This window comes from Ornithodoros turicata, chromosome 4 (assembly GCF_037126465.1).
Source record: "Ornithodoros turicata isolate Travis chromosome 4, ASM3712646v1, whole genome shotgun sequence".
NCBI classification, from domain to species: domain Eukaryota; kingdom Metazoa; phylum Arthropoda; class Arachnida; order Ixodida; family Argasidae; genus Ornithodoros; species Ornithodoros turicata.
In genome coordinates this window covers 79,500,671-79,608,279 of record NC_088204.1, presented here as the reverse complement: position 1 = coordinate 79,608,279, position 107,609 = coordinate 79,500,671, and the positions used below count along the sequence as shown (strand labels likewise).

The following is a 107,609-nucleotide window of genomic DNA, read 5'->3' as shown; positions in this document are numbered from 1 at the left end:
CTTCCAATTAAGGAGCCGCAGACATATCCCATCCCTTCTCTCTTTTCCAACCGGTATACCTCCCATCGTGTAGACCCAACTCGCTTGTCCCATCCGCGTGCCTCCGTAAAGCGATCCTCGCATGCAAACAACCGGACACGGGACCAACATGCATACAGGTGTCCGCAAAAGCCGGCAAGCCTCGTCGGTGGCCGTGCGCACGCAGACCGATCAATAACGTGCACCGCCGGGCGACGACGCAAGCGCCCAGGGATCCCGTCGCGATAGCCAGCGAGGCATGTTGTTATGCCCTTCTTCCTGGCCCTCAACGTGGCTGTGCGGCATCCATGTCGCTGGCACTACCGCCCAGCGGGAAACACGTTGACGGTATGAGCCCCGGCGGTCAACACGACGCCGCTGACGCAATGGACGCCGCCGACGACCACTACAAGGAACCTGTCTTCGCCAAGGTAACGTTTGTCCCCTTCTCTTGACCTCGCGAAAAAATGGAGCAAAGGTTAGGCCCGCGGTTCCGTGGCTCACGACCCGAGACAAGAGGAATCCGAGATGATTTTGAAATCTCTAACGGAGTTACCAGTTCAAGAAACACGAAATGGCTGCGGAACTGGAAAGAAAGAAAGAAGGAGAAAAAAAAAAAGGAAGGGCCGAGCCAGTCGTCGGCGCCGATGCGACGACGGAGTTTGTGCTTTCAAATCGCGAGGATATCGTTTCTGTCTGCGAGTTTTTCTCCCCCCCCCCCCCCCCTCTGGTAGTTTGGTTTTTTTTTTTTATTTCCAAGTGTTGGGTCGGAAGGGACAAGACGGAGACTGTGAAGTGTGCCTGAAGCGTGGATGTCCTCGTCGGAGTCCTCATCCCGCGGATATATACCTCTCGGCTGGTTCTTCAAGTGGGTTATGAGGGGTGACACGGTAAAACCTGACGGCACGCAGGTTAGTGCGCAAGAAGTGGCAATAAAGCGGAGGGAGCAGAATATTTCTTCGTGCTGACTCGGCACATACACGCTCGTGCTTCAAATGTCGCTGAATGTATAGTATTTGGAGTGAACCGTTGAGTCTGAAATTCAAAAAGGTATAATCGATACATCGGATAGATATTGGAACGGTCAAAGGGTATCGTGGCAGTGACAAATTGCAATTTTAGTTAGAGTAAACTATATAGTTGCGGAGACATAATTGCGCCGAAAACAAATGTAATTCAGATACCCTTCCAATATTCGTATATGTGCACTGCTTGTGAGTTATTGAGCCAAGGCGTTTTAAAGTTCAGGAGCGGCGTGCGATTCTGGCAAGTGCTGTTGCTCTATATTTTGTACGTGCAGCTGCGTGTCTAGGACATCAGTGTTTACGGGAGTTATGAACACTATTGAAGCTCGTCAGGGCCGTAATATTCACGCAGCAACTGGTTTGAAAAGTAGCCGGCCCTCAACTAGAAAATCAAAATAACGCTATAAGCAAATAGTGGTAATCGCTCATTCGCATTATAGCTCTACTAGTCCTCTAGCTCTTATTATATATGAACGTATATAAATCTCGTTCTAACGTGGTACGTACGCAGTAGACCAGTTTAAGGGCAACACTATATTTTTCACACGTTTAACACATAATACAAACGTTGTGAAAAGGCCACGAGTCTGTGTCTCGACGCAGGTGCGAGGTGATTGATTCGAATATACATGTGGTACTCTATTGTCACGCACGCGCGTGGAGTTAAAACCGCCAGCCAGTCTGACATGGCGGTGGTCATGTGACGCGGCCTTGTCGTTTGCAATGGATGCCTATAACAGCCTATAATATTGGAGCTGTCACTCAATCATGTTGATCCTGCTAATTCCGAGAATATATTCCGTGCCTGTCAGCGTACGCGTGCGTTATGTCATGCAACGTGCAAGCAACGTCTACTGACAACAAGCATGCTTGGCCGTCTGCTTCACCATGGTGCTGTCGTCTGCTTCCGTTTGTACGTTTGGATTTTGGTTTTGGATTGGATTCGGATTATTACTGAGGTTTTCAGAAACAGAATGTACTTATTTAACACTTATTAAGTTTTTTATTTTGTCGCATTATCTGTTCCAGCAGCACCTGCTGCTGATTGTGGCATCAAACTAAATTTGTTGTGTCTAGCTACCATCATTTTTGTAGGTAACACCGTGATATTAACCCGCGTGTATTTAGGCTCAAGATAAGCGTTCTGTGTTTCTGTCGTATTATACTTCCGTCCAATAAGCGGGGGTACCTGTACCCGCCTGTAAAACAGAAGCGAAGGAAATACCCTAAAGAAGTTTCAAACAAGACAGTGGTGCAAGTGACGCATAGCGCATAAATTGTGGGTTTGCCCTTTGACTTTGTAGTTGTGACGTTACTTCAAAAGACGGAGGAGGCTTCGTATGGGATATACCTTGTACACGCGACTATTTGCCGATGTGCGTACCTGTAGCCTGTGAAATGGCTTCCAGAGCAACGGACTTGTGGACTAAACGGCCCCGATCTTCAACTTTCACATCGCGATCGTCATCGTTATATTTAAAGTTCGCGCGCTCCAAAGCCACTGTGGTAGGTTCGCGCAAGTTAACGCGCGTTATGAGATAACGACAAGTTGAAGGTCGGGCCTTCGCTACTCGAACGAAGCTTACCGTCAATGATCTCCGCAATCACAACCACGCTTCCAGAGGCGTAACCATGGAAACGTTCCGCCTTCAGCCGCACAGGAAGCCACTCGTAGCCACTTGCCTTCTGTGTTTGAAAATGCAGACGACGCCTGTAGTTTCTGAAACTAAGAAGGGGAGAAAGGATGGTCTTCTTTTGTCTGCACGACGTTGCTTTCGGGACTGTCTTCACACACCACATGTCCGCAGAGTTCAAAACCAGCCGATGACGATGCAGACGACAATGAGACACTCCACGAAGGAAGGAATAAGTTCTCTTGAAGCCCCGTAAAAGTGACGTTACCTGAGAAGACCAATGAGGAGGCTCCGCACACGCCACTTTGGGGGCCACCTTGGCACGCTAAAGGATATATACACACCTATCCAGGCATTCCGAAACTATGCTATGCAGGCAACCGCAGGCATCTGTAAAACCGAAACCGGAAGACCAGTGGTGACGTCACGCGGTTGGCCTCACTTCTTGGTGGCATCACATATGCGGCAACAACAACAAGATAAACAAAGCTTAAACGTCGTGACGTAGTCATTATGAGTCCTCCGATCACGGCCGTGCTTTCGGCGGCTGTAGCTGTGGAAACGAGCCGCCACAAGCCACAGTAGCCACAGAAAGCCTGTGTTTGATGTCGTCTGCTGCGATTTGCTGAAGCAGACGACAACCTGAGTTTTTTTTTTTTTTTTTTTTTGTTGTTTTATGAGGCCGACAACGGCAAGCTCTTTCAGCACTAGCACCACCACCTTTGTTTTTCTCTTTTCTTTTTTTACTTTTTCGTTGGTGATCTTCCCCATACCTGGAACCGAACCAGGCGTAGATAAACAAAAATTCCAATCCATACCGCTGACGTGCTCCAAAGTAATCGATCAGCCATGCGTGTTGGACACGGGCATATAAATACCAAAGAAAGTAGAGAGGTACCAAAATAAATGGCCGATATGTCCGCTTTGGAAACATCACGGTGGGTAGCCATTATACTGCCAGTTATCAGTTTGATTGACCAAAACTTAGTAATGGCGGAGAGAACGGGTTGGGAAGCACGTTGGGCTTGTGGGAAAGACAGCCAAGGTTGCTGAAGATCGTGGGATGGGTCGAGTGTTCGAGGTGAACGGATTGGTGCTTCTTAGTTTACGAGGGTAATTATGAGAATGCGTGAAAATTATGTGTATCTGAAACGGTAATGAATGTTACACTAGCCGCGTCATAGGATAGCGTATAGTGATGGAGAGACGTGTGGTAATAATGGAGATTACATCACATATCTAGAACCAGCGCAGTGGCCGAGTACATGGAACATTCGCTAGGTGGCAGTGTGTCCAAGGTCATGCTGAAGAGTTGGAGGTGTTGAGTTCGAATCCTGCTACATTTTACATAATGATTTAAATCCTGCTACATAACTTAGGGTTCCGATCTGTATATATAAGTGTACAGCGTAGCCACAACGCCGCCACAGGAAGTCGAGATGTGTAATGACCGCATGTAGCGACATGGTGTAAGTGTATACTTGCAACTGCACCAAGTATTAAAGAATATATACAGAAAATACAACACGACTTTTCGGAGTTTTATTTGGCAAAAGTCGGGGTTATATTTATCGAGGATTTCAACTTCTCGAGAATGCTGAGTTTTCCGGAGATTTCAAAAAACGGAACTTCGTACAGGTCCATTGCCAGAGCTTACCGCAGAAATCTCCATGTAGTGAGCAACTAAAAAAACGAAAGGAAAAAAAAAACGAAGTGTACCAGCAACGCTGAGCACAACCTTTTTTTTTATTTATTTAACTCGATGAGCGTAAAATTGTATCTATAGCTCGGCAGGCTCAATCACACTGAATTGTCATACATGCAAGCGTACTTACACAAGTTGCTTGCACAAACTCCCACCACGAACGCTCACGGTCAACCGGCAGAATTTACAAATTACAGAGCTGTCGCTGTCAGTTGCAGACACCCCCAATTCAGAGTGTTCTCTTGCATAGATGTTCGGTGCTTCCGTTTCCATAGCATCGCGCTTAGCGACCTGCTCGTAGAAACGTAAGTGAAAATGTTATAGGGTTCAGCTCTCAAGGATTGTAGCCCTGCCCACGGTAGCATGTGGTATACTACACGAGATACTCGATGAGAGTATGCTGCACGAAATGGCGCAAGAACACAGGTACGTCCTACCCTCTGTTCATGTCGATGTGCAGTACAATGTCCCTAGTAAGAAGCTAGACCCATTTTACTGTAATAAAGTTAAAATCCGGGCGGGTTGGCGATCCATTCTAAAAGCGATTAAAAAAAACAGCTACAACTCCAGTTACAGTGCTGTGTTTGTCACGTCCTTTGTCCCTTTCGTTGTCCCCTCGCACTGGAGGTTTTTATCGCTTTTAGAATTGACCATTTTACTCTGTTGAGCTGCATTCACTCGTAAACCTCGGAAATATGAATGACTGGAACAGGGTAAGACACTGCATATTACCACGGTCCCCTGATAGCTTTCTGGTCATGCAGCTCCATCAAAAAGTTGGCCTAGGGACAACGGGCGCCTCCTGGCGGCGCCGCGATCGGAACCCGGGAGAAGCTCCCGCTTAGGCCAGTCATGGGAACGGATAGTCATGGGGACCGTGATATTACCTTTCTTGCACTGAGGAAAATCGGCCTTTCTTTTTTATTACGTAAATCCGATCACTTAGAATTTACCGGCGAGTGCTTATAGTATAGTTAATAATAATAATAACAATAATAATAATGCTTTATTCGCAAAAGCGTGAAATGGAAACAAGTAAAAAGCCGCAGGATAAAACTTCACTAGGCTCATGTCCCATACAGCAGTGCAAAAGGCAGCTACGCCTTGAGGGTATAAATAAATAAATAAATAAATAAACAGCGGAAATAAACTGGTGATCACTAGAGTGCGGATAAATATGCACTAAAAACAGCCGAAATACGAACATGCACTATGCATGCAACTATGCACTGATAATCTTCGAAATATGCAGTAACAGTCCTCAATATATGCAATGTTTTTCATTGTTCTTGATACGAAACCAATGCACCAAATGCCTATTTTTAAGAAAGTGAATATTTTATTAGCGATAATATACGGTTAAATAAAGTCGCATTCGTTCTGCAGAACACAGCAAAGGATATACTTGCGTCACACGTATAAATCATGGAGCTGAAGGCTTTGCGTTCGTGATTGATAAAATAGCGTAAATAATATTGATATTGATATTGATAAAGAGGTTGAAAATTGATAAAAGAGTGTGGACGAGATACATCACGAAACATTCCTGAGCATGGGCAACACGAAAAAAAACGAACATACGTCTGTGTTCGTGTTTTTCGTGTTGCCCATGCACAGGCTTTTGTTTCGTCATGGCTTTCAGTTTAATTAAAGTAAAGTAAATTAATTAATTCAGTTCAGATTAAAATGTGAACGCCGCCCATCTTCGTGATAGTAACGTGGTGAAGGTGAAGTACGGCCCATCAGCCATGCACGCGGTGGAGGATGGAGCAGCCTGGGTATAGGGATCAACACCACACCTCACCTCATAGAAACGAAGAAAATATTGGATTGCGAGCGCAATTTTTTGCGAAAGACGACCCAACCCGTACCCGAAACCAGTAAAAACCATCCATGAAAAAAGAAGTAGTACGTCGTCACACCTAAAAATATGGCAAAATATGAATTTTCCATGCACTTTCATGCGAGATATGCCACAACGTGCAAAACATGCATTTATATGTAACATAGAACCCTTTTGATCGGTCCCAAACCAAGACCAAAAGTGTTTTTTTTTTTCATCGTCCAGATACGAAACCATATCGAGAAAAAAAAACATGCGTTTGCATGCAAATCCGCGCTTTAGCGATTAAATTAATATAATCGCTGTGTAACGCACACGAGTATATAATAATAAAATCAAATTAAAAAAGACTCAAGAACACGAAAAATAATCGACAATGTCAACCTTTTTAACTGTACACGACGTCAATGCCGACATCTTCAATTGAATTAAGAAGCGCAGGCACAGTAAATTCTAACATTGGTTTCTAATTGATTCAAATTGATTCAAATTCTAATTGATTCGGGATCGGGAAATAGCCCAGCCGTGAACGAAGGGGATAATAGTGCGTAGAGCATGAAAGCTGAAATAACGACAAAAATATTCTGCTATATCTGTTTTTTATTGCTGCGCAGTATGTCTTAGACAACCCGTAGTTGTGTATTTTCCAATTATTAATAATCTTATATTTTTCAGAGACCTTTTGTGGTATGACGGCATGGAATATTTTCTAGCATGCGAAGTACTTTTTTATTGGAGGGGAGGGGCCGAGGAATAGACTGCCATGTCCACTCCCCGTGTTTATCGAATAAAACCGATTAAGTCGAAACTCTGCACAATATGCTGCATGAGGTTTTCCTTGTGTCTTCTCATGGCAAGGCTTTCCAGACGAAGGTCGGCACAGTTGCCTCCGAAGTCGGCCCAGGACGCATATACTTACCCCCCTCTGCCTCCCACTTCTTCCGGCTGTGCTCTCTGCATCTGTCCACGTCTATACACCGACCGTAGCCACGGTTGCATCACGGTGCTTATACGGCACTTTAAAAGCGGCTAACGACAACAGATCCTACCGAAGGTGAAAGCAAGAACACAATGTTTACGCATTATTACCGATGAAGCAGAGCTCTACAATGAGTGTCGTTTCATTCTCCAATATTCGATCCAGACACCAGTACCGTGTATAGGGCGGGGTTGGAAATTAAGAATGATGACAAATATGCCTGCAAAACGAACTCATAATGATCCGTTCGTGACACATTAAAATCATCGACATTGGAGTGCCCGCGCCGCACAAGGTAAACGTTATCAATATCACGCGCGATTCGTCCCGTGGACGTCCGGAATATGTCTTCTCTAGGAAGTTAGTGGTCGCAGAATGTTGTTATCAAATAATAATCTGGGTTTTCACGTAAGGTGAGTCAGCCTGCAGAATTTTTTTGTACAGAGTGTCATGGGTCCTGTCGGAGTTGCGTAATGATTCTATCATGACTACGACTGTAATGACTCTGAGTCACTACGTAGATCCAAAAGGACCAATGAGCGGTGCCAGGTAAACGTACAGAGTACGGCTGTATTGTATTCTGCCAGAGAGGGGGCGGCAAGATGCCCTAGAAAAAAAAAAAGGAAAGGGGAAAAGGGTGCAAGGGGAAAGAAGGCAGCGAAAGGGAACGCACGGAAAGATCCCGTACGGAGCAGTATAACGCTCACATGGCTTTCGTCAGTTTGGTGTTTATCACAGGGGGTACAGGGTATTCAGGGGGTCACAGGGTATCACAGGGGGTACTGGGTACAGGGTATACAGGGTCCGGAATTTCGCCGCTTTATCATATCGTTCATATTCGCTTATTCGGTTGCCCTCCTGATTACATTGAAGGATACTGGGGAATGTCCAACCGGTCAAATGTTTGTATGCTTGGATAAAATACTATACTATAAAATGAACTCTTTCATATAAATATAATAATTAAGAAGAAATATAATACAAAAACACTATTTTATACAGCGGTACCCACTCAAGCCACGCGTATCGTCTTCACATATTTTTTTTTTCGTGAACAAATAAATCAAACAAATTAAACGCATTTACGTACTAATAGTGCCTTTGTTTCAGTTCCATCACTTCCGTTTCAAACGGTCTCATCAGCTACGTTCTCTTCAACCTTAACGAGTGCTTTTGTGTAAAGCACGTGAACAAAAAAAAAAAAAAAATCTATCGAGAAAATTGGAGGGCTGTGCTCACATGCCACATGAACCCCATAGACGATATAGACCTCTCCCTGTTTGTAAACAAATGACGTCATAGTGTTCCACAGCGCCACCAATTTGGTAGAATTCAACTACGCTCCAAGCTAGGGGCGAACAAGGACGCGCCCGAAAGCCACGTTCTTGAGGGGACTACGATGGTCCCTGAAAGGGACGCGACTACTTTTCTTTCAATAGGAGGCAGCGAACAAGTGGCCAATCGTGGAACCGTCCGATTTGTTTCGGTTTCAGTCTGTCTACCAACGTCATGATGACGTTTCTCGGGTAGAGGTCTATTGACATTTCGAAGAGGCAAACAAAGTTTGAGTGTCCATAACTTCTCATGATTGTAAAAAGGATGACTACGCTTTTCCCTGTACATTGCGAAATATCCACCGCGGGATATTTTAGGGATAATTGCCGTTTATTTATACGGCGTGTTGGGAGCGCACGACACAGAGTGCACGTATAGAAATCGGCGAAATTTCATCTCGCCTTTGAATTTCAGATGGAAAAGCTGATTCGTGAAATGCAGCATCCAGAGAGCGGAGTTCCCGTTCGCAGCCAGAAGTTGTTTCTCACCTCCATACCCTGTGCATTCCTGGGTGAGTTAAGTTACGCGTACAGTCAAACTCCTTTATAGCGAACACCTTTTTAACGAAAATACCACTACAGCAAATTTTTTTTGCGGTCCCGCTGGAGCCTATAGGTCCAATAATGGAAATCCTTTTTAACGAAAATACTTTTACTGCGATTTTTTTTTTTTTGCTGTCCCCTGAGTTTCGTTGTAAAGGAGTTTGACTGTATTTGTATGCTACTTCAGTTCTTCGCTTCGTGTGATCAGTCATAACACAACCAACCAAGTGAGAACTTCAACTGGTGAGATGCAAACCCTGTGACGATCATGCGCCACGTGACATCGTGACGACATTTTTTTTTTCGTTGTGGTTTTAAAAAGAGGCTTGCACAGGCGGGCTGGCTTGCTACTGACTTTCCTTGTATTTCCTCAGAGGAGCTGATTGGCTGTGCTCTCAGCAGACCACAGGAATTAGATAGAAACAAAATTCCAGAGGTCCTTATCCTCTGAAAAAATGTTCAAATGACTAGACATACAGGGTGTTTTTTTTTTTTATTCCTTTACAGATTTTTTTTTTTTTACTGTGAGAGCAGCACTGATGCCATTTTTGCGTTCGGGTTACGCGGCCAGGCGTACGTTCTGAGGGAAAGAGCATATAACTATACTGCACGACTAATTACCTAAAATGCATCGATTAACTTTGCAATTAGATATTTTCGCGAAAATGCGATACAGCGGAATTGCAGGCGTCCACTATTTGAATCCACCCTCTTTCGCAAAAATCCCGAAACAAGCACGTACTCTGAGATATAAATCTGTATCTGTATCTCTGTGTCTGATATAAATCTGTATCTGTATAAAACTGTTGTATACAAATGAGGCGAAGCCAGAACTACGCACTTCTCGAGCGAAAAAAGAAAAAAAGGATTCTCTAGATTTTGGGCGGTGTTAGGGGGTGTAGGGGGGCCTAGATAAATCACTGGTTCAAGTAGTATGGTTCAAGTAGGGTTCAAGAGTGGGGTTCGTAAAGAGTCTGACTGGGTTGGTTTCGAATGCAGGTTATGATGTCGTGGAGTGGCTCATGGACAACTTAGACATCGAGGACCCGAGTAAGTATATTCAGAAGTACTCCAGGTCTATAACACTGGGTATAACACTGTTACGATGTTGTGCAGGCCCCGTGGCTGCAGAAGCTCTACACCTGGCCAACCTCCTGTGCCAGCATGGCTACTTCTTCCCTGTCAGTGACAACGCCAAGAGTTACGCCATCAAGGATGACAGCACCCTCTATCGCTTCCAGGTGAATCAGCGGCCAACACTATGTGGCTAACACTAACGCTTGCCGATTCCTTCTCAGACTCCTTACTTCTGGCCATCGCGGTATCAGCCCGACAACACTGACTATGGTAAGAATGAAGATGTAAAGTAATGATTGGTCTCAGTTACTAAAATATTTCGAAGACTATACACTTTAAGTAAGAGTAAGCTGCGTTTACCAATGTGCACTATTAATGCTACCTACAGTGTTGCACATAAAAGTACTGTCAGTATTTCCAGTATTACCCGGTTATGAAATAGAGAAACATTAAGTGCACTACCATGTTCATAGCCTTAGGGGCTTATCAGATCTAGGCGTCCGGCAGTTGGACAGACGAAGAACATGATAGTGGTAGTAAGATAAGAATATTGAGATATACTGGCTCGAAAATACACCCAAAAAATCGTCCCAGCTTCGCGTCTCTTCTCATGTCCCTTGAACATTTAGAGGTGTCCACATTTCCCACCAAGGTCACCATATATGGTAGCGCATCGATATAGGGCATATAGGGCATCGATATATGGTAGGGCATCCTTGTATGCGCCATCATTCGTGAGGTTCTTTCTGCGTCTCCTATCCTTCAATGCCTTTTGGAATGTCCTTTTGCTCAGCCATCTACCTGGTCAAGCGGTCGCTAAGGAACAAGCAGAAATACGCACTAGAAGAGTACGAACAGGTACGGGCAACAGAAGGAGTTCTCGTCGTCCAAAAGAAGTTTCACAGGAGTTAACCCTCGTGGTTATCGTTGTTTCCAGGAAGCACTCCAGAGGTTGAAGAAACTACTATTTCACAAATGGGAATTCATATGCATGCAAGCCGAAGAACAGGCCAGGTAAGGTCAATCCTCATTCGTGCGTTCGATTAGATAGGATTACGGTAATCGTTCTGTTGTGCACAGTCTGGCGAAGGAACGCAAGAAGACAGAAAAGTTGATTCTAAACAGTCAAGAAAGAGCCTACTGGAGAATTCACAGACCTCCAGTACGTCCCTTTATATGTTCTCACTCTCTCGTGTTTTTACGTACATGTACAAGCTGCTAGTGTACCCATATGCATGGTACAGACATCGATGTAAGGTCTCGTCTGTTACCCCGGCTCAGACCATGTGATCCCTCGGAGCCAGACGAGAACGTGCGTGCTGGTCTAACTGTCGTATCCCAGAAAGCTGTTTTTGGTAGCGCCTTTCTTACAAAATACCGCCGTTTTATTGGGCGACAAGTGTCACGTGACATAAGCGGGACTGGTGCAGCAGCATCGTTATACGCGGCATCGTTAGACGGCGCAGTATACTCCCGGACAGATGTAATAACCTTTCTTAATAGCGGGCTTTGGTGCGTCGTACCCTATCGCCTTTGCGTACGTAAGGAATAGCGTGGTGGTTGTGCGCAATGCGCGAAGCTCTCTTTTTTTTTTTTGCGCGTGCGCAGAACCACCAACGCTATTCCTTACGTACGCAAAGGTGATAGCGTACGATGCACTAAAACTCTCTAATAGAGAGTTTTAGCAGACCGTTGATAACGGTGGCTTGCGTCGAACCGTATCAACCGGAACCAATCAATGGATAAAGTCATGCACCACTGCGATTGGTTCCGATAGGCACGATAACTTTATCAACGGTATACTAAAACTCACTATTGACTTGCCATAACGTTGATAATACGATAACCTACTTCGTGATATTTCACTTCGCGTCTTATCAGTAGCATACTTGTCTTGCGACATAAAGCCAGGAATTATCGATTATCTTATCAGCAGAGCGCCCTTTCTTATGGGTTCTCTACAATCCCAGATGACATCGAATGTTTTCGTGATATGATCTCGTGTCCCGTCAGTGACGCCTTCTTCTTTCCTCAAGCAGCACAATGTACTGAAAGTCGAGTGCAATGGGGGTGGACGGGTAGGTGGAATGCCTTGAACAGACCTGTGAAACTAAAGAACATTGATAAGACACATACCGTCCACCCCCATTGCACTCGACTTTCAGTACATTGTGCTGCTTGAGATCCTTGTGCTTCCCTCCTATTACGATTTTACCTGCGTTCCTCCGAAACATCGCACTAACGTGGTTCCGCCGCGTTTCACCTGTGCCTTGTATGCCTGTTACAGCCTGGATGCACCAGCTGCCTAGAAAAGAGTCCAGTTCCCAACAGACGGGGCCCTCCGCGAAAGAAGACAAGAGACGACCTGCGCCGCGAAGTACGCGTTGTATAATTCTGCCTAATAGATAGTTCTTATCCTTCGGCACACACGTGATATTTCTTACCTGTATCCGCAGATGGAAATACTGAAAAGAAATTTAGCCCGATCACGAACCAAGGTCTCGCAGATAATTCAGAGGTAAGCTGTATTCTGTTCCATAGCCATCTGCTGTCAGCCTAACCTTAAACCGCGCAGGTACGAAGAATATAAGGACTTCGACAGCTTTCTCGGGGGCGTCACCACCAACCCTTGGATAACGGACGATCCCGCACTTTGGACGATAGAAAGCAGGCAGTGAGTAAAACCTGAAATGGTCAGACACTGAGTACTGACCCGTTCTCCAGTCTTCAAAGATAATCTTCTGCCTGTGTTCTATCCTACATAGAAGCACAGGGTACCTAAGCATAAATTTAAAGGAGCAATGAGGTGACATTTATTTAACGCGGCTCCAAACCCTGTCTCATTCGTCAGGCTGTCCACCAGGAACCGCCACGCAAAATATTTTCGCTCTGCGGCGGTGTATTATAACTGCGCAACCGCGGACGGCCGACACGATCCTCGCATGACGTAGGGAAACCCTCGTGCCTTTTTTCTTCTTTCTTCTCAGCTGTGCTCTTTTACGTCACGAGTCACGTGCCCGGGCACCACGTTACGTCACGACGTTCCCTCGTTCTCCGATACGCTCTGTTCACGAGTGGAGGATTTTTGTAAAGGTGTGCGGAACGGAGGCCTCGTGCGCGCTCTGTAGGTCGCACTCGTCGTCCGTTCGCAGGAGCTCATTTATAGGCGCGTCCCCACTGCCCTGCGGGAGCCCGGAACGGCGCCCGCAACGGCAGAAAAGTCATCTGGAGGACGCTGGAGGCCCGTTCTCTGGCGCCGTCCAAGCAGTCGCTCCGTACGCGGCTGACGACAGCGGACGGCAGCGACCAACCAATCAAAGCGAAGAACAAGACGAGGGTCCGTGGCGCATGAAAATAGACGACGCGCGTCGAAGTCTCGCTTCCCTCGCCGTCGTCGGTTCATCTCGAGAGTACGGCGAACCTCGGCGTGGACACTCTCGCCGTTCGCCGCTGTGAGAGTGCCCGCCCGCTAGTGGGAACGCTTTTATTCGTTTCACTGAAACACACCGCAGCGAAAAAAAAGGGTGGGTCACCTCAGTGCTCCTTTAAAAGTCGCTTCTTTTGCTCCTGCAATGTTTACTTACCCGTGGAGGCGGTCGAACTTGGCACAAAATGGTAGAAACCTGGAGGGGCTTCGTTGTCTGATAAAGCGACTAGAACGAGGTTTGTTTTTTACTCAAAGGGAATTCCACAGAAATTTGCCTGACGTGACGCTATCAGATACACTTTCGCGAGCTCCGAGTAGAGCTGCAACCTCACAACCACATAAAGTGCCAACTTAACCGGCACTAACAACAGTGACATCTGGTCGTGACTCTTGCAGGACTACGCAGAAACGCGTGACGCCGTGGCTGCCACTTGCGGGCGGTTGTGCCCTTAGGAATTAAACTCGTCCCATATGCTTTATCAGATAACGAGGTCCCTCCAGGTTCCTCACACTGAGATTAAAGCAGAAAACAATACTTTGTGCGAAGTTTTAGCCCGAAGAAACGAACACGAGCTGAAGACACGAACACACAGACGCGAACGCGAGGTACACCATCAACAGTTTTGTGAAACTGAAGGAATACGAAGACATATACGTGCCCTCTTGACGAAAGAATAACGCAAATTTCTGCTTTGATACGTGCAGGACGGACACGCCTAGCGAGAAACGTTTGAAACGGTGGACTCTATCGCTCGAAGAATTGCTGTCTGACCCAACTGGGCTGCGAGAGTTCGAGATCTACCTACGCAAGGAATACAGCCACGAAAATATTCTCTTCTGGAATGCCGTCCAGGAACTTCGCCATGGCTCACAACGGGACGTCGCACAACGCGTCAGGGCCATACATGAGTAAGCTCTTCTTCGGCAGCTTGTGTGGTGGTTGGAGTGTTGCTTCCTTTTACTCTATGACGCAGATAGCAAATGTACCAGGGAGAGTCAAATTAAAACCTTAAAAATACAACAAAAATACTTCTCTACAGGCTAGCATCAATGAAGACTACTAATTTGAAGCCTGGCCGACATGCAGAAAATGCGGGAAAGCAACATGGTGTCGCGCGTCAGTAGTGCACTCTTAAAAAAGGGGGTGTACAGTAACTCCTCTTTGGGGAGTTACCACACTCTTGCCGCATATATCACTCCCTTTGTAGTGTACAATTACTCTCCAGTAGGGAGTTTATGGGTCTCCTCACTCCCTGAAGGGAGTGAGGAGACTCCCTTTTGAGAGTAATTGTACTCTCCAAAAGGGGAGTGATATATGTGGTAAGAAGGAGCTGAAGTGCACCCTTTTTTAAGAGTGTGTAGTACTTGTTCGTTGATGAGTCTTCATTACACTGCTGTTATCTGGAGACTACTCGTCACGACATGAATCTCACTGTCGCCATCCTACAGGACAACCAATCGATGTTTCGAATTTTAATTGCACTCTCTCCTACGTAGAGCTTTCATTAGACACATTCTCCACTGGAGTAGATGACCCTAGTAACAGGACACCGAAACCAAAATCTTGCAGAGAATACATTGCACGCGGAGCGCCATGTGAAGTGAACCTGGATGGGCGAACACTCGAACTCACTCAGGAAGCAGTACGTGAGCCGTGCAGCCGCTTTGCTCTGGATGAAGCCCAGCAACATGTGTTCACGCTCATGGAAAAAGACACTTACCCGAGGTTTCTGCGATCCGAACACTACCGGCAGCTCCTGGTACGCTCAGCTCTTCAGCAGGGACAACGTAAGAGGTAACATCACGTTCCGTTACCGCTATGAGCATACGCGACTGCGACGCACCTGCTTAACATCAAGCCCATCCTCTATGCTCCTGCGCCGCATATATCATGCAGAACGAGTGCTCTTGTCTGTGAAATTTCCTGACTGCCCTATAGAAGCTTTCCTCAACACGCTGTTCTCCCTGTCGAGAAACTCGTGTACAGTCAAACTCCTTTACAACGAAACTCAGGGGACAGCAAAAAAAAATTCGCAGTAAGGTATTTTTGTTAAAAAGGATGTCCATTATTGGACCTATAGGGCTCCAACGGAACCGCAAAAAAATTTGCTGTAGTGGTATTTTCGTTAAAAAGGTGTTCGCTATAAAGGAGTTTGACTGTACCTAAACTTTTCCCAATTAAAGTGTGCTGCTTTCTGACCATGCACGGTTGAAATCCCATCAGAAGTCCAGACCTCTCTTCCACGTCCCTTCTGCTTTCGTCAGCCAAACACCGATCACCGTTAGGCTGCCAATGACGTGTTCGGGCACAGCGGTAGTAGGGTAAAATTTCTCCGCACGACACTCCGCCGGTACTCCTCGGCGCTACCCGGTAGTTCATTTAAATTTTCTGGTGAGATAATCATTTGCTTCCCAAACGTAGACTTCCGTTGTGTGTTCAGGAGCATCCCTACTATCAATCAAAAACTCGCTTCGTAGTTCCTTTTATATGACATCAAAACAAATGAAACATTCGGAAGAAACAAGCTTCGGCTGACAGAAAAGGACGGTAGATAGGGACTTGGTTTGGATGCTTGGGTACAGCTCAACTGGCTCAGAAAGGGACCTTTGAGAAAGTACATCTTGCCCTCTCTGTCCTCCCCGGATAGCTTGGGTTTGTCATTACTACAGTGACTCAGACTTATTGACCTCCTGTTATTTCTCTTTCGTTTCATTTAGTTATTCCTACTGCTTGCTCAGCCAATGGCATGCGTGGCACAAAGGCCATAAAATGTACAACATTCAATTTTCGTAGCAAGGTCAAACATACACTTCTATATCACGCAACAGGCAATGCGAAAATATGGTCGTTCTTAATTACGCCTGCTGGAGCAAATGAAGGTACAATATGGCGAGAATGCTTTGTGGCCGAGGAAGCGATGTGATGATGTGCTAGATCCAGGAATGTTTATGTATAGCATAATTAATTAGACCTCTCTCTTTAGGATCGCAGTCAGGTCTTTAACTAGGCCAAGTTCTTGATATTCGTGTCTGTCATTTGATACCTATCTTCCTTTTACAAATCAGCAGCAGGTTCTTCCACTTTGGTTCCTCGACCAAGAAAAAAGGCAGCAATGTAGTATCGACGTCTACAACTCCCCAGTCGGCAGGCTTGGTAGCCGCTGCCTCCGGCCCCTCGGTCCCCGTGGCTACGTCGTCTGGGACGTCGTCCCGCCCAGCAACGCGTCCTCTCTCGGGAAGTACCTGCGACCTCCGGCGTGAGAGGGTGGAAGGTTCTGAAGGCTCGGGATCCGCTCAACGGCCTCTTAGCGGCAGACACTCGCATTCGACCAGTGACCTGCACAGCATGGATGCCACGTCACCAGGAACGGATCGCAGTAGTCGGTGAGTAGTCGTCGTCGCGTCGCAGTTATCGTAGCTGCATGAAGCTGTTGTGCCGGTATTCAGCACTAGTAGTAGAGAGGAGAGGTGAGTTAGCCACATAGCCTGCGGGACGCCACGTTATCTTCCATGCTCCATAGCTCGACACGGGTCACCTCGCATAGGCTTTCCCTCGCGTCTCCCACGGTGCCTCCCACGTCGAGACTGGGAGGCACCCGGGTTCGAATCCCGGTGCCGGCTGTGCTGTCTGGGGTTTTTCCTGGGTTTTCCTCAGACGCTGTCAGGCATATGTCGGCACAGTTCCCCTAGAAGTCGGCCCAGGACGCACATTTCCCCAGGGCGTCAGTCGTGACGTTGCCCACATACGTGAGGCCGACAACGGCAAGCCCTTTCACCATCACAACCACCACCACCCTCGCGTCTCTCTCTCGCTGGCCCTCAACACGCGAAATCAACATTCGTTTTACATCAACTTACAGTAGAACCTCGATACACGGTACATCACGGTATGATCACATCGAGGTATGATTATTAATGGCGCATATTAATTGAATGCATTAATTTCTGGAAATTAATTAAAGCGAATATTAATGAGCAGGAGTTACATGAGGATGGTATGGTTCCCCAGCACAATGGTCATAAAATAAGGATGTCAGATTAACGAGTGTCATATAAACGAGGTTCGACTGCACTTTGACTAACCTACACAATAAAATTTATTTTTCTCGCTGTATAAGAAACAAAACTTCACCGACAAATTTTGTTATTCGCACAGAGCCAGCACGAGTTTGAAGGTCAAAACGGGTCCCGCCTCCCCACGCAGGAAAGTCACCTCCCCTCTATACTACTAGTATCGATGTATTGTCCTTGATGTGGCATTAGTCAGACGCAAGTAATAAGAAGGACCAGAATATTGTCGGCACCCTCTTGGTCCTTGTGGTCATGGCATAAGAATACGCGTAGCCGGACGGCCACAAAAATTAATTTATTTGTAGGACGAAATAGCTACCACGGCCGTAGTCAGGAGGGGTTCAAACCCCCGAAATCGTACCTTTGGTAGAGCAGCATTTGGTAGAAGGAAACAATGGGGAAATCCTCCTCCCCTGTGTAAAGTCCCCATAGAACCCCCTCTCCAAATTATCTTTCTGGCTACCATCCTGATAAAGCTGCTGTCCTTCGGACTCGGAGTAATCATTACACTACTTCTACGAGCGTGAGAATCGCTTGTCCTTAAGGCTGCTTGTGAACCGTAGGCTGACCGGAAGTAACATTTTATCCCGTCGCACCACATATCCGCCCTGAGTATAGATATTCTGTGGCTGCTCAGGCAGCAAGGAACTTCACCAACCATTGCACCAACTACTTACTACTTATTAACTTCTTCACCAACTATTGCACAGAATTAAAGAATGCTATTGCTTAATTGACACGGGATTTGTGAAGGTCGTGATCGTTCTTCCATGTCTCATTAGCGCCAGCTACCACTCCGTTTGTAGAGAAGGCTTATCCATGAGGGCGGACTTCAGTAGCGTCTGTTAACAGTGCCGTGGCCAGCTTTACTTTCCTTTTACGGTTGGGAGGACCTTATGGGTTTTGGTGAAGGCTCGGGAACATCACGGTCAATTTAAAGAAATGTTCGATGGGAACGTTTCAAGTAAACTAATGGATAAAGTTCCATGCTGCCTTGGCACCTATGTCCAAGTACCCCATGTACCCCTATGTCCCTCTGATCAGTACTGCACAATTTCAATTGTTGTTGCCTTCAGCATGCCATACACCCGTTGGAGAGATTGCAGAACGGTTACCCTGTGTCCTGCCTGCACGAGATAAGATACTCTCTACGTGTGCCTCCCCGTTGTGGAACGAAACCTCTCTTATTGTGGTCGTTACGAAAAGTCTTTGACGATCAAAATGAAAATTGTCTTACGATCCATTTCCCTTCAGCTTCTTTTCGATTTCCGTGCTGAACGGATGCAGGCTTTCATCACCTTCCGGTTCGCGAGATTTTATGCACGAGCTGTCCGCGGCGGCCGGAGCCAGACTTCAAGTGCCACAACGGGTCTGGGGAGGACCTACCACAGACGATGACCCAAGTTCCAGTACAGCTGATACGGGATCCGGTACAGGTGCTGGTTCGTCAACAGGTTCCAGTGCAGCAGCCGGATCGGGAGCTGTCACGGAAACCGGAATAGCTGCTCTGTCCCCAATGGGTTCTGGGACGGTGGCTGGGTCCGGTGCGGTTGCTGGCTCATCCACTGGTTCCGGTACTGCGGCTGGCTCTCGAGATGTCACGGAGTTCGAGCCTGCTACCGGCTCTGTGTCTCCTAAGGATTCCGGAACTACCGTTACCGGTAAAGTTGTAGCCTCCGGTACTGGCACAGGAGTCACCGTTGCAACTGACACTGCAATTGTGACGAATTCGGACACGTCCGCAACTGTCTCAGTGTCTACTACGGGTTCCGGAACTGATTCCGGTACAGCAACGGCCATCGGTATTGGCATCGATTCCAGTACGCCTTCCAAAGCTCCTCGCATCTCTGACGTAGGATCCTCCACCTGAGGATGCTAGAGCACAGCGTATCCTCATGTTATAAGAAGTCGCGGCGCAACGTAGAAAAAGTGTGGAATATCTTCCGGTATCTTTTATCTTCTTCTTCCTCTTACACTCTTCCTGTTGGTGTTTTTAAAGACATGAAGAGTTCGACGAAGAAGTCTCGACAATAGAGGTGTTATCTCTCAGGACTGGCTTCTGCAACAATGAAAGAAACGCAGTTCTCAGGACCATGCATAGCTTCCGATTCAACCTAAGGGTGTGCTGCATATATAGTGCCGTTCTTTTTCTGTCATTTTTTCAGGTGAAACCAAAAGAGTTCGATATAGACAAACGCTACAGTATAGCTGATATTTCCAGTGTGTGTCCTCATCGAAATCTACTCTTGAGCCAGATATGGTGCTCGCGCACAGGCAGTTTTTAGGACTATTATAGTTGTATATATAAATATATAGTAAATGTATATAAATATACATATATATATAAATATATATTAGGGCTGTGCGGATAGCGAAACTTTCGAATATGAATTAGAAGTGAAACACAGTATATCGAAGAAACATCGAAAGATGATCGCGAGCTCTGCATTACCCCAACGGGACACACCAGAAGCACACAAAAACTAACCCAATCCAATCCACACCGCGATTCAGTGTTGCCCACGATTGCTAATTTGAAACGTACAGCTGAAATTAAAATCATTTGCTGACGTCATGGCCAATGTATACTGACGTCATAGTTAGGTGACAGATACCCCGACGACCGTACATTATTCGAGTACCAAAACTTAACATCGAATATTTGATATTTCGAATACCCGCACAGTATTTATTATTTTTAAGCGTTGTCTGCGAACAACTTATAGTTCTTCCGTTTCTTGCGAAACATTTGCAAGAGCTTCGTTCTCTACAAGTCTTCAAATGTCGCCTCGTCAAAGAAGAGCAATGGAACGGCGGTGGCTGCAGTGTATACATGGCCGTCACGAGTGGGAAATCCCCTTGAAGTCTTGCAACCCATGGATAGACCCTTTAAGATTGAACTCTAAGAGGCAGGAAAGAAGGAAGGGTCTCATTCCACGCAAAAAAAATGAAGCCGAAAGTTGGAGTGGACTAGTGACGTCACCGCTAGTCTTTCCGGTTTACGCAGTCGTCTGCGTGGTTCCCTTTAGTTTCGGAATGCCAGGGTAGACAAGCTCGTAGCATGGCCCCCGACATGGCGTCGCGAAGCCCTCTTACTGGAGTTACCAAGTCACACACAGCTTGACTGGTACAAGCCGGAGCGTAGAAGGGGGCGCTGCTATCGTTCGAAAACGGGTGCATGGCTCACGTCTTCCGCTGCTCCTGCTTCCACGCTGTACCAGTTCAGCTGTTTCTTAACATCTAATCGCTCCTTGAGACATGTACGAGACACACGAAGTTGAACACTTTGTTGAACACCCCACGTACGTCGACGGCCTTCGCCCACCTTAGTTTTATGTTTGCTGCCAGTTTCCAAAACTAGCGCACGTACTTTTTTCTCTTTTGAACCATCATGTCTGGCGGAGTCACGCATATGTCCTAGTCCATGTAGACTGAATAAGGCCTGACCGCCACACGGACGCGACGTAATCCTACGAAGTCGTAGCCACGGAGTACGCTGTGCAAGTGCGTCTTTGCGCATGAGAGGAGGCAGTGGGAGGGAAGAGGGAGGGCGCCGCCGTAGCCAATGGGGCTTCCCGAGTGGAGTAACCGGGAGAGGAGATATGCGCAGAACGCTCAGTTACTTGCAGAGCGTGTTGCCCCACTCGGGCTTTCTCTTTGAAATCGTCTGCGTCGATCTCGCGAAGCAGACGACACGGTGACTCCTCCAAATGCCCACATAGCGAAAGAGACAGAGGAGGCATCGAGTAGACCTCCTTTAAAGGTGGTGTCCGGACGAAAAACGTTGTTGAACTGACAGTGCGGTCGGAATGGTGGGTAACCGGGATATTTCGTTTTGAAACAGTCGGAAACATTAGAAAATGAATTTAATAGACCTCTCCCTGGTTTGTAAACAAATGACGTCATAGTGTTCGACAGCGCCACCAATTTGGTAGGGTTGAACTACGCTCGAAGCTATAGGGGGCGAACAAGGTCGCGCCCGGAAGCCACGGCCTTGAGAGGATTACGATGGTCCCTGAAAGGGACGCGACCTTCGGTCCTACTTTTCTTTCAATAGGAGGCAGCGAAAAAGTGCCCATTCGTGGAGCCCAGCCCTCCCCTTCCGATTTGTTTCGGATTCAGTCTGTCTCCACAACGTCATGATGACGTTTTTTCGGGCAGAGGTCTATTGGATTTTGCAACCGACTGCGCGCTCCCGGCTGAATTCAGGCAACAGTGTGCGGACCGACGTCACGGGAGGCGGTTATGAAGGCAGGCTGCCTGTCACGAAGTGCGGTCTAGCTTCCGACTCGCAGTCTACTGCCGAACAGTCGCTAGAAACATCTCCGTTCACGCTTTCGGTGGTATCGGATTGCAACCAGCCTGGAGACGCCGTCAGCTGTACGATTGGAAATCTCGCTGGCAATGCAAATTGCGCCACCGGAAGAGGCGAAACAGCGAAAGGCCGTTCCAACCGGAAGCTGGCAGTTGGTTTCATATTCGATGTTTTTGATGTTTTCTGAAACAACATGAACGAATTTTGTGAAACTTTTTTGTGTGTGTGATTTCCAAGTGGATATCACATTAACTTTAAATTCCGGATTCCTCGCGGACACCACCTTTTAGGCTAGAAGGCTTTGGCACTCCGCACTTATCGTGCGGGATGCTGCGTCATGAAAGCCGCTCACCCACCCTTCCCCGCTTCCTCCCCACATCGGGTCAACAGCTGCGAGGCGTTCCGTGATCGATGACGTAGGAACGAAACTCGTGACGTTGCATGTCTCGCGTCCAATCAGAAATCAGCATCTCCGTTACTGACGTTCCGCGACAGTGCTCTCCAACAGGACGTGTAGTATACTTTTGCCCCCCCTTGCAAACGGAGCGGTGTACGTTAGGCGTGGCGGGAGCCAACTTCGCTGTCACGGACCCCCCCCCCCGCCCATTCCAACACTCCAAGTCACGTGACGTCCATGAATACACGTGCGTCACCAGACAATGCCGGCATGTCCAGCAAGTGGAGTTTGTGCTGGTTTTTATTAGTGAGATCGTTCTATTGGTTCTTTGTAGAAGTGTTCTTCTCCCTGGTCGGCTTGTATATACGTGTACAGGACAGTTCAAGTGTAGACCAGTGTATAGATCAGAGGGGTTGCTGCAGTCAAAGTGCTAATCTATTTTGTTCTGTTACTGTGCGGTGCCGTCTGCAGAGCAAAGTGGAGCATGTTCGACTTAGACGGGACCTCGTGGTATAGCTGTTTCGATTATTTATTTATTTATTTACTTATTTATACTGTCAGCCCCTGCCAGGCCAGCGCTTCACAAAGCTATTTACTTAATTGTACTCCCTTGTACCGTCCTCCTGCATTCTGAACTGACACATCAATAAATCCACACCAGTGGCTTTTACGTAGCAAGTTTAATTAATTCACTAAGTCGTTTCTTATGATAATTTTCTGCGTGCCTATGAGCTGGATAAAGAGGTGTGATATTCTGCACAGACTTCGCGTGAAATTTTGCACTGAAAGTTAAAACTTAAAAGCATCAAAATTTGAGTGTGATGTACCTGAAATAGGAAATGATTTTTCACGCGAAAGGCCAAGTAAGCACAAATTAAATAGTTGTTCGTGATAGTCGACAACAAGTCGTATGATGGCATTTACATGGCTTGTACAGTTTAACTCGTTGCTGCTTTTTTGTTGTTGTCTTTCTCTTAACTGACTTGATTTTTTTTTTTCTGTTCGCGGGAAACGGACAATTGTCTTAACATTATTCGTTACATACTACTAGACATTTGTCTATATGCGAAAAAAAGAACAACCACTTCATAAACTCGACGTCTAGCGATGTTCGAAGCGATATATTGAAATTCTTCAGCTCATATTACGATTACATCGAACTGTTCGATTTATCAAAAGATTTGATATAACGAATCCTCCGGCAAATTCCGCGCGCTTCACAAGGGTTTCAGTGCCATTTCTTTCCTGCAGAAACTCAACTCGACTACTTTCGCCTCTAAGTCGAACATGCCCTACGCGACAGAGCAAAGTGACCTGTGAGGCCGGCCGTTGTACGAAGGACACCCAAATGCTCACACATTGTCCCCCGTATAACGAACTCCTGCAGGCGGCACCTGGCGCTTGTGATATACTTTACGAGACTCTTTTCACGTCTGCCTCAATACAGAGCAATCTATTTATTTACGCTGTGAACAACCTCAGTCGATGCATGGTCATCTTTAGCAGTAGTCGCTATACGTAGCATGCTGCATGGAAATATGTCCGTAGGAAATACATTAAAGTTCATTTTTCGCTCTCGACTGCGTTTGGCTTGCGTTGATCGGAGTGCACACAGGGCCTGGCTTTTACGAGCGATGAGATAAGTGGCGGCTTTTACACAGAGTTGTACACGTTACTCGGAAAAAGTAATTGATTACAATTACTGTTACTACTGCGCGAAAAGTAATTCTTTACCGTCACAAATTACTTCATCAAAAATGTAATACGTTACCGATTAAAAATGTAACGCGTTACTTTTCCCGTTACTTTTAAATTGTGGGCCATAGCAAAGCCAACAAGCCTGCAGTGAATGCAACTATGCAGCTCTTGTTTTAGATTCTAAAATGAGACACCAACATATATGGTAAGTGAAATTCACAAATACATTTGAAAGCAACATACAAAACACATACACGCGTTTATTACACATTTGTTTGCTGGAAAGGGTTGCCATTGTTGAAAGAAGGTTAAAAAAGTAATCGATTACTCAGTAACTGATTACCGAAAATTGTAATCAGGTTACTTGGAAAATTACTTGCTCACAAAATTAATTGATTACGTTAAAAATTACTGAAAAAAGTAATTGATTGCTAGTAACGCAATTACTAGTAACCCGTTACGTACAACTCTGCTTTTACACCATGAGGCAACTGTGAAGGTTCTGTTCCTTAAAGTGAAGGTCGCACCCGGAAACCCATCTACGAAACCACGATGGTCGGCGTCGACCGACGATCTACTTGGCTAATTTTTTTCGTCATTCGTCCGAAAGTGTGGGTGGTTGGGAGGGGTATTTATTGGCAGAAAAAGAAAAAAAAGTAAAAGGAAAGATGAAAGGGGAAAGGTCAGCCATGCAGCACGCCGGCTTGCTATTCCCTAAACAAAAAAAGAATAAAATAAAATTAAAAATAAAAAAAATAAAAAACACCCGACTCACAGGGAGCCCAGGCGGCCCGCGTATTACGCAGAAAGCGGAGCACCGCCTTTGTGACACTCCACTGGTTAGCTCGCTGCACGGGGCCCTAAAGTAACTGAATTGGGAAAGTACCGCCATCCTCTGATCTTTGCCGCCGTAACCTTGGAACAACAATGGCTGCCGTAGCATTCCAACACATGCAGCGGCCGCCATTGTTGTTCCAAGGTCGAGGCGGGAAAGGGAAAGCGTGGCGCTACTTTCCCCAATCCAGTGACTTTACGGGGCAAAGGAGTGTCGCGACGGAAACCGTCCGTGTTACCCAAGCTCTGAGAGGCGTTGCCAGATCACGGCCCGATGATGAAGGTGACGCCGACAGTGGAGGAGCTAATTGGGGATATCATCTTCTACGGCGCAGTAGTAGGGGCAAGTGGGAGATGGGACGCGGCCCGGTTTGAACGGGAGTGAACGGACGAGGGCAACGTTCCGCCGAAGATGATGTAAAAGGGACTCTTCTTCGCGGGTACAGCGGCAGCCGACGACAAACTCCAGTGAGGGACGGTCGATGGACTGCAGGAATGCATGAGGTCGGATAGGGTCAACAAGAAACTGACGGGTGCGGTCGCCGCAGAGACAAGTGTCTCAAATCGGCGCTGCTTCCGCAGCTGCGGACGCAATGACGTCACTCCAAGCCGAGTGACGTCAGCAATGACGTCACTCCCTAACAGGAGGAGTGAGAGGGTTACGCCCAGAGGAGAAAGGCGCCGTGCGGACGCCCGAAAACCGAAACGGAAACAACAATGGTGGTAACAGAAACTGAAACAGAAACAAATATGCAACGGAAGCGTTAACGGAAAGTTACCTTTCCCTGCTTGGGTGACCGATATCCTGGCGTGACGTATTCACATCAGTGTGACGTATCTTTAGCCTAACGAGCGCCGCGAAGTCTTCATTTCGTTGACTGAAAATCCATTCGCTATACGAACACGGCGCAGCGCCTGCGGCGTACTCAACACGTGACTGAGTGACGTCAACAGCAGTCATTTACGTACGGGATCTTCGAAGGAGTTGAGGGGTAAGTCCTGCTATTACTGTATGGGGCTAGGATTCCCACAATCGAACCTGTATTTCTAAATATACGCGCGATGTCAACCTCCTGGCAGCCTTCTTTACTTTCTTTTAACATTCAAACTCGAACTCAAACATAATTCTTTACTGACGACGATACAAAAATAGTTAGTAAGGCAACGGTGAGGCATACGACGATAGCGAGGCAACGTCTGCACAGATCGGTCTTATCGCCATAGTTGGACGTGGTTCGGCACGGGTAAACGTGCCGGCTAGAAGCACAACCAATGAGTATAGACGGAAAGAAACGCGAGATTGTCGGGAATGGATTAATTATTGTTGGTTTAGGGCTGTTATTTTTGTATCGTCGTCAGTAAAGAAGGTTTAAAGTTGGGGTTGTCGTTCTGTTCGTGTTTGTTAGCTTGTCTATCGCCCTCACAAGAGTATGTACACCTCCCGTCAACCTCAATAATAACGCTGGAAAAAATATTGTCTCGTTCCCGAGCGCGTTTACAGCAACCCTTGGGGCAATGAGGAAATCTTAATTGAACAAAATTATTTCGTTAATTTAACGCAATGATTTTTTTTTAAACATAACATTCCCCTAGTTCCCCCAGGATGGCTGTTATCGCGCTTGGAAATCAGACCAAAAATTTTCCGGTGTTATTATTAAGGTTGACGGGAGCTGTACCAACCCGCCCAAATGTTGATGTGGTTTTGATCCACCCTGTTTCGTGGAAAGCAGTCAAGCAGAAAAGAGTCAGGCCCTCAGTGTACGTTGGACTTTTAGGAATACGGGGGAGGATGCGTGCAGAACGCCTCCACGGCCACCCGACACTTTCATGCACATAGCGAAAGAACAAGGTTCTTAGGTAAGTATGAACGGAAGACGTTATGCACGTGGCTCACCTAGCTTGCTAAGCCTAAGGCTCCAAATAAAACGACACAGCAAAATGTTAGCAATTATTTTCTTACGTGTTTTTATTTTCATTTATTTATTTTTTTTAGTTATTTAAGCTCGAACATTTTCTCCCCATCGCAAAACCCGTGAATTTGCTCACGCAACATTCTAAGGAAGCAAGAAAACACAGCACCAACTAGTAGTTCCAGCAATTTTTCCGTTGTCCCTCTTTCTTTAGTTTTTTTAATGCGATAGCGTTATTGGGCTCACTCCTCAGAAATCCCTGCGTCTCTGCGCCGAAAACTCAACTCGGACGATAGATGGCGCCGCGGTAATCGCTTGCACGGACAAGTTTATGACTCTGGCGGCTAGGAGTGTGTCCGTAGTAAAGGGAAGAGCGACGTCTTGCTTTGTCGTGGCGTGGGTCTGCCGACATGAATAAACGATCGTTCTCGGACTTCCCATGTTGGTGGTGGCCGTTGTCTACGCGTTGCAGTAAATCCATAGGCCTGTCGTCATCCCCACAGGTTCCATGTGAATGCTTCAGATAATTAAAATTAATGGCTTTCGAAATACACGGCAAAAGACCAGCCAGCAGCAACTGCACGGCAATCGACTTTGAGGTTGATTGTGAACTTGACACGCTGAAACGTACCGGTTCTGTAAAGCGTATCAGAATGCAATAGTATATTACTCTGGTACGAGCACAGGTCCTCCTGGCCGCTATAACGGGGGACGCTTCAGTGGTTGCGTGGCGTCCACGGGTCCCGCCCAGGAAGCTCGTCTATGGCCCCATAAAAGGATATGCAGAAGGAAAATGGACGGTTGCCGTGTTGTGCGGCCTTCAAAGTTCAAACTCACCGAGGGACAAACTGCGGGCTCGCGTTGCCTTCCTTTCACATCGGGCAACTACGTTGCGAGATGGTTAAATGGCGAGATGCGAGAGGTACGATGCGAGATGGTACGACCAAAAAAAGTCTTTCTTCACGCCAAACTCCACAGCGCGTTGTCCTCTCTTGCATATAGAATCATAACTCATTGAAGTTCTGCTCCTGCATTTGACCCATATCTGCAAACCATAAGGCGCAATTTAAAATTATACCAGCATTTTCTTAGAAGTTCAACGATTGTTAAAGTGCAGCTCCGCTGCTGTTCCGAAAGTATGAAGACGTTGTGATATTCAGAACCGTGGTCCCAACTTCATTCATAAACGCACATTGCTTTCCAAATTTCCATACTCCTTCGTGAGAAATTTGAGAAAAACTACCGGGCGGCGGTTCCACTTGTGACGTCATACTTGGAACTGCGCGGATTGGATAGCCACACCTAGCCAGCTCTGCCTGGCAACCAGTTTGTGTTTACACTCCGTCATGGCCGCTGTATCGTGCTGAAACAGCTGTCACGAGCTATCGGGGACCACCGCACCGTTTTATCATGTTTCTTATAAGGAATACTTCGTCTTCGAGCACGTTCTCGTTCTCAATAGCTTTGGTGGTGCTTTCTGCACGCGCAGCAAGTCCGCGCATAGTGCGCTGCCAAAGCTATTGAGAATGCGTAAGTGTACGTCACACGTTAGGTGTTAGGTCTTGTTGGTAGCATGAAGCACAGTGCGGGCACAGAATGTCCGCTCACGACGGCCGTCGTTGCACAACGAGGCCATCCTGTAAGGCTTGTTAAAGAAGACCGGCAAAACTATCTTTGAGGCTATTAACGACAGCAATTATCACGGAACACACCCAAAACATTCACCTTCGCTCATTGATCTCCGCCATCGCGTCGACGATTTGGCGTTAGCCAAGCCACGAGCGCGGCTAAGCCAGGACGAAGCCGGGATTGGTCAGGGTTTGCCGACCACAGGACCGGCGTGCCAGGAAAATTAAAAAAATTGTTTTCTTAAAAACTACAAACAAATGGGTGAAAATTTTTCACATGTATTCTCCCTGTGCAGAAACGAACGCACAGCCCAAGCATGGCTCCATTCTGTCGCAGTCGAAAATCGGCGGAGCTGAGCTTTAACGCATTATTACTCGTTGCATCGACAGGGAGTCCACTTTTCTTCTTCTTCTTCTTCTTCACGGGTATCCTGCACAACACTGATTGCTTTCGGAGCGCCTGCGCTGCCAAAAGGTGCTTGCTGGTCTTCACTTATCATAATCACATCAGAAGCATCTCATGTCTTGGCAAATATATAATTAAATGATAAAATGTTGACTTCGCACTTACTCATGTAATCGTGTTTTAGTAAAGCACCAAGTTCCACTCAAGCACGTACAGAAGGGCGGGTCCTGACCCCCGCCCCAGTTTCTGTCGTCGCATGCTGTCCAAGGCTGGACTCCTCAGAAAAATCCTCGATCCGTCCTAGGTTCCACTTCCACCTCATAAGCTGATAGGGGCGGTGAGGTAAAACAACTCACAATCTCACAACAGCCGCATCGACGTACGATCTTAAAATGGCGGCGCCCATGAACGCGTACGGAGCTATGACAAATACCGATGAACACGCCGAAAAAGACGGAAACGCAAGTGAAAGGGCCAGCAAATCGCAAAAGAAAATCAATCGCAAGCTGGTGAAATGTGCAAAGGTCCTGGAGAAGCACGCTGGCATAACACTGTGCACTTACCCGACAAAGGTAAGACGCTACATTTCTCCTGATGCGGCATGCCATATCTCAACTGCATCGATAGACCGGATTTTGTTGATTGCAGAACCTCGTGCTCAGTAATTGCGGACTAGCGTGCGGGGGAACATACGAAACTCTTCGCGATATCTTGGACGCGCATGGAAATGTGGAAAGCATCGTGCTTCTACCGGATAAGCCCTACGCATTCGTGGTCTACAGCAAGGTGCAGCATGCTGTCGACGCTGTGGCAGCTCTGACAGGCACAAAGCCTCACTTTGCTGCGGCCCCTCTATACTTGGGGTACGTGGAAGATGGTAAGGAGTCGTATTTGTGGCATCGTGATAATCGTATTGTGGCAGAAAAACATTTTGGAAGAGGTTCGATGGAAACTCCTCCCCGTAAGCTCTGACTTAGAGTACAGGGTGTGTGCAGAAAAATATGACCCGCATTTTTACATGTAACTCGTTGTCTACTTAGCCGAGGAACTTCCGGTGGCGCACGACGGCGTATTTATGCGTGCGAAAGCTACAAAAAAATCCTGGAAGCCATACTCAGTGTAAAAAAATAAACAGAGCGCGAAAACATGGGCTTCCATGCATTACAATAGGGCGGTCATGATAGTCCATGGTAGTGCATTTCGGTCTCATGAGAGTTATGTGCAGGCACCGCTAGGGGTACTGCCGATGAGCATCCATGTGGGACATCGTTTCGATTTACGCACCGATAGCTCCCCTAGCGGTACTTGAACACAACTCTCCTACGTGCACCATGTTGCCCTTTCACATACACCCTGTTGTCCACCATGTTGCCCTATTCTGATGCACAGAAGCCGACGTTTTTGTTGTTCCGTTTATTTTTTAAGCTGGGTATGGCTTCCACAATTTTTCTACAGATTTCGCACGCATAAATGCGCCATCGTGTGCCACCGGAAGTTCGTTAGTTAGGTAGGCAACAAGCTATGTGCCTAAATGCGGGTCACGTTTTTCTGCACACACCCTGTACTATGAGGATGCTTCAGCCAGGCAACGCTATACATCATTTTGACATTGTTGGCTTCATCCTTCTAATACCTCACATTTTGATCTCAAAAGTACCCCGCGCTGAACCTCCTGCCACAGCCGCAATTTTGCCTCCCGGACTCGAGCTCATCCTCGATGCTGTATCCGAAGAGGAGGAGGCTTCAATGCTGGCAACCTTCCACGTTGATAACCCACAACAATGTAAGGCCTCCTCTGTATTGTCATCTATCCTATGTGTTGCCGTAAACAACATTTCACATTGCAACGCAGCACTCAAACACCGCGACGTCCAACACTTCGGCTACGAGTTTCAGTACGAGCTCGCGAGAGTGTGTAAAGATCCGCCGTTGGACAGGAAAATTCCTCTCGAATGTCTGCCGTTTCTCGACCGTCTGGTTGGCTCGGGGAAACTGAATGAGCTTCCCGATCAGCTGACTGTGAATCGATATCAACCCGGCCAGGGTGAGTTAACCCCAGATGATGCGCTACCAGAGTGGGAACGGTGGTGTTCAGAGCCCGTCGCGAGGCGAGTTTGCGCCCGGGGCAGGGTAAACGTGAAGTGCCCCCCCCCTCCCCTCCTTCTCTCTCTCTCTCTCACTTCCGTCAGAAGCTCTGTCAACAAAGAACAGAAAACGCTCGATGAAAGGTGGAAGTCACTGAAAATGTTAGCCAGCTGTAGGACTCGAACCCACATCTTCTGGATTACCGGTCCAGGGCTCTACCAATTAGGCTAAGCTAACACGCCTTCTCAGCGACTTCCAGGGTGCGTCATCTGAAGGGACAAACCAGTCACTCTCTCTCACTCAACCTCCTTTCACTCTTACATTTTTGCTCACTCATACACACATTCACACGACGGGATCGACGCACTCATTCGCACTGCCGAGCTCGTAAATTCAAATAATTCTCTTCATTCCCGCTTTATACTGTACAAGCAACCTGCCAGGACCTGCCGTACGGGGAGGGGGGGGGGGGGGGGTACTGTGGGGGCGTGTAAGGTGTTCTTATTACTTATAAGGAAATTCCTTAGAAAAGTGATACACGGATACATCTCTAATGAAGGGAGTATGCGCTGCCAGTGCAAGGCAGAAATCGGGCTCCAACCGAGGGTTAGTCCAAAAAGGTCCAAAAGGAGGAGCTGACTTGACTCCTTCATCGGGAGTGACGGTGGTACACCTCAGTTCACTGCGACCCCCTTTAGTTCGAACTATGCTGTACTATAGGAAAAAAAATCTTCATCCCCTTTAGGTTTGAATTAACGGGAATTATACATTACACATTACATATTACATTACGTATACATTACACATTACAGTGTGTAATCTCGCACAGTTGCCCTGTAGCTGTGACGTGCTCGTAACGCAGGAATCGCTCCGCACGTCGATTCCCACTGGTCGTTCGAAGATGGCTTGGTCTGCCTTAGCCTCGGAGCATCCATCGTGATGGACTTTCGGAATCCGAGAACTGGTGCGCACGTGCCCCTCTTTCTCCCTGCGAGAAGCGCGCTCCTGCTTCACGAAGACAGTCGATTCCTCTGGACTCATGGGTCTGTAATCATTTTCCTTTTATTCAGCCGGGGGTGCACGGTGAAGACGACATCCCCTTAGGACGTAGAAAGAAATTGCTTAGACTCTTAAGTGCTGGCACCATTTAAAAGGGTAGTGACCAAAAGATCGTTGAATTTCAATCTTGGGGCATCAAAGTTTTTACTTTGATGCCTTTTTTTTGCCAAAATCTACATGGTCCTTTGCATACATCATGCAGGTAACATTGCTTGGTGTATGTATGCACGTAATCACGAAAGTGACGCATGTTGCCACCATCTATGTTTTGATAAATTTAGATCTGATGAGATAAGGTTATCTGTGGTGTTAAAGGGTACAGAAAACAAGAGTTCACAGGTTCATTTACATCATTTTTAGCTACGACGTAGGCTTAACTCATCGATGTCACGTTATGTTACGTATATTATGTCACGCCATCTTTCTTAGTTTCATACAAGCGGCTTGGTACATTTCTCAACAAATTTATTTATTATTATTATTATCTTTCGTGCAAGTTGTATTCATAGAAATTGGATGCATGAAAATTTATCGATACTATGGCGCAGCACACCGATATTGTGTGACAACGCTCCCAATAGCTACAGATGTCCCTGTCCACGAAGGGGACTGCAGAAATATGAAAAAAAAACCTGCAAAAATATCAATGTCCGACATTTCACGAGCCCCGTTTGCTACTTGCTTTATTTCTGGCTGGGGTAGAAACAAGCCATTCAGTTACATAATTGTGTATGGCAACACTCACGTATATTCAATTCAATTTTCAATTTATTGGTTTACCACATTACATGGTGGGACAGCAGAGCTAAAAGTTACCGGAAGTAACTTGACCATAATAATATGACCATGTCACCAAACATATCCCGCAATGCAATCCAGCATCTCAGCGCGGAAGACGGATGTCCTCGCATCTGCCGATGGGCACCATCACGCGGTCAGAGAACGTTCGGTGCGGACTTCGTTCACCTTCCGCAAGGTGCGCGGGAGAGACAGCTGCGATTGCGGTGAGCGGGACAGACACTCTCTTCCCACTTTCCCCGAGTTATCTGATCTCTATGTGTGTACGAAGTCGCCTCACAAATATGGTGCTTTTTGTTTGCAGAATACGAAGAACTGTGTGACTCAAAAGAACAGAAAAGGTGATTACACCCACGGTTGTCAACCTATTCTATATCATCCTTAATGCTGGCCACCCTCTCGATATGCAGAGGCAACATAATAACAATGGAAACACTGCATAATTTTCTTGTCACGGACATCATATGTGGTCGTGCATTACAGGATCTCATACTGTTCTTCTTGAATTTTATGCTAATGTACGAGTTTTGGCACATCCGCTTTGTTTTGCTTTAATGAGTAACAGTAAAGATAATGCATAATTAGAGCCTGAAGTTTTTGGAAAATATTTTTTTTTCCCAATTCGGGGGGTAAAAATCGGGGAAATCAACGTGCGCTCTAAATTCGTGCAAATTCGGGCGTGAAAAACTTCCAGTATGCTAAATTCTGGGAGAAATCGGGCTCTATTACTCAAGCAAACTGTACTGGTTTGGTACGAACGGTGATGTAATTGCATTTGCTGCCAAACAAACTAGTGTGCATTCCCACGGACGTTTCAGTGAGGGCAATTTTCCGGGTAAAAATCGGGTTTCACCCGAAAGAGAGAACCTTCAATTCGGGGTGGCAAATTCGGGGAAGAAACGGGTTAAACCCAAAAACTTCAGGGTCTATGCATAACGTAATGAATAGCGAATATGTTTTCATAGCCGATACTAATACACTAAGTAATGCGGCAAAATGCAGCTAATAAAACTGCTAAAAAGCGAGCTCTCTTAATTTGTTGGCTACACCATCGGTACGAGGTCACACGACCTCTTTCATTATTGGGGCATTGTGTCAACAGACGACATGGCACGAAAAAGAAAACAAAGGACAAGACACCAGTACCACTAGCACTTATTCATTCATTTACTTTTTGTGCCCTGTCATCCGCTGATCAAATTCTACAGCTCTGTCTTTAGTTTTTGACATTACAGTAGCAAAGTCCAGTTTAAAGAATTTTGCACAGATATAACACGATGAGAATGAGATTTGACCTACTACAGGCTTTCCCGTCGATTTTAATCCAAGTGCCAGCTAAATTAATCCATGCCCCATAAAGTTTGCAAGGCATGTGGATTAATTTAGCTAGCACTTGGATTAAAATTGCCGGGAAAACCTGTAGATGTTGGAAGACACATTTTCATAAATTTCGTAAGGTACATTTTACCAAAAAAAAACTCCGTCTGCTTCACTACAGAAAGCAGAAACAGGAGGCTCCAAAGGAGCTGGCAGACGCCGAGGCAGCAGAACTCGAATGCAGCCACGTACACCAGGTGTACGAGACCATAGCATCCCACTTCAGCGAAACCCGTCACAAGGAGTGGCCGCGGGTTGCCGAGTTCCTAGATTCCATACCAGAGGGATCACTCCTACTGGATGTAGGGTGTGGAAATGGCAAATATCTTGTGGATCACTCCCACCTGCTCAAGGCAAGTCGACACATTCGACAGTTGTTGAGGGGAGGAAACAGTTCTGGGCAAACACGAATTTCAGCAAGGCAGCACATTTTCGGGTGTCAAATGTTTGTAGAAATCTTGTGGGAAAAAAAAAAAAACTGGTTTTGATTGTAACAGTGTGCTATGGCTACAAACATCCAAAGTATCCAAACGTGGAAGTATGTATCCAAATTCACGAACAAAAATGCTACACTTGCTCGGCTAATTTTCGAGTTCGAATAATAAAATTAGCCGCAGTAATGAGTGACACGAATGTAAACTACCACAGCATCCATAACGAAAACCCGAGACTAGGGGAAAATAAATAAAAAAGGATGCACACAAACATAAGTCTCAAGAAAGTCTCAGTCTTGAGACTTGTGTTTGTGTGCATCCTTTTTTTTTATTTATTTTCCTCTAGTCTCAGGTTTTCGTTATGGATATATATGCCACCAGCTCTCTTGCTTTTTATCTTTTTTTATCGTTACCACAGTATGTCACAAAAACCTTTACGAGTATCACATGGGTGGTAGCAAATTTTTATGGCATGCAGCCATTAAAGTTTCACGTACCTCTGGTGTATATCTGGTGTACCTCTTCTGGTGTATTGATTGATGTCTCGCAATACATTCTGATATCTCATTTTCACGCACAGTTAGATTTAAGACCAATTTAAGACCAATCAAATGTACAAGCACTCTGTGCGATCTTTTGTGCCTGTGTATCGCAGGTCTAACGTGTCTTAATTCACTTATCGCTCGTCTTTCGCAATATATAAACAACTTCTTGCACAGATCCATACTTGCATGTTGTGGTGCAGAGCACTTGCGACGAGTTATTTCGCGCTTTCACACTTTTTTTCCCCCGCCCTCATATTTGCCTCAACTAGGTGGGTTTGGAACGCAGTTACGGGCTTGCCTCAATCTGCAGGTCAAGAGGCATCGAGGTGACAGTAGGCGATGCCCTTGCTCTGCCCTGGCGGGATGGCTGTTTCGATGCTTGCCTCTGTATAGCTGTTATTCATCACTTGGCAACTGAGGTAAGCTGCAAGGATTTTCCCAGCATTCCCTCCCCCCCCCCCAAAAAAAAATAACAAAAGAAACAAGCCATCCAGAAAGGCCAAAAACACCACAAAAGTAGCAGATATGGGCATCGCACCCCCCTTGTTTGGTCACAAAAAAGTGTGATTGGAGAATTGCTGACACAAGTAGTACGCAAATCGTGTATATTTCTGCTTTTCCTTTATCGATAACCCCATGGGCTGATTATCAATGTATTACTCTCATAATGCATAGAAGTATTATGCATACAAGGTGTTCAAAACTAAGCTTTCACTAGCACTTTATAAATGGGCGCACAATAGCCAAACTGGTGCTATTTTTCTGTTCCTTGAGTAAGAAACAGGTGCTACATAATTAGCAGCACCTGCTTCTTACACAAGTAGCATGAAGTTATCATCCGGTTTCCTGTCATCGCTGTGTTTGCGTAGCGCTCGTGAAAGCTTAATTTTGAACACCCTGTATAATATCTACCTCATAGGCTAGATGTTATTTATTACTATTGTAATACCGATCTCCTCCAGGTATGTATGTGTTTGTATTACCGTAATACAAAATATGAGTACCGTTATAGCCCATCCCTGCCAGTTACTGTGCCCGATGAATGATCGACTTCTGCATGTTAAGAGACACTTTCTGTGCGCAGGAAAGACGGCGTCACGCGGCATCAGAAATGATCCGCGTCTTACGCCCTGGATCGCGTGGTCTCGTTTACGTATGGTCCCTCGAGCAGGAGAGAGGGGGCAAGAACTCGAACTACGTGAAAACCTCACGTACAAAACAAGCCCCTGCTGACTTCAGAGGCTCTCATGGACTGCCCATTCATATCAATCGGACGCCCTTTGTTGAGCCCGATGTTCTAGTTCCATGGCACAACAAGTCTGAAGACGGCACCATGAGGTATGGCTACGTGGTGTCTTTCTCATTATGTCCAAATGCAGACTAGAGTGTTGTTGTTTTTTTTTGCTATACCGCATATCCCAGTGAGTCTGCCCATCAGTATGGTAATTGTTATAACAGTAGCAAGTGAAACTGTTATGCCACACTGTTCATGGCTAAATCCTACGAAACCAGAAAGGCAAACTAGTAACTAGTCACCAGTTATCGCTTTTGGTTGAAGTAACCGATATTTTCCACGCATCAGTTCTTTTTAATGTAACCGTAAAATAAGTTACTTTAATGAGGTAACTGTAGCTAGTTACAGTAATGAGTTACCTGTTACAAAAGTAACTAGTAACCAGTTATCGCTTTTGGTTGAAGTAACTGATATTTTTCACACGTTTTTAAAATGTAACCGTACAGTAGGTTACTTTAATTTGGCAACTGTACCTAGTTACAGTAATGAGTTACCTGTTACAAAAGTAACTAGTCACCAGTTATCACTTTTGGTTGAAGTAACTGATATTTTCCATGCATCAGTTCTTTTTAATGTAACCGTAAAATAAGTTACTTTAATGTGGTAACTGTAGCTGTAACTAGTTTCGTTTTCAAAAAGGATAACTGTACCTCGGTTACTATTTTTGCAGGCTAACCGTAACTTAGTTACACCTGTTTAGTACACCTCTTGTATAAAGGTACACCTCTTTAGTACACCTCTTGTATAAAGGTATCCGTAAATATCTTCTTATTGCTGGACAGATTCCGCAGCGGACATTGGCCTTCAGCGTTGCTCCCTCTTCGTGTCAGTTACTATTTTTGCAGGCTAACTGTAACTAGTTACACTCTTTAGTAACTTACCCCTGAATTGTATAAAGGTATCCATAATAGTATCTTCTTATTGCTGGACAGATTCCGCACCGGACATTGGCCTTCAGCGTTGCTCCCTCTTCGTGTCAGTTACTATTTTTGCAGGCTAACTGTAACTTAGTTACACTCTTTAGTAACTTACCCCTGAATTGTATAAAGGTATCCATAATATGTATCTTCTTATTGCTGGACAGATTCCGCAGCGACATTGGCCTTCAGCGTTGCTCCCTCTTCGTGTCAGTTACTATTTTTGCAGCTAACTGTAACTTAGTTACACCTCTTTAGTAACTTACCCTTGAATTGTATAAAGGTATCCATAAATATCTTCTTGTTGCTGGACAGATTCCGCAGCGGACATTGGCCTTCAGCGTTGCTCCCTCTTCGTGTCAGTTACTATTTTTGCAGGCTAACTGTAACTTAGTTACACTCTTACCCTTACCCTTAACTTACTCTTAACTTACCCTTGAATTGTATAAAGGTATCCATAAATATCTTTTTATTGCTGGACAGATTCCGCACCGGACGGACTGGTTGCTCCCTCTTCGTGTCTCACCGTAAAAATTTGCCTTGCAGCTCCGAACCCGTGCACCGCTTCTACCACGTGTTCGTCCGCGGAGAACTGCGAGACCTGTTCGAAAGCGTCCAGCCCGGCTGCGTCGAAGACGAATACTACGACCAGGGCAACTGGTGCGCGGTACTCAGGAAGCGAGCGACGTCTAGGCAATAAAACCACTTTTTTTTTATTCATTTTTAAACTACAGCTGTGGCCCATCCTTACAAAGGCGGTTGTCGCGTAGATGGGGGAAGGAAAAAGTGCACACTCCTGCAACAAGGGTGTGCATGGTGGATTCTCGCTATAATGGCGCCGTGTCACTAACCGTTGTTCTTTTTTTTTTTTTTTTTTGGCAGTATTATTTTGTTCTCGAGACACAAAAGATGGAACCCAGAAAGGCACGTGTTTTTGTTCGGCTTTGTTGGCACCCGCTGTTTGATCCGTATGTCACCCGGGTGTGTATGTGCACCCCGATGGAGTATTGAAAGGAACGTGAGATGGTATCGAAAGGAGGACGTGGCTCTTCTAAACATCTGGTGTGCCTCTTCCGATGTATTGATTGATGTCTCTCAATATATTCTCGTATCTCATTTTCACACACAATTAGATTAAGACCAATTAGCACAATTAGACCAAGTTTAAGAAAATCAGCATTACGAAGTAACATGATCGTGACAACTTAACTCGTCTAACAAGCAAAATTATATTACGGAAGGCCGTCCTGAGGTCATCTTTGAGCCAGAGGTCAGTGAAAGTTTCTGCGAGGTACGTTACTTTGCTGTGAGCTGAACTATGATACGAAAAATACGTAAGACTACACTGTTGAAGATGTTTTTGCATTACGAAGCCCCACGTCCACTTGGAAAAAAAGAAAAGAAGGTTACGTGTGTTTGTATAAAGAGGTATCGCGCGAGACAAAAAAAACGTGTCACCTTTCCATTATGCCGAGAATCGACCACACACGTTCGTGCTTTTGCATTGCGTGTGCTTTCACAGTAAAATGACATGTACATAAAAATGCCTTGCGTACAGTCATTGGCAACCAGGTAGCACATAGAATATGTATATCCCGTAGATAGTCACGTGAGAAGGTTTACATAAAATGTAGGAATGGCGTGATACAGACAACATCTCTACCAACTTGAGCATTCAATAAGATTCTTCTGACTAGGAAGCAAATGACTTCCGTGGGACGTTCGTGGGACGTTCGTGGGGAGGGGGGGCACTCGTGGGAACTTTTCGCACACGCCGTCCGTCGCTCCGCCAGTAGCGACAGTAGTCATTCGTAGATAGTACACGTATCATGTCGGCTGTCCTACACGGCCTCCCGTTAAAATGCACTTTTCTACTTCAACTATAGCCGGCACAAAGTCTGCAACGTTGTATGTTTCTCGTCGCAAAGCATCTCATGAGCATGTGGGGGGAAGAAATTCCGGAATGAAACGTGAAGGTGCAAAGCATGTCGCCGATCCCGCGAAAATCTGTTGTTCCGTTTTGCTGTCGTGATAAAAGCACAAAACCCGGCACACCTGGTACAGCATCGATTGGAATGGTTAGGCGAGAATTTGGTGTCGACAGCGGACCTCTCCTCTACTGCTGCTGCACGCGCATATTTACAACGCATCCTTCGTACCAACAAACGTCAACGTGCTCAACTGTTGCATAATACTGCCAATAATAAACGCAAAATAATCTGCCGATCGTGTGATGCGCGAGGTCAACAGATCCGCGCTTCACTCCGCTTCCGCTCGAATGCAGGATATGGGGTATTCTCCGCAAGACGGGGGTTATTTTCCTGCGTCGCGCACATTCTCGTTTTCTTTCTCTTCAGCTCGTTGCTCCCGGATGCTTTGTACCATTTAAATTATACAAAATGCTTAATTACATAAATACAGGTGGAATAAAAAATGTACAAAATAGAAGATAAATGCAGATTAGAAAACAAAAATACAGTCGAGGGAATCACCAGAGATCAGATGCTCCGCACAGGCAACACTAAAGACCACGTCGCTCCTTCACGTTGCCACAACTTTCCAACTTCTCTCTTCCGCCACTTCGTTCCGCAGCCTCGGCGACACGAAGGAGTCTCGCACGTGACCATCAACAAAGCGATGAGCGTACAGTCTGTAAACATGACAACCAACGGCCGACCAAATGCGTTGTAGGAGCTCTCCAAGAAGTTGGCACAACACAGTGTCCGACATTTTTTTGCGGGGCTCGTCGAGGGGTTCCTTCAGAACTTTGTGGCACACGTTAGGTCTCCGTCGTGCTGAAACGGGGACCGGGAGCACAAAGGTCACGCCGTGGGGGCCATGGTGCGCGCCCCAACATAGTAGGGCTGGTCGTACTGCGGTGGCCGACGAGGAAGACAGGTGGGGTGGGAAGCGAAACCAAAAGAAGAAAAAACAGAACAAATGCTGCATGCGGGTACAGAACCGAAAAATGGGGAGGGGAATTACAGCACCAAACAACCCAACATGAGAGAGTGCTTACTACGCAGGGTGTCTAGGGGCGGATTGTCTCGGACAAGTGTTAGGGTGAGAGCGTACTCAAGAGCCTCGGGTTTTAGGGTTAGACCCGATGAAACCTGTTTTGAACGGGAGACCATAAGCCAGGAGACACGATGAAAGTAAGGGACACTGGCTTAACGTAACAAAGTAACAACTTTACTACGATGTTTCGACGCTCATATGGGCATCATCACGGGTTTGTCTTGTCTGATGATGATGATGTCCGTATGGGCGTCGAAGCGTCATAATAAAGTTGTTACGTTAAGCCAGTATCCCTTAATTTCAACACCTGTTTTGCCTGCCAGATGTGAATCGCTGCCGCTTTGCATAAGATCCAGAAACCCAAGGTCAAACTCAAGCTCAAAGTGCAAACTCTGCCCTTCATACGAACACAGGTGAACACTTAAAAACTTTACCATCTCATGTCCATCTGGAGTGTGACAAGCAGTTTTTTTTTTTTTTTTTGCTTGTCCACCCAAATGAGTCCGATTTATCCCGAATGTACCGTACTTTACGGCTTTTGGAACGTAACAGCTTGTCTTTACCCACCTCCAGTTTCGCAAAGCGAACACCGGAAAACACCCGGAAACCCAAGGCTCTAAGCATGTCACGAAGGGATCACGTCTTTCACAAAGGCTTTGGGGTTCAAGCATCCCTGTCTCAGATCTTTCATGCAAACGATGAAACTGGGTCGTGGGACAGCTAAGGTGTCGTCGGAGAAGAGACGTGAGCAGATTGTTAGACTCACGCCAGCATCCAAGGAGAAGCGTGATGCAACTGCATCTCACCCTATGAAACCTGGGCACTCTATAAGTTAGACTATACCATTCCGAACTAACAAAAAAAATTTATTTTATTTCGTACTACATATCACCGTTGCTCAAAATACTCTGCTTTGTGAATTTCTACAGTTTCTAATAGTTTGGTTCAACATGGGATTATAAGTTTTTTTTATTGTTGATGAGATTGGTGGTGTCTTCCTTCCTTCACAGCCCAGTTACCATAAGCTACAGCAAAATCAGCTTCTGACTATTGCACACAACTAAAATCTGCATCTGGGACATTTCTGGGACGTTTCTGGGACATTTTTCGGGACTTTATCGCCACCTTTCGTTGTCATGTACTGATTTTCGATCGCAACCTGGAATGCATGAGCCCCAAGGTTTGTGAGGAACGTATTCCCCATGGGATAAAGGCAGGAGGCCAACAGAGCCATTGCATAGAGAAAAGGATTGAGTTACTTTGTACAGTATTAGGCTTTATGCAGCTAAAGATGCTTGGCATATAAACATGGCAACCGCAGGTAAATGCACTGTTCCACACCACTTGATTGCCCTGTGAGTTTACTGCAGTGAGTCAGCCACTTAAGAGTGGGTGACAAGGGGCAGCACAAGCAAGAGATGCAGCAGTAGTGTAAAGATGGTGGCTTTACTTGCAACATGCACTAAAGATGAACAGAACTGTTCTGGTGAAGGTTTGAAACCCACCAAGATTCATTGACAAATGAATGTCATTAATTATTATATGTGTTTGTTTCAATGAACACTTCCATGAATGTTCTCCCACTACTGCAAAAGGGGCGAGTAACGTGGGGCTGTTCTTCCCTTAGTGCATGTTGCTAGCGGGGCTGCCATCTTTACAGTACTGCTACATTACTGTGTCGTGCCGCCACCTGCTGGCCACTCTTGAAACCACGAATGTCACTGTTGCCAACATACAAGATGATTGAGTGGTGTTCTAACATTTTATTGTCCTTTGTGTTATACTAGCATTATTGTGCGCATCTATCGTCCGACTGTCATACCATTATCATGGGATGAAGTCATGCTTATTATATCTCTCACCAGTGTTCTTCACCAGAGATATACCTACTAAATTAATTAACAATTTGGCTTTAACGCTGTCTGGCCTAACCGACAAAATGCCGAGCAACAAAATCTTCAAATGAATTATGAAACTAAATTTTTTGCATATCTCCTCACCTATTATATTGACCATGTGAGGCATCCTGACTTTTGCCTTTACCCAACTGTCATCTCTTAAGCAATTATTTACGGGTTAAACTTTCACTGGCATACGATGAACTTTACATGATCAACAGGCCCCAACAACACAAAATCTAGATCTCACAATCAACCAAATCGAGGTGGACCCGCTGTGCAAATTGCAAAGTGCCGTCTCATACTTATGTGCGCGTGCAAAGCAGTGTATTACATGTGCGCGTATAAGGACGTCTTTCTCGAACGTGCTGTTCGGTGCAATGTTACGGATTCCTAAGTTTGAGCAAGTGTACGTGAGCAGCATGATTAGAAAAAGAAAAAAACATAAGAAACCACATGCTAAACATAATTTTGCGTACATGTGCAGAAAGACACCAAATCATTGCAGCTCTCATGACAAAATCAGGTCCAGTGCCTCGACGCAAAGAAAAAGCTTAAAAACAAAGAGGCAGCAAAGGGAAGCAGAAAGCAATAGAGGAGGAGGGAGAGAGTGCTTCAAACCGTGCTTTCTGATCTGATGTACTGTCATGTGAGAGGTGGAAAGGGGGAGAGAAAGAGAGAGAGAGGACAAACGGAAAAGAAGGAAAAGGGGGGAAAGTCATGGTGAGCCAAACTTTTTGTAACGGCACCAAAGCGTCAACGAACAGAGGTGTTACCGGTCGAGAGAAAGAGAGAGGAGGTGGGACCAGAAAGCAGAGTTTGAATGCCCCCTGGTGGTCTATAAGGGGTCAACAAATTGTGCTCACCGCTGGCGGCGGGGTGAACCTGGCCGCTTGCAGGAACGCCTGGTCCTCACGGCTTGCGGAACGTCCATTCCTGCGCGGGGAAGAGAGGGGGAGAGAGAGAGAGAGCAAAAGTGAGGCAGTTTCTCTTTGAGGGTGATTTTCAAGAGTTTGTGATCGCCAGCTTCTGCGGCTGGGTGAGGGACGATTTTTGAGTTCATAACATTGTCTTTTCAATGCAGGGGTTTTATTATTTTTGTGTCTAATAAATAAATAAAGTAGCTCGAATTTATTTTAAAATTTAAGTACAGCATACGAGACATTAGTTGGCAGATTACACTTCTGTATCACAGCAATGCCAGTATGCATGCTACGAGTTCACTAAGTGTGCACTAAAAGAAAGGTTTTCTGCAGAAACAGTCGTACAATCATTCGAAAGACTCGTGACAGAGACAGATTGGAAGTCTAAAGATTAAACAGTTGTTTATGATATGCTTCCTACTACTATCCTTATAAATACTGGATTGTCACATTTTTACTTTAAAAAAAAAAACGTGTCTTCCGCTATAGCATTACACTGGCATCTAGTAACGAAGCTTCTGCACTTTTAAAACGGGACTTCACCGAGTAATACACTCACGGTCAACCAGCACTCTGAATGATATCGCTATGCATCCTGATTTGCTAAGGACGAGGGGCGTACGCCATTTTCGGAACACTCTGCACAAGCATAAAGTGTTACAGAAAAGGCGTACACTTACCATTTTCAACAATCATAAGACAAAACAATGTCATTCGAGGTTCTGGTTTGCCACAAGCGTGTTATGCAGTGAAGTTCTGTTTTAGTTAAGTGCCTGGTATTGCCACAGAAATAGCTGTAGCTCAAGAATTAGATGCGTTCCAGTTGTTCTACTGGGTGACATGGCTCCACTAAGTTTTTATCATGCAAATCACAGCAGATTAGATTAGATTTTGTGTAAAGTCTGGTCATCAAAAGGTACGCAGCCATTGCAGAAGGCTCGGGAGAAACTGTAAGGTGGATACCCAGAAAAGAATCCCAGACACAGCTGTCCTGTGCTGGTATGGCGACGTTTGAGTTAGGAACTGTGCTAATCAACGCTCTTTATGCTGAACATTTTTTATGACTTCTCGATGCACAACATTTTCATTCTGTCAGTTCCGATATATGACTCGGTATTCGCACGACAAAAAAGGTTCTGCGATTGGGCTTTTTGTGCAACCCTACATATTTTTCTGACACTTCTTCAAATTCCTCTGTACGCTTGGTGGGTGATGTTTTGCAGCTATTCTAAATATGTAAAACTAAATATCCGTAAGTTTCGCGCATTAGTTGAAGCTCTGCTCAGATCATCACCCACAATAAGTGTGCAACAAGAAGCGAGACATTTTGCTGGCAACTGTATCACTGCCCTGTAGTTTTAAGCGCATATTTTATCTGTGCACAGCGTACGTAAAGAGAAATAAGGGCGTCACAAGCAAGGCAAAGAAAGCAAGCCCAAGCAAACAAAGCAAAGCAGGGTGCTACTCCGTGCAAAGATATCGCCCCTACATGACGATTAGTAGTAATTATAGTCATACCGGTCCCGAAGAAGGCAAAGCCACCCCCCTACCTACACCTGTTTAAATAGCTCAACTCCTATAAGATAGTCTTTTTCATTGCTTTCCCTACTTCTGTTTTTTTGCTTCTGGTTCCATTTATTTTCCATCTAGTGACACTACTCTATAGTTAGGGCCTGACTTTTTCGGGTTTTATTTTTGGCCAAATTCGGGGGGTAAATATCGGGTGATATTTTTCATTTGAAAATTCGGGTGTATTCGGGTTAAATCCCGTTACGGCATATTCTGTCGTCAGGAATTCGGGTGTATTCGGGTGATTTTTTTTTGTTTAATAAAAATTTGTCTTAGCTCGGAACTAATATTTAGCAATGTTATCAAACTTTATTTTAATGCACGCTTATGAGTGTGCCACGCGACCCGAATGTTTCCGGGTAGATTCGGGTTAAACCCGAATTTTACAGATTTCGTTCGGGGGGTAAATATCGGGCGGATACGGGTTTAACCCTAAAAAGTCAGGCCCTATCTATAGTATACTTACTACATAGTATACATAGTATAGTATGTATAGTATAGTAGTATAGTACTACATAGTTATAGTATACTACATAGTCATACTTCTATTATACTTGTTGCGCTAAACTTTATACTTGGGGGCCCTGTGTTTTCAGATTTTATATTTCTTGAAAATCGAGGGTTAAAAATCGGGTTTTATATCAGGATCCGTAAAACAGTTAAAATTGTGTGATATCGGGTGGAAAAAAAAAAACTCTTCTCGCATTTTAAATTAACATGAGATTTGGAGCAGCTGAGCTGAGTGTCCAGTGCTTAGCGTTCTCCAGTGCCTGTATTGGTGGCTGAATTGGCAGTTTGCCAAGTTCATTTTCGGGTTCTTTAAGGTTTTACCCTAAGTGGTGATGATGATGCAAATTGGGAGGTAAAAACAGGTTTCACCGGGTTTTACCCCTAAAACACAGGGCCCTATTTACACTAGACTAGATCTGTTAACGCATTCCCGTGTACAACACTGTCACTGCTTTATTACGGTTACCTGCACGTTGTCCGCCAATATCATTACATAAGAAGAAACATTACTTCTGCATTTTTGTGCACCGGGAATATCCGTGCCCACAGTACACTGTCACGGTAACGCAGCGCGTCATTGCTAATTGCACTGGCGAGCCGAACTCCCAATATTGTCCCCCAATTTTGCAATACCGTACCACAAAAGCAAAGCCCCGTAACAAAGTAACCTGCACGATTCGTAAAAGGAGGCATGCCAGTGTCTAAGATGAAAACGGGTTAGGAAATCGTTAAGAAAGGGGTGTGAAGAAAGGGGTGCGAGTAAGCAGCAGAGGCAGTGCCTAGGGGTGTGGGGTGAACCGGGGCATTGCATACGTGTCGCGGCTGCGCCGGGAGCTGGCACCCACCGCGGACGGTGGCAGGAATGGGTCTTCTTCGTCCACGGGCTCCCTAGGGCGCCTACGGGATGAGATAACACATTTAATTAGGAGATAAGAGAGAGAAAAGAAAAGAGATAAGATACAAGGAAGAGAAGATAAAAGAGGAGAGATAGGAAAAAAGAAAAGGAGGAAGAGAGATAAGCTGCAAAGAAAAGAGAGAGGGAATATGAGAAAGAAGAAAGAAAAAGATAAGAGATAGGAAAGATTAGAGAGATAATGGATATGAAGGACAAGTGAGAAGATAGATACAAGAGAGAAAAGAAAGGAGAGAAAGAAGATGGGGGAAAGATAAGTGAGAAGAGGGATAAGCAGAAGATAAGTGAGAGATAAGATATGGGAAAGCGTTACCTCTGTCGAATGTGGATCCATGTATGAGAAGCGACCCAAATGAGCACGGTGAACAGAAGACCTGCACCAGCTGCTGACACCAGCATAAAGCCAGTGCCTTCCCTTTAAGGTCAGAAATGACACCATTAGATGCACTTATTGTAGGAAAATAATTATCACATTATCATGTTAAATGTAACACGTAACTTAGTAAAATATTGTTCCCCAGACCATCTTACCCTGATCTTACACATACTGCACATGCAGTGTATGTGCACATGTATACATGCTTGTATGTCTTATTGACATATTTCTAGCTCTAACTGCCCGTCTCTGTGAGTATGTGCAACGGGCAGGTCATAGGAAAGAACTTGGTCACCTTCATACCCGTAGTCCAAAGAAAATAAAAGGCTATAGGACTATAAGCTTTACACTACTTTGAAACCCGTACATATATGAAGAGATCACTGCGATATCGCGCATAATATTTTGCTGACGCCATCTGCCTAGTGCCTATCAGATAATCTGATAATCTTCTTGATGGTCTGATAATTTTGATAATAATTTTGATAATCTGATATTTTTGATAATGTGATATTTTTTTATAATAATAATTTTGATAATCTGATGATGATCTGATAATCTTTTTTTTATAATCTTTCTATCAGATAATCTGATGAGTTTTCACCGATCGTACGATAAATCTGGTGTTTTATGAAGAAGCAACTTACAGTACACTGGTGCAGGTAGCTCCCATTGCAGCACGATATTCCACGTTGAGACCCCGACAGTCGACCAGTGCAGCGAGGCGTCCAAGCCCACGGGTTGTGCCGTTTACTTGCTGGCCCAACTGGCCCAGGAGCTCGTGAACCTGCACACAACAAGTGTATTTCATGTACAGTCACATCGAATTTGAGCCAATTTTTGGAACCTACCTCCTTCTGTGGAATGTAACGATCTGCGATCCGCGTCACCACCTGCAAGAGGCTTTGGACGTTGTCCACAGCTCTGCGAGCTTCCTTCACAGTCTGCAAGAAATTACTATCTCAACCTCTTAACAGCGCCAATTTTTTGGCACATTACCGCTGCCTTAACTGTTGTGCTTGAGGACAAACAATGTTACAAGGCTAATACATATATCTCAAAAGTATTTTGTATGGCCTTGGCATAACATAGAGAAACAAGGTAGAGATACAACGTGATGCGTATAGATTTTGATTAGGTGAACTAGGCAGTATTCCGAAGACGAGACGAAATTTGTTCAAGACATGATTTGCTACGCAGGGTGTACTGAGGTCTATATAGTATACTAGAAGTACACCGATACTGAAGCCAGTGGTAGCTACTCCAATTCTCAAGACACCCATATTTATTTCCTGACAGAAGTACATTTTAAGCTTAACCGACTGCAGCCACTAGTGTTCTTTCAATGTCTACAATATGAGCCAATTTCGGATACGGGGAAGAGGACACGTGGCTGCGCCACGAGTGTCGGAGTGCACAGAGTTGTGGCAGCATTATTAAGTTTTAGGTATTTTTATATTATACTCAGAGTTAGCACAGCGAAGCAATTGTGGCTATTAGCATACAGCTGAGGGGGGTTTGTACAGATAATTTGGGAAACTTTTCAACGGTTTTGGAGAACCTACGCACACTTTTTAGGGCGATATCTCCGGGATATTCTAGAAATGATTAGCGTAAAATATCGAAGCAAAATAACTACTACAAGTTTTTATATCCATTTTGGCAGTTTTTCGAAGGCTGTTCTTTGAATTTAACTTAATATGTATGTGCACTTTACAAGAATGTCACAGCTCTCAACAAGGTCAGGTAGCATTAAAACAAAGAGTGCATGGTGAACACGTGGATGCGGGTGGGCACACATGCAGACGACGCTTGTACAAAGGGTTGCCAGAAGACGTCGACGAGAAAATGCTATCAGGCAGAACTATGGATGCGCTCGGAGACGTGGTCAGACAGCCTTGTTGGTCTGGTACGTGAACACATTTATACAGAATGCGCAGTTTATGAAGGAGATGGAGGGGACAGTTCAAGCTGTAGTGTTGTCTGTTAAATGATAGCGTGAAGAAATACTCCCAAAATTCAGGAATTTTCGAGGGTACGGTACAAGGTGCAACTTGAAAGCTATACCATCAACAAGCAGGTATGTATCTGTTTAGCTACGCCATTTGTCTACATCAATATTTAAAGAAGACTCTGATTTGATACTTACCGTATCAAAGGGACTGACAACCTTTTCATCACAGTTCAAGTAGTACGATATTACAGCTACAAAAAAAGGGAAACAAAGCAGACTCATCAGCGCTCGTGGAGGAAAACGCGAATGTCTTCGGAGCAAATTCGAGACCGTTAAATCTCACCGGCTTCCGCTGTGCCACCCGACTGCTTGTAGATAAAGGGCTCTGGGTCGAGGCAAAAGTCTGAGCCAGCCTGCAGCGAATGTAGAAATAATTTATATACAATAATGATCAGTAAGAGTAATTAATTGTTCTGAACTTTTTATATTTAAAAGTTTTACTTACCACACAGATGCCAAGGTAAAGGGAAACAAGCACCCAGCAAAGGACCACTGATAACAAGCCCAAAACTGAAAACCTACAGCCCAAAAGTAACGTAATAAAGAAGTTGATTATTACGTGTTGCACATTATTTTTATTACTCAGCATTGTTACATTTGCATATGTTGCACCAGTATGCTACTGTACATAGAATAGTTGGTTTCTGATTGAGTTATTTTTCCAGTGAAAGTAATCAACACCCCTGTTGATGAGCTCTGTTGCTGTAAAGCATGTGTGCGAAACATTATTTTGGTTACTCTCTATCAGAGCCGTTCCGAGGCAAAATTTTGCCCAGAGCAGGATAAACCTGAAGCTCTCCCTACTTTCAGGCAGCACTGCCTCAAAAAAAAAAAAAAAGCGCAAGTACGGCAAAGAAAAGTTGTTCTTCAGAAGTCTTAAAATTCCCTTGGCTCTTATCTTTACCTAAGCTGCTGAGACATGCCGTCCAGCACCTACTCTGAGTAAGGCACCCGGGGCAGCTGCCCCCCACCCTCAGAACAGTTCTGCCCTCTATCAGACTCAAAAATAACTCAGCTCAAAATCACCAGTCTTGTGTGCACTAACGTAAAATCAATTTTCTTTTTAAATGTGACGAAAAATGTAAGTTTGTCAGCTGTCCTAGCTAGCTGAGATGCATTTTTGCTGAGAAATTCATCCAAAGCAAAGGAGGCTCTACCAGATTCAAAAACATGGAATGATGACACTGTTTGCAAACTGGCTCTGACAACGTTCTGACAACATTCTGACAACGTTCTGACAACGTTAATCTTGTGCATGAAATGGTGCCGTACTTACAAGATCAGCAGACAACGCGAATGCCGGACCACACCCCACAGCAGGATGAGGCACACCAGTATCAGGACGCACAGCAGCGCTATTGTTGCCGGCCACCTGAACGAGAATGTTGGCATCGATAGCATGTTAGCACTGCATACACATGCATACTGTGCACAGTACTGTATTGGCACGTACTGGTATACTTAAATTTCACCAGTCAGTATCTAAATACACAGAACTGTTGCATCATGCACTGCGATCAGTATGGCATCGGTGTCAAGCATACGTCCAGACCATTGTACTTGACATAGACAAAGCCATTAACATCACATTAGCACAAAATTTCACATTAACACAGAAGTACGCATTAAAATCAGTCACATTAAAACAAACCTTCAATTCACGTTACCTCGCATTAATGTCATATTATCACAAAGTTTCATATTAACGCCAGAGCCACATTAACATGGAATTGGATATTAAGACCATGTCACATTACAACGAAACTTCATATTAACATTGGGTTCATGTTACCGCAAGATCTCCTACAAATTTGGAAGTTGTAGCATGCGATTTTACATTAATTTTCGAGGTCATACTGACAGAAGACCTCGCATTCAGATTAGTCACATTAACGCTAATCTCTTCTACCTGATTATCTCTGCCCAGTGCAAAAGGTAGGGCAAAGAATGGAGATCGAGTCGACGGATCTTGTCGTAAATGGAGCGCACACGATCTGCTCCGAGGCTGGCATTGCCCGGAAGGGAGGAGAGGGCAGCATCCAATCGGGACTTTGTCTCGGGATCAGGAACGTGTGAACCACCTCGACCCAGTGTAGTCACCAGTTTCTCCAACTCGGGTCCCACCTCCGTTGACAGGGCGCGCTCCACCACGCCGCTCTGAAAGTCAGAGCACATTTAATTTTAATTTACAGGAACAATTACATGCCAAGTATAATGTCGCAATAGTACTGCGGTAAAAAAAAAAAACAGTTACAACAACACAAAATACCACAGTAGCGTCTGATTCGCATTATAGTGGCACTAAAGTGCAAAAATTTCTCGTGAGAGAGGAGGAAGGCTCTCCCTGAGGAGGAGAGAAGAGGGAAAACAGAACACACTCACGACCTCACGAGCTCAATCCCGTTCCTTTTGTACATGCTGTCCAGAACAAACAGCACCTTTACTTCCGCGAGGAGAAATTTTGCACTTCACTGACCCTTTAACACAAAATCTCACATTGACATCGCAGTCACATCAACACAAGACCTCGTATTGACGTCAGAGTCGCATTAGCATCGGGGTCGTGCAAAGTGGGGTGCTTTAGTCGATAGTACTTTCAAACCTCGCGGTAGGTTTCGGTTCGAAGGTTGTTGGTTGGAACGCCTGAGCGCCAGATTTGCTGGCACGATAAAACACGTCCTCCTCCTCGAGGAACGTTAAATTCGGGCAACATCGTACTGAGGTTCCAGCGCATTTTAAAACTGAGCACTTAACAAACTTTCGGATGATACGTCTGGATGCCCGCAAAGCGCGAGCCGCTCGACGCGCTCACATGCGTCCACACGTGCAACTACGCGCGTCACGTGACCTCCCGCCGCTCTTGGCGTCGCAGAAATAAAATCAAACGAAGTCCCGCGCGGTTTGTTTTGCGCGCCTAGACAGTTGACAACTAAAGTTGCCTCCCCGCTGGACGAAACGTTTGTTATCTCTTTTATTCTGGTTCGACAAAGATGTGATATGAGAAACTGACGCGAACTGAATTGCGCAGACGACGCGGAGTGACAGCGAGATTTCTGCTGAGTAACGAACACGTTCGAAAAAAATTGCGTCCCCCTATGGAGTGACAGTTATGTTACGGAGTTCCTCAAAGTTCAAGAGGTAAGAACGATGTTTTTATGAGCATCATTGCGTTGTTGGGGTAATTAAAGTTGCAAACGCAAGTTTGGGTGACAATGCCGCGCGATCAGGTTGGCGTCTGGCCGTTGCGGATGAGAACGCGAAATGATTTTCACTTTCGCACAACGTCAATGTTCTACTGATTCTACTCGGCGGGGTAGCCAGACAGCCAAGGCAAGGGCTCAATACGAAAACCCTGACCGGCAATGCCGCGAGATTGGAAGTGGTTTGGAAAGCTGGCATTGTTTTGGTAGGCGTCACCATTCTGCAAGTCGGCTTCACCTAGCGCACGGGTGCATTAGGTGAAGCCCACTTTACAAACCTACCAGTATGGCTTGACTGTACGTACGTTTCCGCCAGAAATGGCGAAATGTAACGCGTTGATGTTAGGTGAAGCCCACCTTACGGAGAAGCTGGTGTTGCTCCATATCGTTGTCTTCCCTTCGTATTGTTTGTAAAATTATGTCCACTTTTAGCACGATTTCTCCGTCTGTACCATCTGCGTCCCTGTGACTTTTTTTCAGCGTAGGGCAAATAATTTCCGAAGGGAGGGTAGACAAAAACGTACAACCAATAGGCCCAAGACGAGGACAATCGAATGCTTTAACAATCAGACGGTCCTCTGATAATGTCCAAATTATTAGACGATATCCGAGTGGTATACGAAGAGTCGTATACGAATCCGAGTATGATCCTTGACTACCAAGGAGCCTGTGATAAGTCGGTTGTCACCAGCATCAAGGTCAACGCGGCGCAAAGAAAGGTAAAACAAGAGGTCGGAACACTTGCTCCTCACCCCGCAAATACCGTGCGCTTTTCTTTGCGAAAATCAAGCAGGAGTGGGCTAAAGCCGAATTTTTACAGATTTTTTAGACTATATATGTTGCGATACAGTGCATAATTTCGGTTGGTTGTGTGGTTATCAGTGGAGGACTTCATATTTCTGTGGAAAAAAAAGTGAGGTTCCCTTGGCAATTTTCAAAGTTCAATTGAAAAATAAATTTCCCGCAATTAAAAATTGTTCAAAGCCTTCCTCATTCGTCGCAAAAGTTTCTAGAAGGTAAGTGCCGAAAGTCTGACAATCCTCCGGCGAGTACGTAGCCATTTAGAATATTTTGGTACGTTTGATGACTCGTGAGGCATACCTCGCTGTTTTTGCCTGAGTCATTGCTAGAGCAATCGACAAAGCCTGTAAAGTGCAGTTGTAATGATAATTTTCAAATCATTGTACTTTTGCCAAATCACGAAATCATTGTACTTTCGACAAGAACAAAAATAGAAAAATGAAGAAACACGCTACCGCTCGTTCACTTCTATAAATTTACCTTACCGCTTTTATTGAAAGCATCAACAAGTATTTCAGTTTCTGGTGCTCTAATGTCAATTTCTTTTTCGCCTCAAGGTAATCAAGAACGCGAGATTGCCTTCCCTATCCGCGCTACAACCTCCACCGTTCATAGGATTACTTGGACGACTCATTTTAATGAGCATGTCAGTGGCTTCCATTTTTATATTGTCGCACTGCTCAATCTATAGAACTCCATACACGGTAGTGCTCTCCTCTAGGTTAGGTTAGGTTGGGCTAGGTTAGGTTAGACGTTAGGGTGTGTTAGTTATACGCTGGGTGTTAGTGCCCGCCACGGGACACACAAACTTCACGATGTGGTCAACTGTTGCGTACTGCAGATTCATGTGTGTCCCGTTGACCTCGCGCAGGTAGCTTATGCACCTGTAGTCCTGTCGTTCGTCTGACTCTACTTTCGTGCCCAGTGCGACGCCCTGTCGAATGAGTGGGCCAGGTGTAAAGAAATCAGGAGCTGTACTCAGATATCGTCAAAATGGTTTGAACATTATCAGAGCATTCGATTGTCGTCATGCTTGTCCTGTACCCCCCTCCCCTCCCCGTGAATGAATTACTTTGCCCTACGCTGAAAAAAAGGCGTACAGACGGAGAGGCGAAAAGAAGCGATGTTGCCTTCACTGTCCCGTAATGTTTGTTGGTTTTTTCTTCGCTCACTTTTGTCGATAGTACAAAAAATACAATATAGAAATGCACAAGTAAGGTTACAAAGGAAAGAGAAAAAAAAAAGAACAGAAAGCGTGCCAAAAAAATCCACATACTTTTACAAAGAATACCAAGGGGAGAAAATGACACGGAGCAACATAAGCTGCTCCGTAAGGTGGGCTTCACCTGGCATCAAAACGTTACATTTCGCCATTTTTGGCGGAAACGTACGTACAGTCTAGCCGTACTGGTAGGTTTGTAAAGTGGGCTTCACCTAATGCACCCGTGCGCTAGATGAAGCCAACTTGCAGAATGGTGACGCCTACCAAAACAATGCCGGAAAGCTCATAATTTCAAAACGGTTCAAGAATGCTGCTTACAGGCGAGGAACTGCAAAAACTTTCGCGATTGTTACAGCTGAACCCCCCACATATACATATTTCTTTTCTGTCTTTTTTTTTTTCTTCTTCACGGATTTGCACGATTTGTGCGAATCTGCCCGTGGCTACGCTATTGATCCAACTCTTGCTAATAAGCACATGAATATTCGCCGGCAATTTCTCTATTTTGGCCGTCGTATTCAAGAATTTTTTTCACTGGTTCACTACACAAAGCTCTAAGAACCATCGCAGCCCCTCAAATTTGTTCTTCCAAGTTTCACTGCTCATTTCTGTACGCTGGAAGTGTTGAGCTTAATCTCAGCAGAGACAAGCTGTAAGATGCAGCACTGACCTCATTTTTGACAGAGTCGATGATGTTTTCCATGTTCTGCGTCGCTCTCTGTACGCTTACCACACCGCTGTGTACTTGGTCGTTGCCGAACAGCCCCAGCGACAGAGCGCCGCTGCAAGATGCACATTGCTGTGTGTATACACTGTATGTAGCTCGAGAGACAATGAAAGTATAGGGCTTCAAGCTACGCTACAAATACAAGCAGCCCTCGTTGCTATTCAGTTAAAACTTCGGCATCGAGCTGTGACGTCTGAGCAGCTAGAGCCCAGGCCATTCCTATTGGCCCTCGTGATCACGTGACCTCTCCCACGACAGCCTGACTGGCGGAGACGCCTGCCATGACGTCACAACTGGATGAGTTTCGGTATTCGTGGTACCGATTTTCTACGCATGTATTACGCACTTTACGGTAATACTTGGAATACAGGTTCCGAGTGATGCAGATAACTGCCTGTTACATTTATACAGAATTACTTGAGGTGTCACGACACCATTAATGGCATAGATTGAGAAGTTACCCGTCAAAACGAACTCGTTACAAGTTAAGTTACCGTGTGCAAAATGTAACTAAGTTAATAACGAAGTTCTTCAGCCTGAAATGTAACTCGCAGTTAGTGAGTTACTTAAAAGAAAGAACGAGTTACTTCCAAGTTACGTACTTCGATTTGTTTCGGTTTCAGTCTGTCTACCAATGTCATGATGACGTTTCTCTGGTAAAGGTCTATTCGAACGCTAGCATCTTACTCCGTGTGGGCGCACAATGGGTCAGCTTCATTTCAATGGCAGCGGTTCTTACTTCCTGAATAAAGTACTGTCATTGATTGAATATCACGTTTTATGGCAAAATACCATGAAGGAACCGGAGAGAAAGCAAGAAAATATGTGGACGTGAGTGAAAAGCGAGTTAAAAGTAACTTGGAACTTAACTTAACTTACCTTGGCAAAGTTACCTGAAAAAGGAACGAGTTCGTCTAAAAGTTGCCACGGCGCAAAAGTACCTAGTTAAGTTACAAGTTACCAAAAAAAGGAACTTAGTTACAGTAACGAGTTACTTGTAACGAGTTACCTCGAACTCTGATTAATGGTACCAAAGGCAGTTAATCCATGTGGAGGATCCCAAAAGCCGACTTCCAAGCCACCTAAAGTTGCTCATGTGCCATTTACATTGGAAACAAAATTATTTCCATGTCGGTGACATGGAGAGTGTTGAGCTCATCGTGCTGACTTACCAGCAGAAAAGTGCAAAGAGGGCCAGGGTCCATTTGAGGGGCGTCAGGCGACGTTTCTTGCGCAGACCAGAGTCGCAACATCGGCACAGGAAGAAAACTAGGAATGCCAGCAGAGTGAGGATGAGCCAGAAGCCTGGGACGGCGATTAGGATGCCCAGACTCTGTGCACACGTAAATGAAGACGCAATCTCGTAACATCTTCTACGACAGCAAGACTTCGAATTCTTGACACTTGGGAAAACTTAAAATTTTGTTTCGGTACTGCTTCTTAATTTTGGCTGTCAGGAGATGCTGGAGCGGATGCTGGCCAAATCCGAGCTTTCTCGACAAAGGGTGCTTCATCGCGGATTGATCGGAAGCGACCCATGCAACCACCAATGTCCAGAGGACGTCGTGAAATGGTCAGAATATCTCTGTCCGAAACTGACATAAATGGGATGTCTTCTGGATGTCTATTTGCAATGTTCGGCAGGACAATAAAACCACAAGTCGTGCTGGTGTCCTGCTGTCATCGTGTGGCTTGTGTCTCAGCCTGATTTTTTTTTTCATCAGCGCATCTCTAGCGTAAAATTTTGTTTCGGTACTGTTCCTTAATTTTGGTTGTCAGGAGATGCTGGCCAAATCTGAGCTTTCTCGACGAAGCGACAAGGTGTGCTTCATCGCAGGTTGATCGGAAGCGACCCACGCAACCACCAATGTCCAGAGGACGTCGTGAAATGGTCAGAATATCTCTGTCCGAAACTGACATAAACGGGATGTCTTCTGGATGTCTATTTGCGATAATCGGTGGGACAATAAAATGCACGTCGTGCTGATGTCCTGCTGTCATCGTGTGGCTCATGTCTCGGACTGAATTTTTTTTTTCATCAGCACACCTCTAGCATGGAGACACTGAAATCCGATCTGGATGGACAATGAATTGTGCGTTCTCCGGTAAAACAAGTCACTCCAAATCAACCAGTGAATTGGTTGAGCTTTCCTCATGTGTTGTGCCTGTGCATCCATGAGAATACAGTGAGTAGGGCTCTCGTCTGCCCAATAATCTGCAAGCTATTATAGCGTTCGCTGTTCTACAGCGTGTCTGGACGAGAGCCAAAAGCATCGAGAAGAATTGCTAAGAAAGAAAAACAAAGTGCCAAACTCAGCACAAACAAGACGGGAGGATCGTCTGCGATATCTCATGGTTGAAGACAAGTGCCGCCACTTCTTGCTTCATGCCACGCATATTTGGCTTCTTCCGGACTTCTGTATTATTCTTGCAGTAGTCATAGTGGAAAGAAAAAAAGATAACTTCCCTCCTGCACTGGTACTGAAAGTATCATCACGGGTGTATTCAAGAACAGATACAAGATTTTAGGGGCTGTAAGCAACTAATTTGAGAAGTTATAGCTTGCTCCTCAAATTCCAAACAAGAAAATCTTCTACATACAACACTATTCATGCAGTAGTATTGTCACTGTTTCATTAGTGCCCTGTGAAAAAGACATCCTGGCAACACATGAAAGCTATGAGAAAAAAAAGATGTTTTGTGTTTCATGCTGTGTTCTTCCGTGTGTTTCCTTATAACTTGCAGTGGCATTTTCCAAATATTGTCGACACAAAGCACGTTGCCATCACTGGCGAATCCCCACAAAAGAGAAAGCGTGCAATAGCTTTTAATTAACGATAGAATGATATCAATATTTGTATAGATATGACCCAGTAGATGTTATTGATTGTTTCAATATGTTCATAAAATATGGATCTTTTCCCCACAGATATTATATATCGATAAAGTATCAATATTTTTAATAGATGTTTATCAATATTCTGTTTCAGACAGCGATACTTATTGATTTTTAAAACTGATACTTTTGCACCCCTACTTTAATGCAATACACGGTGCTGTTGCCTGCAGTTAACAGCATGGATGTGGTTGAGGTAATATGGTTTGGCATGACATCCAATGTTCTAAAGCTCCAATGTGAGATCTTTTATCTAAGCTTCGTCACACAACTTCATGTACCCTTCAGCGGCTCTTGTTACATTTGTGGTGACAGAGAGACAGGCACAAACATAAACTGACACATCAGACAAAACCAGGGAGCTCACCTCTAAGTAGATGTTGTTTGTGGGGTCGAAGGTGGAGTTGACAGATGCAAAGGTGATGTCCACGTGCGGGATGACGTGGAACCAATCTGCCACGATGGACACGGGGTATTTGTCACCATTGGTGCTGCTTAATATGGTGATGGCCATGCCACCCTGCATTGTGAGAAAGAAATGTTGCGTGGTACCCATCAGCTACATATATGGATGTAAAAGCCAGTGATGGCCACTAACTACTTCTACAGTAGTTTAACTAGTAGTTCAACTACTTTTCAGGGGAGGTAGTTAAAACTACTTCTTTAACTACTGCAATGTATTTTAACTACATCTATAACTACTTAACGTTGTACATCAACCCCAATCCCATTCTGTAGTGTTCTTGGACACCTAAATATGAATCATGAGCAGTGATAAAAGTGAAGGTTTAGTACGCGTGCACGGCACAATTGCTCTGCACCTCCGTTCTCATCAAACAAGTAGCTCGAGGTAAAAGTCGGAAGCACAATCGTGCCGTAAAGCTTGCGGCAAAATCGGAAGTAGTTGGCGCCTGCAGTAACCTAACTACTGTAGTTAACTACTCGAAATAGTAGTTTAACTAGTAGTTGCCACTACATTTCTGCAAGTAGTTGATAACTACTTTTGAACTACAATCAGGTAGTTCAACTACATGTAGTTCATGTAGTTAACTACTGGCCATCACTGGTAAAAGCATATGTTAGTTACTCCTCAAAGGGGATAATGGAAGACCGTCGTAGCCCCGTCCTTAAAAAATGTATACACATTGCCTTGCGAGAATCTGTTTCCAGACGAGCATTAAACACTTTTTTTATTGGTTTCACCATGAAAATGTATAAAACAACTTACAAGGCTACACTATTGACTGGATTGTGTTTATGCATATTTATCTTGTTAGCGTACCTTTTCCCTTCTTTGTAGTGAGTATAGTATATTGAATGGCAACTGCGCAAGACTGGGATAGCTCGCGCAAACTTAAGTTAAACATACAAGCAGCTCAGGCACATAGCAATTCACTGCAGAGAACGCGATTGCAGCCCCAGGTTTCGAGACATGACAGCGTTACACGGCACTAATGTGCAAACCAAAAGAGAGATTATATACGCTTTCTGCATATTTAAAGAGCGAGAGCAGCGCATTTGCGAGCCTTTTGTCGCGTTCTTACCGCAAGAGATAAAATATGTAGCGTAGGATGCTCAACTTGCCATTAGGGAAGGGCAAATCCTCAACAAAAGAGGTAGAAAGAAAGGGCATGATGTGTGTGTAATAAAATTTTCTCTATTGTGACTTGAGTGCGCCGAGACGTTTCTCTATCCATTCATGCGTCGTCGCCGTTAGTGCGTTGCTAGTTTGTTTAACTTGTACTAGATGGGGTGAAAATTTCTTCCTCGTGCCTCAAGCCCCACCATCCGAACTACTGATTGCCTCACATTCTACTTTCCACACCTTTGTCCCAGATCAGTCCTGCCCCCTAGTGCTAGGTATCGAAGATGCCCTCTCAACCAGCTGCGCCGAAACCTACACCCTGATGTTGTGCTCTAGGCATGTGGAAATATGTTAAAACCGAAGCAAATAGAAACCAAATTGATACATAGCCAAAGCAAATATGAAGTGGGTAGTTACAAAACTGTATCGAATATGAAGCGAATAGTTGTATAACTGGATCGGATACACGTGCAGACGGATATGAACATGTGTACAGTACGTGTGTACATACGATATATTCATATGGATCAGAATATGAAGTCGTGCTCATTTTATTTTATAAACTCTCTCGTGTCTTTCGAATTAAATATGAAGCAAATACAGTAGAACCCCTTTGTAGTAAACTCTCTGGGACCATGATGAAATTTTACTAGATCAGGAGTTTTATTATATCAGGTGTGCCATTGAATGTATGGGATTCTATCGGGACCGCAGTTCTCGTTTACTATAAGCAGAGTTTTACTACAAGAGGAGTTACTATAAAGAGGTTCTACTGTACGTAGTTGTATAACTGGATCGGATACACATACAGTGCATGTACGGATATAAACATGTGTACAGCATGTGTATGCAATACGTATTCATATGGATCAGAATATGAAGTCTCGCTCATTTTTGTTTTACGAACTCTCTCGTGTTTTTTTTTTTAGCCCTACGTGGGCAGCTTCTGAACTACACGAACAGATTTGATTTGGGAAAGACTGGTTCGAAATTCGAAGAAGAATCCCGTGTAGAATTCTGTATTCGATTCTGAAACCGAATCAAACACACAACTTATTCGTTTCGGTACTAAAAAAAAATTATAATATTCGCACAGGCCTATTGTTTTTCCATCTTTGTGAAAATACAAAATAAAAAAACACAGCTCCCTGCGTCTATTTCATCTGCATAAGCAGGCACACTTGATGCGTCCTAATGTCCCGTGACGGCAATAATATATGGCAGGGAGAGTCGTTAGGACCAATCCCCACTTTGGTGATGACGGGTAGGGCAGCCACAAATGAGCTCTCGCTTCTAAGTTGTGCATCTCTGAGCGTTTGGGGGGCGTTCCCCCCTCTGCATTCCAATGAAATTGTGTCGAAAAGGTAAAGGCGAAGAGAGGGGATGTAAAATCAAGCAAGGCACTACAGATACAATACATGAATTGGGCAATACATGAATTCTGCAGAGTTGATCGCTTCATTGTCGAAGCCTTCAGATGTCGTACTGCTATTTAGTAGCATGTAATCGTCTATTAACATGACGACTGTCCGTGTCAGATTGGTACTTGGTACTGAGATATTGGATTAAAAGAATGGGATATTACGTCACAGAATTGTATTGATTAGACGAAAATGTGTGAGCGCAAGTAACAGAAAGGAAGCTGTCTTTACTATATTAATATCGACATTAGTGATGTTGCATAATGTAAACCAGCTCGCTTGCTTCCTAGCCATTTTTTCATTAGTGATGTGTTATACGACTTTTGGGCACGCACATATTTATACGTGGAAATATGTAGTGTGCACATTTTGCGTCTGTGTGGTTTGTACTTATATTTCATTATGTTGTAGTTCATTTACTGTGCACACCTTCCATTAGGTTGTACCCACATTGTTTTCTGTGCTAACAATAATAAGACTAACACGTATCAATATTTGTGCTTTTTTAACTCAGTGTATAGGTAGCAGTAAATTCTCTTACTTAGAAAATTTGTATAATGTGATTCGACTAGACTATAGAAAGGGAGCAGAATTCTTCTATCTGCAGTATTGTTTCTGAGAGCCTTTGAGTCCGTTTTACTTATTTATTTTATTTTCTCTTTCTTTTTTCTTTTTAACGAGAAGTACGAGGACACCTGAGGTATTTCTAGCGTGTATCACGCGAAAAAAAAGGACCCTTCCTTTTTTGGAATACGGCGTTGCGAAGTGAACAACCCTTTCATACTTCACCGCTTGCTCAGCGGAACGAACCCTTCTTCTTTTTCTTTTTTTGTCCGATGCATGGTTGCCCATGACCACACACTGATTCTATTAATGTCAGACCACACGGAACGCACGACAGAGAGAAAAAAAAAAAAACAAAAAAAACGCGCGATGTCCATCACCCGTCAAGCCCGTCACGCTGCTCGTCTCTCACGGTGAACCCCCTTATTAGCGATTTTTTATTGTTATTCTTATTATTATCTCAAAGTTTTTATTTATTTATTTTGAAGAATAAGCGAAGTCCTGGAAAACTGGATTACACATGTTTCCTGGATCACGTCAGAGCAGAAGCTGCGTCAGCGTCCGAAGGCGGAAGTTGTGGAAGCAATTGGACGATGTCAAGCGGATGCGCCACAAAGTCCTTTTCTTTTTTTTTTTTTTTTGCTTTTCTTTTTTTCCTTTTGCGTGATTCGGCGTGCTACGCTGTGCCGGTTCCGCAAATACAGGTTTAACTGCCCGATTCGGATAATAATAAATTCTGATCCAGTTGTTGTTGTTGTTGTTCGGAAGAACCTGATCCGTTCGCTGAAACGCTCTGCGCTTATAGTGTCTTCGGCGAATCGGATTCAAAGACGACTTCCCGCCCATAAATTACTTCGGATTTATCGAAATGAAAGAAAGAGAAACCTGTTTTATTCGCGTACGACACGAATGCCCGATTTTTTTGTCAACGATAGAGAGACCGAAGCCGATTCATGGAAACTCGAAAGATTTTTCATCACCGATTTTTCTGAACGTGCTGCACTCTTCGACAATCAAAAATAAAATTTGAGGATATCACGTAAAAATGCGCAACACGTAAGAAATACAAGCCCGGAATTTGTGTCGTCTGCATCTTCTGCCGAAGCACCAAAATGGGATCACCGTGTCTTCTGCAGAAGACTTGTCGTCTGCCATTCTAGTACTTCACCAACCCCCCCACCCTCCCTTTCTTTCTTCGCTTTTTGTTTCGTATCATCTCCATATTTCGGCGTTGTCTGAGGTCCACAACAACCCAGGACAAAGGTGAAAGCGTCTCAACAAAACTGCACAGTTTGCATCGAAAACACATCCACATATTCTGTCATATGCTGGTTCTCTATGTCCTCTGCCATGCTATGATAATGCTTCGCCAAAAAAAAAACATCCTTTCTGCATGTTATCTCCGTGTAGACTCATTAAAGTGCACGCCCATTATCCGAATTGCTGTATGCGTTCACGTGTTTGTTTATATATACACCACACATCGCGCATGTCTCTCCGGTACCATCTCAAGGCCCGGGTCAAGGCTGCCGATCATGCCACACTCTCAAAAGCAGGTTCACCTAAGGTACAATTACAATGTTCAGAGCGGTTCAAACGCCTCAGGTCGCTCATACTTTGACACACGACAAAAGAATTCCACGTTCCCAGCAAGAAATAGACAGTCGGAAGAGGATCAATATATCTGTTTTGAACGGCGCAAAAACCGTTTTCCCAACTCAACTATCTCTCTCTATGCAAGCACGTTAAGCAATCTCATTAAAACAAGTTTATACGACGGAGCACGGAATGCATAACCACCACGGATAAAAGGCCCGGAAACGTGATAATAATAATAATAATAATAACTTTAAAAAAAAAACGGAAACATGGCATTATCGATTGGAAGAGCCCCAGCGGTTGCACCCTGCGCCATCCGTTCTCTGGCGAACAGACCAGGGACAGAGAAATATCTCGTTCACGAAACACCGTTTATGTTTACGAGTGCTCGACAGAAACGGCTCCAAACGAAAGAGGAAGAGAAACAAAGTATTTCTTACCGGCGATGTTGTAGCTGCGTTTTTTGAAAAAGTTAAAAGCGTTCAAGAAAAGGCTTGGTCCAGCATCATTTCATCGGCCATCGCAGAGCCGTTTTCGGGTCGTGTGTGTGTCTCCGGTTTTATCCAGAGAGGGGGTCTTCTCTTCTGCTTGGCAGGAAAACCCACTTGGGGAGCATTCTTGCTTGGAAGGTGTTCGCAACTCCGAGTAGCTCCTTGTGTGCGTGAATAAAAAAGGCTTCGCCTAGAACGGTCGTCGGGGCTTATCCTTTCTCGAGCGGTAGCCACTCCGGAAAAACGGGCGGGCGACGACGCGCCTTTTTTTTTTTTTTTTTTTCTCTGCGATAGTGCCAGCCTCTGGCGGTAGCGGACGGAACTTCGAAGCCCTCGGCCCCTCGAGGAGACGACGGACTGCCTCCTTTTGCGGGTGGGTCGCGGATGATGGACTGTCTTCGCGTTCGACGGGAGAAGTTAATAATACTGAGTGAGAATATCGTCGAATTTTTCGGTTTGGACCTCATGAGTATCCTACAGCAGCGAATGGTGTGTTCGTTTGCTTGACAACGCTTCGACGACTCCAGCATTTGTATACTGTTTCAAGAATGTCTCTTGTACTTCCATTCGCCGAAGCCGAACGAAATTACGGTTCGACTTTATAACTGCCGAAACCAAATTTTTCATGCGGTGTACCGCTTGTTTGATGTTGGTCTGGTCAAACCAAATTCTTTCCCTTCGCAATTTGGAAAGGAGGGTATAAGTATATAGAAGCATAGGCGCCGACTGCAGGGGGCCCTCCGGCATATTGAAAACTATCCGCCTATGTATTGAAGCACAGCAGCTCAGCATATCTTCTTCAATATACTTTCATTTCATTCCTTCGTACAAGCACTGCTGTTCCTGTACAAAGTTGCAGAAATAAATTTTCTTGCAAAGAAAAAAACAAACATTTTCCCAAAGTATGTTTTTACTTTAACCCGACAACACTCGAATGTACCCAGGTACCAGGTACCCCGAATTTGTGAAAACCACGTAAAGGGAGCGAAAAAGAGAAAAGCCAAGACTCTGCACAAAACTTGTCACAACACCATCAATGGATCCTAAACCGCCCCACCGTAATGTTGCGAGTTTTTTTTTTTTTTTTAAGCCGCTAGAAACGATTCCATTCAGTGTCCGTTAATGAAGCGATAGAAAACTATACATTTCGTTATAGCTATATGTAGTTTGTTAATATAGTATACAGCCATAAAAGCCCGTGTAGGTATAGTGCGTTCCCATTTGTATTTCGCTTTGCAGGAAGAGGGCGCTAGTACGATCAAGCGATCATAATCATTCCGAGAGCAGTTCGCGAAGCTTGGTTGCGAAACTTAGCGAAAAAGCCCGCAAAAAAAAAAAGATCACCCCCCCCCCCCCCCAGTACGGAATTCCAGCCCCGCTCTGATAAGAAAATCCTGTGCAAATCCCCTCTTCCCAGACTTACCTGGGCATACTCACCCAGAATATATGGGGCCGGTTGGTACATGCAGTGGCGGATCCAGGGGGGGGGGGGGTGCGATCGCCCCCCCAAAAAAAGTCAGTTTATGCATTGGATTTCCCTCTCCCCCACTACGCGCTCCGACAAAGAAACCGCCCCCCGACAAACCAAGGGTCTGGATCCGCCCCTGGGTACATGACTTGGAGCGTGGAGACTACACGGGACACTACACCACTTGGAGACTACGCGGGACACACACCGACGTTGGTGTGTGTTGTCTCGTCCCGTGTAGTCTCCAAGTTAACTGCGTGGGCATCATTAAATACAACCGGTCTATGCGTCAGTATATATACTGTCGCTCCTCGGCGTCTCCGTGTCTCTAGTGTCCCACTCTCGGCAGTGCCGACGTGACGCCGGACAATACGGACACGAACCACCTGTGGCACCACCTCGAGCAGATCCGGCGGTCGTGCGTGAAGACAAAGAAATCTCGCGCTGCGAAACAACACTAGCGCCAAAGATGGCCGTCCCGTGCGGGCCTTGTTCTTCCCTACACAACAAACATGGCTCCCTGCAGACACAATCCCCGCAGTTAGCGTGACGCTCGTAACAGGACACGATGCCCACCGTCCGGGGAGATGGCATGCGCGGACTCGCAGTCTTCATCTCGGACATACGGAACTGTAAGAGCAAAGAAGCTGAACAGAAGCGCATCTTCAAGGAGCTCGCCAACGTGCGTGGCAAGTTCAAGGGGTCCCTAGACGGCTACCAGAAGAAGAAGTACGTCTGCAAGCTGCTGTTCATCTTTCTCCTGGGACACGACGTCGACTTCGGCCACCTGGAAGCGGTCAACCTGCTCAGTTCCAATAAGTATTCGGAAAAACAGATCGGGTACCTGTTTCTGTCGGTGCTGCTTCCGCCCGCCCAGGACTGCGAGCTTCTTAGACTCTTGACGCAGTCGTTGAGGAATGATCTGGCGTCCAGGAACCCGGTCCACGTCCAGCTGGCCCTGCAGTGCATCGCCAATCTGAGCGGGAGCAGCAGGGTCGTAGCGGAAGCCTTTGGAAGCAACGATATCAGCAGGCTGCTCATCGCCGGTGACGCTGGCGACGGGGTACGTCAGAGTGCCGCTCTGTGTCTTCTGGCGCTCTTGAGGGCGATGCCGGAGCATGCTCCGGGTGTGGAATGGAGCAGTCGTCTGGGAGCACTGATAGCCGACTCGCATTTGGGAGTTGTCACGGCTTCCACGAGTCTTATAGAAGCGTTAGCCAAGAGAAACCCGGACGACTACAAGGGCTCCGTGCCGGTCGCCGTGTCCCGACTTTCGCGTCTAGCACAGGCATCTTGTTCCGATCTTCAGGACTACAGCTACTACCTTGTCCCTGCGCCCTGGCTCTGTGTTAAGCTTCTTCGTCTTCTCCAGCACTTGCCTCCGCCCGAAGAGACATCGCTGAGGGTTCGCCTCGAAGAGTGTATCGAAGTCATCATGTCTCGAGCTCAAGAGCCTCCGCGCTCCAAGAAACTACAACATTCAAACGCCCGTAACGCCGTGTTGTTCGAAGCCATTCAGCTCGTCCTGCACCTCGATTCTCCGATGCTGCTGGCGCGAGCGTGTGCACAGATGGGACACTTTCTGACCCACCGTGAGGCTAACCTGCGCTACCTAGCCCTAGACAGCCTGCGTCTTCTAGCCGCGGCCGGAAGCGACAGCTGCACTCAGGAAGCCGTGAAGCGACACCGTGATACAGTTGTCACGGCCTTGCAGACAGAACGCGACGCGAGCGTGCGACAACGAGCCGTCGACCTGTTATACGCCATGTGCGATCGCAGCAACGCCGAGGACATCGTCGCTCAGATGCTGGCGTACCTCGAGACGGCCGATTACGCGGCCAGAGAGGAGATGGTACTCAAGGTAGCCATACTGTCCGAAAAATTCGCCTCGGATTATGCCTGGTACGTTGACGTAGTCCTGAAGCTGATACGGATCGCTGGTGACCACGTGGGTGACGAGGTGTGGTACAGAGTGATACAGATTGTAGTGAACCATCACGACGTTCAGACCTACGCCGCGCGGACGGTCTTCGAGGCCCTACAAGCCCCGGCATGTCACGAGAACATGGTCCGTGTGGCAGGTTACATCTTGGGCGAGTTCGGAGGTCTGATCGCTGAAGACCCTCAGTCGTCGCCTTCGGCGCTGTTTAACCTTTTGAAGTCAAAGTACCCTCTGTGCTCCGCGGCGACCCGAGCATTGTTATTGACAACGTTTGTGAAATTTGCGAACATGTTCCCACATTTGAAACAGGAGGTACAGACGGTACTGCGCGGAGATGCCAATCTCCGTTGCTCCGATGCGGAGTTACAACAACGCGCGGTCGAGTACCTCAGCCTTAGTGAAGGAGCTGAAGTCCTGGCGACCGTTCTCGAAGAGATGCCACCGTTCCCCGAACGACAGCCCTCCGTGCTTTCAGGGCTGAAGACAGCGCAGCCTTCCTCCAGCATCGACCCGATGCGCGACCTCCTTCAGGACCCTTCTGCCAACACCAGCAGTGAGGTCACGCAAGTGGACGTACCTCCCCTGGAGAATGCCCTCATCGCGAACGATAAGGGACTCAAACATCTGGTCATCAGCAACCAAGGAACTCTCTACGAGAACGACATACTTCAGGTATGCGTCAAGGCTGAATTTCGCCAGAACCTCGGACGCGTGGCGCTGTCTTACACGAACAAGACACCGTTCCAGCTGCAATGTTTCTCTGCTACCGTATCGTGCAGTCCTTTTCTATCGTCCAAACTGAACGTCCAGGCGCGACCCATAGAATCGGCCCTCGAACCAGGAGCGCAACTTCAGCAGATGGTTAACATCGAATGCGTCGAAGAGTTCTCGGAGTTACCGGCCGTCGTCATTCACTTCTTGCACTGCGGCACGCAGCATCGACTGGTGCTCAAACTACCCGTCTTCCTGAACAAGTTCTTCGAACCCACGACCATGTCCTCGGACACGTTCTTCTCGCGTTGGAAGCACCTGGGCGGCATCGGGGGCCAGGAGGACCGCAAGGTCTTCAAGGCGCGGCAAGCCATGGAACCCGAGATGGCGCCGGAGAAGCTCAGGGGTTTCGGCATGCAGATGCTGGATAAGGTTGATCCCAACCCGGATAACATGGTGTGCGCGGGGGTCCTCAACACGAGGTTGGGTCAGATCGGCGTGCTGCTACGCCTGGAGCCCAACCGGCAAGCGCGAATGTACCGCCTCACGATACGGGCGGGCAAAGACGGTGTTGCTAAGATTCTGACAGACATACTTTGTGAACAATTCTAGATGTGGTGGTTGCGTTTTAAGATTCCGTGTCCATATGTGCTGTAGCTTGCGAGTTGGTAGAGCATTAAAACGATTCAGCTCGCTCCAGATCTGTCTCACATACGCGGGGCGGGGGGGGGGGGCTATTTTTACGAGGTGCTCAACTTTACTGCCTTGCTGGAGCAAGACACCAAGTGTGGACAGTATACGTTCGAGAAAAAAGCAAATTTTAAAAATAGTACCATCTTCAGTCGATTATGATCTGTCGTTTTTAATCCCTGCGGTTTCGTTTTAGTCCCTTTGCTCTCTCATTTTCCTCCTTACCTCTTTTTGTGGCTTAGTCCCTCCCTCCTTTCTCTCGTTGCGTAGATCGGCGATCGAAGGGAAGAAAACAGGAACGGCTTCAGTACTTTGCATTATAATATCTATATTTATTGTTCGTATTCTCCGTATGCAAAATATCTTTGGCATGTGTATGGTAACTGTAAAACAACCGTCCAAAAGCGATTTTTTAGTGTATTAAGTTTGCGAAGCGATGAACGTCGAAACATGAAGAAATAAAAACGAAACAAACAGCAGGTGACTTTGAGAAAAAAGGAGATCTACAGAGCCCTGCATACGTTTCCAGCCCGGGGTTCACCGTAGCATCCTTTAGCTGGACGACGACAAATATTTTGTTCCACTGAGCGACACGCGTGATATGAGACTTGTTCTGGGCTCTGGAAAGGGAATTAAGTGATGACATAAAATGAATTGTGATTAAACTAAGGGGACACGGCGCGTGAACCTTCCCCCTGCGACAAGCGAACGAAATTTGTAGTACGAAAAAATTTGTAGTAACGAAAAAAGTAGCTGCTTCCGTAGCAAATCCAAGACAAAAGAAGCCTTGAAACCTATTGTTCTTTCGGGACAACTGAGTATATTTTGCTGTGATATGCAGCGCGGCGGTTCAGCAAGACGCGAGTTCAAAATAGGCTGTGATGACGGTGTGGTTTCCCGAGGTTTAATTCCCCCAAGCTGATTTAGAAGATGTTCTCCGCGGAAAGCCCTGAAACACTAACCTTCTCTAACCTACGTAGTCCCTCTGCGGAGATCTTATTGCCTTTAGAGCATGATATGTCTTTAGCTGTTGACGGAACGGAATGCTTTCCCTCTCCACACAGTACGGACAGCTTTCCTGTTCTGAACAGCGCGCTTCAAACATTGAGGTACCTCAATCTCCCGTGTCCCTAAGAAACACTGTCCTTCCTGTCCTTGTGACATTGAGGCATCTCGGTGACAGGTCTTCACGGTGAGACACGCTGCTATCTGGGTCCGAACCCTCTCACGCGCGACTTTGGGTCGGGAAAGTATGAACTCCAGGACGTGGTCTGGCACGAGTCCAAGCGGTCGCAGAAGGCACCTCCTGTCGGATGACTAGGCACAGACACAAAACAGGCGTCCACAACAGTCCAGAACTTGGACACGACTTCCAGTTGCGGCGCGTCGTCATCAGCGGTGATGAGATTCGATTGTGTTGAGTTGCCACGGGGACGCGACGGCCCAATGACGGCGAAACGCGTCTGGGCCAGCTTCTTTCCGTTGCTGAGAAGAGATAAGGTCCACACGCCCTCGGCAAGGGGCTGATGGATGGTCGGCCTGTGCTGCAGTACCTGCAAAGACGTCAAGGACATTGAAGACATTCTGGGAGACATGTGCACCCCCCCTTAAAGGTGGTTCACACTGCTGCGCGTGCGGCGCATTGTCGCCATGGCAACAGAGCCCCGCTCCTCCGCAAACGTAGTTTCACGTAAGCTGTCGGAAGGAGTTGAGCCAACTTCAACTTTCTCGGTGCAAGCACCGCAAGGCAAGTGCCCAATACGCTCTGCAAGTAGGTCACGCTTCCGCGCAGCTCCTCAGTTCCCCCTTTTCCCTCAACCTGTGACGTAACCCAACGCGGCACATGATTGGCCGTCCCCCCCCCCCCCCGGAACAACAAACTGGACGCGGAGGTCCCACGTGGGTAGGTTCACGCGGGAAGGAAGCAACGAAGTAACCGCAACCACAACATCGAGCACGTTGGTTACTCCGCGCCGACCGGTGAGTGGAGGAACGCTGTCCACGTGATTTCTCCGCCCATTTTCCCCTCTCCCGCGCAGAAGTTCAACTTGCACAGAGTATAGGGGGAGAGAATGTACTGCATGCGTGTACTGCGCACGGTATGCGCGGAGAGCACACGGTATCTGCGGCGTTTCCCTTTTCTCGCTAGGGGGTGCGCTGCGAACGGCGCTCGTTCACTGGAGGAACGGAGCGCTACAACGCAATAGAGAGTTTTAGTGCGCAGTACGCTATCGCAATAGACCCTTTTCAAAAGTCAGTCTGGCCACCTTCTAGCAGCCGACATTCGGCCATATCTTTGGTACGTCGTACATATGGTGCCGTGTATGGTAAGTGAATGCGCGATGGCGAACGAGAATATTTAGTGGTCGAGAGACTTGACGAACATACCAGATGGAGATAATCGACGTTCTGAGGCTGAAACACATGGAGTGTTTTCCCAAAGACGTGTGGAGGCCTTTTGTGAACATATGAGTGCATCTGGCACGACTGGCCGCGCTAGCGAGAACAGTTATTATGCGTGTCATATACGGATTAACTTCCATCCGCATCGCCTTGTCGACTTTCAGATACTGCACACCATATTTTTGCATGCTGTATTGTGTTTCTTATGCACATTTCAAGACCAGCCGTGTATTTTGAATGTGGGGCCTTACTGTGTTGCATGCTTTCGCCGATGCTTCCTACTATCCTATGTTCTATGCTTTTGCCTGCGAGGTGTTTATAGTTCGTCCATTTAGAATGGCATCAGAACGCTTCTGAGGATAGTTATTTTGAAAGGAATGTATCATGTGAACTTTAGCCGCCAAACAGCTTGTGCACACGCCTTGTTTCCTTCGGCGCCTCTCACGTCACGCTGGCTGCAGAAGGGCACGCAACAACAGACTGACATTACAAATGCAGATGGACGATCCACTCATGAAAAGAGCAATGCTTCGATGAGAAAGCAGACCAAGTCCAAGGCGGCGGACGACAAAAGATCACCCCAGACGCGCGGTTCAAACAGAGCCATATACTGTCCGCGCGCGGGCAACGCTTCAATCCTTGCCCAAAATATGGCGGACGCGCGCTGCCAGAGCGTAGTTGGCTCGCCTTAATCTAGATGGCGCCGACTTATGAAAACCTCCTATTGCGTACATAAGGGATCGTGTAGTGGTCCTGCGCAATGAGCGAAGCATTCTGTTTTGCGCGTGCGCAAAAGTTGAGCTTGAAGTGAGCTTCAAGGCCACTTGTAAAAATTGTGCACTCTTTATTCATCGGTTGTCATATATCATAATACAAAAATGAGCCTCTGAACACCTGCACAGTCAGTCTCCAGCTGAGGGGGTCGCACGCTTTGCGCTACCCCTCTGGAAGTACTTTCCCCCGCCACACACACACACACGCACTGGAAAAATCCTGGGATCGCCCATGGTAACACCATATCCTTTGACCTTGAAACGATGCCCTTCACATTTCCGCCGAGACGTAGATCGCTCTTGCGTTTATTTCTAGCTCGTCATGAGTGAGAGATGATTGGCGAGACCAACTATGACGTCATTACGAGAAGGATTCGAAATCGAAACTGGATTTCTAAATCGCGTATTTTCTTTGTTGTTACTATTGTTCTTCGTTTGTAACAGAATAGGGAGTTGATAGGTCGGAAGCACTCTACAAAAGCGACACGATGAATTAGGAAGCAATCAGATGAAAAGATCAGCAACATGATCTCAGAGGAATAAGGTGGCTGACTTTTACGTTTTCGGAACCGTCACCCTGAACACCTTCCCACTAACAAAGACTCGCCAAAAAGGCGTCGTGCTTTCTGCACCACGTCTATTGATTTATGGGTATCCAATCGATCAATCAATCAAGGTCATCTAGAGCCGATAACGGGGAGGATCTAGAGAAAGCGTTTACGGGTACGGGTCCAGCGGTCCAGCCCCGCGACACTCGTCTACGCACTCGCAATGCAGGGGGGGCATTCAGAGTCGCACAGAGCACAACATAAATATATCTGCTCGCGGTACATGTAAAAGAGGTGGCTTCCTTTGTGGGACACATGTACCGGTATAGCAATATCAAATGGGAAGCGTGACCTCACCGCATATCGACTTGGCTCGTACAGGGAGGAAGTGTTTTATTTTCTTCTTTCGGCGATCGTATCGATCACTTAAGTGATTTATTGATTCCACATCTCGACGAGGTTTCTTCTTGCGATTATATTTCGATCATTCGGCGAACGGCCACGTGCATTTGAAGGGAAATATATCTTAACTTCCCCTTTCATGTAGTTATTTATTTTATTTATTTATTTATTATTATTTTTATTTTATTTTTTACATGGGAGGTCATGAGAAGGATTATCGTGGATTATCGTCGTCTGTTCGGGTTGGGCGCTATGCCACTTACTATACATGTGCACACATTTCATCTCGCGTATTCCGGGGGTACAGGTTGGGACAAAACGGAACACGCGAGCGGCGTACCTTCTCTTTGGGGCGACACCCTAGCGGCCGGCGGAAGCGGGAGAGTTCACTCCTTCGGAGGGGTGGAAGCGTGCGCTGTTAGCGACACACAGTGGCAGTCCCGGTGTCGCTTGGGGACTTGGGTGTGTCTGGGAAGCTGAAGCCACCGCTGTGTGTCGCTAACAGCACACCCTTCCACCCCTCCGAAACAGTGAACTCATCCACTTCCGGCGGCCGCTAGCGTGTCGCACCAAAGAAAAAGTACGCCGCTCGCGTGTTCCGTAAACTTTTGTCCCAACCTGTACACCCGTCATTCTGCGGCGTGGCTGGCAAAAGCGGGCAGCGCCTTGGGTTTAGCGAATACGCTGGACGATGCGCTGGCCTGAAGGACATCTTGGTGAATGCTCTGGTTTTTGTCGAATAAGGAAGAGAAGATGAACTCTGTCTCACATGGCTGCCAAGGACGAGGAGCGAGGACGGCTATAAATGTTAACACTTGAAATTAACAGCTGGTTAAGACAATTGGTAGCCTTCGTTCACTTTGCGTGGCTCTTCGTCCTCCTCTAAGCACAGCAAGTGTCCGCGCGAGCGACATTATCGGGCGAGATGTCGGCGGAAGAGAGTGAGAAGGAGAGAAGATATCGCGGAAAACGAGAATACCAGAATGATATCAGTTTTTATCTGTTCCTTTTCTTTATTTTTTTATTTTTATTTTTTTGACAGTCAAATTTTAACTTGATATTTATCTCGAAAGTGAAGAGTTACTTTCGCGAGTATTTAGTATTCTACTCAAATACTTTTCAAGGATGAGTGTGTGGTACTCTACTCGGTTACTTTTTTTTTGGCCAGAAAGTGAAACTTCAGAAGTGAAGTGTCCTCGAGACTCAGGACTGTTTCCCCGAGATTTTTTTCAATGTCGAGATTTCCTGCGAAGTGTCCTGCGCGCAGACCGCATTTAGAATTGCATAAAAATTCGCAGATTTTTCCACGTTTTAGTTTTCAGTCTGCGGAAGCAGGGGTGTGCGGACGCTCGGAGAAAGTGAGCCAGTGACGAATCCGGTTGAGTCAGATGGAATTCCGCCCCGTCCTCTTCGTAATTGACTTCCTTCAACACTTCCACTACATGATTTCAAGGTCGATTCATTGTGAGCCTTCCTTCCATGCAAACGTATTCAATGCCATGAATGAAACGACAGCCTTCTATACGGAAATGGAGCATGCACACGAGGCTCCTTCGTCTGTGGCAGACTTGTGCCCGTTACTCCAAAAAAAGTAATTGATTACCGTTACCCTTCTAGCAAAAGTAATTGATTATCGTTACAAATTACTCGACTCGAAATGTAACTGAGCAACGAGTATAAAAGTAACGCGTTACTCGGGCCGTTACTTTCAGTTCATGCAAAAATTTTCGCCCCTGTTTGCTTCGAAATAAAAAAGAAAAACCTCAACTCCCAAGTGATTGGGACAGCTGAAATAGTTGAAATAGCTGAAGCAAGCAATAATATTTTTTTCCACGCTTACTACAGTAGAATAGCCCAACAATGACGCAGGAAACTGTTATTTTCACAGTCGCACGGAGCATTGTTATTTTGAGTCAGACTCCACTTCAAAAATAATTGATTACTCGGTAATTGATTACTCAAAATTGTAATCTGATTTCTCGAAAAATTACTGGTTCAAAAATGTAATTAGTTACTCGAAAAATTACTGGTTCAAAAATGTAATTAATTACTCGAAAAATTACAAAAAGGTAATTGATTACAAGTAACGCAGTTACTTGTAACGCGTTACGTACAAATCTGGTCTGTGGGCTGGATGCGTTTAAGTGAAATATTTTTGGTGAACGTCAAAACCCCTGGTCAATCACCGGTTGCTTTTTTTTTTTTCCCCTAAATTTGCCTGTTGTTTAACTCCCTTGGCTCTTTCGAGTTAGTCGCTCGGTATCGGAAAATATGGAAACACTTATTCCTACAGGGTGTTTATGTGTTAGGCCATGAGAGGCGTACAGGCGTGAACAGATGGAGAGAGGACAACAGGAAACAGTGGGGGGGGGGGGGGGGGGGTCTTGGGCGACTTCAGGGGAACAGTGCCGACAAAAGTTTTACTTCTGGGGACCCAAGGGCCTCTTGGGTGCCCTATTATAAAGCTGCTTGTTACCTCCGCTGCTACTATACTGTTCTTACGCACGTAAGTTTACATTTTGCGATCGCGTTGGGTGTTTCAGATTTTCCAGTTCGCTCCCAGATCGAACGGTGTCGGCGCGCTGCGGAGAAACGATGAACTATACCATTGTGTGTGAACGCGTCGTCTGCTTTTACACGTTTATTCAGCGTTTACTGCAGTAGGTGCAGCATTGGGGAATCGAACAGTATATCGTACCAGTGACCTTTCGGTGAATGTATTCTAAAATTACGGAAAAGAACTATCAATCCCGAACACCGGCTCACGTGTTATCCATACTAGAAAGATGATAGTTTCGATCTCGCAGCGAATACCTCTAGAAGGATTGTAGGTGGGCACGCACGGATAGAGCTTTGTCTTCTCGATTAATTGGAACTACACAGCGGAGACAATCGGTACACAAAAGTGGAGTGTCTATCACGGGATCGTGCGTTGGAAAATCTTTCTCCTCGCCAACAGCGGAAGCAGTGCGTATATATACCGCGGGTGGCGTTATCATCAATCATGCTTGCTGATCACGAGGACCTCGATAAAGCGACTCTTCCTGTCTCACAGCGTACACGAGACAATCTCTACGATGATGAACAAGCAGAGTGTTGTCGACAAAACAAATCGGAGTATGTCGCCAGTTGAAGCGGTCCATGAAAGAGACGGCCTCGCACATATCGCACCCAGTGACCTTGAGACCTGGATGTGCTGGGTTCGAGTCCTACTACTACCAACTGTGCTGTCTAAGGTTTTCCTGTGGACGTTTTAGACGGATATCGGCACTGCATGTACCCTGCGCCACGCAGCAATTGTGGCTATGACCGACGTACAGGCGCGAACAGATGGAGAGAGGACATCAGGAAGGAGTGAGGTTAGTAGAGTAGTAGTGCGTCCTGGGCAGACTTCAGGGGGAACTGTGCCGACATTCGTCCGTGAAAAACTGCTGAAAAACCCAGGGAAAACCTCTGACAGCACAGCCGCGCTGAACCCGAGTCACCTCCCAGTCTCGTTGTGGATGGCAGTCATCTTAATTAACGACTACACCACGCATAGCTGGTACTATTCACTCTGAAGTCCGCCCAGGACGCAGACAAACCCCATATCATCTCTCCTGCTCCTTCCTGCCCCCTTACATGTGCACGTCTGTATGATCCTCATGGCTGTAGTTGCTTCGCGGTGCTTTCCCGCAATTTAAAGTGTCACTACGTGTCGTACTGAATCACGTGTCTTCAGAAACCCGCCAAATTTAATTAATTTCGAGTTCTAAGGAGTACGACGTCTCGGGGCGCCCAATCTTCCCCGCGATGCGTCTGGCAACGTTGCTCCACCAAGGTCCACTTCCGTCTCCTCGCCACAGCTGCCGACAGTCGTCCAACGTGGGGCGGATAGCGGAGACGAGCGTTGTTGCCAGGAGGGAGATGCCGTTGCTCTCGGTGACGTCACCCGAAACCATCCGAACACTACGAAGCTTATTCGGGTTATTTTCGAAAATTCGTGAAAGCCGCGTAATATTCATTTACTGCGTTTAAATTTTGCTTACTGATACTGACCAAATCTTTGAGCGAGGCTGATTTATAATACAAAAAAAAATATATATATATGTCATTTATTTTGTTACAATGAATGAATAATTTATCGGGTCCTTCGTGTTCCATACTCACTCCGGCTCTCGTCGTTACGCGAAGCCCAATATTTGCCCATACGTACGGTCGCCGTGAATCCATCGTGGGGGCGCCACCTAACCTTTCACTTCCTGTCCTTGAGATCCAGATATTATTAAAGTCACGTTTTCCTATCCTCATCGGTCATTGACATCAGCTTTGGGCTGCCTTTGCCGCGCAGGAAACAACACGTACACGCCGCGTTGCCCGTTGTTGTTGCTGCTCCGAACGACAAGGCAAAAACAATGCACTCAATCGCTATATGCGTTCAACGGTTTCCTGTCTGTCTGTGCTTTTTCTTTTTTCTTTCTTTTTTTTTTTTTTCCCCTCTCTCTGAAAACTCTGCTGTTTATAGTCGGCGGCCACCTTCCACTTTTCTCTCCTATTTTCGAGAATAGTAAAACTATATTCGCGAACGGGGAAATAGTCTTCGTTTTCTTTCTTCTTTCATCTTTTTTTTTTCAGTTGTCTCGCCTGGCCGTACATGGTTATGAGAGTGTACGTGCGAAGAACACATATTGTACATGTAGAGTAGACGTGAGATAAGACGGCAGAAAGTATTCCACCCGGGAAGGAAAATTGTCCCGTAAAGATATAGGCTATCGCTCCGGAGAAAGAGGAGGAATGGATGTGACGTCTGGGGCAGGACGTTGAAAAACAGTACTATTTCCAACCACACCTTCAAGGACTTGCCTGTCGTGTTACTTACGGGTTTTTTTTTTTCCTATCATTTTCTTTTTGTAGTTTATCGGGAAAGGTTTACTGATCGTATTTGTTAGCGAGGATTACTGGATAACACCGATAAAGAATAATTATAGTGTTGCTTAAAGACTGTTATTATCGATGGTATTTAGAAGGGTGATGACACTTTGACAGATATGGTTCATCGCATCACGTAAGCACTGCACTGCACACCAGAGTATTATTATTGCTGTATGGTTGTTACGTTTACAATAAAACCGAACTGAATTGAATTATAGAAAAATTATTCTTGTACGCGTCATAGTTCGGGAGATTGAAACACTCGCAGAAACTTCGGCAACAATCTCTGACGTCAGAGGTGAGACAGTCTGGACCATTCCCATTGGTTCTCGAAACCACGTGACTCTAAAAGCAGAGCTTCACCGCATAGTACGCTGCTAGCCAACCGCCATCTCGAGTGATAACGCTCTCTCCCCTGGATTTGATGAAGACGGGGGGTGTACGCCATTTTTGTGGCAATTATGAACCGCATAATGCCACGAAAATGGCGTACGCCCCCCGCTTTCAGCAAATCGGCGGAAAGAACGATGTCACTCGGGACGATAGTTGGCCGGGAGCGTGCTGTGTGGTGAAGTTCATTTTTAACAGTTATAATGCTTTCAAAGGAAATAGATCAAACAGTTAAAATGCTCAGTGGAAAATGTGGCGAGGAAATAGACCTCTCCCTGTTTGTAAACGAATGACGTCATAGTGTTCGACAGCGCCACCAATTTGGTAGAGCTGAACTAAGCTCGAAGCTAGGGGCGGACAAGGTCGCGCCCGAAAGCCACGGTCTTGAGGGGGGTTACGATGCGTCCCTGAAAGGGACGCGACCTTCGGTCTTACTTTTCTTTCAATAGGAGGCAGCGAACAAGTGCCCGTTCGTGAAACCCAGCCCTCCCCTTCAGATTTGTTTCGGTTTCAGTCTGTCTACCAACGCCATGATGACGTTTCTCGGGTAGAAGTCTATTCCTCGAGTGCCTGCGGCGGATGTACATTCATGCTCGACAAAAGTGAAAGGGTGCAGACAAGCATGTGCATACTGAGGGATGGAACCGGAGACATGAGACATTTCTTTTGTTCTTCCGGGTCTCCGGTTCCAGCCCTCGGTGTACATTCATGCCTCCCGCGACGCCTTGCATGACACCCTATACGGACCCAGGGTTGTCAGATTTCGCTACTTTCTGACTGTCGTTTCGCCCGCCTTTGCCGTGTATTCACACGAGCGACATTCCCCCGGAAGCGGAAGATGCAAAAAGTGTCATAGCTTTCTGCTGTCACGTGACCGCGAGCGCTCAACGCTTACAGTGGGGGAGCATCCTGCTACACAGCCACAAGATATTCCGTAGCAGACGACAGGAAAACGCGCTGACGGTGTCGTCTGCTAAACGCGCAGTACGCCACTTCCGATATTCCGCACCGTGTGAATGCTCAACGTAACACGCGACGGAACTTCGGCTCTCTGAGCAGTGTTTTCGCTTTTTCTTCCACTAGAATATTCCGTGAGGATGTCGCTCGTGTGAATACACGGTTAGGGCAGCGGCGACTTGCCCATTTTCTGGCTACGTTTGTGGATACTTCTTCCCACCGTATTTGAGACTCCAGCGCACCTGATTCGGGATTGTTTTCATCGTGCACCGCCATACTGCCGAAACACGTACAGCGCGTTAGTTCCGCTGTCCGTGTCCCTTGACGATTGGCCTTCTTTCAGTCGGTACGATGTCCTTTGGACTGTGTTGTTTGTGTGCTGGGGTTTCAGCACCCGTAAGAGTCCTTTATTCCAACTATCTTGCATGCACACCACTGGCTACAGCACTGGCTACATGCAACGGAAATTGGCTACTTTTGGCTACTTTCTCATGGCGCGCTCGCGTCTTTTCACGATGTTGACCTGACAATCCTGGCCACGGTCGCGACCGTTGCGGCATCCGATGACCCGAAGGGGAGAGAGGGAAAGAGAGAGGGAAAAAAAAAGAAATACGGAAGATGACGTCCCATGTGTCGTTTCCTACGTTGGCACGCGTAGCTGCTGTAATCCTCGCACATTCGCCCTTTGCTGACGCGCTTGCTTTTCGGACCAACTACATCTCACGGTTAATTTTCTGTAGGTAGTTTTTCTTTCTTTTTTTCTCTCGCGAGCACTGGATTTCCGTTTGTGCCCAATTTCATGCCGATTTTTTCGCCGATAGATTCTAATTTTATCCGAATGCCGCCAAATATCGCTCGATACCAAATTATTTCGTTAAAAAACTCGTCTCTTACCACCATTTGCATAGTTTGAGGGAGGAACTACGGCAAATCTACTAGACGTATGGAGTCCACACATACGGCAAGGGCGGCCGTGGACGGCACGGCGAATCGCGCCCTTGTGACGCCCTCCGCGGCACGGCAAAAGGAAGTTGAGACAAGGCTGGTTCACACATACGGCAGCGGGCTGTTCACACAGCCTCTTTCCCCGCCATGAAGCCGCACGGAATAGCGATAACGGAAATGAAGTGCCTCGTGTGTCGTCGTCGGTGATTGGCTCGAAGCACCAACACGTCGGCCTTCCATGCCCGGCGATGCCCACCAACTCCTGTTGATTGGTTGTTGGTGTCGGTCAACTGCAACCAACAGGTTGCAACACTTTATCGGGGTGCAACGTAGTTCAACGGTACTATTTCGGTCTCCTGAAACCTGAGGTCCTTCAGTATACGGGACATTGTAATGAAGACCTCACCTGTCAGCGAAAACGGCGGCATAAAAATGGTCGCATACAGGACTGCCGAGTTGGCGCGTGTGAACAAGAGAGCGCAGGCTACGCTAAATTGACCGTGAGACGCACGCCAGGTCGCAGTTGCTCTACAAAGCGTGCCCGTGTGAACGAAGGAGTAACCTTGAAAGATGTTCTTTCTACGCGCCGTTTTGCAAAGAGCGGCTCCGTCGCCACTTCTGATTGGGGGCAATTGAAGCTCGTTCCTTTGAAGCTCCAACAGGAACGAAGGGACGCGTTCTTGCAAGCAGAGCGCTAGTTTTGTTTGCACTTTTGCGGTTGAGCTTGTGGAGGATGTGAAGGCTGAAAGTAGCGATAGTATTGTTTAAAAGTGCAACTTCGGGTTAAATCTGATTTTTTTTTTTTTCAGGTTCCAACCTAACATACGCCATGCTTTTCACGTTGTATTCTCGCAAAATAGTGCTTTTCTAGGAAGGGGCAAGTTATACGACTTATAATAGCTATTAAAAAAAAAAACAGTGATGGGTACGAATATGACCACGCAAGACAGACACGACGACATACGCACTGAATTTATTACGTTGTTTAAGTTATATAACATTCATTGTTAAAGCGGTAGCTCTAAAGTACCACTCCGGACTCGCAGAACAGCGTTTATTTTATTTAGTTCATGAAAAGAAGGTGCCTCAAGGATTCTATACGCGAAATTTCAATCCTGTTTACGAGTGCGTGCATTTCTGGCAATTTTTGAAGACCTTCTGAGCCTCCACAAGTTTCGATGACGCGTGGAGCGCGTGACGTAATCATAAGCATACAAATTGCGACGATGTCACGTTCTGGAGAGGGCACTCGTCGACGCCGGCATCCGGGGAAGGTCACGTGGTGGAGAAGTAACGTGACGCTGATCGAAAGAGGGGGAAATGGGAGAGATGTCTTCTCTCTCCTTTGTGTTTTCTCCAAGGTCGGAGGGGTTTGATGATATGTCACGTGGGGGCTCCGCTAACGGAGTGCAAAAAGTGAGCCCACCAGAAGACGCCAAGGGCAACACCGTTGCTTGATAAGAGCCGGGCGCTCCGTCGGAGCCTAACATGACGTCACAGTTCTCAAAAATAATAATTAGTTTTCTCTATATAGCTTTCGCGTCATGTAGCGCCAAAATATTTTGCAGGAATGTAAAGTGAGACAAGAAGATTTCATTAACATAACTTTGGTAAGATTCTGAAGACACGAGATTTAGTCCGTAGTGGCACTTTAATGGGGCCAACTACCGGCGGCTACAGTGTAGGTCCGTCCATAGCAGAGAGGGTCCGCGTGGAGAGCGTGAGCGGGAGAAGGCAAGGAAAGGGTAGAAAAGGGGAGCAGATGGCGCGCCAGCTCTGACTTTCCGGCCAGCCAGCGCCATCTATCGAATATGTAGGGAACCTTCTTCGCCGCCTTCAGGGTCACAGAGCATGCGCAGAAGCGTTGTGGAAAAGGTCCATTGGATGCTTTCGCGAAAATGCGAGTCAGCAGAATTGGAGGCGACCATTATTTGAATCCCCCGCCCCTTTCTTAAAATTCCTGAAACGAGCACGTTCTCTGAGATATAAATCGCCAAACTTTGGTATGCAAATGAGGCGATACAAGGACTACGCACTTCTGGAGCGCAGAAACGACATCACTTTTGGCTTATCTGGGCCGGAAAGCGGTCTATCTGGCAAACAGATAAGCGTTTATTCCAATCAGGTCGATCGCTACAGGACACGTGACGCTCCGACGCGAACGTCCTTTCCCTCTTTTTGCGTGCGAGAAGTGCGTACTTCTAATTTTACCTCATTTGCATACCAAAGTATGGCGATCTATATCTCAAAGCACGTTCTCGTTTCAGGATTTGTAAGAGAGAGAGAGGGTGGATTCAAATAACGGGTCGCTTCCAATTCTGCCGTCCTCGCATTTTCGCGAAAACACCTAATTAAAAAATTCATTAATGAATTTTAGGTAATCTGTCGTCCAGCAGCTACATGCTTTTTCCTACAGGCCATTCGCCTCGCAGCGTAACCCGCCCCCCCAAAATGGCGTCAGTGTTACTCTCGATATACTATATACTTATATACTTGTACTATATACTCGATATACTTTTGATAAAGATAAAGTCACTAGGCATGCTGGGGGTGTACTGGGAACTTGCTGAAGAGGGCGTTGTTGGTTAGGTTAGAGGATATAAACCAAGTTTGATAATAAATCCTTGTTCGTCAGTCTGTGCCTGTGTGTTGTGTCGTCTGTTGACTTGTTCCCCGGCACGGGGGTTTTATCGCTTTTAAAGTATACTCTCGCAGGTTTTTTTTTTTTAGAATATCTTTAACTGATGAGGGAAGAAACCCTGTGTTCATACTAGGATGTGACGTCAGATGTTTACATGGAAGAGCATATAAAGGGGGTCAGCATTGTTTTTAAATTTGGCGCGGCACAAACGTCACGCACGTGAAAAGCGTTTTGGTAGGCCGCGATTTCAAATAAACGTTGCGAGTCGCCTTCGTGCGAGAGCTTGTCGCAAATAACCGGCGAAGTAATGCATTTAACGCGTGTTACGGCTTAACGAGAAAATGAAGATTGTGCCCCTGGTCTCTTCAGCTGCGTCAGTAGTGTTCAGCCTTCACAATTCCATCGAAATGATTGCGGGCTCCCGAGGATCAGGCTGCCGACGAGCAGGTACGTGAATGATGTGCTCAACTGAGGTTGCGGGTTGTGCGGCAGAAGGTAGGCGACAGCCACTGGAAGCGCGTCGAGCGCAAGATGGCAATGACGCTTCTCAAAACATTAAAAAGCTTTCAATAAAAATTGATGGTGAATAATGCAAAAATTTAATAGCAAATTTCGAAGATTTTTGGCAAACGTTTACCACAAAAACGAAGCTATTTTTTAACAAATACAGCAAAAATAGATTAGAGTTAAAGTAATGCCATTTAAACGAGTCTAACACAACACACAATTTTTGAATATAATGTATGTAATGTAATGGTGCTCGCTTGGCAATATTATTGTTCTGGGAAGTGCTGTTCCGCATGAAGATGAACGTTAGGTGTACGCAATGACGTCTCCTGGCCTTTCACAAGATCAAATCTTGTGAAGCCTTGCTGGTTCTTTAAAAAATTACTGATGATGGTTATGACATGATGAGGCTTTGTCTCACGAGACAGCTACCATCATAAGTGACGCCACAGAGGTAGTTCTGCAGATTAATCTCGCTCACCCAAGGCTTTGCTAAAGTACACTGAAATCTCAGCCGAGGCGTACCATACTTAATGCCTCTCACGGACGACGGCACGTCATTTGTCAGTTGCAGCATCCCCAGGTAGGTTCAGGCCGGCAACCTTGGGATCAGCAGGAGGATCTGTTACTCATATTGAGATATTGAGGCTGGTTCAAAAATTATCAGAAATGCATAATGTGCAGTGGTACCATTGATATTTCTCGTATTGAGCCTTTTATGTTCTTTCATAAATGAAATATACGTAGATACCAATCTTTGGGTCTAAAGTAGCCAGTGGCGTAGCCAAAGGGGGGAGGGGGATCAAACCCTCGCTAAGCTGTACCTTTGGGAGAAGGAAAACGAGGGTGAAGTCCTTCTCCATGTAAAGTTCTCGTAAAATCCAAAATATCCATCGGACTACGTTATTAACCGGCATCTGATACGTTACGAGGAAAGTAGCCCTCTAAATAGGATGAGAAATGCTATGTAACCAAACGTGTTTAATGCACCGCTTGTAGCACGACAGTCCACGTATTCAATCCGTCAACTCTTACTTGTCTACGGAGGTCACCGTTTTTTTTTATGTTTTCAAAAATGTGCTTCCATACAGCTGGCGTGACAAAACGTGACACCAAACGGGATATTCCGGGATAGACGAGACATTCTCCTGGGAGCGGGTGCCCCTGGCACGTTCACGCGAAGAGGTGCACGAGTCAATTTCTACAACAATCCATATTACTTTTGCAAGCACAGCAGGAGAGATCTACTGACAGCCATGTGTTCGATGTGCAAGAAATTCTGAAAGTATACTGCAGAGGCTAAATGAACAATCAACACAACCATAACGTTTGAGCTTCACCTATGCTTGAGCAGCCGTCTCTGGTAACTTCTCAACATAGGGTTGAAGCAACGTAGGACAGGGATTTTCCCTGCACCCCCCTCATGCCACCCAAAAATCTTGCAACCCCAGACTCAAAATGACAGCTAGAAAGGCTAAAAACTGCGCAAAAGTAGGAGATATGGGTGTCCATTATATATGGGAGATATGGGTGTCCATTATATATGGGAGATATGGGTGTCCATTATATATGGGAGATACGGGTGTTCATTATATGGGAGATACGGGTGTTCATTGTATGGGTGTCCCCCCCCACAAGATGAAAATCCTGGGAGTGCCCCGACGTAGGACATTGGCTTCTACTTTCTAAAGCTCAACTGCGACCAGACAGTTTACGCGCTCTGCCTGTTGCATCCCTTCCGCTCACCTGTGCGGAAGCATCAACTTGGATGGGCGTAGACGCTGTGGATACACCCATGGGGTCTTGCCAGATGAAGGTCACCTCCAGGTGGTCCCCCTTTGACCCGGGACCCCACTCGTGCACGGCAACAATGTCGGAGTGGGGACCGAGGAGGCCTCCGAAGTTGCGCAACAACTGCTCCTTCGGATCAAACTCTGAGCCCACCTGTGGCAGAAATGGGAGCGAGACACATTCGCAGCAATGCACCATACATGTTGCTTGCATAAACGCATACACGGTGACCCAACTAACATGCATCAAGATTTAAACAACGCTACACACTACACACTGTTTCAATGCTATTAGCACTCATGTATTGTAGTCTTCAGTATTTTTTTTTTTTTTTTCATTGTGCCTAATTACTCAGATAAGCCTAATTAGTTAACATCTATAAAATATTGGTTTAAGGACCGAAGTGTCAACTAGGAAGTTGCGAAGTGCCTTGAACAACAGCTAACTGAGGTGTCTCCAACAATGTATGCTTTGCGAGACTCCTTCTTCTTTTTTTTTTTTTAGACCGGAAATAATACTCTGCTCTTCATTCTTTTTTTGCTGAAGTGTACCTGCAACTGTTCTAGAAAACTCCACACATTCAAAGCGGAAAATCGAGCGATCTGCTGAAGCTATAGATTGAAGCATAAGTAGACCCTGAAGTTTTAGGGTTAAACCCGATTTTTCCTCGAATTTGCACCCCGAATCGAGGTTCACCGGTTTAGGGTTAAACCCGATTTCTACCCGCAAAACGGCACCTAAGCTAGGCACCTCACGGCAATGCCATACTAATTTTTCACAAAATACACGGTTGATCTCAACGTCTGATAACTCTGGATAGGCTGTACAACGAACGTTTGTTCGACAATAGAGCCCGATTTATCCCCAAATTCAGTCCGCTGGTAATTTTTCCGCCCGAATTTGCATGAATTTTTGACATCAAGTGATTGACCCGAATTTTACCCCCGAATTTGGAAAAAAATAAAACCCGAAAACTTCAGGGTCTAAGCATAAGCTTCAGGTAAGGAGACACTAAAATATCGGTGCTTCCTTCCCGAGGCTTTTGCTTAGATCTATACATTCAAATTTCAAAATACCATGTCGTCGGCGTCTAGATGTAAACACCGATGCATGACAAACTGGGACTCACCTTGAGTGATATCAGGCGCCCCTCCTGGAAATGCTCAACAACGTCCGTCGATTTCACCCAAGCTTCGACCTCTACCGGCTGCTGAGATCTAACCGTTTTGGCTTTGTACGAGACGAGAAGTCCCTGAAGAAGAAGAAGAAAGGACTTTCAGAAAACGAGCACTCCTTAGCACACAAAGAAGCAAACCTTAAAGACGTCACTGTCGAAATACAGTGTGGCTTGCGTGACCATGAGGAAGTGGGCGGAACAAGAATGTTGCTTCTGTATCCACTTGAAAGCGAGGCGACACAGCGCCCCGTACGCCGACAGGCGAGCCTGGTCTGCTGGAGGCGACGTGTCCTGGACGTTGTACGTGCTCTGCCAGTAGCTTTGTGCACCCAGTAGTTCTGTTGGAAAGAAGCGAGAGAAGAGGGACATTACCGAGGGTGACTCATGGTATAGGGGAGCCTGACTTTTTAGGGTTAAACCCGTATTCGCCCGATATTTACCCCCCGAACGAAATCTGTAAAAGTCGGGTTTAACCCGAATCTACCCGAAAACATCCGGGTCGCGTGGCACACTCGTAAGCGTGCATTAAAATAAAGTTTGATAACATTGCTAAACACTAGTTCCATGTTAAGACAAATTTTTATTAAACAAAAAGAAAGCACCCGAATTCCTGAGGACAGAATATGCCGTAACGGGATTTAACCCGAATACACCCGAATTTTCGAACGAAAAATATCACCCGATATTTACCCCCCAAATTTGGCCAAAAATAAGACCCGAAAAAGTCAGGCCCTACTCATGGATAGCATAGTTAGAGCCTGAAGTTTTAGGGTTTTACCCGATTCTTCCCCGAATTTGCACCCCGAATTGAAGGTTGCCTCTTTAGGGTGAAACCCGATTTTTACCCGGCAAATTGCCCTCACTGGGATGTCTGTAGGAATGCACTAGCTTACTTGTTTGGCAGAAAAATGCAGTTACATCACCGTTTGTACCAAACCGCTTCAGTTAGTTTGAATAACTGAGCCCGATTTCTCCCCGAATTTAGCGTAATGGAAGTTTTTTCACCCGAATTTGCAAGAATTTAGTGCGCACGTTTATTTACCCGATTTTTACCTCCCGAACGTAGGAAAAAATATTTCCCGAAAACTTCAGGCTCTAAGCATAGTCCAGAGATGTATGTACCGTATTTTCACGCGTATTAGCTGCGGCTTATGCGCGATTTTTTTTTTCTCACGGGCGCCCTGCGGCTTATCCACCGGTGCGGCTTATCTGATGACTATTTTTTTCCTGGTATTTTCCCCATACGCCGATTTTAGCGAAAGGGCCGACAGTGTCTCTGGAACAGCACTGCCCTGCCGATGCACGAACAGTGCGTAACAGGGACGGGTCCACATTTGAGTAGATTGATCTTCCTGGTGCATTCCCCCAAGCAGCTTTAAGGAAAGTGGTGACAGTGATTCACGTCTTCTGAAAGATCACTGACCCATCAGTCCACGAAAAACATCCGACAAGGGCACAATCCGATCTTGGTAGAACTCCAGAACTGACCCCCTCTGTTTTGTAGTTACACTGTGACGATCCTGGAGTATGGACCACAGGGTTTATGGCCTTCTCTATGGTCTCCTTTGTCGCACAAATCAGTCGTCTCGTATTGCCGCGGCTTATCTGCGGGTGCGGCTTATCTGCCAGAAAATTTTCAAAACGTCCCAAAAAACGCGTCCTGCGGCTTATCTGCGGTGCGGCTTATACGCATGAAATTACAGTATATTGAAAACGAGTCTGGCTATTAATGTGATATGCCTATACCTGAAGCTCCACCCCACTTTTTGAGCTGTCTGAACAATGACATCTTGAAGTACGGGACATTCTCAATAAGCCTATCCTCACTATCTATTTCCTCATATCCAACCATTTTGGGTGGCAAGTGGATCGGACAGGATTGGCATGGATACTTGTTGCGATTTCCAAAAAGTAGTGGATTTTTGTGCCAATTTGACGAATGCCATCTAGACGACGCAAGGCACATCAGCAGTTGCTGTCTGCCATACATGGTTCTGCTGCCAGCAGAACCACCTGCTGGAACACATCCTGTCGTCCGTACAATTTTTAAAAAAATTGGACGACATGACTCGTCCGAATAAAAAAAAATCAAGAACGTTTATATCCGCAAAATTTAGTAATTAAATTCAAAATTGTACAGTACAGTGCAGTTTTCTCCCTGTTATTTCGTTGTGATCGCCGTCTCCACGAGGCCTAACAACGACAAAACATATTTTCAGTTCTGTATCGATAGCGGAGCATAAGTTGTAGCGGTTTCTTCGGGAACTTATGGGAGGATGTACATCTGCAGCGCAAAATCGGAGTAGTTTGCGAAAAAATTTTTGTCACAAAATTCCCACTTCGCCGTGTTTGCCATCATCGCCATTTTCGGTGGCAGTCGCGTTTTATGGCGACCCCTATTGTAAAAACCAAACCAATGAGAGGCACGCAGCTGCGATTGACAGGTCAAGCCTCTCTCTTTTAGGCTCCTCCCAATTGCCAGACTACCTTTTAGTAGCACACGGCTCTGGCACAGTCTAAACTTTCTTTACTGAAGGACACGACTATTCAGAAGAAGCATTTTCCTCAGAAAACAAATTACAGAGCAGGATATCTAATCATAAGGTGCAGGTGACACTGCCCTGGGATGTTTGGCAGACGCGTCTGTGTTTGTCAGACATGTGAGGGTGGGGATATAACACCTGCTGTGTATTCTGCAGATGTGCTATGCTCATTTTTTGTTGTTGTTGTTGTTCTTCCTTTGTTTTCTTTTTCGTTATTATTATTATTATTTTTTTTTCGTGAAGACCACACCTGCGGATCAGACATCACACCTCAATCAAAATCAAATATCTTATTTTCTTTTTTGTGCGAGTTTCGCAATGCTCCTTCAACTTCTGTATACTTCACCTGAAGCTGTCCGTGGTACGTTCAAAAGGTATTGCTCCACTTGGTCCACCATGTGCTGGCTGAGGACCGGCTCGAACTTGCGCGCGAAAAACAGGGATCGATCCGTCGTTGCCTGCGGACAAAATAGAACATTCGATATAACGGAAGCATGGTCCACCGCCACCTTGGTTGGTACATGCATAAGTTTTTCCCAACTGAGTGTCGTGAGCCGTAATCTTAAAGGGTGCGCGAAAGTGCAAATATCTCTCTTCGCGGAATCAAAAATGCTCTTTGAGTAAAACGGCGCTATAGCTTCGGAACCAACTGGGATGGATGCGACACCCTGTATTTTGACAACGCTCACAGAGGATGACGTGTCTAAGCTGCTTCTACTGTGCCAACAAGTTCCTAGCGGCCACAGCTAGGTTCCAACCCACGACCGCGAGGCCAATGGTTTTCATACACCAAAATATCATCAATAAATGACCAAACGTGAACGGAGCCACTGTACCGTACCATGCATAATTTATTGTAGCCGCAGTCGATCGTATCGTTGTCTTAATAAATACCACGGGCTTCTGCTGGACGCACGAAGACAAGGACTTACCCGCAGGCGAATCCAGTCGTCGGGTGAACGAAACACGTTCGGCGAACACCCACACCAGTCGACAACGTGGCGGTATTGGCACTTGCACCCCTGCTTTCGCTTCCAGTTCACCAGGTGAAGGTTGTTGTCGACGATGGTGCCACAGAATGCGCTATTCTGCAGTGTCGTGTGGAAGAACGACTGGAAATAGGAAAAAAGCGGACATTTTGGACAAGGAGGCACGGGTCCTTGTACTGTAAGTCCGTTCTTTTCGAAAGAACAGTGCTGCATCGGTTCTGCGTCGGTTCTTAAATACATGCGAGGTCGCGAAAAGAATGCGAGAAGGTCGCAATGCTTGAACTAGTTCAGGAGGTACAGGCGAACAGAATGGACCTTGTGCCTCACGCGTCTATCCGATGCATTGCACGGGACCACCACTGGTGCACTTGCACTTGAACATCGTTTGCTATGTTACTCTTTACATTATATTACAACGTGCGAGGATGTCAATTGTATTGTTACGAATAATGCGTAAAAGAAATAACAAGGGCATTTTCTAAATCCTTACAAGTCCTCAACAGATGGACAAGAGAATGGCGTTAAAGGGGTACAGAGGGTCATCCAAAATATTTTCAGTTTACGACATCTGGTGAAAGTATATATGTGTCATAGAAAAAAGGGTTTTGATGCATGCAATTCTTCCCCCCCCCCCCCAAAAAAAAAACACAAACACAGTCATTCACTCTCGACTCGTCCCACGGAGTGTAACGAGGAGGAGAAGGACCACCAATGACAGCTTTCTCTTTCTGTAGTTGATAAACCTGTTGAGGGGTGTTATTAGGGAGGGGAAGGGCGACCGTGCCCGCCGGAATTTTCCTGTGTGCAGTGCTTCTTCAGAGCCCTGAACAGCTGACTAGCAGACGACACTTATCTCAACCAATCAGCGCAGACGGTGCGTCGTCAGCGCAAGCTCACAGGCTGGTACTGCTCTCCACCATCGTTGCGCACAGTCACTTTCTGCAGCATAATTTAAATTCAATTTTCTGCAATAATTATGACTCTGTGGGGTGAATTACTTCTCATGCTACATTTTACTGGCCCACCTAAGTTTTACAGAAACAAAACAGGGTGTCAAAAATGAATTCTGCACTACATTAAAGGGGTTGTGATGTTGGGATTCATTGTGTCACACATACATGCTGTGATGTCACAGTGAAACGAGTTTTAGTATTCATGGTGCAATGTCAGATTACAACACGTTCCTTGCACCCTTTGCTGTAATACCTGGAACGCAGATTCACATTGATGTGTATGAGCATCACTTACACTTATGTACCGTAACTTAGGGCACAACAGCGTATAAAGGCATCGAGCAATTTTTTTAGCAAACTTTTAATACGCATAATTCCACCAATGACTCAAAAAAAAGTTGTTATACTCGGATACCTCGGCAGGAAGAAGGGTATGTGCAAAGAGCGCTTTGAGGCCCCTGAGTAGAGGGTCGTCCCCGAGAGCCACGTAGGAGACAAAGTCCCGGTGCAGGGCCAACCAGTCGCTCCCACCGTCCAGACGGATGCCCCACGGCAACCCACGAGGTCCCAGCCTCCACATTCGTCCGTCGCACTGGTGGAACGTACGGTCCAGTGCCTGCTTCGCTATGAACCTGCGAACCAATAAGAAGAAGAAGAAAAGGTGGCAGACGTCGGTGGCTATCCCATCACGTGACATCTATCAGCCTATGAAAGAGGGGCTTCCCACAGCTTACATGATAGAATCTTTGGCGCACACTGCAAGAGATGCCTTCGCGGTTACGAGGATCATAGCTGATGCGGACAAAGCTCTCTTACCTCTGTGTGTCTTGTCCATGAGACTTGACAAAGTTGGTGCCCATGTTGGCAGCTAAGAATTGTTCCAAGTCTTTCAGTGGCCTGGGAAAAAAAAAGGAGCATTTCACAGTTGTCTCATGCCTAGCATGTGAAGTCGTCTTGAAGGCACAAGTATATTTGGCTGTATAATAGGAACACAGCAGCATAAGTTGGTGACATAGCTGTTACAATTTTTGCTGCCCTAAGATTTCACTCACAATACCTTCCACCTGGAAAGACAGGAGCTTACTTGATTGGGTAATCGGTTTCGCTGAGGTTGATCAGGTAGTGCCATTGCGTTGAGGTATGCAGAAGCTCCTTCATGGCATCTAAGAGCATGTGCAGCAACGACGAACCTCCCCACATGGTTGGAAAGCGTTTTCTCGCAAGCCGGATGTTGCTGAATCGTTCTTCCAGCCAGAGCAACTCGCGGAATAAGTAGTCTTGCCTCTGCAATGATCATCATCACTTTTTTGTAGTCTTGACAGGAGGAGAGAATGCACGTAAACTCTCTTGGAGACATTGTACAAGACCATAGCATTGTTTGCCATTGAACATAGTCATAACCTAAAAGAACATTGAGCACGGTTTGGAAGAGAAGCGTTTATTGTGATGAGAACGAGAAATTTAAATACGTGTCCTTTATATGGTCCAAATTCTCATCCCTTATGCCACATGAACTATGATCTTACGTATGCCTTTTATATTCATGTATCCATCCATATTCATGCACTAAGGCTGTCTACCAAATTGTAGCCTCTAAATTCCACAAATTTTCCAGGTTTTCACTGATATATTTCGAGCGAATTACCTGTCCAAAGACAAACAGGAACTTGATGCCTGCTCCTACATTTTGAGACAGATCACTCGTAAAGCGGATGATTTATCGAATAATCGTATAATACGGATCATTTATTGAATTCAAACAAACAGAACACAAACATGTCTCTCCTTACTGCTTCAGAGAACCAATATTTTTCCTGCAGTAGGTAGACGTCGTACTCTGTCTCGTTTATGAACCTTATCTGTTTTTGTAAAATGTCACTTATCAGTAAGGCTGCTCTACTTTTCTGCTTCCGAGCTTGTTCTATGGGCAAACCCTTATACTTGTGACAACGTTGCTGTCACTGCGTATCGTCATGACAGTTGTCTGTGATTTTCCCCGATTTTGAGCTGCTTTTTGACGACTTCCCTGACAATTCCCGGTTTTCCAGGCTGGGAGACACCCTGACATTTCATATATTAAGTATATACATAGGGCCTGGCTTTTTTAGGGTTAAACCCGTATCCGCCCGATATTTACCCCCCGAACGAAATCTGTAAAATTTGCGTTTAACCCGAATCTACCCGAAAACATCCGGGTCGCGTGGCACGCTCATAAGCGTGCATTAAAATAAAGTTTGATAACACTGCTAAACATTAGTTCCGTGTTAAGACAAATTTTTTATTAAACAAAAAAAAATAATCACCCGAATTCCTGACGACAGAATATGCCGTAACGGGATTTAACCCGAATGCACCAGAATTTTCGAATGAAAAATATCACCCGATATTTACCCCTCCCCCGCCCCGAATTTGGCCAAAAACAAAACCCGAAAAAGTCAGGCCCTAAGCATACATTGTGTGCATTTCTACTGTGAATGGTACTCACAACATCAACGTGGATGTAGAAGAAATGAGACGGACTGTAAATCGTCCGTAGCAGCCGCAGGACTTGGCGTAGAGCTCGACCGCTCACGGAGAGCACGAAAGCTATTCGAACTTGGATACCCGACGGCGCTGTGCCTGGCTGCTCGAGTTTTGTTTCGACGCGTCGCACCGACGCTTCACCTGTAATTAGGTTTAACATGATAATACAGTCCGCCAGAAATCCCGAAGTTCAAATGCAGAAGAGGGTCAGGTGTCTGAAAACCATAGAAATCTTAACAGGGTTCGCCGAATGGACCCAGTTTAAAAAAACCCACCCGGGTTTTTTTGGGTCCACCCGGGCTGAAAAACCCAATAAAGCCCACACGCGGGTGAAATACAGAAACGAAGGGAAAAAAAAGAAAAGAAGGAAAAGGGGCGACTGCTTCGGAGATTCCTTTACCGTAAATTCTACAGCGGCAAACAATTATTTCTTCCAGAAACATGAAAAATAGGTGGAGAACGGCTGTTGCGTGTCATATGCAGCAGTTCGAAAAAAAAATCCCAACACCCGAAAAACCCACCCGAAAAACCCGAGAAAACCCACTGGGGCGGGCTTTTTTAAAAAAACCCGGGTTTTTCCGAACCCTGAATCTTAAGGAGTATGCTAGAAGGAAACCTCCAAAACTGGGACGTACGGGCGAGGGGAGGGGATTCAATATGGCTGCCTCCGAGAGCATACATTGAGAAAGGGAAGAGCCCCGTTCAAGTGCTTTGCTCTCCTCCGATTCTCCTCCCCAGCTTTCCTTCTAGCCTCTCTGCGTAAGATTTCTATGCTAAAAACGGATGTTTCAAAGAGAAAGACTTCGAAGTGCAGCGTTTTGAAGAGAAAATCTTTCATTATGCACAGCACAGTGTACTCCTTTACACCGAGCGCAAGGGTACTCTTGACTATATCCCGGTTTTGTGTGGTGTGTAAGAACCCCGCGAATGCTACACAAGTGCCATCCAGTGTACTGATATCTTGTGTGTACCCAGATGCAGTTCGGGTCACAGAGAATACCCCGGTACCAAAATGTTGGTACCAAATGGTACTCTGTGCCCCCGATAGTACTGCATGTCCTTTAGTTTCTAATTTGCCACGGATTAACTCTGTACAACTGCCCTCCTGGATACTTTGGTACTGCGTTTGGTATCATGCCAATAGCTGACCCAAAATTTCAATATTTTGCTCGCAGTTTATCATGAAAAGAGAGCATTGCACACTTAGGATTGGAGGCGCTAACCTAACCATTTGCACGCTTAATTAACAAGCAATTAGAGCAACATTAGTGACTATTGAGGGACCCAATGATAAAAGTTATTATTACTTATACATATATATGTATCCAAATTAAACCCGGTAACAAATTCGAGCTGCGCAAGACACCTTGGCAACACAGTACAAACAAAACAAAACAAAATGGCAGAAAACAAGCATAAAAGAACCAAGGCCCCTCACTAGATATGCCAGTGTGATAAACGTCCATCGTCAGATATCCTCCGCACGTCTGCATGCTGTCCGCAGGACACGAGGCGTTGCATTGCTGCACTGGGAGCCGCAGGGACGGCGAGGGCTCCTCACGGCCGCAGAAGCACTCTGTGCCGTACTGGAGGCCCGCAAAGCGGTAACCAATCCGAAGGCAGATCCCCACGCAACGCGACGGCTTATTGGCTCGATTTCGTGAGGCCAGTTTTGGAAACAGTCGACGATCGATGCGGTCTGCATAGCAGCCGAGGTGTTGTTCTTCCTGTCCTTCTGTTAACGCAGATGGCGACGGCAAAACGAGAAGGGGGAAAGAACATAATACAAACAAAGTGAACTAAACAAACACATAAAAAGAACCAGAACAAAAACTATTATGACTACTGTATAATAACGATAATAAAAATATCATAATAACAATGAATGAATGAATGATGGTGGCACTATTTATAAAAATCGCGCCCAATTTCACGAGCACGAAATTTTTTTTGTAATCGCCAATAATAATATTGGATCATCTGCATTAGAGGGCCATATTGGTAGCAATATATTGTCGGCAGGCAGTCGAAATAGTGTAGCGCATCTTGTTCAGTCGTGCTCAAATCGATGCAGAGGTGGTCCAACCTATTTCTGACGCATAGTGCAGGTTATGCTATTAATTAGCGTAATTAAATAAATAAACTACGTGGTGCCATAATGGGACATGAGGCTGTAACATTACAGCATAGTTAACGTGTCTTTATAATAACATAACTGCCGTATAACAATGCGTCTTGCGATGCTTCTTCCCCGATATCCAATCACAAAACGTGTGTTTGGATCTACAGTTGTTACGGTATGCAATACTTGATGCCGCTAAAGTACCTCATTAAGATGTTGTTCAACTACATATAATTAGGGAGTGACTTTATCGGGTTAAATGCCTTTGCCAGATTCGGGGAGAAATCAGGCGGTAACTGTGCCTTCAGGTGTTTTTGTTTCTCCTCTTGTCTATTAAGTCCTTTCCTAATCTCTCTCCTCTATTATTATTATTATTATTATTATTATTTTTGTGGGATCGTGACCTTTCAGCGGTAATCCCCGAAGGCATAGACAGTGTTGACGGGTGTATTGCTGGGAACCTAAGTGACCCATTCTGACATGTGTTACACGTGGCAACCTTTGTTCGTCTTCAGTTGAAACGTCGCTCGAGGATTTCATAGTGACTGGAATTCGGGGAGAAATCGGGTTTAACCCAAATTAGTCGGAGGTCCGTTCGGGGGAAATAAACGGGCGGAACCGGGTTTAACCCGAAAAAGCCACTCCCTACATATAATGCATTCCGAAACGTGTACCCCAAACCGTCTTAGCAGAAAACACCTCGCACGGACCTCGCAACGGACAATATCTGGGCAGCCGATGCGGATACAGGAGCCACTCCTTGACGAGGCAGCTCACGTTGGCGAGCTGTATCTTGCAGTCCATCGTCGACGCACGCCGAATGGCAGACACCGCATCTTTCTCCGTGATGTCGCACGGCGGATGAAAGCCGAGAAATGTGTCGGGCGGAAGCAGTCCGGCTGCGGACTCCTCCTCTTCGTACTCGTCGTCGGACTGAGCGCTTTGGTGACGACCTGCTCCTAACTGTACAGATATCAATCAGTTCGATACAGTATCAGTCATCACCATCATGCTTTTACTTTTTTGTATAAGTCCAATTTGACAAGCCCATGTCACTCAGTACGAAAGTAATGCACTGACGTTCTGCTGAGCGCGCTTAAAATGTGATGCTGCTGTCATCAATTTATGCGAAGCAGCTAATGAAAAATTCGCGCACGTTTTGCAGAACTGCACATCTGAATAGAATGAATAAGTACTACTTTTTTTTTCTTCTTTCAATCATCATCATTAATAAGTACTACGTGCTCAGTACCGGGTTGTGGGTTTCAAACCTGGTACTAGGGGGGTGGGGGGGAAAGGAAAAAAAGAAGTACTGCCTACGATGATGGATTAAGCATGCGAGGCAACTAATTGCTAGTGCACGGCGCTTCGCTGATATCACTGTTGAACATGTGTTCTGGTTACGTCAATGTGGCAGATAAGTTCTGCGTGTGATTTACATAGATTTAATCGCACGAAACCGCACTAGAGTATATGTTGTTCGAAAACTGTGTCACAAAGGCGCGTCCGCTGAGTCACCCAATTTGTGTCATCTGCTTGCTCTGACGCCTGTCGTGCCGTACCTGATGGACATTGTTGATCCACGCGTAGCCTTCGTCATCCGAGGTTGCCGTAATATAAAAGCAATATCCTAAGAGTATTTGAACTACTAATATAGCTATCCCAACTATGAGAAAAGGCGAGTAGCGACGACACCATTGACGGCGACGTCTGCTACCGACTAGTAAGGTGACTCTCTCCATCCAGACGTTCTTTCGCGCACATTCAGACGTTCGACGTCCGGTCAGCCAACGTGCAAAGTCCTCTTCCCCCTTCGAAGGAAGCTGTGGAACGTTTCTGTCGGCACCAAACCAGCCATAATTTTTGTTTGCTCGTCACTTTTCGGTTCCAAACGAAAACAAGACGCCATATTGCAGCATACTCTCAATCCAGATGGATTCACACGTCAGAAACCGGAACTCGTTGTTCTGCCACATCGTTCGGAGTTCGAGAGTGTCCGATTCCTTTTTCCGGTCGCCATCGTCTTTATAGGTAGGTTATGCGAAAATCTGTACACGAAAATCTAATTAATCGCAACATTCCAGACATACTACAAGAAATTAGGAGTGTGTTTGTTGTATGCAAGGCACCCATTAAACGTGTTTTGGAAGTTTTGTGGGTAGATCTCCTTCGGGAGATTGTTTATTGGGCGTTTGAAACCGAGCACAACTCCAAGCGGTGCCTGCCCGTGCTTGTCGTGTACGGTCAAACTTATGGTGTTTTACTTTTCCGTACAGGCAAAATGGTGCGTATAGACGTTCTGGCGGACGCCCTCAAGTCCATCAACAATGCTGAAAAGCGAGGCAAGAGACAAGTTTTGCTCAGGCCGTGCTCTAAAGTAATCGTCAAGTTCTTGACAGTGATGATGAAGCATGGTAAGTCGAGCAGCGCTGTACTAGACATCATTTTAACTCACTCCTAAGGCCAATAATATGAATTTCCATTTGGTACCGTTGGTTGCGCATAGTTTAGACTAAACTTGGTGATATGCTTGCAACCTGTCGTGCTTGTACAGCGCGCGAATAAATTCTTCGAAATCTGTGCGAAGTACAGCACCTCTTGTTTGCTGGTTATTGCTGATGTGCACTATCACATGCAGTGTACGAGTTTTTTGTGTGAGAAATCCCTCGAGTGACCTTTACATTCTGTGTGCAGGTTATATAGGGGAATTCGAAATCGTGGACGACCATCGAGCCGGCAAGATCGTAGTCTTCCTCAACGGTCGACTCAACAAGTGCGGTGTGATCAGTCCACGCTTTGACGTGCAGTTGAAAGACACTGAAATGTGGATGCGCAACCTTCTACCATCTAGGCAGTTTGGGTAAGACGCTCAACATTGCCAAGCATGGTCTTACATTGCACAGATTATCTCGAACAGCACCTTTCGTGAATGTTTGCACAGAGCATGCACATTTTGAGTCAGCGTAAACCATGTTTAGGATGTTCGCACAAACCCTGAGAGCCAAGTTCGAAATATTCCAGTCTGGCAACTATATCACGAAGGCAGCATAGAGGCACAGTCGAGCCTGTTTGTTATGATCTTCGATATAACGATAACTCCCATGTTACGATCGTTTTGCTGGTTCCCGTCAGCTCACCCATTTAAGTACGTGGAAACAAGACCTCGATACGATGATTGCCGTAAAAACATCAGCTCACATATAGCGATCAGAATTTTTTCGCTGGCAGGTAAAACTAATAAAAATCAAAGCGAGATTCCATTTTTTTTTTTTTTTTTTTTTTTTCGTTGTAAACAGATTAAGGTGTCGTTTTCAAGAGCCTTAGCCTCCGTGAGCATTAAAGTGAGAACGAGGCGCATTTATCCGCGCGCCGATGACGGGAATTAGATTAGATTTAGATGACTTCCAAGGGGCTTGCGTGAAGTAGAGGAGGTTGTTCACTCCCCCTCAGGTTTTCTTCCCGTTTGCTGGGTGCTACCAATGGCGTCTGGCTCCCAGGACGTGTTCCGATGAGCAACGGCACGTGGCGGGACTTGAAGTTGCACACGTTCAACAGATTTCGTACTTTTACAAAACCTCACTGTAAAGTGCCGCGCCTTCCATAATGTCGGCTGGCAGACAGTTTGTGTCACCACTCAAACGCGAGCTGACAAATTGCCCGTGTACGACAAAGCGTTCCTAACAAAGTTTAACTGCAGGTGTGTCGAATACATTCGAAGCCCGCTTCTACAAGACGGCAGGCTGGTGGAACTAGGGTTGCCACCAGGCCGGTATTATACCGGCACGGCCGGTTATTTGGGCGCTCTGCCGGTTGCCGGTAGGAAGGTGATACCGGCAGCCTTTTGCCGGTAGTTGTGGCTCAAAACCTTTCATAAGGGCTCTTACGGGTTTTTCTCTTCAACATTCCACTACAGCTTGAATAAATCTGGAACACAGTCCCAGCTCCGCAGTCATCAGTCGTTTTCTTAGTTATTCATTCTTCTTATTATTCATTGCTATTACTATTATCATTGTTATTTCTAGCATCAATGATACTGCCAAACACAGGAACATGTTTCCTCGTATTATCTCTCTCTCTCTCTCTATATATATATATATATATATAGGTGTGCTCTTCCACCCCTCACCCACTTTCCCTTTTCCACGAGCCTTTCCCTCTATTCCCCCTCCTCTCCCTCGGCCGGTATTTTTCACCACGAAAGGTGGCAACCCTAGGTGGAACGCCGACAACGATCTGTCGTTCCAATAAATTGCGCGTCCGCGAAAGTGGGTCGTCCCGAGCGTAACGTTCTGTTACGTATGCGCAGGTACATTGTGCTGACCACTTCTGGAGGCATCATGGACCACGAAGAGGCCAGGAGGCGGCACCTGGGTGGGAAGATTCTGGGATACTTCTTTTGAAGAATATAAAAAGACTTGCTTCATTCGTCTGTCACGTGTGCGTTCTTTTGTTTGTGTCCGCCGTAGATGCACGCGGTTTTCCACGGCACAAACTATTTAAAGTAGCACAGAAGTCATTTTTAACACCCAGTTTTCTTCCTATCAAACTGTTAAGTTTGCCAGTAAGATGCCCCATGCGAAGTAATTTACACCACAGAGTCATAATTATCGCAGAAATTGAATTTAAAATACGCCGCAAAAAGCGACCGTGCGCAACGGTGGTGAAGAGCAGTACCAGCCTGTGATCTGCCTGGAACCTCGCGCTGACGCTATAAGGAGAACGCTCGCTGATTGGCCTAGAGAAATGTCTGCTACTCCGCTGTCGTCTGCTACTCGGCTGTTCGGGGTTCTGATAAAGCCTTTCTCCTTGCTCGGTAATGCTTCGGCCGCTCCTTCTATCCCAATTCTCCGGGAAAACTTGCAAAACAGGTTTACGGCGGCAAAGAGACAATGCGCTGACCGCCACTGACCGGCAAACCAGACCGAGTCTCCTTATGCCGTCATCGGTGACGTGCCATCATACCTCCTCATCCTCGTTATAGCTGGAGTGACAAGTTAAGGGTGAAGGCGCGGAGCTACGTTTATGCGAGTTTTTTTCTGGGAAACAAATTGCACACATCAAAACCTTTCGCGCTATTCAGTATAATGACACACACTTTCATCAGATGTCTTAATCTGAAATTTTTTTGGGTGGCCCTCTGTACTCCTTTAAGGGAATGTGCTTGTTTAAGTATGGAACTTTGAAACTCTTGAGTATTTCTGTAACTCTGCTGTGAAAGCTTCACTCAGTATAACTGAGTTGTGTGTTCCTGAATGTGGTGGCAGATGATGGATCTCTCACTAAAGCTTGGAAAACATTACGCACACACGTCACTTTGAACATGACATGACAGTACCTCCTCCTAGATTTCAACCGGTCCAGCCCAACAGCTGTTGGTATAGTATGGTTTTTTTTTTTTTTTTTTTTTTCCGGGTTCAGCCATCGTTTTACTTACGAGACTGACAACGGAAACAAAAATATGCTACCAAAATTAGATCCGCTAACGAAAAAACTTGTGCCGCCTTCCTCTGTAACCAAAAAAGAAACTAATCTAGTGGTATTAAATATTGAACATAGCTATCATTTACGTAACAACGTGCATTTTTATGACTTCACTTATAGTCAGGGTCTGACTTTTTCGGGATCAGTGCCTTTGCGAGATTTGGGAGGAAAAAGTCGGGTGCTATTTTTTAACCTGTAATTCAGGGTGAAATCTGGTGCTGTTGACACAATCTGCTGTTATTGGGTTAGTTTTTTTCTTTCTCTCCAGCAAGTGTCCTGTAGTTTATGAGTGCAGATATTAGTCAAACATGCATTCCTCGCAATTTATAGTTGCAAGCACCACGTGATGTGACATGAAATGTACTTCGCGTAGTTTATCGTTGCACTCTGATACTATTTTCATCAGACATCTGCACACAGATGGCTACCAAATTGTGTGTGTGATACAACATAATACATTTTTGGAACTCTGGGCGAAATCTGGTGTAACCCAAATTGGTCCGAAACCGATTCGGGAGGGAAAATCGGGGTTTAACCCAAGAAAGTCCCACCTTATCTATAGTACGTCCCCAAACATCATGTGAAATGCAACGTGGAATGTTTCAATGCATCTGAGGTTTTCTTTTAAATCCTTGAATATGTTTAAAATCACCAAAGCAAAATTGCTCGTGTGTTCTAAAGTAGCCCTTGGACAAAAACCACACAACCAAAGAGTTTGTCCCGACGAAGCCCCATGAGGACCAGTCATGGAAACTAAATTTGAAGGCTGATATTGGGGAAACGGTACCAAATTTACATCCGTTAGCTCTTCCGTGCTTTGAAATGGGTATTATGGCTACTCAGCTTCACATGTTTCCGAGGCCATCTGCTCTAGACAGCCCAAAAGAATTTGAAACTTCTCGGTATTTCTTTTTGTGCACTCTTTGGGAGGTGACACCGTCCATACTGTGTTTTATTGACAGAGGAGAATAGAACAGTATGCGTGAGACCACTACAATTTATAATTATTTAATGCACAAACCTAATAAATTCAATCACTAAGCTGCTACAGCTGTCAGGGACCTTTCCAATTCCCGTACAAGATCTTCATGGTTGAAAGAGTGTGGCTCGTGGTTGAAGTTCCACAGCAGAACCTTCTTCCCGAGTTCCTGTCCACCATAGTACAATTGATGCTGATTGGCTAGGCACTGGGCTTCAGCTGGACCCAAAATTGCGGCGTCGTATTCGCCGTGCATGAGTACGAAGCCTCGTTCTTCCAGAAGGTCGGTCCAGTGAAGTATTTTAAGGCAGGCTGGCGCTTCACTGCCGTGCGTCTTGTACAGGCTCAGTGGTGTCATGTGACATTGGTGCCCCTGTATCTGACTGAGCATGAATTCGTACCCGGAACCTCGGGGAACGGGAAATACGAAAGTTGGAAACTCCGCTCCCCGTTCTTGCATGCGTTCGTACACAGGTCCAGGAATCAATGCACAGACAGAGTCCTTGTCGGCATGAGCTTGCTTCCAGGCTTCTACAACCTCAGCTTCTGTTTGAAGGTTACGCAGGGACGCTAATGTGTCTGCCCTCAGCGGTTTTACGGGCCGGGTGAAGGTGGGAGTTGTTGCTGCTGCAGGAGTGCGGTCCCCTTTTGGTGCGGGCTTTTTTTCGTGCAAGGTTGCTAGGCGTTCTTCATACTCACTCGGTGATATCTGCTTCAGTTTCCTGATCTTCTCGGAGTACTTCTTGAGGTACGGATTGTCTTTCGGTAAGTCGCAGAAAGCTCTGCAGAGCTGAGATGTCGCTCGCGCAAAGCGCATGCAGACGAACATACCGGTGTTCGTAGCAGACGAACACTGCTGCGAAGAGTGACGGATCAGCGCTATAACTGTTTGTAGTGCATGATCATGATTACCACAGATGGCATTTTTTGCTGGAAGCTCACAACAATATCGCTGAGAAGCTATTTGCCTTCGCACGAAAGTTTGAACGAGTCTTGTAAGAAAACAAGCATGGCGGTGCACACGGCTTCGCGACATTAACAGCAGACGACGCCACAACCGCTAACGTTTAGTAGAGCTGCGCTCCGCATAACGGCGCCACGCGTCTTTCAGTCGGCTCAGTGCTGTTTGCAGCTTTCTGAGTGCTGCTAGTTTCTGCTAGTTTTCGGTTCCGCACAATCTCTTTTCGTCTCTCTCTAACCTTGAGTATGTGTTGATGCTGACACAACACACGCGCAGTAGCAATAAAGGCACCGGATGACTGAATTACAGTCAGGGGGTTTCAACATTTGCGAAGGGTAGATGTCTAAGGCGCTGCGGGCGAAGTTTATGCATCACTTTTCCTTCCCTTCAATGTATTCGAGGAAGCACGTGTCACATATGGCGAAACTGAGCATGATTGGCTTTGGACATTCGAGGGAAGTATTAGGCATCAAAGGAATGGATACTTCCTCTCCTCGCCACAGGTGATAAAGTACCGTACTTGGCACTTCTGGCACCTGGGGAATCTAATTGATATTAAAGGAAAGGTGTCTACATAGTCGATCGCGTTCAAGATCGACAGGTCGCGGGATTGAATCCTACCACCTGCTGTCTCAGGTTTTCTTTTTTTTTTTGGGGGGGGGGGGGGGGGGCTTTCCGGCGGAGATTCTGGACAGTTGTCGGCAAAAGTTCCTCCTGAAGTCGGCCCAGGACAATACTTGAAACGGGCAACTCGTTGTGTGAGTCTCTGTGTCCACTTCGCTGTTGTGTGTGTCGTCTAAGTTTTCCTCGAACTCAAGGAAAGCTCTCGCTTGCCTTCTATATACTGCTTGGTTCAAAATCGGAATTACGTACTACGGGATTGATTTCGTACGTACTAAGTAATCGTAATTAATCGGGATTACGTACTACAAAGGTGATACGCTTCAGGGGTTTATCCAGGATGGTAAGTACGGGGGGTCGCTAAATATTTGAGTGGGGTATCGATATTGCAGTTTCTTTGTAACTGCTTTATGCATCAATGCCAACGCAGTAATTTCCCCAGAAATCGACCTATGGGGGGTCCCGAGCTTCTAAGAGGTGGGGGGGGGGGGTATATACGTATGTATATATCGGCATACGTTTATGGGTGTATGCATTGATAGCCGAGCTGTTGGTCAACCTCAGAAATTTCCGGAGGGAGGGGGTTACAACATTTATTGTCATTATTAAAGACAGAATACAGTTTTAGAATGGGGGTACCCAAGCGCCCTGGGGCTCCAAATAAATAATAGGCTCCGTCATTGCGCAATGCGCTGTTTGGACTCTTTATTACGTATTCCTGATTTCTCTAGAACTCATTATTTTCCGACTAGTACACATCTTTTGCCATTTCTGTCCCCGTCGTTGAACGAGAGTCTGACAACTTTGTCTTTTATGTTCCGACATGACCTCGTAAACGCATTGCTAAGTGCATTGGGAGAGCCAAGTACGCGTTGTTGGAGACCATTGTTCAGTTGTGCGCGGCTCACGTACCAATCATCTTTATTCTTGCATAGGAAGTGTATATGTGCAAAAAAAAGCGTTCTTTGCCTATAGAGGAAGAAAATCGCCAAATAGGAAGACGAGGAAAGGGGCGGATGACGTCATATGGTCTGAAGGCGGTGGCGACATCACCCGATCGTTTCATTTCATCATCATATATCATCAATCAGTCTCTTTCTAGGAAGTCACCTTGTGATATCGTATGACCATGAGACGTGCGCGTAAGATGTTGAATAGTAGTCCGACAGCCCTGGTATCATTTTGATGGTCCATTTTGTAACGAATATTATAGTGGAAAGATCGAAGGTTGGCAGCCGCAGAGAGTCAGTATAGTGTTGATTACGCGACTCTAATAATAATAATAATAATAATGGTAATTGAAAGGAGTAAAAGACAGAACCGCGATAATGTATCGATAGTGTTATCGGGTTGTGCTGTCAGACAGAAATGTTATGCGCCCAGATATATGGATAGTGTAATCGATAAGAGCAAAGATGAAGCTGCTATGACTTCAATGCAACACATAGAAAAGTAGCGAGTTCTTGGTAGCTCTGATTACCGTATTAGGATAAAGATTCCGAAAACACGATAATCCGTGTCGTTAATTTGGCTTGATTGACTTTGATTTGTCCAGTTATGATTTGATATCTGCCTTTATTGTATATCGTCCTCGTAAAATCTTTGCGTAATCATCCATATCTTCTGTTAAATGGGTGTGGACAAGTATTGCTGGTTCCATGTATCCCACGTTCTTATCTTATTTCAGCCAGAGATACATTAACGATATCACCCATTTCTTTGTGTGACGCTGAACTAATTTCTTTTTTAGCCGATAATTGGCAATTTAAGTTGATTATTTTTCTCGCAAGGAAGTGAAACCAAAACGACCGTCTTTCCCATAGTTTTCGAGCATAATATTTGATAACGCTATGATATGCTAAAGTAATGCCGACGTAATTAATACCTACCGCAGTCTCAGTAGTTGAACCAGCCAAGCCATGATATTACACACCTAGACACACAATTAACTATGGCTAGACGATACAGCTGTATATCGTCTAGCCATAGTTAATTATTTGTGTTCTTTTTCTTTTTTTTTTTTTTTTTTTTTTGTCTAACAATAACAAAGGTAGGTAGACAAAGACAAGCAACATAGGTAGGGTACTTCGTTTTCGAGTTAAACCCGATTTTCACGATTGTCCCCCCCCCCCCCCCTGAATTCGGGTAAAACCCGATATCTACCCGAAATCCTCGCGGTCCTCCAACTTGACGTTTTCGATAAACCGTCGGCAAAGTGAATCATAATATCAGCAAAGAGAGACATTTGTGACAACCTATTTTTCCCCCTCCGTTTATGATCCCCTCCTGCAGAAGAAAAAAGACGAGCTTTTTTTTAGTTTATTTTATTTTGCAGCTCGTTTAAATACCGCGGTCATTAACTATCCCAGTTCCGAGCGGAACTATGAAGATTCCCAGCGTCAGAGCCAGTGGCTTGTTTCATTATGCGTTTCGTTCCACCCGAAAATTTCCCGGTGACATATCAAACAGAGATCATATAACGCAAGATTTCTTCCCGTATTCTTGCGTGTAAATATAGCCCCACCCGATTTTTCCCTCCCGAATTTGAAAAAAAAAAAGAAAAAAACGAAAACGAAGAACGCCCAAGATGATACGCTGCAAAGTCGGCCGATCCAGATCCTCAGTTTGGAGGGAGAGGGGTGAGATAACTTACTGTTCAACCTACACTCTTAAAAATGAACTTCACCGCATAGCACGCTCCTAGCCAACCATCATCTCGAATGATACCGTTATCTGCCCTGATTTGTTGAAAACGGGAGGCGTACGCCTTTTTTGTGACACTTATGCTGTTCATAATTGTCACAGAAAAGGCGTACGCCTCCCATTTTCAACAAATCAGGGCAGATAACGATATCATTCGCGATGATGGTAGGCTTGGAGCGTGCTATGCGGTGAAGTTCATTTTTAAGAGTGTACAATCTTAAAAATGAACTTCACCGCATAGCACGCTCCTAGCCAACCGTCATCTCAAATGACATCATTATTTCCCCTGATTTGTTGAAAACGGGAGGCGTACGCCTTTTTTGTGACACTTATGCAGTTCATAATTGTCACAAAAACGGCGTACGCCTCCCGTTTCCAGCACATCAGAGGAGAAAACGATGTCATTCGAGATGATGGTTGGCTAGGAGCGTGCTATGCGGTGAAGTTCTGTTTTAAGAGTGTAGGGCTTTGGGGGGAGGGGGCGATATCGCCCCACTCCCCCCCATAGGATCCGTCACCGAGTCACAGTGATGCTGTGAAGAGTATACCACAGAAGTAAAAGTATCCCACGAAAGCGACAGTATGGACAACAAGAAGAAACGGTTCCACGGAAAGACGCAGCAGACTCGTCTGGTTGCTGACCCCTGTTCCTATTCCAGGGCCTCCTCTTTAATCTTCTCGGAGAAACCAGTTTGCGCAACTGCGATTCTTTGGGAGAATCGAAAAGGGAGAGGAAAAAAAAAATGCGGGAGTCTCTATGTATTGCACCGCTGTAGCGATATAACCGATGTTCCGCAGATTTGTATCGGGAGAGGACATCGTAGCACTGGAGGTGACCGTTGCGTAAGAAGTTTCCGACTTTGAAGCACGCACTTTGAAGGTTGCTCGCAGTTCAAAGTTTCCTCGTTCTTTGAAGAATTGCCTTTTTTTGTTGAGGCGTTTTTGTTTTCAGGATGTCAGAAGACCGAGTCCCACGAGAAAGAGGGCAATAATTACGGACGACACGAAGAAACAGCCTTGGATCTTGTGGCTTCTTCCTCGTGATGTCCTTCTGACGACCACGGGGCTTTGTAATTTTCTCGGTCGGTGAAGTAGCGCTTTGCCCACCTGGGGCTTCTTTTTAACGCGTCGAAGCGGCTTTGATCGTGCCACCAAGTTGACGTCCGTTCGCGGTAGGGGTTCCAACCCGTAACCTTGGCAACAGCAGTTGGACGCACAATCAACTGAAAAACGCCACCAGAACAGAATGAAAAAAAAAAGCAGAAGAAAGGAATAGAATTAAGAACAAAATATAATAAGAAATGTACAGTGAACCCTGGTTATTATGACCACGGTCGTTCCCGAAAATTTTGGTCATAACGCGGAATTGTCATATTAACGGGGGGGGGGGGGGATTTGCAGAGGTTTCACTGCATTGTTCCCCAGGAGCAGACTTGTGCGTAACGCGTTACTAGTAATTGCGTTACTCGTAATCAATTACTTTACTGTCAAAGTAATTTTTCGAGTAATAATTACTTTTCTGAGTAATCGATTACTCCGTAATTGATTATTTTCCCCGCAAATATTAGCTTATCTTTTAGATGTTCTGCCCCAGGTCAAGCCCCTGATGCCGTCAGCCTTTGTTGGGCTGTTGCTGTCCTACTATAGCAAGCAGAGGTCATTGTAATGACGTTCTGGAATTTCAGGGTCTCTCTCTAATCTCTTCCTACACCAGTGTGGTGGTACCTGAAGATTTGGAGGTTTATTGAGTCATGGAGAAGTTCCACGCAATGTTCTTCCACAATCGGGTCAACGTCTTCCCTTGCGATAAATACAGTAGTCATACAGATCTCCTTATCCTGGGCGTTTTTGTTTTTGTTGTTATCTCAGCTGTTCCGCTGTTGAACCTTTCTTTGCTTGTTCCTTTTTTTTTTTTTTTTTTTCTGACGCACACAAAGACGGTTATAATTTGCGTGAACGCAGAGTAACGACTGGAGTTAACGCGTGACTTTTTTACTCGTTACTCAATTACATTGGGAGTCGAGTAATTGGTAACGGTAATCAATTACTTTTCCCGCAGAAGTAACGTGCACAAGTCTGCCCAGGAGCATGGTCATAAAGCGCGTATGTCAGATTATCGGGGGTCATATTAACGAGGGTTGGATAATCTGACATACGCGCTTTAGGACCATATACTCCTGGCGGGGAACAATGCGGTGAAACCTCTGCAGATCCCCCCGTTAATATGACAATTCCGCATCGTGAGCAAAATTTTCGGGAACGACCATATATGGTCATAATAACCAGGGTTCCCTGTATGACTGAGGCATGACAGTTTACCCACGGAGGGAGTTCCGATCGCCATGGGGGGAACAAAAAAAGAAGAAAAAAAAAGGTTTCGAGGTTATTCGTGTGTCGG

The 107,609-nt window shown here is 45.8% G+C and overlaps 7 protein-coding genes across 13 annotated transcripts; 4 read left to right on the top strand and 3 right to left on the bottom strand.

Annotated features, from left to right (window-relative positions):
* The first annotated feature begins 230 nt into the window (after positions 1–230).
* Positions 231–23,946, top strand: LOC135392044 (regulator of G-protein signaling 7-like). 2 transcript variants are annotated; one of them, XM_064622670.1, is made up of 15 exons: positions 231–449; positions 8,954–9,050; positions 10,081–10,131; positions 10,198–10,322; positions 10,380–10,428; positions 10,952–11,016; positions 11,096–11,172; positions 11,239–11,320; positions 12,446–12,535; positions 12,615–12,676; positions 12,734–12,832; positions 14,291–14,494; positions 15,156–15,380; positions 16,652–16,969; positions 18,911–23,946. In XM_064622670.1, the coding sequence occupies exons 1-15, from the start codon at positions 327–329 to the stop codon at positions 19,524–19,526; spliced, it is 2,283 nt and encodes a 760-aa protein (XP_064478740.1). In that variant the 5' UTR covers positions 231–326; the 3' UTR covers positions 19,527–23,946. The 2 variants fall into 2 exon arrangements, with proteins under 2 accessions (XP_064478740.1, XP_064478739.1); XM_064622669.1 differs by having other exon boundaries at positions 10,081–10,322.
* A 5,209-nt stretch (positions 23,947–29,155) lies between these two features.
* Positions 29,156–38,086, top strand: LOC135392047 (alkylated DNA repair protein alkB homolog 8-like). 2 transcript variants are annotated; one of them, XM_064622673.1, is made up of 11 exons: positions 29,159–29,416; positions 29,493–29,721; positions 30,499–30,627; positions 30,697–30,888; positions 31,792–31,972; positions 32,868–32,992; positions 33,091–33,127; positions 34,285–34,516; positions 35,412–35,561; positions 36,227–36,480; positions 37,900–38,086. In XM_064622673.1, exons 1-11 carry the CDS (start codon positions 29,237–29,239, stop codon positions 38,051–38,053), a joined length of 1,863 nt encoding a protein of 620 aa, XP_064478743.1. In that variant the 5' UTR covers positions 29,159–29,236; the 3' UTR covers positions 38,054–38,086. The 2 variants fall into 2 exon arrangements, with proteins under 2 accessions (XP_064478744.1, XP_064478743.1); XM_064622674.1 differs by lacking the exons at positions 32,868–32,992; positions 33,091–33,127 and having other exon boundaries at positions 29,156–29,416.
* LOC135392048 (protein tweety-like) lies at positions 38,044–63,343 on the bottom strand. Of its 4 annotated transcripts, none has more exons than XM_064622676.1 (15): positions 63,030–63,343; positions 57,788–57,940; positions 55,697–55,857; positions 54,468–54,579; positions 50,484–50,731; positions 49,851–49,946; positions 49,020–49,092; positions 48,858–48,927; positions 48,710–48,765; positions 47,412–47,504; positions 47,208–47,347; positions 46,498–46,599; positions 46,085–46,168; positions 43,136–43,205; positions 38,044–40,226 (listed from the first exon to the last, which is right to left on the bottom strand). In XM_064622676.1, the coding sequence occupies exons 2-15, from the start codon at positions 57,932–57,934 to the stop codon at positions 40,176–40,178; spliced, it is 1,503 nt and encodes a 500-aa protein (XP_064478746.1). In that variant the 5' UTR covers positions 57,935–57,940; positions 63,030–63,343; the 3' UTR covers positions 38,044–40,175. The 4 variants fall into 4 exon arrangements, with proteins under 4 accessions (XP_064478746.1, XP_064478747.1, XP_064478748.1 ...); XM_064622677.1 differs by having other exon boundaries at positions 38,044–40,148; XM_064622678.1 differs by having other exon boundaries at positions 46,117–46,168.
* Positions 63,344–64,974: 1,631 nt separating this feature from the next.
* Positions 64,975–67,900, top strand: LOC135392042 (AP-2 complex subunit alpha-like). The gene has a single exon (XM_064622666.1). The coding sequence runs from the start codon at positions 65,117–65,119 to the stop codon at positions 67,811–67,813; it is 2,697 nt and encodes an 898-aa protein (XP_064478736.1). The 5' UTR covers positions 64,975–65,116; the 3' UTR covers positions 67,814–67,900.
* A 299-nt stretch (positions 67,901–68,199) lies between these two features.
* On the bottom strand, positions 68,200–96,419 carry LOC135392043 (xylosyltransferase oxt-like). Of its 2 annotated transcripts, XM_064622667.1 has the most exons (13): positions 96,029–96,419; positions 95,177–95,429; positions 93,783–94,079; positions 92,307–92,485; positions 90,906–91,105; positions 90,638–90,718; positions 90,237–90,453; positions 88,812–88,991; positions 88,226–88,337; positions 85,475–85,674; positions 85,289–85,411; positions 84,115–84,312; positions 68,200–69,444 (listed from the first exon to the last, which is right to left on the bottom strand). In XM_064622667.1, the coding sequence occupies exons 1-13, from the start codon at positions 96,206–96,208 to the stop codon at positions 69,097–69,099; spliced, it is 2,568 nt and encodes an 855-aa protein (XP_064478737.1). In that variant the 5' UTR covers positions 96,209–96,419; the 3' UTR covers positions 68,200–69,096. The 2 variants fall into 2 exon arrangements, with proteins under 2 accessions (XP_064478737.1, XP_064478738.1); XM_064622668.1 differs by lacking the exon at positions 93,783–94,079.
* On the top strand, positions 96,404–98,889 carry LOC135392049 (small ribosomal subunit protein uS8). Its single transcript, XM_064622680.1, has 4 exons — positions 96,404–96,497; positions 96,743–96,880; positions 97,161–97,326; positions 98,773–98,889. The coding sequence occupies exons 2-4, from the start codon at positions 96,748–96,750 to the stop codon at positions 98,864–98,866; spliced, it is 393 nt and encodes a 130-aa protein (XP_064478750.1). The 5' UTR covers positions 96,404–96,497; positions 96,743–96,747; the 3' UTR covers positions 98,867–98,889.
* Positions 98,890–100,939: 2,050 nt separating this feature from the next.
* LOC135393536 (ATP synthase mitochondrial F1 complex assembly factor 1-like) lies at positions 100,940–101,976 on the bottom strand. Its single transcript, XM_064623944.1, has one exon. It carries the CDS (start codon positions 101,960–101,962, stop codon positions 100,985–100,987), a length of 978 nt encoding a protein of 325 aa, XP_064480014.1. The 5' UTR covers positions 101,963–101,976; the 3' UTR covers positions 100,940–100,984.
* Between the last annotated feature and the right edge of the window lie 5,633 nt (positions 101,977–107,609).

Bases quoted from the DNA above. Each gene is read 5' to 3' on its own strand.
- LOC135392047 (XM_064622673.1), top strand. From the start codon at position 29,237: ATGGCGGCGCCCATGAACGCGTACGGAGCTATGACAAATACCGATGAA. The intron at 29,722-30,498 runs GTAAGGAGTCGT...TGATCTCAAAAG, and splicing joins CTTGGGGTACGTGGAAGATG to TACCCCGCGCTGAACCTCCT. The intron at 30,889-31,791 runs GTGAGTTAACCC...CTCGTAACGCAG, and splicing joins TCGATATCAACCCGGCCAGG to GAATCGCTCCGCACGTCGAT.
- LOC135392043 (XM_064622667.1), bottom strand. From the start codon at position 96,208: ATGGAGAGAGTCACCTTACTAGTCGGTAGCAGACGTCGCCGTCAATGG. The intron at 92,486-93,782 runs GTGAGGGGCCTT...ACCTAATTACAG, and splicing joins TTATCACACTGGCATATCTA to GTGAAGCGTCGGTGCGACGC. The intron at 91,106-92,306 runs GTGAGTACCATT...TGATCATTGCAG, and splicing joins TCTACATCCACGTTGATGTT to AGGCAAGACTACTTATTCCG.
- LOC135393536 (XM_064623944.1), bottom strand. From the start codon at position 101,962: ATGTCGCGAAGCCGTGTGCACCGCCATGCTTGTTTTCTTACAAGACTC.
- LOC135392048 (XM_064622676.1), bottom strand. From the start codon at position 57,934: ATGGCCATCACCATATTAAGCAGCACCAATGGTGACAAATACCCCGTG. The intron at 47,348-47,411 runs GTAGGTTCCAAA...TGTTGTGTGCAG, and splicing joins GTTACATTCCACAGAAGGAG to GTTCACGAGCTCCTGGGCCA. The intron at 40,227-43,135 runs GTGAGCACAATT...CGGCCACCGCAG, and splicing joins GGTTCACCCCGCCGCCAGCG to TACGACCAGCCCTACTATGT.
- LOC135392042 (XM_064622666.1), top strand. From the start codon at position 65,117: ATGCCCACCGTCCGGGGAGATGGCATGCGCGGACTCGCAGTCTTCATC.
- LOC135392044 (XM_064622669.1), top strand. From the start codon at position 327: ATGTCGCTGGCACTACCGCCCAGCGGGAAACACGTTGACGGTATGAGC. The intron at 12,833-14,290 runs GTGAGTAAAACC...TGATACGTGCAG, and splicing joins TGGACGATAGAAAGCAGGCA to GACGGACACGCCTAGCGAGA. The intron at 14,495-15,155 runs GTAAGCTCTTCT...AAAATCTTGCAG, and splicing joins CGCGTCAGGGCCATACATGA to AGAATACATTGCACGCGGAG.
- LOC135392049 (XM_064622680.1), top strand. From the start codon at position 96,748: ATGGTGCGTATAGACGTTCTGGCGGACGCCCTCAAGTCCATCAACAAT. The intron at 96,881-97,160 runs GTAAGTCGAGCA...TTCTGTGTGCAG, and splicing joins GACAGTGATGATGAAGCATG to GTTATATAGGGGAATTCGAA. The intron at 97,327-98,772 runs GTAAGACGCTCA...ACGTATGCGCAG, and splicing joins CTACCATCTAGGCAGTTTGG to GTACATTGTGCTGACCACTT.